Source organism: Pyrgilauda ruficollis, unplaced genomic scaffold (assembly GCF_017590135.1).
Source record: "Pyrgilauda ruficollis isolate IOZ18807 unplaced genomic scaffold, ASM1759013v1 scaffold24, whole genome shotgun sequence".
Taxonomy (NCBI): Eukaryota; Metazoa; Chordata; class Aves; order Passeriformes; family Passeridae; genus Pyrgilauda; species Pyrgilauda ruficollis.
This window is the reverse complement of record NW_024523648.1, coordinates 14018375-14155083: the sequence shown is the minus strand read 5'-3', so window position 1 is coordinate 14155083 and position 136709 is coordinate 14018375. Positions and strand designations below refer to the sequence as shown.

Here is a 136709-nt window from a genome sequence, read left to right as displayed (position 1 = left end):
GGGGGGGCGACAGGGGTCCCAGCCCGCGGGCCCCAGCCCCGCTCCGCGGCCCGGCCGTGCGGCGCAGCGCCCCCTGTGGGAGTGGCGGCGCGGGGCAGGCCCCCGGTGCGGGGGCGTGTCCCTCTCCGGCTCGGCCGGGACTGCCCTGGCCCCCCGGGAAGCTGCCCAGTAAATCTGGGGATGCTCAGCTGCTCGGCCGTCCCGGCTTACTGAGTCGTGTGAGAGGCTGAGGCAGTTCCGAGCGGCTTCCCGAGCCTGCCTTCACAGAATCACAGAAACAATTAGCTTGGAAAAAAAGACTCGAAATCATCGAGTGCAACCTATGACTGAACACCACCCTGTCAACTAGACCATGGCACTCAGTGTCACGTCCAGGCTTTCCTTACATACCTCCATGTCCTTTCCTTACATACCACCACCTCCACAAGCAGCCCATTCCAATGTCTTGTTACCCCTTCTGTAAAGAAATTCCTCCACCTGTCGCTGGTACAGCTTGAAACAATGTCCTCTTGTCCTATCGCTGGTTGCCTGGGAGAAGAGACGACCCACAGCTGCCTACACCTTTCTTTCAGGGAGTTGAAGAGAGTGATAAGGTCTCCCCTGAGCCTTCTCCAGGCTAAATACCCCCAGCTCCCTCAGCTGTTCCTCGTGCCCATCTGTGGACTTGCTCCAGCGCCTCAATGTCTGTCCTGAATTGAAGGAGCCAGAACTTGGACACAGGACTCGAAGTATAGCATCACCAGTGCTGAGTACAGGAGAATAATCACTTCTGTGGGGCCTGGGGCACTGGCATCATCCCCAGTGCCGGTTCTGCTGCTAACTGGTGAAGGGCAGCCTATTATGCCATATAGGCCCAGTTATAAGTGCTTGCCCTCCTCTGTATGCTTCCTCTTTCCACCATCACTACATTATTCCTCAACTCCACATAGCACACAATAAGTGGCCTGGATAATAGCTCCATACATCAGCCTTGCAAGGAAGAATAAGCAAGAGCTCACCTATCTCCGCATCAAGAGATAGGTGTGCTCCGTGTGTCTCTCTTGGATGTGTTTTCCAAGCTTCTGTGTATTTCCTTGGGTAGAATTGATTTGGGTTGGAAGGAACATAAAAGATCACGTAGTTCTACCCTTCCTGCTATGAACAGAGACATTTTCCACTAAACCAGGTTGCTCAAAGCCCCATCCAACCTGGCCGTGACCATTTCCATGGATGGGACATCTGCAGCGTTTCTGGGCGATTTTTTCCAGTGCCTCACCACCCCTGCAGTAAAGAATTTCTTCCTTACATCTTGTCTAAACCTACTCTCTGTCAGCTTGAAGCCATTCCCCCTGTTCCTGTCACTGTATGCCCTTGTAAATAGTCACTCTCCATCTTTCTCATAGGCTCCCGTCAGATACTGGAAGGATGAAATTAGGTCCTCCTGGTAGATCTATGCTTTTTCTGCAGTGCACTCACAAAATTGCCTCCAAGCTACTTCAGCTTCTGGAGGGCATGTAACAAATGCCGTGGTCTCCTGCCTGACCTTTTGACTACCTGGTCTGATTTAAATCCTGCTGAGTTGGCAATTCACTACTTCATATATTTCTGTCATTCTTAATTAATGTTTCTTTTCTTTTTCCACTTCACCTTCCTTCACAACTCTTCCCATATTTCTCTTTCTAGATGGCTGTTGCTGACTGCTCTATTTTTCTTAAGCACCTCATCCTTTCTGCCTCTTAAGATAGTTACATTTTGAACTTAAAGTAGACATTCATTTTTCTTGCTATTTGAAATACACAGATAACTAAAGTTTTCTGCTAACTAAAGTTCCTGTAAATCACGGATATGTTAGCTTATAGTTACAAAAGGTTCTCCCCAGAAATGTACCATTATCAAACTTTTGGATTTTGTCAACTCCAATGACATTAATGATGAAACCAAACAGATCGATCATGGTCTCAGTTAAAATTCCTCAAAATAGCCTATATTAAAGAAACATTTTTTTTAAAATATCATATCTAATTATTATCATTTTATAGACTTAAGGCAAATTTAGCATGATTGGTCACTTACTTGGAGCTATTGTTCCATCAGTATCTCTGCAAGTAAAATGATTGTGACCACCTTCCACAGTTAAATTGCATATTGTGATTCTATTAGCTACACAGAGGCATGTGTAGAAGAGGTTTTTAAATCACTTATCAGTAAGTGGGTTCCAAGTGCCTTTGCTTCTTACAGTGATTGTGTGCTAGTTCAGGCATTGGAGTTTGAAACACTAATACATGCATATATCTTTACCTAAAGTTAGTGTAAGGACCCCAAAATACTTTTATTGTCAAAATAACTTTGAGGTTTATTTGTAACAGTAATCTGGACATCTTATTATTTTGAGTGAGTAATCTGGACATTTTATTGTTTTAATTGAGTTGCTATTTTATTATTTGCATCTTCGCAGCAAGAACTCTCTTTATACATTAATGGGGATCACTTGGCTGCAGCAGTTTGTACAAGACACAAAGACTAATACAAGGAGGAAGTTCCCCAGCATGGACTAATCCCACATATCCAAGTGTCAAACAGTTCTGAAGTGTGTTCAATAACTGTACATTTCACTAAATGCATTACATGTCATGTGAAAATGTCATGTCATTGCTTACTGGAGAGATTAATGCTTTTCCCTGTGGTACAGCATCTCTCTGAAGGTAGTTTGGGAATCAGGTTGTTGGGTCTCATTTCCAACTCCTGTACCATAAACCTACCTACTTGCTTTGTTTCAATTCAAAGACTGAGCAGAAATAATAAAAATTACATGATGTGTAGCAAATTAATTTCTACTTCCAAAGATCTACATGTGGACAAAGTATTTTTGCCTCAGAGAGTCCCACTACAAGTTTTCTGTGTTTGACTGTGGGATCATCCTTCCCTCTCCTGATCAGCCCCTGAAAATCTCCAGCCCAAGGAGGGATTTTCTGTTCAGAAAATTTACTGATGCCCTTCGTGCCAGACTTAGCATCTATTGAGATAAATAAGTAAATCTTTTCAGTGCCTTCTCAATGGCAATTCATTTTGTTTGTCTGGAGAATATGCTGTTTGCTACAGGATGGACTGAGGAAAATAGTATTCATGCATATTAGTAAGAAGTGAGTAACTTCTCTGTACTGCCACTTGCCAGTGCAACTGACCCAAACAATTTAGACTTTTAGGTCTTTTGGTTTGGAAAGTTTTGTATCACAGCATTCCCCAGAGCTCGTATTAGATACACAAAGGTTTATGGTGAAGTACCCACCAAAATGTATCATTAGTGATACACTTTTGATACAGTAGATTCAGCCTTCAGTACATGAAACACTTGATTCAAGTATCTTGACTTATGTTTTAAACAGAACAAGAAAAGGACTTTTTTTTTGTCCTGGATTTTTAGGTATTGTACCTATTCTTCTCTTTCTAATGTATCTTCTTAGAATTCAGAGTTCTGACTAGCAAAGAGTTAAACTATTCTCCCTATGGTGCCTAATTTTACTGTATTTTATTGTCTGTGAAGAAACTGTTAGATTACATATATTGATATCAAAGGATTCATCCTTTAAGAGATCAGAATTAGAGAAAATCATCATTGTCACAGGAAGGCCAAGTCCAGTGACCCAAAGGGATTGAAGTGCAAGGTTGTTTTGCTGCCCATAACTCTTAGAATCAGACCTAAATTATACATCAATAATACATTATTCTTAGAAAAGACATACTTTTAAAATTTGGTAGGTGACCAGAAGTATGTATGTTCATTAGTACTAAAAACTAAAAGGAAATTTATTTGTTTAAGGGCAGTACCACTTAAAACTGGTTTCAGTGTCTTTTATCAGCTGTGAACTTACTATTGGTTTCTGAAAACTAGCTGTTATACATGTTGAGACTAATTTCTAAAAATAAATGCAACTCATAAACAGATGCAGGGCCTGGCACTCATCAGGTGATAGGGGTGTGCCATGTCTACAGTCTGCCTGCTTTTGATGTTCTTATTACAGTTAGTGGGTCTCACGTAACACCAGATTTGCACTGAAGTAAGATACATGCTCCGATTATTTTTTTTATTAAAATGCCTTCAAATAACTTTCAGCCTTATAAAGTATGTATTCAGGTCCAGTTTCCATTTTGTATCTGGTTCTCCAAGTTTAGAAAAATTGCCCTGAGGTTATTTGTCATTGCCTTTCTAAATTCTTCCGCATACATAATGCTGTGGAGCAGGTTTTACAATCTCTGTCAATATAGTCCCTTTACTTGCAGCTCATCAGGAGTTCTGGGAACTTGTTCTATCCTGATTCTTTAGTGTAAAGACAAGTAGATTAGGTCTAGAAATGAATGGGAGATGTTTCAAAATATTTGCTGTTTCAGACTTTAGAACTGGTTTGTTGTTACTGCCTGACTTTTTTCAAGGAAAGAAGATACCTTTGGACATAAGGTACTTTATTCCAGACAGAAGAAGACTTTGAGAACAGTGTTAACAATTACAAATGAAAGAAGTTCCTTTTCTGCTTTTCTAAAACCATATGTATTTCCTTTTTATAGAAGCAACATTTTAGTAGGAATATAGCCATTTTACAGACATTGTACCCATACTTTAGTAAATTTCTGCACGTATGTTGTGTTACACTTTCCAACTGTACATTTTTGCAATTTTGAAAAATATCCGTTTTGTCGTGTGCTGTTTTTACCTTCTATGAAATGGCATCCATATTTGAAATAACCTACCAGTTCTAGCAGTCCTGTTGGGATTGTTTCTCCATCAAAAGGGCAACCTATATTTAAGGCTATGAGAATTTCCACAGTGAATGTAAAAATCCTTTCCACACAGAGCCAGGTAGCGGACAGTAACAACAATGGGGGTTTTGTTCTTTTCCTTCTATACAAGGAGAGCACCTTTGCAAGGAGCATTCATCATGTGAACACTGGATCTAAAGCAATGTGGTTACTCACCAAAGTGAGTGTGCAGGCACATCCTAGAAGGGAAAATAACTTCTTTCTCAGCAGCCTCCCTAGAGTGTTGTGTCAGCACTGAAATATGCATGGGATCCTGGCTGAAGACATCTACTGTCTCTAAACCTCCTCAGTGCAGAATGAATAGTGTCCTTTCCATATCATTCACTATTGCACCAGTTTTCCCCAGTCTCTCCCTTAGACATTTAATTTGTATGTGTCTATCAGGGTCCTTGTAAAAGTTGCCTATGTTTACAAAATGGAATTCTTTTCTCTTTCACCCAAATACTTCATGTGATTGAAAAGAGAAAACAGTCAAAAGAAAGCCTTTAAAGGAAAGCGTTGCAGTTACAGCAGTCAAATGAAAGATACTGGAAAAGAGCAACTTTTACTCCTTACGATTTTGGCAGATTTCTTCATGAGATTTCCCCTCTACATGTCAAAAGGTGGTGAGCCCCCTACCCTTACCCTGCCAGACCTACATGTGTTTGGTAGTTTTCAGAGAGGCATTCCTTTACAGAATATACTGAAAGCAGTGATTTTTTTTTTTAATATATTTACCTGCCTGAGCAGCTGATTGAATACCACCTCTCTTTAGATTTTAAAAGTATTGTTTCTTCCAAAAGAAAAGAATGTCTCTTGCTTGCATGATACAATGAAATAAGTCTCTTACTGAAATTAAAACTCCTTGTAGATTCTTACAGTGTTTAACTGTAAATTCATCTGGTCTTGCTGCCATATTTATTTACAGTTTATTAATAAAAATGTCTACATCCTTTTTTATAAATATATTCTCTATAGTTTTCTGGAGTCAAGAGGGATGAGATTAAATTTTCTTTGGACTTTTTGACACATACATATTTATTAATAGAATTATTTATAAACTGATAGCTAGCAACTGCCTTGAGATATTATAAGGCTATATTCAAATTACTCTTTAATATTATAAATAAAATAAATTATAAATATTATTTGGAATGCCTTTGTAATCCCTCAATTTCTTTTTTTCTTTTGAAGCTCTAGAATTTTCATTACTGAAGTCCCAGCTAGTCTGAAAACAGTCTTAACCTCCATTACCTTTATTTACTCAGCTTCCATCACCCTGGATTCTTGAGCCATTCTCATTGTTCTCCTACCTTTCACTCTTTCCTCTTGCTCCCTCAATGTGGAAGTGCAGTGTAACTTGATGATGAAACAGGATGTTATCCCTTCCTGATGGGATTATTCCTTGTTATTCCTTCCTGATTATTCCTCATTATTCCACTGAATAATGATCTCCATCTGGGAGGGTTGTTAACAGCTACTTCAGGAAACTTCTGGCACATTACTGAATTTGTCAGAAATTGGTTACAAGGTGGGAAGAAGTGCTGAAAGCAAAATTTCACATCTCTCCCATATTGTACACATGCTCAACCCTCCCTTCTTTTTATATTCCCTGCTTTTAGCTGTATATATAAATGCATCTATGCTTTCCTTACATCACTTGCATTTTCATTTCCATCTTACTATTTTTTACCTAAAGAATTTTCAGTTATAATCAATTATGCAAGACTTTTAATTTCCCCCTTTAACCTTTCTTTCTGCATACTTTTTTCCTCGCAGACAGCAATAGAATCCTGCACAATATTGATAGTAATGGGGTTTGTATTCCATCTTGCCTGTTCCTTGTGCTCCCTGCACCTTCTCTATTCTGGATTCATGGGTTTGCTATTTCACAGAGTGATTCTCCCTCAGAATTTGACACAGACTGTTCTTTTAGCTATATTCCATTAATATCAGTTTCACAAGGATTTTAATTAATTCCTTTTTTTCGTCCACAGTGATGTTCTTTGTATGTTAAGATAAATAAAATATATAACCCCCTCTGTGTCTTTTTTTAAAGATAGCTATAATCTAGTTTATTTCTTAAATTCCTCTAGAGCAAAAATACCCCCATGTGCTTTCAAATATGCGTCATTTGTTAAAAAAAACACTGTTGTGACATTTCTCTGACGTTTCAGTCAGGTATAGGAGGGATATTAAGATGCTGTGTGCTCCATCTGTGGTGGCTCTAGGAAGGAGTCTGATAATTAAAGGTCTTCCTCTCTATATATAGCTTTGCTTTAATATGCTTTACAGACTCTCATATCTTCACACTTTCTAGTTTTTATGCTATTTTTTTCTGTCCCCTGTCTTATGTTTTTCTCTTTTTTCCCTTCTCAACATCTTGACTTATTTAGAAGATCTATTTCCAACTGCATCTCTTTATCCACATTTATTGTGAGGGATTAGCAAGGGAAGCTGGGATCCGTGCATGATCACAAGACAGGCAGTGGCCACCTTGGCTGGCAAAAGCCCCACACTGCCGCTCCGGCCTGGGCAGTGGGCAGGACTGTGCGGTCTGCAGCCCACAGGCAGGGACACGCAGGGCAGCAATGCAGAGGGACTGCAGCTCTGGCCAGGCCCTGCAGCAGAGCCTGGGATGAAGGCAGCTCCCTTGGGACAAGGCTGGCCCTGCCTGTGGCTGCCTTCCAGCAGCTGACCCAGACCCCCACAGCCAAATCCCCACCCCTTTGATCATTGACCTCACCTACACATCCCGAGCTCATGTGTGTTCTTGTAAAATCGAGGATAATTCCATCACAATGAGGAGCATAACTTTGCACTTACCTCGCTATACTTGACAGCAGAACTTGATTTCAAAATACACTAGCATTTTCATTGTACTACCATTATAATTTACAGAAACCATTCACAGACCCCATTTTTTGAATTTGACAGTAAGATACATAAAATATACAAAGAACTGAAACAACTTCTGTTTGCATTGAGACTCTCAAGATGTCAGAGAAGGATGTAGTTTTCCTGTCAGTGTATAAATAATTCCTGAAGAAAAGCTATTACCATCGAAACTTGACTCAGTTAGCAAATGCTAATGACAGTCCTGTAATGTAAAATCAATGAAAGTTATTTGAACTAAACCCATGATTTGAGCAGAGTGGAAATACACTTAATTAACACGCATTCCAGCGTTCTAAATAAATGCAATCTCTTTATTTTTGAAACATCATGTTCTGTTCCAGTCATTTTAGCAGGGCTATATTTGGTACAATTTGGCCTAAGCCTACATAGTGCTACAACTTTCTAAGCAGAACCATTGCCAAGCACTTTATTTCTCCCTGTTCCTTTAGGAAAAAAAAAAAAAAAAGTTCAGACCTTACAGTTCTTTAAATTAATCATAAAATGAGTGTGTTATAGACTAGCAGGATGGAATGGATATATGTGCATAAATTCAGAGAGATTATTGCATCTTTTGCTATCCACGCATTTTTTCATTGAACTGTCAACTTGTGTGTGCTTTCCAGCAAAGTAATTTTCCAGAATTTGTGTCTTTGACAGAGGAGAGATAATACTCTTGAGTGCATGAAGCACATATCTCTCTTATACTGGAATATGAAATAAAAGGTGAAGAAAATCAGCACTTTGCATCATTACTCTTCCCATGTGCCTTTTCTTTTAAGCTAAGAGCAGTTTTGACTCTCTTATAGAAAATTATTTAATAAGGAAGCTATTAGAATGTACAGTCACCTCTCTGACTGAAGGGCTGTGTCCTGAATTCTTATCTCTTCTGTACTCCCCAGCAGATCAAAAACCAGTTGTGATAAAAGGCGATGCTGATTCTTTGGAAGAACATAAGCACTGTTGCTACCTGGCTAAGGTAGCAGTCTAGATCTCTTGGCCTGAACAGGAACCAAAAGGTTGCAGACTATCTCAGCCTCCTTGTCCTCTCCTGATCCATGGACTGAGGTACTAGGAGGTTTCTTCATGGGAAATGTCTGTGTAGTGCTTCTTTTTATAGGTGTCTTCCAAATGGCTGAGAGACAGTGAGGGCAAGCCTCAGGCACGATCCCTGCAATTCATTTGTAGAGGATGTCATAGAGATAAGAGGAATAACACTGGAGAGCAAAGCAGGGCTTGCCAGGGGCACACAGTGGGCTCATCCTTGCTTCCCCACATCTCCATCTACAACTCATCTACAGAGTGAGAACAGAAACTTCTTGTTCCACTCCCCAGTCCATTTCAATAAGAGTTGTTGCAGCCCTGGTAAAAAGCCTGGGACCAGGGTGGCCAAGAGTGCACCAAATGTGTTTTGTAATAATGGAGTTGATGAACTTAGAGGTCTTTTCCAACCTAAATGCTTCTATGATTCTATATTCTATATTCAAATGCTTCTATATTCAAAACCTTTCTCTAGTTTAAATTTGATCATAATACTCTTGCCCCTCAATTGACTGAAGACTTAGGAAAAACAGCTGAGAAAAGGAAACCCAAAAATAGTTTACTGAGATTTTTGGTCACATTATTTATTTGTGTAGTTTGGTCTTATTAACTTGAAAGAAAGAGAACACTTTTAATGCGGAGCTACAATACTTTACATGGAACCACCTCCCACAAACTCAGAAGCCACCTTTCACATACAACCTTTTTATCAATAAAGGCTTTTCTCATATTGTCAATGTACTGGAAAAGCCATATATATATATATATATATATATATATAAAATTAGATATCCAAATACACTAAATCGAGATGATGCACTTAAAGTGGCAAACCATTGCTTTTTTTGAATGAGGCATAGTGGAAAAGGATGCAGGAAACTGTAAGAACAATAGGTCTGGTCCCCTTTTCCTCTTCTCTTTATATAGAGATTATGAAGGAAGTGAAATAGTTCTGTTTCCTCACATCTGACCTGTGAGAAAAATAGCCTGTGCAGTCAGTTTTAACTTGGGAACACATACAAGCTCTACTTCCCAGTAATGAAATAAAGGATATATATTCCTCAGAAAGGGAGTAAACAAAACAACGCCTTCATTTCTCCTGGTGTGAGATAATAGTCTCAAGCCTTCTGCTTGCGTCTGTGATGGAAACAGTTTGATCTGTAGTAACCAGTTCACCAACATAACAAGTTTTTATTGATGACTATTTGCTAAATGCGAAGCGGTTAATACTGAGCCTTTTTATTTGTTAACACTGCTAACTAATTATTAGTTAACACTGACTTACTTTGCTTGCTCTGTGATATAACTGATTGTTTGAAGGGAAAAAAAAAAACCTACCCCTCCAATTTCTGTTTCCTGTTAGCACTGTAATTACAGTTATTTCTGGATTTTAGAGCAGCAATAGATACACAAATTCTGGAATCATCAGCCCCCTCCTCACCCTCATCATTTCTGCCAAATTTGCAGATCAACAGAAGCCTACCTCCATGTCATCTAATATTGTTTTAGAAGATTCCATTAAAATTGAAATGGAGATTAACTGTTTACAATGCAGTAATATGCTGGTTCCCAATACACTACACAGCGATGATGCACTCAAAGTGGCAAACCCTTGCTTTTTTGAATAACGCATGGTGAAAAACTGAGGCAGGAAACCATAAGAACAAGTTGGTGTAAACCTACTTAAGGAAGGCTTGGACTCAGAGGAAGTGCATTGAGAAGTTTCTGTAGCTGTTCACAGAGAAACATTTGCCTGTGTGCAAGACAGTTTTTGTGCTTCCTTCAGTAAACATAAAGGAAGTGGAATCCATCTGTGTTATTTGTGTGACAGAGAACAAATAATATTAGCTTCAAAATATGACATCACAATACATTCAGAGGCAAATATTATTCATGTATGTGTAACACAATCACATAGGATAACTATATACCAAACAAAAGAATAGTCATACACTTTCCTTAACTGTATTTTTAAATCTAAGCTTCTGCTATGTGTCAGAGATCCTTGGACATAATTTCCTCAAGGAAAATAAGAAAGGGTAAGACTTATCCCAGAATCTTGGGATATACAATTGCAATTCACTTTGCAGATGAAAAATTCATAAAATTAGGTGTTAGATGCAGGAGAAAATCCTCCCATTTGTAATCAAACCATGTGGCATAGATAAAAGCACAAATTAATTTGATATTCTCATAGTACTTCCCTGGTAGATATTTATCTCCTCTCTGAGATCAACACACAGTTTAACCTTCTTCACCATCAAAGAAATCCTCCTAGGATATTAGGTCAATATGCAAGACCACTGCCAGTGCTCCATGGGAAGCTCTGCTGGGAGTCTGATTGTTGTTCCCTCTCACAGTTTCACACAGCAGGAAATCAAATCATTTAAGATCAAATGACTTGTGGCTGCAGTGCCAGTGAAATTAATAATATTTGATGACACTTGAATTTGAACCTCATTTGGATTTCAGTGCTGGCATTGTATCTTGAAGCCAGAAAAGAATTCCTAAAAGTCAGTTTGTATACAGATCTTATCCAAAAAAATACACTTCCCCATATGCAGGAAACAATAAAGTGTTTCTGTATGTGACTTAAAAATAGAATATAAATTCAGTGCAATTCCAAACATTATCAGATTCAAATGGTGTGATTTGCATCAAAAGCACTATTCTTCAGCTAAGAACCTGGAATGCAGATAAGCAAAATTACAGACAAAATTGATCCTTAAAAATGCTTATGAACAGGAATCTTGAATTAAGTGATCATTACCTGTAATGAATCCAGCGATGAAAGTTTTCTTCCCTGTTTTTAGCCAACTGTAAACTTCTGTGAACCATGACTGCATGGTCAGCAGGTCTTGACATTTCACCAATTAAAAAAACCTACTGTGATGACTTTTGCCATGACACAATTTCACATGCTAAGTAAATGCATTCTGACAAATGCAAATCCACACTTCCATTTCAATAAGATTTCCTTCAGGAAAAGATTTTATATACTTCTGTCATGACTCATGGTAAATGCCTGAGCTTTAGGAAGGAAATTTATATGAAACCAATAAATAAAGATATTACATCTACAACTGTATTTGATATGAGTATGAATAGTAATTCCATATTAATGTAACTGTCATCTCTGCTGCCATTATGTGACATACTTTACGGAAAGCCTGTATTTTTGGTTTTCTGAAAAACTCCCCAAAATATCAGTATGCACATGTATATATGTAGAGGGAAAGGAGAAAGGGAGGTGATTTTTTTTCATGATGCACACCAAACAAGAGGACAGAGGGCCTGAATGATTCAGCTGTTCCCATGCTGTCTGGAGATCAGGAGATGTGCTGCTGTTTCCTTGCCACACAAGGTTTTTTGACACCAGGAATATGAGAAAATATTTAGTCATCATGTGGCTCTCTCTCAAATATTCAGCTCTTATAACAAAGAACAATCTAAAACACATCATATAAAATCAGCTATTTATAAAATTTTTCTCTTTGTAAATTTTGACTTTGTGCCTGTTGGGAAAGGCTTTGGGTTCAACCTCACAGTTTTCAAATAACTGGTCTCAGACACGTGGTTTGTTGTATAACTAATGTTATGGGCCCTGTCTTTTAGCTTATATTGATACAGCATCGTTCTGTCATTTCATGCAGAGGTTTACTCTTGGCTTAGGGATGGAGCAAGTAATTTCAGTGATTTACTTCAAGATTTTAAATACTCCTCTTTTCTATTCCACTGTAGTAAAGGCTTACATGCTAAATTTAGGAAGCAGAAGCATTATATTGTTCGAAGCACCTAGTGAATAATAAGAAGGCTGTGATGCACTGAGGCCATTCCTGAAATAACTCCTCTCTCCTGGACAGACTTCAGTGACCTTAAGTGAATCATTCCATCTGCCTCAACTGAAGTGCTCATTCAAGAACCAACACTGTCAGCAGCCACTGTGTTTGTATTTGTAGTCTCTCTTGTTCTGAGGCTGGTCTGGCTTATTTGCTTTTACACTAAAAGAAGTATTTATGTTTTTGCTAAGTTACTTTTTTAACTCACAGAGAGTAAAAAAGAGAAAGTGTTGGGTTTTTCTCTATTGTTCTCTTTTGGTTTGGTCTTTTTCGGTCATTATAGGAAAAGTAAAGCTAAGAGCCTGTACAATTAAAAATTTTAAATACGGCTCTACATGCAAATTCATGGAAAGTTTTCCAGAATATCCCTATGCTTTTCATTTTGGTTAAATTATTTTCTCCCTTGAAACAACTGCTGACTTAAGACAGAGAGAGTGGTCAAGGAAGACAATGATTGGATCAAAAACTATGGAGATGCTTTGGATATGGAGTGCTGTTTTCCTCATTGATTGGCTTGTCTCAAAAAATACAGCCATTCTTCTGACTGCCCCTAATATCCATATTACTTATTTCCCTCAGTTTTCTATAACAGCATTGACTTGAATTTTAATTTCTCATTGTACCAAAAGACCCTGTTATGTTCTAGAAACAGATATCTTACATTTTCTGTGGAGTTACAAAGTCCACAGGAAGAAGGAACGTAGTAGATCCTCAACCACTTGAAATCTTTAAATCATATGAAGACTTTTAAGACCTGTTTTAGCCTGGGCTGATGTGGCTTTTGAGTCAAAACCTTACAGCACACCCGTGCAATGGGTGCAATACACCATGGTGAGAAGAGACTCAGGGCAGGTTGATGGCACAGATACCTGATGGAGCTGGGCTAAGACAAGACACATCCACACACTCCCGTTTGAATCACAGCACCACAGTTCCATCCACCTTTGGAGACAGTAAGGAGAATCTGGCACTTTGAACAGCTACAAGTTACTGGTGTTAAAGCAAGGGGATGGGACACAGGCACTTGCAGCAGGAATTGATGTTTCTACTAAATCAACATGTCAAACAAAAATGTGTTGTAAGACGACAGTAAGACCTGGATTATGTAAGAAGGCTGTTAAGATGATCTCATCTAACAGTGAAATCTGCAATCATGGTGTCAGTTCTAATGGTTTTTAGCTGGGGAGAATCTCAACAGAAAATACCATGTGTGCACATGTGATGGATATGCCTGCCTACGCATAAGCACATATAGTGCAACAAAAATTAAAAAGAACATTATTATACAAAACCAGAAAAGCATGGGTTATGAACATATACTAGTAAAGTGAGACTGTCTAGTTAATATATGCTGGAAAACAATATAAATGGCCATTACCTAGCAAATGCCATTGTAACTTCCCCCTAAATTTTTCAGGCTTGGCCCCAGTGGTGTTACACACCTGTCTCTGGAGAAACCTGTAACAACAAATACGTTTACCACATGTTTACTGTAGACATTAAGTACTTTCATAAAGCTAATTTCTCATGGGGTGAGAAGCTATTCAGATTCCATTCAGAATCAATGAACAGCTGAAAGGTAGGAGACAAAGAGGTAAAGCTGGTAGTCAACCAATAGTCGTGACTGAGAGAGGTTACTAATTATTAGTGTGCTCTTAGTACCATTTATGTTTGGACCTTCTGTGCTGTTCAAAGCTGTCATTGAAGACACAGGGAAAGAGGTGATGAAGTTTGTGTGATCCTATTTTAAATAACATAGTAAAATACCTGATGGTACTGAAAAATGCAAAGTAGTGTACTGGGGGGAGAGTAATCCTAATTATCTGTAACAGAACAATTAATTACTACCACTTTGGAAATAGCTTTTGAAACCATTGTGCATAGTGCTTAGGACTTTTCAATAAGTCAAGAAAAATGTTGGGAATTTTTATTGTTGGGAGTGAGAACAAACAGAAAACATCCTTATGTCTTTTGTATATACTATACCCACAAGCTGAGTAACACTGACAATTCTGCTTCTTCAGTCCCAGAAACTAACACAGAATTATTTGAAAAATTATAAAGGGAAACAAGAAGGATCAGCAACATGGAGACACATTCATCTTATATGAGATTAAATTAGGGAGTGTGATGGAGAAAGGAGAAGATAGAATAATTACTTGCTCCAGTAACTGCCAGGAGCCAGGAGAAAAACCGATAGTTTTCATTGATTGCACTGTTTTCCAAATGCCTTCTCTTGGTCCCTGCTGGAGGCAAATGTCCAGTTAAATTGACGGGTTGATCATATGCAGTATGTCTACTGTGTTGTTCTCAAGCGGTGTTTTTTACATCATGCATAATTCCTCCGTTTGTCTGCCTTCATGGGCATCTGGGGGGACAGCAACAACAAAGTGAGATGCCCAGGAAGGTCAAATCAGAATAGTCTGTTTTAAGGCAGAACCTCTTGAGTTTTAGGGAGCAGTCTTACACAGCTAAAATGCATAATGAATTATGAGTCTGATGATGACCTTCACCAGTTATATGAAATATGTATGAGCAATATTTCCATGTCCGTCCTGTGAGCTTGTAAAGGACGATTTTGTACTTCTTTCATTTTTAAAACAGCATCAATTTGTGGAAACGGAATGATGGGAAATCACCATCTCCATAATTATCACGTTTCCTGCTCACTGCTGCTGCCCCTATAATGACATAATCAGTCATTCATTTCTGATGCTGCCCAGCTAATTTTTGTACTTTGGCAGTATCTGTTACCTTAATTGTCATGGTAACAGACGGTTTTGATTTCTTATTAACCTATTTTAATATTACATGACTAGGAAGGGTCATGAAAGAAATAGTAACAAAAGTGTTTCAATAATCTCCTGATGCCTGGAGACAAATACTTGGGTATAACACTTCCTTTTCAAAAGGCAGAATAAAAAAAAAAAATTTGAGTAAGCCTAAACATGTGTCAAAAGAAAATAAGATGAGGAATTACAGTTTTGTTCATCTTTCTCAGATATACAGTTGATGCTTCTTATAAATTAGGGTCTATGAATCAAAACTGAAAAGGATTTTTAATGTAGATTTCATCATCAGTATAATAATATTACCTTTAGCCTGAAAAGTCACAAACTATTACTTGATCAAACAAATTATCCATAATAACAATCACATTATGCAAAGGCCTACATTATTTGTGCAAAAGTAATGAGGTTTTTAGATGATTAAGAAATCTAGATTATGTGCAACTGAAAGCATGTTGTTAACAATAAAACCAGAAGATAAGCACTTTTATTCTATACTGCTAAATAACTGGAATCTTCAATGTATTTGGTAACATACTAATCAGATTCACTTTTAAAAGCTTAATCTCAGATCTACCTTAAAAGACTACCTTTTTTTACTGTAGCATTTAGCATTTTGTCAGCCAATATAACAAAGACCTTACAAAAGCAGTATGCACATATGGCATCATATGCACAGAGCATCAGTGGTCTTCAGATACTACATTCTCCTGGGAATTTTCAATGTCTTTTGATCCAATTCAGATAGATTTAAATTTCATTTATTTCCTTAGCAACTTAGGAATGTATTCCTTTTAATGTTGTTTTCCTAACCATCAAGGTTTGTTTTTCGCAAAGAGCACCCCTTACTGATGTAAAATTATCATAATATCTAATCTGTTCCAGAAAATATTTTGGTAGCATATCAAAACCAGAAAGCAGTATGGTTTTGGGTTTGTTTTTTTTTTTTTTTAACTACCAAAGATTCTGTAACTGATCAATAGTGATTATTCAATGGAAAAGTTAATCTTTTCATGAAAATACCATCCAAAAAATCCCTTGGAAAAGCAATGGGCTTGGACTACAATCCCAGGAGTGATAAAAATGTGATCTTCTTGGCATCATTTCCACTGTGCAAATCAATTTATCTAGCTGCAGGTTTGAGCCCTAGCAGAGCTTGCTGCAGTGGTTTGAGGTGCCATCAATAATAATAAATATTCCTCCTCACACCTGGGATGGGAGAATGTAATAAGGGACCAACCCCACATGGCACAGCTCACAGTCTGAGAAGGAATCTGAGCCTCACCTTCAAAAACTAGCGTGTGAAAACTGTGAATTGCAAGGGCTGGAAATAGTTTCTTTTATCGAGTCTGCTTTAGGGCAGTCATGAGGAGGTGGGAGAGACAGCCAGCAATGGCAATGCCTTCAGCTGTGGCAGTGAGAATTTTTGGGAGAGCCTTGGTACGAGCCTTGGCGGCAGCTTCATTGCTTTGTAGGAGTTGATGCAGCTCTCAGCTTAATGCCTGAATCCTTGAGAGAGGACGTAAACGCTGTGAGGTGAAGAGGAAGAAAGACAAGAGTAGTAGTGAACGCCATGGTACAAGACAGAAAAAATTAAGTTGCATTCTTTCTGCGGCGTAGGGTGCGAGGATATGGGTGCTGAAGGGAAACACAGATACGCTGCAACACAACTTTATCGACGGTAAATGGTGTTAACTTAGCCCGTTCACTTTCTTGGAAGGAGAACTGGTTTTCTAGGAGAAAATAAATGTGGGGGGCCTAAGGAATGTGGCATGATGTCAACCCGGGGAAGCCAGCGGAGATGGGGCATAGAGCGCATGGGACGGTGACGGAGAGTGACTGAAGCAACACGGTAAGTTACAGAAAGCTGACCCACAGGAAGAGGGGGACCTGCTGAAGGGCTGGCCTTGGAAGGCGTTTTACCTAGCAAACTCACCAACGCCCGTGCCGCGGGAAGAACTTAACCCCGGCACGGGGAGACGGGTCCCGGCAGGGCAGGGCAGCAGCACACCGCTCCCACAGCACCCGGCCCGGGCAGAGCCAAGATGGCCGGGAGCGCCGCCCCGGGGCGGCGAGAGCGCAGCGCGGGAGGCGGCGCGGCCCTGGCGGGGGCAGAGCCACCTCCGCCCGCCCCTCGCCGGCCCCGGCCCCGCCCGGCGCTGCCCCGCGGCTCCGCCGGCTCCGAGCGGCCCCAGCAGCGGCAGCGGGTGAGTGCCTGCGGGCGGCAGCGGGTCGGGGACAGATAGCCAGCCGTCCGTCCCTCCGTCCGTCCGTCCGTCCGTCCGTCCGTCCCTCCCTCCAAACGCTGTGAGGTGAAGAGGAAGAAAGACAAGAGTAGTAGTGAACGCCATGGTACAAGACAGAAAAAATTAAGTTGCATTCTTTCTGCGGCGTAGGGTGCGAGGATATGGGTGCTGAAGGGAAACACAGATACACTGCAACACAACTTTATCGACGGTAAATGGTGTTAACTTAGCCCGTTCACTTTCTTGGAAGGAGAACTGGTTTTCTAGGAGAAAATAAATGTGGGGGGCCTAAGGAATGCGGCATGATGTCAACCCGGGGAAGCCAGCGGAGATGGGGCATAGAGCGCATGGGACGGTGACGGAGAGTGACTGAAGCAACACGGTAAGTTACAGAAAGCTGACCCACAGGAAGAGGGGGACCTGCTGAAGGGCTGGCCTTGGAAGGCGTTTTACCTAGCAAACTCACCAACGCCCGTGCCGCGGGAAGAACTTAACCCCGGCACGGGGAGACGGGTCCCGGCAGGGCAGGGCAGCAGCACACCGCTCCCACAGCACCCGGCCCGGGCAGAGCCAAGATGGCCGGGAGCGCCGCCCCGGGGCGGCGAGAGCGCAGCGCGGGAGGCGGCGCGGCCCTGGCGGGGGCAGAGCCACCTCCGCCCGCCCCTCGCCGGCCCCGGCCCCGCCCGGCGCTGCCCCGCGGCTCCGCCGGCTCCGAGCGGCCCCAGCAGCGGCAGCGGGTGAGTGCCTGCGGGCGGCAGCGGGTCGGGGACAGATAGCCAGCCGTCCGTCCCTCCGTCCGTCCGTCCGTCCGTCCGTCCGTCCCTCCCTCCCTCCCTCCCTCCCTCCGACCAGGGAGCCGCCTTCCCTCCCTCCGCGCCGGGGGCAGAGGCGCTGCCCGGGCAGCGGGTGCGGCTGCCGCTCGCCCGGGCGGGGCCCGCTTCCCGGTGCTCCCTGCGCCGGCGGCGGCGGGAGCCGGATCCCGGCGGGCTGTGGCAAGCGAGCCGCGCTCTGCTTCCCAGCGCGGGCCGGCCCAGAGGCCATCGGTGCCTGCCAGGGGACGGGCGGCGCGGGGGGTGACAGATGCTCGTGTGTCTGTGTCTGTGGGTGGGTGTCCGTGTCCTCGCAGCGGTTCGGCGCGCTTCTGCCAAATAAGGAGAAGTGTTTAATTTCCACACCAGCAATATACTGCCTTGCAGCAGCGTATTGGCGTCAGGAGTATGAGAGTCTAATAGCTGGCGTGCACTTTTGATAGTTGCTGTGTTGAGCATCTGCAGTATAAAGTGTTTTAAGTTTTGAAATACCGAGCATCCCCACTCCTTGCTCAGCCACGCTTCTCTGATCTCAAAAGTCTTGCCTAATAACGTAGAATTTAACTTTTAAAATTCTAAATAATGCTGTTTATCTTGATGATGTACATGTGTGAAAATAATTAGAAATCAACGTGAATTTAAAGAGCTGAAAGTAAAAAAGAGCCTTTAAAGTGAGAAGAACATCTTTAAAGAGAAGATAATTATGCCATTGTGGTGACCAATATCACAACTGGCAGTCTAACAAATAATGGGAATGTAAGCTCCCTAAGAGATGGGTCATATTTTCCTTGCTGACTTCATCTGTTTAGTGCGGAGTCCAACAGCATCCGGAAGTTTTGGGAGTTCCCCTTAGGCATTTGCAGCTGTGCAGCCTTGCTGCCCTGCCCTTTGCAGCGGTGGTCCCACGGCGGCACGTCCAGTTTCAATGTCACCTGTCGGTCGGCTGATACCTGCTGCAGTGCTGCTGGTGCCGTGCACTAAGGATGAACCTGTGGTTCGCTTGGGGCTTTGCCCGAAACCCATGCTAATAATTAATCTTGCTCAGTTTTGCATGTTAAAAAGAAGCATTTTTTGGCATGTGAATTTTGGATGTAAAAATCAGACTCTGCTGCAAACGTTTTTTTGCCTCTTGGGTAAATCGTAAGGGATCAGGAAGTGGAACGATGTCACTCTTGCCTATTTTAACTCAATAAAAAAAGTAAGGAGGGGAAGCTTTTCTCTTAGGAAGAGTTTGTGATGCATTCAGATGTCTATTTTTAAACTCCACTTTCATACCAGCGCAGAAATCCTGGTTTCTTGAACAACAGAGTGGGTCTCTGTGCTCACTGAGCCCTTTTTAGCTAGTGCTCAGCTCCAGAAGCTCTCAGCGGCTTTTGTTCCAGCTGCATTGTTGGCACCCGTGGAAGCTGCATTTGATGCTTTGCTTTGTCTGTGATGCCCAGTTTCTCATGCTTACCTCAATGCCAGTTTTTGCTTAAGGAGTTCAACATCTAAAGCTTTCATTGTGTTGGTGCTGCTTTGCGCAGGATAGGCCATAAAACACCATTCAGGCGTCTGCAGTTGTTAACCTCGGGCGCTTTGCAGCGGTGGTGTTGTGTGTGGCTGTAGTGCTGCCATATGCTGTGCCACGTATGGCTGAACTGTTGCAAGGCTCTGGTACACATTGGTGCAGATTGCTGCGTTTCACGGCAGTGAGGTGCCCCGGATAGGTTCGGCAGCTTAGTAGATTCTCAGGATAATTTTGAATGGCAAAAATGTTGACTGCCTTAGGTCGCTTGCATAGTTTGGATCAGTTCTGCTTTCATAGCAGGTATGCAGGAGCTGCTGTCCTTTCAGGCACCATGTGTGTCTGTAACCAGCAATACGTGTCTGCAGTATCTTCCCAGCATATGTAGAAAGCTGTGGTGTGGTTTAAGAAACCAAATCTACCACATATCCCAGAGAGAAATTTAAAGGCAGATGTTCCATTTTGATTGAAGCCATTGATGGAAAGTTGCAAAGCCCCTGAAGATGTGATGTTAGTGAGTTGCTCTGATTCTGTGGCAGCTTAAGCTCATTCCTTAAAACAAATGACCCTCCTCTTCTCTGACCTTTCCACATCTGTCATTTTTTGAGATTGGCTCCTTATATTTGTGTATAGAATGTAACAAGATTGTAACTTCTTTTCTCTTCCCTTCAAATGCAGAGGTGCAGAGGCTCTTTATCTGTTCAAGACTAAAATCCTAGATTATCCTGTAGTCATGCATCTCCAGGCTACTGGGATTTATGAGGTGTTCTGACATGCCTAAAAAACTGAGAACATGCCAGAAAGGTGCAAAGGATTTACAAGATTCCTAATAACTTTGTAAAATTTTTTTTTCCTTTTAGACCACAATGAATGTGGAACATGAAATTAGCCTCTTAGTTGAGGAGATTCGACGGCTGGGAACCAAAAGTAAGTACTGTAGTATCTCTGTATGGATGTGATCACATTACAGATGTGTGTGTGTACATACATGTCACCATGCATGCATGTCATACACTTGTAGTCATGTTACATCAAACTAAGAACTTGGCAAATTCAAATAAGCAAGTAACCTGAAAACCTGCATATGCACTTCATGTTGGACTGTATGGTACTGCCTGTGTTCCGTCCTTTAAAATAGTTCTGTTATCAAGTTAAACATTTAAACCTCTGCAGCAGAAAGGATGTAGGCCTGAAATCCTGCTCCCTGAATCCTCAATCAGCTGCAGGATTCGCCTTTTCTTTAGGCTTTCAATACTTGCTACAGTCACCACAGAAGAAAGTTGCACCTTCTCCTTCCAACTCCTTTCTTGGTAACTTCTTCAGAATTCATGCATTTCCATTCTGTTCATGATCTTATTATTTGGAAGAGATTGGTCTGTATGCCTAAAACTAATCCAGGAGTTTTATGTGTAGTTCCAAACTTCCTTAAATTTGCTTAGAAGGTACCATTTTCTCTTAAGATTGTTTTTCATTGCTGAAACTCCTATTTCTTTACAAATATTTATGCAGTTCGTGGATATGCTACCTGTTCCTATATGTCAGTTCTGGTGCCATTTGTTCAGTTCCACTTGTTTTTCAAAGCCTAAATGCTTATGTACATCTTGCATTTTGTATGCCTGCATTTGCTTTTTAGGGATAACATTAACAAATATTTTTTAATTTTTGCTTTGTGTGAAAATTCACATTGCAGCCTTTTCAATGTGACCCTCAAAGATTAATGAATGAAAAAAATGTGAAAAAAATATTTTAATGTATGATTTTGATTTAGGTTGGAGGAGCAGGGTGTTGGACTTGATCCTTATGGGTCTCCCTCAATTTGAGATATTCTAGGATTTTAGTTATTTAAAACTAATTTCCTCCAAACACTGTGAAGAGGTTCAATAGCCTGTGCTTGTCATAGGTTTCAGAAAGTCATCAATAAAAGTAAACAGAGCAGATATATGGTCCTTGATACAAGTCTCTGAAAGGAAAGGCAAAGTTAGATTAGGCAGGAGTTCTGCCTAGTGTTTATCATCAGCATTCAGAATATGATCCCAAATAAACTGGGAAACACAGTGGGGTTTGCTCTCAATGTTCTCTGTGTCACCTTATCTTCCCAGTAATCTCCTAACTTGAAGGAAATCTATATTATGTCTTTTATTTAGATGCTGACGGACAAGTGAGCGTGAAATTTGGCGTGCTGTTTGCTGATGAGAAGTGTGCCAACCTCTTTGAAGCCCTGGTGGGAACGCTTAAGGCGGCAAAGCGGCGCAAGATCGTCACTTACCAAGGAGAGCTGCTTTTACAAGGTGTTCATGACAACGTGGATATCATGCTGCTGCAGGACTGATGCAGTGCTTCAGCTATGTGTTAATGGAATTGCTTGAAACAGGTTGATCAATCAAACAATTGTTTGATTTGCCACATGCTCTTAATAAGGCTGATCATTCCAAGGCATTTTGATGTATTTTCTATATCTTTATAGTCAAAAGAAAACTGTCCTATTTTGGAAAACTTTCCCTTTTGTAAGTCTTCCTAAAATGGTACTGTATGTGAGTAATGTTAAAGATGCCAAACCTTTTTCTCTCTTCTCTCTCTTTTTTTTTTTTTTTTTTTTTTAATCTCAGGTAATTCTCTCAAATGTCTGGTGGTTATTTTCAACATATGAAGAAGAGGACTGGTAATTCAATGTTTACAAATGAAAATGTGCCATGAAAGTATAAAATAAAAGCACATACTTAAATTTATGTTATTCTTACTGCTTTAGTTTCTCTTTTTATTTGCAATCTGAAATGAAAGCAAACTGAATTCCTGCAAGGGGCATATTTAGGTAACTGTTCAGAAAGCACGACAATGAGATAGAAATAATTTTGCAGTGTGATTCAGTAGAAGAATGACTGCCCTTAGGATTGGCCAGATTGTGCACAAAAAGCCGTGAATGTTAAATGTACCTCATTCATCTGTGGCAGGGTCATATGCTTTTGTTTTCTTGTCCTCTAGACTTGTGAAGGAAGTGGGTGAGGAGCTCCCTGAATGCTTTCATGCGGTGTTAACCGGAAGTTAGTACAGCAGCTTCAGGCTGTGATTCTTTTCCTCATAGCAGTCCTACTTTCTCTAAATCTCTCCAGGCAAAAGATGGCAGGGGAGGGGAAGAAAAAAGCCCTTTTGATTGTTTTCTAGCTTACTGCCAATTTTTTTTATCAGGTAGAAGTGTACCCTCCAGTAGGGAGAAAGAGTTGATGCATGAAGAAAGCAGCTGTGGGTAAGCAAACTGCTTACTGCTCTGTGATTACCCTCCACAGCTGCAGCTCTTAAAGTTGCAGGATAGGTGAATTTCCCTTAGCAGCCTTTTACAAGTGCAAAAAGTTTGAAAAGTGTCTCCTCATTTACAGATCCAGCAAATGCTTGCATTGTTATGGAATCTCTACAAAGCTGTGTAGTTCCAGCTGCTACCCCTTTTGTCTTGTTTTGCTCTGCTTTTTGCAACAGGAAAACAACTTGGATCCTGTGTGCAAACAGATCTGGGCTGCCTCTGCTTGTGCTGGCCCCAGAATCTGGAGAGCAGGGAAGTGATACACAAAGAAACTTGAGCTGTCTGGGTCCAAGCCAGCTGGAGTGGAGGAGCAGAGCAGGAGCTCAGCACAGCTTACTGGCTCCAGGGCTCTGCCGCTCTGGTGCTGCTCTTCTGCTTCCAGGCCTGAGCTGGCAAGTGCCTGCACCCCTGTGCTCTGCAGGTAGAAAGAAGGGGGACAGAGACCCATACCTTCTGCCAGAGGGGTGAGACTAGACAGCTGTGAGTTGCCAGATAACTACAGCAGTTTTTTCTTCTGCTTCTATTTTGCTGCAAGAGTCTGGATTGTCCGGATTCACAGAATAGCCTGAGTATGCTGGCAGATACCAAGTGCTTTGTGATTATCTGAGATGCCAGTTTTGGTACAGGGAGTACCAACCTATCCCAGCCAGGAAGTAGCTCTCTGTGCAAGCTCATGACAGCTCTTTAAGCACTGTAGGGCTCAGCCTTGAAAATCTAGTAAAAACCAAACCAGCGAACGTAAGGCTCAGTGCTGAGTTGGAGCCTAGACAGGGCTATGAAGAGACCTTCATGTCTCTCTTACTTTAGGTTTATCGTAGCAATACTAATAAAAATGCTCAGGGCTTCTGGGAACACCATGTAGAAAGAGACAGAGAAACTTGGAATTAAAATAAATCTGTAACAATCAGAGGAGAATGTGGCTTGTGTACTGCCTGGGGCAATTGAGTTTCATTTTCTCTCTGATTCTGAGAGCAGGAGAGGAACAACAGGAACAAGGATGTATGTCTAAGAATTTGCCTCCAGTGCAAAGTTTAATCCAGTATTTACTGGCCTCAAAATTGTGTAGGGTTTTCACTTCAGGTTATATACAAGCACTGTTGACTTTCTAATTTATTTTTTTCCCCAGAGAAAATCAAATACTAACATTTCTTCCCATGCATGGGACAACACATCTATTAAGGAAATAATTTCCACAGCAAATGGCCTGGACATGAGACGTAGTTCCTGGAGCATTTGATGCAATAATAGAAAGCTGGGGGGAGGAATTACCTATTTCTATAAGCAGTAGTACAATCAGCACTCCTCTGTGATGGGTTTGTGATCGTGCCAGCTATGGCTGTGAAGGAAGTTTGCAGGGCAGCCACGAGCACCAGTCATTCCAAAACAGAAAGTACTTCTGATGGTGGGGAAGTAGAAAGAATCAGAGATTTCTGACAGCAGCATAGGAGCTAATATATATCAGTAGCTGTCACCTGCCTGCGATGATGCTGGGAAATCAGTGGAAGCGTAGCTTGGCTAATTCAGTCTCCATAAGATCTCAGAGCATGGTGGAAACTTGAAGAGAGGTTGGATGAGCTCCAGGCAAAGCTGATACAATTTAAGATGTCACTTGTGCATGTCTTCAGCTGGGATTGTTAGAGTAGATGATGGAGTGGAGTGTGTGCACTCACACTCACTCATCTCAGCTGTTTCTGTACAAAATCCAGTGACTGGAGATAAATGTGCTTTTCCAAAGGAGTTTTAACTAAGCTGTGAAGGTGCTGAGGTGCAGGTCTGCATAACCTCTTGTGGGAGGTGGTGACATCTTAAACTTTGCAGCTATTTCTCTTGTGAGCTTTTTTTTTTTTTTTTTTTTTTTTGCTAGGAGCATGAGCAAAGCAAGAATTGAAATATATGCAACGCTACATTTTACGTGCCTCTCTTGTTGGAATGAATTTTGAAAATGCATGTTGTTTTTTGCTTGTTTCTCATGTTCCTTCCAAAGCTCTGCTGGAGGTATTCTTTCTGCTCCAAGGGATTTCACTTGATGAGAGCAATGTCACTTTCACCATTCATTCCTGTGTAAAGCTTTGCCACAAAAAAACACTTGAAGGAAAGAACAAGAGGAAGAGAAGCAGGAAGATCTTACATACTGAAAACTTATTATATTGCCACTGATACTTAGTGTTTTTATTTTAAATTAGTTTTATAAATAGGCTGAGATCCTCCTCTAGTCTGGCAGCACAAAATATTAAGCATTTTAAACAGTTGCAGAGCCTTTGCTAAGATAACACCACATAATTGTCACAGGACTGACCTTATGGCTCCATACCAAAACACTAACCCTTAATGATATCTTTGTATCATCTCCATCTAGTATGTAAAAGAGTCCTAAATGTTTGTTCCATGGTCTCCAGCAGAAGTTATGTTCCACATTACATGAAAATCCTTTGTCTGATAACATGATAGGAATCATGCTTTCAAGGACTTATAAAAAGCACAACGTGTACCTTTTGGAAACTGGAAAAGTCAGTAATTTTGCAAAATTCATGTGATCTGCCTTTTCTCTCAGCAGCAAAACCCGTACCGGTTTAGAGCTCCTAATGATTTGATTTTCAGTGCAAGATATCTTCAGCATTTTGATCTGAAATGGCATTCTCAAAGAAAGTCAAGAGCAAGCTGAAGAGTTGCTCCAGTGCAATGATTTCCAGGATTCTGTATGGTCACTATTTCCAGGTACCTCTGGTTTAAAAATAAGTTGAATGGGTTATTTGAGGATAAGAGTTTGACAGTGTTTCTGGAAAGCAGTGTTTTTAACATCTAGTTACATAAACTGCCTAATGTGAAATTATTCTAATAAAGTTTTCCTGAGGGTGGCAGTTCAGTTTCGTTCTGCCACTCTGAGTACAGCTTTAGCCACAAATGCACTGCAGTGTGTATTTAACCAGCCAAAGCCAGTCTGATGGCACACATTTTGAATAATACACCAGAAGCAGCATTATCTTCTGGTGTAGCCTAGATGTCATTGCAGATTATGCTTATCTCTGCCAGAGCACCTGAGTGACTCAAATATCAGCCTGATAACCTAGAGAGGGAGTCGTTCGACCTACAAATGCTCTCTTGAATCTTGTCAGATCAGATCCAGATCAAAACTCCTTTCAGAGAAATGCTTAGAGTCAGACCTGAGCATTTTCTAGTACAGCATTTTCACAAATATAGCAGCATTGTATCCATGACCTTGTTCCTTTTTGGAGCCTCTTCTTGCACAACCACTGAAAGCTGTGACGCTAAGGGTTTTTGCTGCCACCTTGCCATGCTTAAAGCTCTTCTCCAGAGAGGATAATGGTATGCACCATGCAATTGTATATGCATACTATGCATACTTATTGGTACAGTATGTACTCAAAACCTGACTATTTTTTCCCAGTGGGGAAACAAACAGTAAAATGGCAATTATGTTTGAATAGGAATATAGTGATCTGCATTTCCTGGTCTTTTCTAAGTCTGCTAAATGACACAGAAGATCATGTTAGTAAAATTGATAGTCTGTATCTTCCAGAATTAGGTATTTTGCAAAGTTTTGGTAATAAAAGACATATTACTGCCAGGTCTTTACTAGTCAGGAGTCCTTGGTCCCTCTGCAGCTGATGTTCTAAAAAGCTTCCTTTATAAAATCCTATTTTGGAGCACATGTGATTTTCTTGGAAATCTGCTTTCAGTTTTCTTAGGGGAAAAAAAGAAAGTTAAGTTGTTCAAGACACCACTATTCATCAGGACTTCAGCACCATGAAGCAGTTCACACAGACGTCAAGATACACACATGGAAATAACTGTGTTGCAGGTAACTTCAGTGGCATAGGAATATTTAAATCCAAGTATGTGACATCTGTAAGGTACTCTGGTAGCTCCAAGTCCACAGGCACCAAAGGTTTCACTGGAAAACTTTGCTGGGAACCTAAAATCATGCAAACCTTCCCATACCCAGAGGCATTGCCACCTTGTCTCCACTGAACACCAATGTGCCTGTGTCAGACATGTGACCACAGGGAATCAAGACACACACATGCCTAAAGTCAATCAAGGATGTGTGTTGGGAAGCAGGGACACTGAATAGTCCTTAGCTTTATACAAAAATGTCTGTAATTTTCTCCTTAAGCACCCACTCAGACATCTTTCATTACCCTGACGTATTGGTTCTGACCTGAAGGGGGTGGAGGCATCAGCAGCAGGTGGGTGCAGGTTGCTGCCAGCCCCCTGCATGGCACATGGTGTGCCAAAAAACGCCAGCAGGCAGAGAGAAATTGCTGTGTGAAAAGCTGTGCCTCAGGCTCCTTGGGAAGCTGGTCTGCTTCTGTGTCAAGCAACACTGAGGTGGAACGGTTTGCTCAGTGCCAAGAGTGGGATTCCCTAACCTGTGTCTTTGTGTCTGGAAAACAAGGCCTCTCTGTGTGCTTACATTTGCATTGAGTTCCACTCGAGCACATCCAGCCAGCTGGCCCCATAGCAGGGAGCTGCTGTAGTGGGACTTGTCAGAGTTGTTTTCTTCTCTATGAACACTTTTGACAGTTTGTAAAGTCACAGAATGTTTCAAGTTGGAAAGCACCCATACGCTTGTAGCACACATTGCTTGGTTCTCTCTCAGACACCTTGCGTAGTGAGAAAAAGAGCTCCCAATCATGCTTGGGACCCCATTCGTAGATGTATGTTGGAATGCTGGGGGACACAAGACAGATGATGGACTTTGGACCTGGTTAACATAAGAGATTTGATAATAGGATGCCTTGGCAAAAGCAAATGGAACTTTGAAAATTAGACCTAGATTGCAAGAAGATTAAATCAAATGGGTTTACCAAAAAAAGAAAATCCCATTAAACTCTGCAAGCAAGAGATGTTGTTATATGCATAACTTTGTGCATGTGATTTCAACCTAATCATTGTAGTACACGTTACTAGTCTCCCTAAAATAGTATATGAGCATTTGTATCCCACAATAATAAATAAATAAAATAATAATAAATAAAATAATAAATAAAATCGGGTTCTGATCACTGAGTCAGTCTCCCCGTCTCTCTCCATCATCAACAGATGTGCACCCTAGCATGGATCTTGAAAGCTTTTTTGAGATTACTGAACAATCTTGTCTTAAAAGTATAACAGTATGTGGCCCAGAGAATGAAGGGTTAAAACATGGCAATACCACAGTCCCACTGCCTTTTCTAAGTTTGGGCCTGTACACAACGTGCTTCCCCTACATTTTGAAAGCAGCCAAAGACAGCAGGGTTTGCATTTGGATGTTGAAGTCAAACCTTCCTCTCTGCGGTCTGCAGCCCGAGTGCCAGCAGGATGTTGTGGTGGGTGACAGCCAGGGGTGAAACCCTTCTGCAGAAAAGAAAACAAAACCAGTTTGTGTCAGCAGAAGCAAGAGGGAGTAAACGGGATAAACACAGCAAACTAAATGATACTGCAAATTTTTGCTTTATGGCAATCCAGACTACTCGTGATCATGCAAGCACATATTTTAAATTGCTATGTTTTGAACAAAAAAAGAAACATCACTAAAACTGTCTAGAAAACTCCTGACTTGAGCTGTTCCTTGCAAGTTGAATGTGTAGCTGTCAAGTCTCATGACAGTCTCCTTTAAATTTAAGAAACCAAACTAATCATCTTTGCATTGTTAGTTACAGACAATGGCAATAATCTTGGCCAGTTAATGATGTCTTTAGGGTAAAATTCAGACAGTTGGCATTTTATCAATTTATAATTATTTTTAAATGGCAGCGCCATCCCTTCTCTCCCCCTCTGCCTCTCCCACACACACTCAGCATTTTATGAGTCAGGCTGCAATAATATCAAGAGGCTGATGCAAAAATTAGATTTTGGAAAGTTCTGTTTTAAAGAATGCATGAGGTGCTTTTTCTTTGCCTTCCTTACTTTTCTGGTCATATTTCCAAGCTGCTGTCTGCAGTACAAGAGTAATGTTTTCATTAAATCTGAAATCTTGAGGGTATTGTATGGCTAAGGTGAGGCCACAAAAGAAATACATTTTCTTTGCATCAAATTTCTAAGAATGCTTCTGTATCTTATAGAATATTTTTGCAGACATCTAGAAGTCAGTGGGGCAGTTCACATGAGATCAAACCATGTATTAGGCTGTGGCTATAGAAGAAAAGAAGTAATCAGTGTGAAAATCACGAGTTTTATTACTGCACTCCTATCTAAGCACATTCCCTTCCCCAGCACAGGTAGTGTGTGATCACATCATGATCCTGTGGCTTCACAACCACAGTGGTTGGGGCTACCATACCACTAAACCAGATGGTACCAAGGTCACAGCTTGGACATAAAATCACACTCTAGACACATCTGTCTCGTGAGAATGGTTTATATTATCAGCTTAACCCATTACCATTAGCATTTAAAAATTCTACCTGGCATGAGCTGTGTTTCAGGTTCAAAGGTTCACTGGGGAGGCTCAGCTGTGAAGGCTGCTGGGTGATCTGGTCACCTGGCTGCTGGAAGGCAGCAAGCCTCGGGGAGAAGCCCGGGCGAAACTTCTGAGAAAGTCTGAGGTTCTAGTGGGTGCTCTGCCCAGTCTTGCCCATGGTTATGAGAACAGGCTCTCTCCAGGGACACTGTTGTCTCTACCATGGATACAGCCATGTAGCTCCTCCTCACCTGGAGGTCCAAAGCCTAAGGGGTGAGCATGGTACTTCCACCTCCCAACCCTGAGGTGTGCTCAGGGTGACAGGTTTTGGGGTGACTATCCAATAGAGTGACTATCTCTGCCCTTGTTGGGGAGGGTAAAGTGTGAGTTTGTGCCTCTATAACACCATCAGTCCATTTTACAGGTACCTATTCTCTTCTGTTTTAGTTTGTATCTCTAGGGTATGCCCAAGCAACATAACTGTACCTGTTATACTGCAAAATATCTCCAGCTTTGCATAATGGGTAGACAAAGCAACCTTTTGAATTCTTAGGCCATAAATCCCAGAAGATGTTCTCATTAAGGCATCTGATCACAGGTCCTATCCCTATGGCTTTTCTGGTGGCACCAGGGCATTTTGGTGGAAAATCTCCAGAGTAAGTATTGTTCCTTTGAATTTGTCCAATTACACACCACAAAACCTCTCCTGACTGGAGACATCTGTTTTACAGATGTAATGGTGCAAATGACAGTATCATCTAGACTTTCATTTAGTTGCTTTCCAAATATTTTCCTTGTCAGACTTTTTTCCACTATTAGAGAAAAAAGAATTTTAAGGTAAGACACTGTTTTGCACTGGGTTGGTGGTAAGGTGTGAGAGAGAGATGGAGAGAAATACAGCGCAGGGCTCTTTCTGGATTTCAGAAAGAATGGCTGACAACAAGTAGATTCATAAAATAGCCATTTGAATAAGAGAATAAAGAGAGAAACATAGTAAGTAATTCTTAAGTCCCCATAGCATTAGACAGGCCCCATATATATTTTCTCAGAGCAGAACCTTCTAAGGAAAGGTTCTTCCTTTATGGTCCTTTGAGCTAGTAAATAATTTCCGTATAAAAAACGCAACTCTTTTCCTGAAGGATGATTTCATGAGAGCTTCTCACAGCACTTTCAGATGAGGCCAAGGCCAAATGGGACGGTGTAATTGCTGGTACCTGGTACCAAGGGCAAGCTGCCCACAGGTTCCTCTCTAAATAATGGGGTGGCCAAGTTTGTCCCATGGTTGAGGGGTCAATCTGTGCAGCACAGCTGAGGCTGAAGGCCATGCTGGATGTGCAACATGGCACAGCACAGGCCTGGGACTGCTCAGGTTTGCTGTGGAGGGTGATTGATTCCTTGATGTACAGTGTCCTCCTGGTCAGGATCACTGCATAGATGAATTTTTGTTGATTCCTTCTAACACTCCTCCTTGTCTCACTTCTGAAATGGAGTCATTTAATGTACCAGTGAAAATGGGAAGAAAAATTGGGGGAGTATATTCTGATGCTGTTTTCAAGTAGAGTAACTGGTCTTCATGAGAGCTTGAGTGTTTCATGTGTTGGAGTGGACACTAAAATTTGTCCCAATGGGAATTTGCCAAATAAACATTTTCTACAATGTAAGAACTGCATTGTATCACATAGAGTTAGGATATTAAAACGTACCTAATGCTGCTTGTTGTCATGTGCTGTTTCTGGGCCTTCCTCTTGAAAAATTTTGGTCTTTTCTGATTTCCAGAGCTGCTAGGTACTCTAATGTTGGCCTATTTTATACAGACCCAGACACTTCTTCTCCACCCTGTCATATCTAAGCGATCAATTCACCACCCATGGACCAGACTGAGGGAGCTGTGGTTACTGTCAGGGAGGAAGTATGCAGCAGTGGCAGGGTTTCATTTTGTAATATTCACTTGCTTTATTCTAAAAGACATGCTCTCTCCTTTAGTCTCCTGCCTTTATTTTTCACAGAAATTTCATTTCCTACACGGTGGAACAAGTGAAGCAAGGAGCCTCATTAATTCCCAAATGGGTTATCTTCCATTGTACATACACTAGGATTCAAATTAAGGCTCTATGGGAGATGTCTTTTATAATTCGAGAGTGTTTAACATCATTCTAAAGCATATAATGTAAGTGCTGTATGATGAATCTTTATACTCATTGATAAGCATTATCTCCACGTTGATAAGCATTTCTACATACAAATCCTTCACGAGGAAGTTGGAAAGCAGGGTCTCACTCTGGATCTGTGTATGAGCTGTTGGTAGCACACTCTCTTCCACCCCTTCACAAAGGCTTGTGCTCCAGTATTTTGGCAGGATACTGATGGGGCAAATACAGATGGCCAAAGGACTGCAGCAACCTGAAAAATGCTTGTCATCCAAGCTGGAATGGAGCTCCATGGGAAGCAAGGCAGCGCCCACGTCACCACTCCTCGCTCCAGACTTGCAAAGGCCTGCCACGAGGCAGAGGTGGCAACTGAGCTCCTCCAGAAAAGGTCAGATATCTTTTGCAATAGCAAAAACTAATCAAGCTAAAAATGTAATTCACAACCTGCATGTACAAGTTCAGTTTGCTCTCTCATGTCACTCTTATTGCTAAACTAAGTCATGGCAAAAGGTAGGGAAACTTCTCCCAAATAATGATTTTGGTGTGCTTATAATTTGGTAAACTTATAAATGTGTTTTATTCCTTCTTTTCTGTGGATACACAATGGCTTTTAGAAGCAAGTGTAATCTTCAAACACACCCTGTCTGACCCCATGTTACTAATGACATCTTACTGAGCATCACCAATCAACTGTTTGTTCTAAATCATTTTTTAGAGATTTCCTTTCTTAGCATTTCATATTAGCACAGTACAAGATCTCAGAGAGTGCAAGACTTTTATAAATAACGCGTAAACTGGATGTAAGATGTGCTTTCCCTCTAGTCCTCAAGACTGCCTATGAGCAAGGTCAGAGGATGAGATGGTAAAAATTAGTTTTCCTACACTCTGGGTGATGTTGCATATAGGAATGTGCTCCCACTTTTTTCCACTTCCATTTTATGTAACTTACACAACTTTGTAAGTGTCCTTCTTATTTTCCATTTTTTTTCTGCTTATTACAGCAGGGCAGTTTTGTGGAAGCAAGAATATTGTCTCTGCAGCTTCTTTCCCCTTGCAGAACAAAGCACTCCTCCACTGTGGCTTTGCATTTCCCACAGATGGCAAAATTATGTACAATATTACTAGATCAGAAAAGGTGTTTGAGCTCAGTTTGCACAACAGCAGGTGATTACATCAAGTGCAAACTGCTGTATGATCAAACCCAGTATTTCTAAACATATGCTGAGCTAGAAAGGGTAAGTTTTATTGGAAGTTTTCCAGTAGGAAATATTTGATTTTGCAGCTTGTATTTTGATGTTTATTGAAAATGTCTCAATCAGAGTTGTAAGATTGGACTCAATTATTCAAAGTGGTTTGAATCTTTCAAGACCACGTCTTTTTTCCATTTCCAAGCCCAATGTCTTCAAATCATCACATTCCACCACAGCTGAAGTGATTTATATGACTTAGCAGTGCTGCAAACTGCAGTCTTCTATCCTGGAACTCTCTCCACAAAGTATTAATGTTCCCCAAAGATTTCAAATCACTTCACACATCATAAAAAGGGCTAGGTGATTAACACTCTTAAAAACTCCTTATGCTTGGCAGAGATTTACATTTATATCCTAGGCATGTAGAAACCAGGTTGATACTAACCAAAAGATGCATTATTTCGTACCTTTGAATATAAAAGGTATTTCCTAAGCTTTTTTGCTCTGCTAGTCAGCTAAATGTGTCAGAGTCTGTAAAATTACACTCTGCCTCTCAACTTCAGCAAGTTCTCATAAAAAAAGTCGAGAAAACTGGTGGGTTTTTTTGGCATAAAATGCAAACTCTGCCACTATTAAATTATATTTCCCTAAGCAAAATACCGTTTATCACTACACTTTCTTCTCTCCTTTTTCTTCTCCAAGAGCTGTAGAGAACCTCCTCTTCACCATGGGATATTGTTTATATAGACAAGGGGGTGGCTCTGGGACCATACAAAGCAGATCCAAAGCTGCATTCAAGGATTAGAGCAAATCCACTGGATTTCTCCCTCCTCCTCCCTTTCTATGACCTGGTAAAATGAGGGGACACAGAGTAAGTGCATGTGAAGTGGGATCAGTGGGTGTTGATGTGTTGGCTAGAAGCAGATGGACCTTCCAGATTTGTTGCCAATGGATACAAAAGTATTTGCACAGGTGGAGTAAGAACAGACCACTGTGGCAATTCCCTTCTCCTCTTTTTGTTGGGGTTTTTTCCTTTCCTTTTTTCTTTCTTTTTTTTTTTTTTTTTTTTTTTTTTTTTTTTTTTTTTTTTTTTTTTTTTTTTTTTTTTTTTATTAAAAAAAAAAAATTTTTTTTTTTTTTTTTTTTTTTTTTTTTTTGGTTTTTTTTGTTTTGTTTTGTTTTGTTTTTGTTTTTAAATGCAGAACAAGTTATCCTTTCACTTTCTGGAAGGAAAGGGCAGAGCTTATTGCCTTCCCTAACCAGCTTTGAGCACAAACAAAATCTGTCCCCTCTATCCTTGTGCACATAATTTCAACCCTCATTTGCCCTGGTTCTGTCTTGGAGATGAACTCCTCCAGTTGGTTCAAATTATTTTCTCTTCCTTATATTCCTTTTGCTCTACCACATTTTTGGTGTTAGCTCTTGTTATCAGCCCTCCTGAATGGAAGTGCCAAAATCTGTGAGTTTGCCTTATCTCATCAGACTGGAGCTAAATTCAGTTGCCAGCACATTGCTGCCTCTATGGTCAGTCCCATCCAAGGCTATAATGAAGGGCAGTATCAGGCACCTACAATACTCATGGTGCAAAGTGCAAAGCCTCTTGATGAAAGGATTCCTTCCTGAGTATGTGGCATGGGGATTTCAGGCTACCAACAACCCCGAGAGCAAAGAAGCTGAGCCACATAGTTCTTTTGTAGCACAGAGAATCACTGATGTGTTAGTAGGGAAAATCAAATGTCAGCTCCTCCAGAGCACTAGGTTTGTCCAAGCATCTTATTTTCTTTGCTAAGTTTGAAGGTTTATTTATTTATTTATTATATTGCCTTTCTTTGTCCTGTAGGGAGATGAAAAGTCTGCAAACTGAACCATATCTGCATGTGTATATCAAGACAGGTAATCTCATGGTCCTACAAACAGAGAGTCTGTAGGATGAACTGAGCTATAAAAACAGGAGCAAGAAGTCTGTGTTGGCCTGCCTTTGAAAAAAATAGTCAGCTATGGGATCTGTGAAAATCTCACCGAGATGCCTCTGAGATTAAGCAAAGTCCAGGCGGTTGGTTTTATTTTTTAATGCGAAGCTTTTAATCTTCAACTGTGTTTTGGATGCACACACAGGAAATTTGGAAAATTAGATGGAAATGAAAGATTAGCTGGTCTTCAAAGCCTGTCACTGTTACTTTTTGTGCCTGCTATTTTGCCACTGTAGAAGCAATCAGCACCCCCTAGAAGTACTGCATGGGGCTCCTCATTTCCTCTCAGCAAAGAGCAGGTTACAAGTATCCAAAAGTTAGGAAGTGTAATCTGTTCCTCCCAGAGAGGGTCTAGGGGATACCATAACAGGTGGGCTGCCACTTTCCCCTGTTCCAGGGGAGCTAGCTTGAGTTTAACTCTGATGGAGATCAGTTGTTTTGCCTGAGGGAAGCAGGATGAGAGCTAGTGCACTGGAGAGCTTGGATAGCTATTTCCTGGTCCTGGCACCAGCCCCAGCTCTTTCTGTGACAGCTTGATGACTCGTTTTTCCTGCATGCAAGATGAATGTTTCAGTATTTACTTATTTGGCAAAGAGAAATGATGATTAATTTGTCTTGGTTTTTGCAGTCTGATGTACAGAGTGTGGTTAGCTGCAATGTGGGCACACATCACCCCCAGCAGCATGAGCATGAACCTCAGCAGGAGCAGCTGCTTTCAACTCCTCCTCAGCCATGGAGGGAGGTGCCTGGACTTTCCCTTCCTTGGTTCCACACAAAGGTGGTTGTTTGTCTTTTATCTGAAGGTTTAGTGGAGGTATGGTTGTTTTGAAATCCCGTGGTTAGCCATTCCCCAACTTCTAGGCTGGCCCTATGCATGGTGATGAAGATCCAGCGAATGTCATCTGGCAGTCTTAAGGGGCCAATTGTATTACAGATCATCCTCATCCTTCTGTCAGGGCAATACTTCCCATGAAGACAAATTTCAATCTAATTGTAACAATATTCTTCGAGTACAATGAGAAATGATACGAGAAGTTTTTGATGACAACAATATAAATCAGCACAGCAGTCAGTGGGAACGCCCCACCGGCCATTCATCCGTACACTTCCATGAACTGGGGTTCATCCTGTCAATTCATTATTTTTCCCTGCTTTACTGCAAAGGATTTATAGGTCTGGACATTAAATCTATCTGACTTCTGCAACAGAGTAGTAAACAACACTGCCATCTAAATTTAAACTCAATACCTGAGAGACCTACTCTTTCAGATTGGAGATAAGGGAATTTAGGAAAAAAAAGAAAAAAAAAAAAAAAGAAAAAAAATTTGGAAAAAGGGAAATTAAAAAAAAAAAAAAAAAAAAAAAAAAAAAAAAAAAAAAAAAAAAAAAAAGCAGCTCAGCTCTTTCAAGACACTTAATCTCTTTTCAGTGTTTCCAAAGACTAAATATCACCTTCACATTTTCCGCCCTTTTCTTCATGTGCCTGGAGCTATACTCCATAAATTTCATATGGATCCACTAGAATTGCTTGAGCTTGTGGTTCCAATACCAGCTTTTCCCTTCTGTAATGCAGAGGCCTATATTACAGAAAAGAAAGAAGGAGCCCAAATGATCTGCTCCAGAGCCCTCAGTCTTACTCAGAGATATCAAGGGATGATGGCAAATTAGAGAATAAAAAAAGACATCTCCATTTTTTTTCTAAGGTCTACTTTCTGGTTGCTAGCAGATTTTTTTTCTGCTGGAAATTACATATATACTACAATTTCATTATTATTATTTACAGTGATTTCATGCATGTTCCCTGGTGTGAAACTCTGTGATATCCAACACACTTTTCTTTTGGAAGTTGAAAAAGACTTCTTACAGAAAGAGAGACCTTTCAGCCTGTGACAGGAACAGCGATGGCTGCCAAGTGGAGATGCTGATGGCATTTGTGTACCACCTTTGTGTTATTTATGACTTTTACCCATCCTCATCCTGCCCAAGTCATCCCAAATACTTCTTGTGGCAGAAGGTACTGAATTGTTTCCTAATGGAGTCTGCTCCTGAAAAATCACAAACCTCAGATGTTCAAAGCAGCAGCCAGGCCCAGAGTAATGAATACCCTCATATTAAGGGTATGTTTCTGTGGCAAAGCAAGTACATTGGGCGTCCTCTCATCTTCTCCTTTTTGAGTTTTCAGGTTGTCATGCAAGCTTTTTTTCAACTTTTCACCAAAATTATCTGCAGTGGCCTCTTTCAGCTTAATGCTGTGCCCAGCAGCAGGGATTTTGAGAGAGGCCTCAGTTTGCAACACCCACTGCCTGGATTGCGTCTCCATGCAAACAGCCCAGGGGGAGCGGGACAAGCCAAACATAAGCTACAGTGTGAATAAGCACAGGGAAGATGGTGCTGGGAAAGTCTCCTGGGATCTTGCTGTTCCAAGTGGCCATGCCAGACCCCCTTCTGAGAAGCTGTCTCCAGCTTGCTGGTTTTGCCTTGTTCAAGGAAGTGAAGTTTTGTACGCTGTTTGTAAACAAGCGGAGCTGTGTCAAAACCGCCCCCTTCTCTTATCATAACTCTTCTTACCAGAAAATTACTACAGAACCTTGAATTTTGGCTAGGCATGGAGGTAAAAACACAAGAAGAAGATAAATACTAATTTAAATACACAAGGTTTGCTTGGTTCTCTTCAGGCGTCCTGCAAAACTAATTTTCTTCTCCTCCTTACCCCCTGCCTGAGGCACCCATTGTCTATAATTCAGGATTCACTTGGGAATGTAATTTCTCTTGGAAGCCATCCTTCCTTGTTATTTCTGATTATTTTTTTTCCCCTGGAACTTGCCATTTGCGGGAAATACTAATGATTTCTGAGTTTGATATAATTTGGGCCAAAGCTGAAAAAGAAAAAGAAAAAAAAAGTCCTTGAACTGACAATATGGCCTTTTCAGAGAGCTTCATTTTGCTAGAACACTCCTGAATTACTGTATACATTTTTGTGTAATTTCAGGATAGCATTCTGAGAAGTTCCTCTCTAAATGCATAATGCCATTGATTTTTCAGTGTAAGGCTTGATTTTAGCCATGGATTTCAAGGAATTTTACAAAGAACATCCATATAATGACCCTCATTCTAAGGAATGTGAGATTTTAAACTCATGAGAGAGGATGATTTGCTCCACATCACACCATACATGTGTGGAATTGTTGGGAAGAGAAGGCAGACTTCCTGTAAGGAAAGTCAATAATTCACAGAACATACGCAGCAGACCCCATCCCTGTATCTCAGCATGAGCTCATGGTTTAATTGGCTATGTACACGATTCTGAGTCACTAATACAGAGTCTATTGGAATGAAAGCTATTTTTGAATGACCTCTCTCAAAGCTTGCAGTTCCATTTATTCATTAATTTTAGTTCTGTTTAGATGTTTAGATGTTTACAGCATCCCATTTGTCTAGTTCTGTTGGTCTGTAAAAGAACAAAATGTACTATTTATCAGACCTGAGTCTATATAAAGAATGACGCCCTATTGGCATATAAAACTGGAAAAATATGAAATAGCTAAGCTGCCTTTGGCATCTACCGATTCAAGTTGGATTAGTAGAAAGAGAAAGGTCAAAGTACTGGCAAATTCCTTCTCTCATCTGGAGGGAAGTGAGCAGAAATCTCAAAGGCAGAAAGTACATTCTTCAATGTGGGATTTTGACTGATAATATAACAGACTGAGCAGAGAATGTGGGGGAGGAAAATCCAATTGATTTAAGTAAAATGTAACAGACACAGCTATGAGTAGGTTTTGTCTCTATTTAATAATAATGAAAAAAGGTTTTAAAGTAAAGCAATTAATTGGAAATTATTAATTTAAAGGTAATTAGTTGGAAGACATCTGTGAATGACATCATCAAGCTAATAAAATGTTTCTGAGTTTATTTTCTCTTTTTTTTTACATTGCTTTCATACAGCTGCAAATTATATCTCTTCCTTTGCTACAACACATCTTGTTCAAAGCCATTTTTAAAAACCTCACAGTTAATGGTTTGGTGAACAGTAGGACTTAAAACCAGAACCAGAATTTCCCTGAAAACCCAGATGGTCTTTTTCACTTTTTAAATGGGAAATGATGCATTTCATGCTTCTGAAACCAAATGACTAGGACCTGGATCCTCAGTCCAGGCTGCAGAGGCCTCACGACATTTAGTATGCAATTTTTCTCTTCTTTCCTATGCCATCAGTTCATTATGAACATCTCCTCTCCCTCTCCTCTCCTCTCCTCTCCTCTCCTCTCCTCTTTATCCATGTAGTACAAACCTAGAATCAGCATTGTCCTGAGCCCTCTAAGCTGCCTGGTGCAGACCAGTTCCTGTGGTCACAAGCAGACCCAATGGAATGGGCTCCCTGCTGGCTCCAGGATCTTTGTAGGGCTGAAGTATATACTGTGGGCTCCTTTTTGGCATCCATACATTTTTTATCAGGCACTGGCTGTTGCTGGTGCAGTCAGTCACAATTTGACCTATATGCTGGAACAGATTTGGTGGATGCTGATGGCAGGGGAGTGATTCACTACCTGGCATTATCTGATTGCACCAGTCAGCAACTCCCACGAGTCTGGGGGAAAAAACCCTAAAAGCTCTCACTGAGCTATTTTGTGACGGATTTAAAGCCTGGAACGTGTCTTTCCACAAAATACACTTACCCCTCACTATACTTAGGCATGTTCTCAGAACAATCACTCGGGATTAGCTCTCAAAATAAAATTGAAGTTGCAGCAGCAGGCATAGCAGGGCTGTTACCAGCAGGACCCAGACTGGGTGCGTGCTGAGGGTAACAGCTGGTGCACAGAAATGAACAGCCAGCCATTGTCCCTGCACCTGGCCGGTACCGCTCCCACAGCCGGAGACGATAAACAGGGCAGCCACGGAGAAGATTGGTGTATTTTTATGGAGAGATATGAATTAAATGGTAATTGTGGCAGAAGTGTATGATGTGTAGGAATTATGTATAAATGAGATGTGATGAACAAGATCTTCCACTTTCCCCCATCAAAGAAAGCTTTTTAGCTCTCTTGTCTTAGGAACAGAACAGAAAGACCTTGGGGAGAGGGTCCTTTCACAAAATGGAAAAGAGGGGAATTGCCAGACCAGGAATGCAAATGAGCTTTCCAGCACTCTGGATAAGACTGTAATCCTCATTATTCCTTGTGGGTGCAGTGGAGATTTGGATTGTTGCTTTTGTTAGCTAAATGCAACCGAGCCATGACTTGTACAGGAGGCCCATCTGTTTATAAGGATGAGGATGGTGGGAGAACGGCAAGTGCTGAGCTCAGCCTGCCCTGCTGCTCGCAGAGGCGGGCATACACAACTGCTACAAACCTTGGTGATGTTTTCAGACATGGAATGTGGAATAGCTGACTGGTATCATCACAAAGGCCTTTGCCTGGTGACTGGGAAGGGACAGGTAAGCCTGCTGCACTGGCTGTGTTTAGGAGGCTGGAGGAAGAAACCTTGTCCCTGTGCTGCAGCTGCTGTGGTCCCATCACCAGGAAATAAGGTCTGGGTCAGTGGGACTGAGTTTCAGCACAAGGAGAACATCATGCTCATGCTTTGCTTTGGAGTTAAGACCTTCTTCACCTTTGATCACAAGTGCTCAAATTCCCTTGAGTTCAAGGGACTACATGCAGCACCACTTTCCTGAATTTCACATACAGCTCTGCAGCTTTACAGCATCCCTACCACAGATATCTAAACCAATCTTCCCATTCAATTGAGTAGTAGCAATTAGTAATAGCAGAACCCATCTCCTGAGATCTCATTATAAATCCCCAAACCCGTGCGTTTACACAAAATTAGTGATAGCACGAGAGACTAATCCCCTGCCTGTTGCTCATCCCAGGGATGGCAAATGTTTCCCTACTGGATTTTTGGAAACTCAATTGAGTTTTTCAAAAGTAAACACCACAAAAGTGAAATAAAGACTTTCCCATCCCTTCTCCTTCAACAACTGTTGCTATATCACCTTCCTACAGTTGCAGAGAAAACTTGCCCATGTGTGTCTTGGAGCCTTTGCACAAAATAGCATCCATTATTCAAAGAATGAGTAACAGCTGACACATTATATGCTGTGTTTCCTTTTCCTTTTCTTAAGAAATGGAAGGAAGAAATGCTAACTAGCAACTTCTTTGTAGTAAACACTCATGGAGAACTGGGAAAATTTCCAGGTTATGAATAATTTTGTGTTTTGCAGCTTCCCAAAAATTGGGTGTTTTTCACAGACACATGATATTCCCATGGAAAATCTGTGCCCTTCCTGTAATCTCAGCAATAACTACATGAAATTGATATATTTTTCTTCAGCTTCATCACCTACCAACTTCTGAACAGCAGCAGTGAAGGTGAGAAATGCCACCAATTTTCCCTCAGTAGTTGCAAAAGCTATGAATGTGATTGGGAAGCAAAGCTCCCAAGACTTGAAAAATACTTGGGGCTTCACAAGAGTCTGCATTCAGTTGTCACAAATTATTTCTGAGCTGAGAAGCTCACATTTTCCCTGACAACCTTCACTGGCCAACTGCAACGAGCCTGTCTGCCACTATTGCACACTAGGGACAGAGAAAGATGCTTCAGGAAACCCAGCTTTTATTGTCTTTAAAGTTGGAAGGCTTCACATAACACTACTTAGGAAAAATGGTAAGTGACTTCTAGGACCAAAACTACTTACTGAGACTGGGTTGAAGAACCAAAGTCACTTCATCTCTTGATTTTGGAGTTTGGGTCAAAGCCATTGAGGAGAGGAGAGCTGCAGCACAGATATGTCCAGGCACTGAGTGAGTGGCTTCACTAACAGGGGATGGGAAGAAATCACCAATAGAGGTGACAGAGTGAGAGGTTGAGGGACTCATTTCTCCTCAGAACAGCTATTTGTGAATGGCAACTAACTGGAGCCCAGATGTGAGTTTTTAGTCATCTCAAGCAGCTGGGTGAGCAGTAATCTTTTATCTGTAAAGGTGACAGTAATAGCTAGCAATAAATCAACCAAAGTACTCCATTTTATCTCCCACAAAGAATGTTTTACTTTTATTTCTTTGTTATGGGTAGTTGTATTTGATCAGCTTGAGCCTGGACGTAAATGAACATTTGTTGTTCGATTCATTGTTTGGAGAACTGCAGAGGTCTGAGTTTGAGTCTTCACTATTTTAATCTTATTATTTCTTTTTAAACTTATCCTTATATAAAAGCACCTACATAGAAAGTTTAGAATACAGATTTTTGCACTGAATATTTCTGAGAGGAAGATTCCAAAATGATTCACAACCTCTTCCCATTAGCTCTCTCTCACACTTTTTGACAGCCATGGAGTGGAATATGTCTCTCTGTCAGCAATTTAAGTAGAATGGCACTATTTTATCTTCTCCCATTTCTTGTCGACTGACCCTGATTTCAAGTGTCTAGTCTGTATCTATTGAGAAAGTCTTGTTTGTTCCTATACCATCATACTGATTAGGTGCAATAATTTATTTCTGTTATTGATGTTTTCAAGCTCATTTTTTAACCTCAAAGGAGATTACACCAAGAATGAAATACCAGCCGATACCTGTAAACCTAAAATATATTGCTTTGGGGAATTTTTCTTCTCGGTAGAAAGCAGACTTTGTACATTTTCTCTGCCTCTTGATTCTTTCTATGTGCAGCTCTTTTGAAGTATACAAATGTGATGCTGTTTACACTGCTGCAGCAGTGTCTTAAGGTGTCTTCTATGTTCTAAATCAAAATTCAGTGAGATTTAACAATTTGTGAACGGCTGCAAATTAGGTATGCTAAGGTCAGCTTTCTGGGAGTGTTGCTAGGTCTTTGTATAGAGAAAGAAATAAAATATTAAAAATTACAAACAAGAATAAAATGCAGTGAAAGGTGGGATGTTTTGCTAACATCTTACTTGTTTACTTACTAAAGAGATCATATCTATTCTGATAAAACAGGCAGCATACATGGTAGCACCAGTACTTCCCAGCTGGTGGAAGAATTTCTTCAGCCTCAGAACATTACAGCAGGTCTCTGCTGAAACTGCCAGGAATGACTCAATCTCTGCACTTGATGTCTGTGATCTCACTCTGAGAAGGTCTTCCCTATACATGGCATAACCCTTGCAAGGGCAGAAAGGCTGACTGAACAGCACCAAGATTTGACCTTTCGAACAAGGAAGCTTAAATTATGCAAAAGTGATGCTTCAGATATTACACTCCTGTACCCAGCCATAGAAGTTACTCCTCCAGCTCTTCTGATTCACAGTAAGGAGCTGCTGTCTTGGCTCAAGTGGAACCATTTAGTCTGGCATTCCACAGCTACTCTGGACATGTGAATCAGGTCCCTATTTCACATCCATGGAGTTTTCACCGTTTTATAGGAACTTGAAGGCTTGAAAAGTTTTTCTTGGAGGTCTGACCCCCTGTTACAGCAGTCAAGCATCTTTATGTGCCTGTGAAATAATGGAAAGGTTCTGTTTCTTTTATTATTTTTATTTATTTTTTTTTTTCTTTTCCCATTGTAAACCTACAGAACTAGGGGTAAAATTTGCTCTAGCCAAAACTGATTGATGTCCTGCAACTCAGGTGGCTGGAATCAGGATTTGCCCAGACTTGTGGCTTCAGAAACTGGCCACAATTTCTCCATTTCTCTGGTTTCTAGATAGAAATACAATTTAGAAACGTCAAAACTGTGAACTCAGGTAGGCAGGACATTTAACTACAGGAATGCAAGACACTGGAAAGCACATAATTTCAGAACATTTCCACCAACACAAAGAACTTTTAAAAAATATCTCTGAAATGCTGACATCTGCAGGCAAAAAAAACCAGGCTATTTGACTCGAAATTTCTTGTGATAGTTGCTTCAAGAGTATTTTAAAATACAGCTGCTAATTTTCTTGGGAAACTAAGGCCTTGGCTACAGGTACAAGTTGATACAGAATGTATGCCATTTTAAAAGGAAAATATTTGGGAACTGCTCCATCCTAGTTACTTCAGATAAAATTGTGACTTACAAAACGTGGCACATTCCCATCAGAAAGATCTCACTTATTTTTACCCATCCACTTTGATTTGATCTCTTAGAGCCGAAACAGCTCAGGCATGGTTTTGTCCTCCCAGCCACAGACCAGTAACAAAGCTGCTCAATTTCTTGCATGCCTGCCTACTTCTTCCATAAGGAAGTCATGGATGCTTTCCAGGATCTGGATGAGAAGGAAGAAAATTTATGTGCAAGGAAAAGCTTGCCAAGCTCAGAATAAAGGCTCATCCTGGGAGCTGGTATAATGTTCTTATGATAGGCTGCAGTTTTTTATTCCCAAATTGGATAAGCTGGTAGGTGAGCATAAGGGCAGGTGATACCTAAGAGCAGTGAGCTGCTGCTCGTCAGCCAGGAAAAAGCATGTCACGAGTGCTGCTGTTTTGCAGCTGACGGGCAGCATCTCGTGTCCCTGGGTGCAGGGATCCCGCGATTATCAGTTACCCATTTTCCGCAGTGCCTCCCACCGAGCCCGGACTCCTGGAATGAGGCTGCTGCCCCTCCACAACGCCGCTGTCGAGGCACGGTGCCTGCAGCTCTGCTCCAGAGGAGCGCAGCACTTTGAATCTTCCTGTAACTCACATCCTAAAGGTTCGCCCCCGCTGTCGGTCACCCACGGAGCTACCCCCATCAGGAACCACAGGAGCTGAGAAATCCAAAGTCAGGGCTGTGCTGCTCTAAGGCTTTCTGCTCCCTAACCCGCCCCCCGAGACCGCATTGTTTTGGTTTCCTTCCATCTCCTTTTTATTCCTGCACGTTCAGGTGATATTTTCCAAGTGTTCCCCGCTGTTTGGACATTCACAGCGCCCGGGACTCCGCGGCGGGAGCGCGGCCCTAGGCGCACGGCCGAGCCCGGGACTGCGGCGAGGGGCGCGCACGGCGACCGCGGGGGAGACCGGCGCCGGCTCCGGCTCCCGGCGTCAGCGCGCGACCTCCCCTTCCCGGGAGGCGCGACTGCCCCCACCCGCGCCGGCAGGAGCGGGGCTTTCCTTCTCCCGATAAGCCCCTCCCGCTGCCCGCGCCTGGCTCGGCCCCTCCTCGCAGCGCACGCCGCTTCCCGCTGCCGCCCGCGCCTGCTCCGGGAGGCAGAGGGGCGGCGGTAGCGGGCCGCCGAGAGGGACACGCCTTTCACCCTCCCCGGCCCGGCCCCCCGGGCCCCGCCGCCCATAGGCGGCGGGGGGGTATCGGCTGGGCCCTGCGCGGCTGCTGCCGGCGGGATCTCCCCGAAACACACGGCGGGGCGGGGGCTGCGCGCCGGGGTGTCCCCGCCCGGTGACCCGCCGGAGGGCGGCGGCGATGCTGAGAGCGGCGGGAGCCCGCGGCTCCCGGGTGCCGTGGCGGCGGGCGGCCCCGGAGCGCGGTCCGGGGGCAGAGCGCATCCCCGGCGGGCGGGAAGCGCAGCGCTCGCCGGCAGCGGCCGCGCCGCGGCTGGTCCGGAGCTCCGTTGAAAAATCCCCGCTTTATTCCGTCACGATTGAAAATGGAGTCCTGCTTTTCGGTCAGTTTTGTTTGCCGTCGTACAGCAGTTGGGTTTGTCAGGGCAACGTGCTCACTTCGCATCAACCATTTTATGCTGTCTTTGGTCGGTGGGTTGGATTTTGGTTCGCAGCGATTTTGGTAAGGTGGTGTCTTGCAGAAACTTGAATTGCTATTCATGTTTGTTTCGCTGCAAAAGGATGTGTCAGGCTAAAACTAAAGGCAGGCAAAGATTTTATTACAGTTTTGCTAAGCCAGAAAACCCCACCTCTTAGTTCTTCTGCTAGGTTTGCGAACTGCAGTGCAGAGTCCCTACTCCTCACTTTTTTCCTCTCCCAAGTTCAAATTTCAGTTTTTTATTCTCCATGCTTTTCAAAAAGTGGGAGGGTGGCTTTGTGACAGTAGTTTTGCCTATGGCTGTTAGAAATGCACTTCCAAGTGTCTTAGTTTGGTTTTCAAGATGTCTGATTCCCATGTATTATTTAATGGAAACTTTTCCTTGGAAATATTATCAATTAATTACGAATCACTTTAGCAAATGAGGTCTTCGCCAGACTGCTTTTGTGAGACTATTACTCCAGAGAATCATGGAGAATGAATGATTAGAATTTCCTTTTTGGGTTTGTTTCAGGTTTTTTCTTTACTATTTGCTTTAAGTGCATGAATAAGGAAAAAAAAAAAAAGAGAAGTTAATAGGAGTTAGAATATTACTAGAGTATTTTTATCATGACTTCAGTATGGTAATGTAATATGTCCAGCATCCACATTGCAGGTGGTGTCTTACATGTTGGCTTTTCTTTGAATAGGGAGAAGCAATATTTTGAGTTTTTGTTTTGCTCAAGCACAAGTGGCAGCAGCGGTGTGTTTCTGGTGTGGCTGTATTGCCTTGTGGGTGACGAGGTGGTGTTCCATCTTCAGGTGCCACAGGAGGTGATGCCAGTGAGCGCTGGTAGTGGTACAGCTCACTAACTGGACTGGTTATTGGTCTTCTTCAGCTGTAAGGCTGTGTGTCCCACATGCTTGGATAGCCTTCCCCTGTGCTGGCCAGCTTCCCCAGAAGCTGAGGCTGCCTTGCTGACATCTAACCTGAGGTGCTCCTTTATTCTCTCTCCCTCCTTCCATGTTACTTCAGTGGTCAGAAGCATCCCTTGACTCTTTCACCAAATCCCTCACTTCCCTTTTTTTTACCCTCTCACCACAGAGGGGCCACCTTGGCTTCAACATTTGCTGTACGCTGTCTGATTAGTGCACCTGATCTTTGCCTTGACAGGATCATTGCATCTCGTCATCCCCTTCTTTTCAGATAATCATAAAGGGTGGAGGGGTAGATGTGGTTGCTAGCTTTATTTTACTCTTGCTACTGCCCATCAGATAATCCTGAGCTGTAAGTTTCGCAAATTGTATTCTCTCTGGTAAGTGCAAAGCTCTTGACAGTCTTGGTTCAGGTTGTGCTGCAGAATTGGGAATCTGGCTCATGTGCAGGGAAAAGATTAGACAATGATAACGGGTTCCCTCAAGTCTTCAAACCCAATGAGTCTGAAATGAATCTCTGTACTGTAGCCACAGCCCTGGAGGCAGCTAGCCCATTACTACACTCCAGACATTTGTAAGAGGCTGTGCACTCGAGGTTTGCGTGATCACTAAGCAGTTTATGGAGGATGTGGCCTGCTGCAGTGAGTGGTGGGGTTAATAGAGTTCTGCTGTGCACAGTCAAGTCCTGGCTGTTTGAAGGAGACTATCTGGGTTGTGGATTAAGTCTGCTGGGTTGCAGGGAAGCTCGTAGCTGTGCAGCTGCGTGCTGTGACTCGTGCTGCCCAGGCTCACTGATCCTGTGAGACCCCGGGCTTGCTCTTCTCTTCTGCATTGTCACCATGTGCTGCTCTAGGGTAATTTGTGTGTGTCTGGTGTGTCACTGCTCTCCTGCTCCACCTGTACCCTGGGAATGCAGTGCATGATCATAATGACATAACCTGCTTTCTGTCATTAATGTGGCAAGACAGAAGTATGCAAAGATGAAAGCAGCAGATTTAGCAGTTGAAAATGTCTTTGCAGACCTTGGCTTTGCATTGTGATGTCAGTATGATGGTCTAATTACACAGTCACATCAGGACCCTGCTTTGCTCATGAAGAGACAGTAATTCAAATATGGGGTTTTTGTAACTCTTCACAGTTTGTTGTGTGGTCCATGTATTGTTTCTGCCTCTCATCCATGTGGCACAATGAAATAGAACTTTAATTTCCTCCGGGCTTCTCTGTGCAGCCCTGACTAGCTGTGCCATGTGATTAGGACCTGCCAGTACAGCATCCCTGTATTGTGGAAAGTTCTTGTTCGCTTTTACATTTTGATAAATTTTGCCTCAATCCCTGTACAATTTTTTCCTTTAAACTGTCAGCCAGTTTTCAGCATGATGACTGAGAAATGTCAGCAGACTTTTCTCCTGCCCCAACAGGACATTTGTTTATGTTTTTTTTGGTGGTGTTTCAGTTTTTGCATGTTCAGAGCTCGAACTGCGCTTGAAGGGTTCTAGACTCCCACGGGGGAATTGGGAAGGCAGAGAGCATAACCACTGACCAGATGTGATGGCTTTTCTTACTTTGCACTCTCAGTTTCTCAGCAGGTGTTGGGATGATGCCTACAAGAATCACATTCTCTAGCTATGTCCTCTGTTCCTCTCTCTTCCATCAGACCATGTGATACATTAATCTTTCTTGACCAAAGTGCATCCATTTTCTGCACTAAGTGTTGCACAGGACATGGAGAGGGGGTTATAGGGTTTGGGTGGACGGGTTTAACAGTATCACAGTGCACAGGGAAAGTGAGATGTGATGTCACAGGAAGTCTCATTTCTTAGGTTACCTGTCTTCAGAGTGATTGGACTATGTTTCTAAGAAAGATTTTAATTTTCTGATTTTGTGGCTTGTTTTCTGGGTTACGTTGCATAAAATCTGAGCTGTCATCGTGTAAAATGATACCAGTAACTGCATGGGATTTTGCACTTACCCCATTGATAGCAGTGTTCCTGATGGCAGTAGTCGGTTACCTTCATCTGCAGACATAAATGAGTGTAACGTTTTGTGGATACTTTGCTCCATCATCAGAAGAGGAAAATCCACAGGGTTTACTTTTAGATCTGAGGCTCTGAGGAACAAATTCCTATTCTGTCTCTGCCTTGCTGAGGCTGGACACTTTCAGATTCTGTGCTCCGGCTGTTTTATCCCTTTATCCTCTAAACATCTTGCTCTAGTCTTGACATAGAGTTGTTTCTAACCCTAATATCCCTTATTCTGTCCATTTTCTTTGCCTTGTTTACGTTCTTCATCTCATTGTCCAGTAGAGCCAAGTCCTCTTCTTTGGCTTGGTGATCCATCTTAACATCTTGCTGCTTCATCCCTTTGTCATTGTCACTCTGTTCTCTCCAGCACTGTTGCTGTGGGAAGACTAGAGAAAAGAAAAAGCTATGTCTGCTTAGCTGTGCTTTTCCCCTTTAGCATGTAATTCAGTAAAGCCAGCCAAATTAAACTAAAAATACCCCCAGAGCATCACTGTCTCTATATCACTGTCCTACAGTGTACTGGCCACTTGTTTTAAGATAATTGTTTTTCTCCCCCTGCCATAGGTGATACCTTAAGGTGCACAAGTGGTAGAGCTGGTGTGTTGGTTGGTTGGCAGGTGGAGCTGGTGGCAGTCAGATTTGTGTGCTTTTGAACACTTCCCCTGGTTTTCATGAATTTATAGGACTGATTTACTTTCAAATAAAAATGCTAATGTAGGAGAAGTGTATGGAGAGGGAAATCAGTGAGCACAACAGTGACTAATGTGTTGAACACTGAGACTGGCCAACAATTATGATTTATTAAAAAAAGAAATATCCTGGATGTGGGATAGTTAAAGATGGACATAAAATTCATCAATGCAATGTTTAATTTAAAAACAGAGTTTTCAGAGAATGAATTGTTGAAGTATTTAAGCCTGGATTAATATTTGCTGTCAAATGTTCCCTGCTGCATATAACATCCAGTTCCAGTTTGACACTCTAGTGATGTTCAGTATTGGCACCTTCTGATTATTTAGCCTGAGGGAGTCCCATTGGTATCAGTGAGACCACCTGGAAAATTAAATTTCTATTCTGTTGTAGTGACTACAAAACTTAATACCTATTAATTTACTAAGGGGAAATAATTTTGCCTTATAATACTGTTGTGTTCTTCTAACTGCAGAAATCAATTGAATGCAAATTTCACTGTCTCTATCAATGCAAATCAGGTTCAAAAGGACTTTCATGTTAGTTTTAGGATTTGAAAAGTATGCAATTACATGCTTTGGTAGCAAATGCAGTTCATGTTTTGCAAATCTTTGCAAATGGAATCATGTTCATGGTGTTACTGAGTAAAATAAATATTATCCTTTCATGCAAGCAAGTACACACCCATTTAAGTTTAGGTTTTTTAAGTTATTTGCTATCAAAATGGTTATCAGGGCCCTGACAGCATTCTGTGTTCATGTGATTAGTTATTGCTCAAGTGTAGTACTTTCATGAGTAAGGTTTAGGTTTGATGTTTGCTCTGTTTCATACAAGGAAATACAGTTTTTGAACTTACTGCTTTGCTTTGTCTGTACTCATCCCATATCTTACTCATAGTGATCTAACAGGTAGTGACAAAATGATTTCTAGCTCTTGGAGACATTTGTAAGTTTTCTTCAGCCTTGCATATTGAGACATCCTTTGATATTAAAGTACTGTCATGGCTGGCAGGAGTCCACCCTTCTCTGCTTTTCTTCCTGCAGCATGTGTAAGGGGAAAAAAACAGAGGAAAACCTTGCATTCAGCTCAGAGTAAAATACTACAGCTAATCTTCAAGGTGTCTAGATTATAACAGGATTAGTAGAGCATGGGCTTTCTTTAAACTCTTTTGATAGAAATTCAAATAATTTCAAAGAGGCCTCTTGAAGCAGTAATCTAGTCACTGGAGTAGGTAATTCCATTTTGAAAGCTTGTGGGATTTCGAGTGGAGCACTGGAATTTCCTGGTAGACTTTAGTGACATTTATCTTGAGAGCATTCACTTCAACCTTTATGTCTTTCTGTCTGTCTCTTGGAGTTTATCAGTCCTCCTTCCTGGGCTTGAGAGGGATGTTGCTGTTGTTCCTGTCTCCCAGGATGCCTGCTGGGAGAGGAGGTAGCTTCTGTTGGAGCCTGGCTTTTGAGTGTGCCTGGCACTCCCCATGTCCCCTTGTGTGCTGCTGATACCCATTATGGGAGCAGTGTCCAGCTGAGGTCTCTGTGTGCCACGCAGGTGCCAGGGGTGGTAATGACAGGGCTGGGAGCCTGCCTGGCATCGTGAGGGAGATGTCTGTGGGAACCAGGAACTTCACATCAGGAGCTGCTGTCTTGAAGAGATGCTGGGTACTGCATCTCCTGTTTCCCACTGAGTTTCTACCAGATTCTTTAGCCTTTAGCCTGGAAAATAAAATACAGTCTGTCGCAGTGAAACTTGGGAAGGATGGACCAATGACACAAATATCCCTAGATTTGAAAGTATAAGAGGTGTTGGTACCCCTTGATTCATCCTGCTTTCCTTTCTTGTGCTTTTGCACTGGGTGTGGTGGCTAGCTGGCTCTCAGTCTGAGCGAGTCCAGCCTGCAGTGTTTACATCTGTGCTTGGCATGAGGGCATCTACTGCATGCCACAGTTATCTCTATTTCCAGCATGAGTTGGGGTTTGCCACTGAAAACTTGCTAACACAGGTACAGTAGAATCTGCTTTAGTTTTTATTAGAATGACTGTTTCTTGAAGCACCAAGGTTAGTTCTCTGTAGCAGTTCAAGCTATTAAAAGCTCTTGGAGGGCTAAAGTGAGAGGATTTAATGGTTACAGTGCTTTTCTGTGGAGACAATTCATGTGCAGACTGAGCAACAGCCAGTGTTCAAAACACATTAAGGCCCACCAGTCTTCAGATAATCATTAATCTCTGCATTCACCGTCAGAAGTCATCAGAAAAACCCACATGGTGCTGAGGAGTCTTCCTGGCTGGGGCATGATTGCTTATGGCACAGAGAGCCAATTGTCTTCTGACCTGGGTAAACCAAATCAGAGTTCACATAGGAGCATTGGGGGTGCATAGTTGTCCTGGTACTGATGCAGGTAGAGGCTTAGGTCTGTTCTCTGGGGATATTTCCAGTTGGATCCAGGTGTTACAGCACAAGCTAGGGCAAGATTTCTCCTATACAGAGAGGGTCTGTACATCCCAAGCAAAAGCCAAAGCTTTTGTTTGTGATTGTTTTCTGTATTTGAACAACACATATTAAATGGAAAGAAACTGGCTAAGTTGGCTAGATGATTATTGTACAGATGATGATGATTTCTACAAGACCATACGAATTCTCATGTTGGGTTTCAGCAGCGTAGGCAGTAGGTTCAGCTTGGAGCACAGATGGCTGTGTAAACAGGCTACAGAATTATTGTGCACATGTAAGTGCCTATCTTCCTTAGTTTGTACAGTTTCAGTCTTGATTTTCTGCTTTACTTTGGTGAGGTTATGGTTGAACTGGGAGTGGGTGGTTGAATGAGAGCTGCAGATAACTGTATCACATGCTGGTAGCTGATTTCATAAACAGGCATTAGCTCAGACTGTGCTGTTAGTTAGAAGGTGTTAATGTGTCAGGTATGAGTTAAGCCTTTATGATTTCCATAGTATCTTCCTGCTGCTGTGAAGTTGCTAGGTGTGTTTTTTTTAATTTTTTTTTTTTTATTGTGAAGAGATTGCCTTGGAGGTCAGGTCTGAAGTTAGCATAAGTGGAGTGCATGGAGATGCTTCTAGTAGCTAGTGAGCCCTCTGGGAGTCTCATCACCTAAATTCTCAGCTGAACCAGGGTTTAACAGCTCCAAGTTACTGGAAATCTTTTCTAGGGGAAGGTGATCACTTCATGTTACTACTCACTTAATAGAATTAGTGACATCTTGCACATGGGTAAAGCGTGAGGGAACTGGGCTGCTTATGGCTTTGTTCTCCTTAAATCCCTTCTGAGTAGGTGTTGCCTGTGGCTGTGTGGTCCTTGGGGACAGGATTGAGCTCTGGATTGGCACCTGTTGACAATGTCAATATGTAGGTGCATAACAGATGTAAAGCTATCAGCCAGACTGACTCCACACAGCTCCTCATTGCAGTGGCACTGCCTCTGTCTGTTGCTTACTGCAAATGGACTGCTGGCCTTGGCTTCTCTTTCCAAGAGCGTGAGGGAGTCTTATGGCACAGAAAAAACCTGTGATAAGAGCGGCTTACCAGGTACTTCTGTCCAGTTTTTTTCCCTTCCCTCCTGGAAGCTTTCGTCTTGATCATTCGGCAAAGATTGCTTAAGAAGTTTTGAAGAGATATCAGTCATCATCAGTGAGTGTTACCAGTATAAGCCCTGAGCTGAGCTGTTTTCAAAGACTTCTCTTACTGTTTGTCAGCTGTTAGTTGTTGTTGCTGCACTGAAGATCCAAGCCTGCCTTTTGGATCAACTTGTGAAACGTTTTTTCTGATTGCATTCTTCTGCTGCTCTTAGGCTTTTGGGAAAGTAGCCACTCATTTCTGTATTGCCATATTATTTGTACTATTTAACCGGTTATGAGTATGACAATACCATTTTGTCACATCTTGATAATCTTGGACTATTAGATTATATTACAAGGTTCTACAAAGCAAATACATCAGACACTTAATTCAAGTTTTCTCTTTCTCTCTTTTCTTGTTGTGGTGGTGGTGGTTTATTTTCTACAGCTGCATTACAGTATTACTGCAGTAATATTGTATGACATCAATTAAAATAAAGCTATGCTGATGGCAGAGGAAATTCAGAAGATTCGTGCAGATGGTTGGTGGGGAGTGGCCTTCGCCAGGAATGACTCAGCTCTGGTTCAGGCTGGCAGAGTGAACAATTCCTGGCTCTGTAAGGTTGTGAAGAGAGCAGTGTTCATGGGAAAGCAGGGTAGAGGTTAAAGTGCTTGGTTTGGAAGGTATGTGTCCCACAGGAGCCCTTCTGGCCTAGGTGATGTGCTGGCAGCCAGCGTGTCCTTGGCACAGATGGAGAGATGCTAGAGTAACAGCAGACCAAGAGCAAGCCACAGTAAGTGTCTTGCAACCAATCCGGTGCCAAGACCTTTCCCTTTTGTTGGGGATAATTTCTTTTTCCAGATCCCTCACAGCCTCCTGTTGCCTGACAGTTGTTTTAAGATGACAGCAGGGCCGTCTCGTCCAGCCGCCACCGCGCTTCCCTCTCCCTCTGCCCCCGGCCTCACATGTTTAACACCTCCCCTGAGTTTTACCAGAGATGGCAAATCTGTGCAGTGAGCTGAAACCTATGCCGACGAGTAGGGGAAATAATTATCTGTTTCTGTCCACTGACTGAAAAGCTCTGGTGCTTAACACAATGGATAATGTGGGAGCGTAGCAGGGGAAGAGCGAATTTTGCTTTAGGCACCTGCATTGAGGGCTTGGAACAAATGAGAGCAGTCACGAAACTGAAGCCATGGAATCATTGCATTTGGCTTGCTGGGTGCATCTTTGGTTTTATGATGGGTGTGTAAACAGAAGTAAACAACATTCTCCTTAATATACTTCACCAGAGGGGTGTTCCTCAGGCAGCTGTTGTTCTGCTGCTTTCATTTGGGTCACAAAATGGGAAGGATGGTCTTCATATACTGCCTTTCTTTTTTGTGAAAAGGTAGAACCAGTTCATGTGGGAGGATTGTTTTTGTTGTTGTTGAAAGAGGTGTTTTTCAGATGTTTTGTTTCTATTTCTATTCCTGGCTTTTATGGATGTTTATAAACCTGAACAGAAAAAATGAGAAAAAGCCAAAAAAACCAATCCAGGTTCCTTGCAGTCTTCTGTCATATTCTCATTTTCAAAAGAAAAATTAATTTTATGGTGACTCTGTCAAACATAAAACACAACCTTGTTTAAACAGTGAGCTATCTTTGCACCAATGTACGTGTGTTTGGAATGTCGTATGTTATTTCTGTTTTAGAAGACATTTATGTACTGCTCCTTCCAACTATTTTCAAAATCACTGTTCCAAATCACTGCAGAGGGATATGAGAAAACATTTATTTTTTTATGTGGAAACATAATGTATTGAAAGAAGCAGCACGCGCTTGTAGTTGCAACTTGACAGCCTACGTTGAAGCTGTTCTGCTCCACAAAACTGCACACTGTCTTGTTTTGTTCTCTTTGGCTGTGAAACCCATCTTGAAACTGAGTTAAATAGAAATTCTTTTATTGTTATTTTGGCATTCGTTTGAAAGGAGCTGCTGGGAGATTAGATGTTGCTCTGATACCGTGTAATCTTTCATTTTCCCTGAAGTTCAGTTTCATAGCTTTGGAAACCAGAAACTTGTTGAGTTGCTAGCTACTTGGAAGCAAATTATATTTAGGTGACAAACCAACTTGGGGCTGTAGGTGTGGATGGGCAGTTTGGCTGTGTAATTTCTATTTACTTCCCATCATAATCTCTCTTGACAGTAATCATTAATACCGTCATCATAAAACCTTAGGACAATGATTCTAGCTCTGACCTTTTGAAGAATATCTTAAAATTTATTTCTAATTATGGGAAGTACAAGGCCTTGATAACAAGAATTTTTAAAGTCTTATAATACTGAAAAAAGTGCTCTGTCTCATTTATAAAATGGTGATTAAATAACCCAGACCACTTTGAAGGGTGTGAATTGATGGGAAGAGCTCTTCACATTACCTAAAAGGAGGCTCCCATACTAATCTGAATGCTGTCTCTTTTGCTTCTAAGGCATATGTGTTGCCATGAACTGGGAAAATTGCACAAAAATTGCTGTTTTCTGTTTCTCATTTATTCTTTATGCAGGAACACGTGGCATGGTTATGTTTGGCAGGACACATGGGTACAGACAAGTCTGCAAGGGATGTTCGGTCCTGCACAGTCTGTTTTGTACAGATAATTTGAAATGTGTGGCAAAACCAAATGTTGGCTTGAGGTTTTTTTATGCTTTTCAGGTAGTGGAATTTTCTGCTTTCTTATATACAGGAAAACTACAGAAGACAACAGAATTTTTTACTGAGACAACTTAAATTAGCCATGCTGGGCTTCTCAGTTTCTGTTGTGGAAATACTGCAGCAGCTTAATAAAGGCCTTCTCCAAACCAGCAGAACTGATAAAAGCAAATCTGCATCAGTGAAAGCAGGTGCTTTGACTAGCATGGCATAACCTGTGCAGTGGAGCGTGGCAACATGGCAGAGAGACCTCTTAGCTTTCTGGAGTATTTCCCATGCAGCTACAGCGACAGTAGTGAAGTGTCAGATGAGTCCCCAGAAGAGGTGAATAGACACCAGCTTCTCCTCTTAGCAATGATGTTTTCCAAAGCAATCTCAGTGCACCATTTAACAGTTTATTGCGGTCTTTTGCATGGTGGAAGGCTGTTGTTAATTCTGTTGCTGTCTTCCAGCTGCTCTAGACCTGCTTTAGCTGTGGTGATTATGTGACCAGCCAATTCACACTGTGTGGATAGCAGATCAGATGAGGGAAAGTGTGAAAACTTTGCAATCATCTAGTTAACTTAAATGTTGAATAAGACATCGCTGTCCAGAACTTGCAGCTTTGCCTTTTCTTGCCCATAGTTCCGCTGTGTGGGAAGTTCCTCAGGTAATCTGGTGTCTGTAAATTCTTAAGGAGAAACTGGAGAAGATCTTATTCCACAGTATTTCCATTGACTGACTAGGAAAAGGGGAAAAAAGTCTGTTGAAAGTTGCCTTTATTTTAGCGTCTAAACCCAGTACATGATCATAATTAAGTAATTGCAGACATAGTCTGTGGTGATGGTTTTTGTATTTCAGTCACTTATTTTATTAATTTCATTTTTTGTCCACATAGTGAAGAAGAGTCTGTCAACTTCTCAGGGAACTAGAGTGCATATGTTTTTGCGTACGAACTCAAAAGTGTTCAAAGGGTGATCAAGGAAACACTTTCCTTTTTTAGTCGTCTAAACCCAGTACATGATCATAATTAAGTAATTGCAGACATAGTCTGTGGTGATGGTTTTTGTATTTCAGTCACTTATTTTATTAATTTCATTTTTTGTCCACATAGTGAAGAAGAGTCTGTAAACTTCTCAGGGAACTAGAGAGCATATGTTTTTGCATACAAACTCAAAAATGTGTTCAAAGGGTGATCAAGGAAACACTTTCCTTTTTTAGTCAGGTAACTGTGCTGGTATGGATGAACAAGTATAGTGTCTGTATTCAATTCTAGACTTGTCTGTGTAGTACTTTCTCAGCTGTCAGCTATAATTATACCTGCAGTGCTTAGAACATTTACTCTCTGAAACACAGTGAGACCATAAGTGGATTTTTGGCATGTTCTTTTTTTTGCTACCTTCTTGTTATGGTGGAAAGGAATATCTACCAAAGTAGATGAATAAAGGAAATACATAGCTGAGAATTGTTCATATTCTCATAGCTGAGAATTGGTGCCTCTGGTACCTGGCCTCATAAATGACTTGTGACGATTTGCCTTTCATGAGTTCAGTTTTACTGGCCTCTATACATAGCTGAGAATTGTTCATATTGGTGCCTCTGGTACCTTGCCTCATAAATGACTTGTGACGATTTGCCTTTCATGAGTTCAGTTTTACTGGCCTCTCTGAGGTCAGTTGCATAAGGATGCTGTAATTGTGAGCTATTGTTTCAGACCTTAAATATGATGAAGGAAAGACTGACAACAAAGAAAAGCTTTTCATGCTTGCTGTGGTAGTGTGACTTGAATCGAAGTCTGGGAGAATGGGTGGGAAAACTCTGAACTGGTAAACTGACAGATTTTGTTTCAGAGCAGATAAGTTATTGCTCACTTCTTCTCTTGGCCAACAACATTATAGTAAATAATAGCAACATTATACTTAATAATACTTAGTAAAAGAGTGGAGAAATGTTAGTCACTGGTAGCCAATACAATTGTTGCTTCTCAAAGACCTCTCCAAACTTGCATGTTTTTAGCAGGCTTTTCAGAGATGTGAGACAGCCAATAACAAAATATTTGTCACATTATAGAAGGAACTTCCAAAGAGTCTCCAGGGAAAGCCTCTCTTGTCTCTCTTCTTTACAATTTGGTAATTTGTTTTTAATGACTGAAAAGTCCATATTTTGAAATGAAATAAGCTTTTTCTTCTTCAAAGGAAAGCTTTTGGGAATGTGTTTTGCTTGCAATTTATAGGCCACTCCCTGAAGGAAAGGTATTGCAGAAGAATTCCTCTTGCAAGTGTGCCACTTTTGGCATTAGAAACAGAGACAGAGAAATTAATGAAGGATGTGGCATCTTCCAGGAAATGGCTCAGAAAAGTTTTTCTGTGTAATTTGTGCCTCTTTCTTTGGTATAAGTAAGTTTTAAGAACTTCAATAATCTTGAATTTACTGAGGGTAGCTTTGAACATTTTGTTTGTTTATAGCCTTTTCCAAAAACTTGCTGGGAAAGGGACCAGTAGCACAGCAAAGATCTGTTGTTGCAGAGCATCTGATTTGTGTATTACTGCTGTAGGACAGGTGATGATGGATAGTGTGTCTCATACTGAGAGTCAGAGTCAAAGTACATCTAGGAGCATGAAACGTCTCCTTCTACTGCAAATTATGTAGTGTTATTTGTGCAAGCAGTGATAAAAATGGGATTAAAAACAATGCAACAGAGTGGTGATTTTTTTACCTGCTCATCAGGTAGAAGTTTGAAGTCCTAAGGGTAAAAAATTTCAGTCATGGCAGTCTGTGTCCTCAAGGCTCAGTGCACCTCTGCCATAAATCCTTGGGCTCTGGTTGAGACTTCAGGGGAACTTCAGGAAGCTGATTGCTGTGTTTTAGATAGGGTGAGGCAGCACTTGACCACGGAAGACCTGGAAGAAGCCTGCTAATATTTGAAAGCAGCCATACAGAGGTTAAAAGGCAGCCTGACTGCCCTACTGGAGCAGTACTTCCTGATGAAGTCGAAGAATAGGAAGACAGAAATACAGAGAAGTATTTGTAATGCTTGAGTAAGCATCTGTGGTAGGGGTCAACCTGCTACAGCATATAAAAATTCTTACTAAAACTCCAGTAGAAATCTCTTTTGAGCCTCCCAGCTGCAACAGAGCAGCCAGCAATGGGAATCATATGTAGTCTGTGGTACTTTGGTGAGGAACTGGAAAACGTCATTGGTTCATAAATGCAGAAAATTCTTTTGCAGAACATTTTTTTGTGTAGAAGCTGATATTGTTGCTGTGAGATAATTGAAGTAAACTGTTCTTTGCTCAGGGATATAGCAAAGCTGCTACTTTGCTGATAAAATATCATGTTGCATTTGGATTTTTTTCACCTGTCTGTGTTGCAGACAGGCTTGTTTGGTTTGTGAAATTTAGCTATCCAGAAGGTCAGCGGTGGTGATATAGTCTGTATTTGCCTAAGCAATGTAATGAAGGCCCTGCTTTCTCTACTAGGAACGTAAGCTCTTGTCATGCTTTTCAAAGTTCTTGGCTCCCTCTTTCTCTCCCTAGCTGTTGTCTCTTGCTCAGTCCCCAAAAAAGAAATTTATTTTCCCTCAGGAAAGATCAATTCCTGCCTCTCCCCGTGATTGCAAAGCTGGGCTTCCTTGCTTACTTACTTGTATTGCTTACTTGCTTTTCAAACAGGCATCTGTGTGTGTTCTCCCCATGTTGCCTCTCAGGCTTCAAAGCAGCTCTCCAGAAACATTCTCAATGCTTTCTCCTTGCTTCTTAATGCCTTGCAACGGTATCCACAAATACTGGAGGAGGGCTAATGCTTCTGAGGTGCTTTGGTTTTGAGTATTACACAGACTGTGGTGTCATCTTGTTTCATTATTTGTGCATTTCCTTATCTCCTTTCACATGCTTATTTCTTTTTGGCAAATACTGCTTTTTTGCACTGACCCAGAGCTGGGGCTTGTGGCCCTTTAGTATTACAGTTTGTTAGTAAGAACTTGGGTGTGTATGTCACAGTGTTTAAAGAAAGTACTGCAGTAAATGGGCCATGAAGTTATTAATATATCTGTTTTACCTTCCGCAGAAGCCCCTTGTGCTACTCCACTGATCTGTAGCTTTGGGAGGCCGGTGGACCTGGAGAAGGATGACTACCAGAAGGTTATATGCAACAACGAGCACTGTCCCTACAGCACTTGGATGCACCTTCAGTGCTTCTACGAGTGGGAAAGCAGCATCCTCGTCCAGTTCAATTGCATTGGCAGAGCCAGGAGTTGGAACGAAAAGCAGTGTCGCCAAAACATGTGGACCAAGAAGGGATACGACCTGGCTTTTCGGTTCTGCTCCTGTCGGTGCGGGCAGGGTCATTTAAAGAAGGACACGGACTGGTACCAGGTGAAGCGAATGCAGGATGACAAGAAGAAGAAATCAGTGTTGGAGAAGAGTACGGGAAGGTCCATGGCAGAGTCAGCAGAGGAGGCCAAGAAAGGCAGGCCGGCCAACAAGCCGCAGAAAGGCTTGAGTAATGACCTGCAGCGAAGGCACTCTATGGACAGGCAGAACTCCCAGGAGAAGGGCGTCATGGGAGGCAGCTACGCCGTTCGCTCTCCTTGTGTCTCTCCTGGCCAGTCCCCTCCCACTGGCTACTCCATCCTCGCCCCCACACATTTCAGCGGCCCTCGTTCCTCGCGATACCTGGGGGAGTTTTTGAAGAATGCCATTCACCTGGAGCCCCATAAGAAGAACATGGCTGGTGGGAGCATGTTCAGGAATGCGCATTTTGATTACGGGGCGGCTGGCTTGCAAGCACATAGATCAGGACACTTCGATACCCCAGTGCAGTTTCTGAGAAGGCTCGATCTATCTGAGCTGCTCACTCACATCCCCAGGCATAAATTGAATACTTTCCATGTGCGGATGGAAGACGATGCCCAGGTGGGCCAAGGGGAGGACCTTCGGAAGTTCATCCTCGCTGCTCTCAGTGCCAGCCACAGGAACGTTGTAAACTGTGCTCTGTGCCACAGGGCGCTGCCAGTGTTTGAACAGTTTCCGCTGGTGGACGGGACCCTGTTCCTTAGCCCATCAAGACATGATGAGATTGAATATGATGTTCCCTGTCACCTTCAAGGTACAGGTTGTCTGTCAGTCATGCTAGGTTTCATTAAATGATGGAGCTGCCTTCTGTGCCCTGTCCCTGCCATGACAGATTTTCATCTCGGTTCCGCATTTTTAAGCAGTTCTGTAAAGCTTGAAGTAATGTCCAAAATACTCACGTGGATCAGATCGAAACACTTAGAAGAAATTAAAAAAGATGCTGTATAGAAAGATCCATGCCTTGTATTTGGGCTTACAACTAAACAAGTTCTGATCCGATTTCTAGGTAGACCATGGGAAGGTTTTCCAGCCAGTCTGTTCTGGAGCTTATGCATGCTCATTTATCACTTGGGAACATTACTCCAAGATGCACGCCAACCTTTTAAAAACCACCTTTTCAATTTAAGCATGCTGTGCTGCAGCCTGGCTGAAAGTTGTATTTGTACCACTGATGAGGGTGAGGCACCTCTCATCTGCTTTCAGATTACAGAGTATCAGTTTTGTTTTATAGCAAAGTATTACTTCTTACATACGGAAAAGACTGTAGTCTGGCCTGTGATAACACAGGCCTGGAGAGGATGGATGTGGTGAAAGTAAGCTTTTAATATGGTGTGTTAAAGCAGCAGTGTAGCAGTGAAGGTTTTATACTTATTTCCAAACTTGCACGTGCTTGAGCTATGTCTTCATTATGTCCTAACTCTCAGATGAGTTGAGACCATAGCACGTGGGGTTTTTTTCCTCCTAGAGAAACAAATGAATGTGGGCCAGCATGAGCTTCAGCTCTTCCTGAAAGCTTTGGCCCAAACTTAAGTCATCAGGTGGGTGGTACATGGCTGGATGTGCCTGTCCTGCAGCCTGCTAGCAGGCAGCATGGCTAAAATAAGTCAGAGAGAGTATTCCTTGTCTGGTGGTCAAAAGCACAGAATTATGTGCTGAAAAATGTGTTGGTAGGGGATTAACCAGAGGTATTTTAACGTTAAAGTTTCTCACCTTTCAGTAAAATATATTGTATCCCATGCATGGTCATAATATGCGTTATGTAACATATCTTTGCTCAGTACATTTTGTATTTTATTTTTTTCTTTCCTTAAATCACTATGCACTAAGTCACTAAACTGTATTCATGCTAACATTATTTCTGTCTTGCCTAATGTACTTTAAGGAGAAAAAGCAATAGGCAAATATACAAGCCAGAAAAGTTCCAGGATAAACAGAATATACCTATGTGAGATAACTATGCTTATGTGCTTCGATGGGGAATCACACATTGTGCTTGTGTTTTTATCAGTACAAAAAGCCGGTTTAGTAATAATAGTGAAACTCACTGTTTGTTAACATTTGCCTCTAAGAATGAAACTGTGAAATGGTTTTTCTTTACCTTAATTATTTTTAACTGTTGGATGATATATCTAAAAACTTATTCAGACAAGTTGCTGTGTATAATTAATTGTTAAAATTTTGCTTTCTTGTCCTGAGTAAGGTGGATTCTTACCGGAAGTATTCTCTGAAAAGAAATTAAGCTGTAAGGTGCTATTCCAGGTTGTTATTTTCTTTTCAATACAGAAAATCATTTGTGTTACTTCAGGCATGTTTAAGATACCAGGTGCCTCATTTCCAGTACAAAAAGTATCCTGAAAATTAAATGGTGGGGGAATGTAGTATTTTCAAGTGCAGAAATGGTGCAGAACTTCAGATGGGGAAAGATATTTATCTTCCTGCTCAACACAACTGCTGTGCGTGGAGTTGTTTGAACATCACCAATCTTGAGTGTTCAGTTTAGGAACAGAGTTAATTATATATGTTATGTGTATATTATATACATTTCAGTTTCATCCCATCATGTTTTCTAGAGCTGAACATGCCAGTGTAGAATAAGTCAAATTTTACCAGCTCACACTAGTAAGTGTATTTTATATGTATATTTTAAGAAGAGTCTGGTTTTTCTTGTTTTTCTAAAATAGTTGGCTTAAAAACCAAAACAAGTAAAAACACAGACTATTAATTTTGTAAGTGTCTGGTATAGACTAATCATAAATTATTAATATTTTGGTACCATTTTTGTAGAAGAGTTGCAAGATGTGTATCTGTTGAATTACAGTTTATGATGTGTTCAGTGCTTTGATGCCAAAGAGCACAAATTGCAATCCAGGGTGAACAGATGTTGAACACAGTCCTGTTTTGTGGCTGATCTGTAACTTCAGTACTGCTGAGCTCTGTCTTACATAGCAGTGCAAAATCTGGTATGTTACAAGATCAGTACTTTGTATCAGGCCACTTCTCATAGCCAACTATTAAATTGCAAATCAATTTAGTCACTACAAATCAGGCATAATCTAGGTACCACATCTTTATAATTTATGTAGGGATTTTGGTTTTTTGTGAAAGTTGGTCTCAGATTTTGCATTGGTTAGTTCAGTCACGTGTATGTAGTGAAAATATTTGATTTCCTAGTCTGAGCCACTTGTTTTTTATGGACATAAATGTAACTCAGGTTTTGAAAGCCATTGTGCATACAGAGCCCAAGGTGATGATAGAGCTCATTATAGTCATAGTTCTGAACGGCATGTTAAAGTCTTTGTATGTGCAATATATAATGTAAATATACTTGTTGTTAATGAACAGTCAGAAGAAAGTACATTAAAAAATTTGCTCTTCTGACTGTTGCTTTTTTCCCATGGGGACTGTTAATTAGGTCATTGGTTCCCTCTTTGCTGGAAGATACCAGCAAGTTGTTAAACGAATCTGTACCAAGTTTGCTAATAAGCTTCAGCACTTTTCCACTTCTTATGTCATGTGGGGATGAAGCTAGGGCAATATTCTGGTTTTGGAAACACAGCAGCTGATCTTACAGCTTAACCTGGCATCTCTTCTGGGAGGTTTAGCAGCTCCTTTTATAAAATATTCTGCTAAGACCTACCAGCAAATGATGTAAGGGAGAGTGGGCAGGGTGATGACTAATTCCTGAGTTCTGCCTAGCTTCAGTCAGGCCCTGTGTATTTCCTATAGAGAAGTACTTTTATCTTTCACTCTTTATAAAGAAAAAAAAAGAAAAAAAGATGTGATTTGTATCCCTGAAGGTCAGATACCACATTGCAGAAAATGTCTGTTTTAATCTTCTCTTTTTGGCTCCTTAAGATGTGTCTTTTCTGTCCACAGGAAGGCTTATGCATCTCTATGCTGTTTGTGTAGACTGCTTAGAAGGGGTTCACAAAATTATCTGCATTAAGTGCAAGTCCCGATGGGATGGAAGCTGGCATCAGCTGGGAACCATGTATACCTACGATATTCTGGCAGCATCTCCCTGTTGTCAGGTTAGTACCATACATAAGTAAGTCTCATAAGGTGAAATTTCAACTGATTAGATAAAGTCAAGGTTGTGTATCTTTTCTTCCTTTCCTCCTTCCATCCTTGTTTTCCAGCCTGTACCTATGAGTGCAAGACAAGAGGGCTGACGGGTCTCTGTCCCTTTGTTTCCAGAGGTACAGTGGCCTTTAGCTAGGCTCAAGTCATTGCAAGGGTCAGTGGTTAATACACTTAGATTTTTAAATTAAATGCATTGTTAATTAAATCTGATGCTTCATCACTAGCATTCACTAGTCCTTAGATTTTTAAATAAAGCCCCCATTAAATGCATTGTTAATTAAATCTGATGCTTCATCACTAGCATTCACTAGTGCCAGGTATAGTTCCACATTTTGAGCAGATGTTTCGTGTTTCCAGGGCTTTTTAGTTCATAAATTGTGTTTTATCATAATTGTAGTAAAAAGGTGCCAAGGGAACAGAAAGGTCCAAAGTATCTCTGTGCTTGGAGATCACTCAGCTCTCCTTAGTCTTTGTTGTGGCTGACCCTGGTGATGGCACTCACCCATCACACCCTGAAGCAACTTTGTGTTCATTAAATGCTCACCTCATCTATGCCTTGAGAGAGGAAGATCCAAGGCCTGGGGCTACTCCAGAGTGTGTCTGAGACAGCAGGATTGTTTATGTTCCAGAGAATTAATTGTCCACATGATGGACAGAGCACTTCTGGTGTGCAGGTAGGAGTAGACAGCTGTGAAAAAAACATCTGTCTGGGAATGACTCTGCTCCGCTCCAGGTGCTCGCTGGGACGCACAGGTGGTGATAGTAGGTCAGGGCAGAAGCCTTGCAGAGATACACCCATTCAAACTGGGATCACTTCATGGTAACGTGCATACTTTAAAGCCATCTGAAATACCAGTTTCTCAATATGCAAAATGACAGTTTATTTTAAATTTAATGTATTTACCAAAATGTGTTGCTCAAAAGACAAGTGGTGTTGCTGCTGCTGGTAAAGGTGACATTGGTAGCAATTACAACTACAGACTGATACATTACCTCCAAATTTAGCGTCTCTTGAGGCTGTAACTTTTTTTTAAAAATAAGAACTTTTGAAAGTGAGGAAAGCACTGATACTAACTAGGTACCTTCGTAAAAGTCAGCAGCTTCAAATCTGAATTGTTTCTGTTGAATGTACAAGAAAATATTTAAGAGCTCATTATACAAGAGCCTTAATTACATGATCAATGGACAGTGTGACAGTACATGGTATAAAAACTGGCTATAAAAGCATTAGCTGCAGTGACTGTGATTGCCAGATAATAAGCATTATTGTTTCACCATGATTGTTACAGATGATTCTATGCATACAGAAGAGTGGCATTTAAATATGGTGTATAATAGAATTCCAAATTGCCTTTATGGATTTATTTTGAATAATTTCATGCCTTACTTCAAAATATTTAATTCTACATCACAAATATGCAGTAGAATAACAAACTGCAACCATTGTCAGATTACTAACTCTTAGCTGATGTGCTGGACAGTAGTAAAGGAGAAAACACTTTGGTTAAGAGTTCCTTAAAAATTCATAACCTAGTAGATTGTATTTCTTAAAATTTCTGCTTTTCAAGCAGAGCAGTGAAGCTGTTGATTTGTTTCCTTTTGAGTCTGGTCTCAAGGGGGAGAGGACTTTAATAATTTCCTCCTCTCCTCATCCAGGAAAATCCCTTAAATCAAGATGACCTACAATACTTCTTGTTCTTTTAAGTGGAGAGCTGAAGCTTTCATTAGTGTACTGGGCTGTGAGGTTAAACTATGGTGCAGCTCAGATCCTTGCTGCTCATTTGCCATTTTTACTCTTTAACTTCTTTACAGTCTCAAATTCTTTCTGCTTCTCTTGATTTTTCCAAAGGGCTTGCTGAGCTTTCATGCTGCCTGTTGCTTTCTTTGTATCAGATGGACTGTGTTTCTCAGCTGGATTGCTTCTGAAGTCTCACTTTTTTGCAACAGCTGAATATTAATAGCTCTGTCCGTCCTCACCTATGACCTTGAATTACTTCTCAGATCCACCCAGTTAATGTTGCTTCTTTGTCAGTTGGATTTTGTAGGATAGTTTGTGTGTTGAAGTGATGTTTAGTTTGTATAACCTGGTATGTACTATAAATGTTTAAATAGACACTTAAAGTGACACAATACCATGTTGTGCTGATAAAGTAGATCAAGTTATACATTTGTTAAGCCAAAAGATTAAAATGCTGATATATTTCATAGACAGATGATGTTCAAACCTCAGCATAATTGAATTACGTGGCACAAATATGAAATTTCTCTCTTCGCTTTGATGCTTCATTAATGATTTATTGAGACACCACTTCTTGTGCTGGGAAATGAGGAATTGATTCAAAGATTAAGCAGCACAAAATAAACCTTGGTATTCTCTACCCTCCATCAGTCAGAGTGGGAGGTGACCCACTCCCCAGAATTTGGTGGTGGTCTTTAGTTTCATGGTGTGTGCGTGTGAGTTTCAGTCCAGGTGAGGAATGTCCCTACTGGCACATCCCATTACTGCCAGTTTCCTGACTGACCCCTTCTCCTGCTGGGGAGGACAGGGGACTGCCTCTGGCACCTCCTTTTCCAGAGGTGAGAAGCTGAGGGGGAGTGTGGTTATTTCAAAAAGTTTTTTTGTTTGTTTCTTTGTTTTTTGCAGGCTCGACTGAACTGTAAGCACTGTGGGAAGCCAGTAATAGATGTGCGGATTGGCATGCAGTATTTCTCTGAATACAGCAACGTCCAGCAATGTCCTCACTGTGGAAATCTAGACTACCACTTTGTGAAGCCATTTTCTTCATTTAAAGTTTTGGAGGCTTATTGACGAAAGCTTTGCTTTAGTAATAGCTATTTTATGGGTATTTCAACTTTATTACATATCTTTTTATAGGATTCATTCTGTGATGAAATCTAATTTCTTTTCTAACTGAAAGAGCAGCTTCTTTGTCAGTGTACATATTAATATGTATATATACATGTTGTTAAAACCAGAATCCTCCTGACAAGATCTCTGTGAAGGTTGGAGGCAAGCCAATTTAATGGCCTTTCAATATATCCCATGTGTGGGGTAAAGTTCAGCTAAAAATGACTTGGGTTTATTTTTTGTATAGTTGTAATACAGTTTATAGGAACGGTGTGGGGAGACATAAAGGACAGAGAAATATGTCCAATTGGAAAATGGGTAATTGCATAGGGTTGTTCCTCCAGCTTGGTGGAAATGGGAAATCCTTGGAAAGAAACTGTTACTGGTGAATTCATTCAGCCTTTTGCTTTGGTTCCCAGGGGTGCAGGAGCTGGCCCTCTGTTGCCAGTCAGCTCAGCAGGCTTTTTTTCCGATTTCCCATGACCGGGGTAAACTGAGGTATCATGACAAGTGAATGTAAATGTGTGCCAGAAAATGCAATCTTGAATGAATTCTTTTGGCATTGTGTCTTCCTGCTATGTGTGTTTGATGTGCATTGCCCTCACTGAGTTACAGTGCAGGCAACAGTGCTGCTTCCAGCGGGGCTGTCATGGGTCGTCTGCTCATACCAAAACAAGCTGGAGATCTTAAAATGCTTTATTTAAAGGTGTTTCTTGACAGACATTTTAGGGAAGGAACTGGCTGAGCTGAACGGGGGTGTGGTTGTATGTGCCTGCTGGGACTGAGGCTTTGCTGTCTGCTGCAGGCTTGTGTGGCTGGTGTGGAAGGAGAACCATGAAGTGGGGTCTGGGCCCTCAGACCTGTATGAGCTGAGAGGTACTGAGTGCAAACAGGTCATCGCTTTTTAAAACAATTAATTGCTGCACCTTTGTCTTTCAAAATTGTGTCCAGTCTAGGATCTAAAAACAAGGAGATGTTTTAAAAAGCAAACTTAGCATATTTACTTTCTACATGCCTCTGTGCTGTACATAATAGACTGCATTAAGCAGTGAATTTGTATCAGAGAGCTTGGCCCTGTAGACTCTGCAGTTGTTGTTTCTTGACTACCATTTCTCCTTTCCTTAAATAAATTTTTCAAAATAGGTCATTCATCTTTTGCTTGGTTTCTCAAATCAGTTGAGATTTAAGGGACGTTTGGTTTTTTTGCTTTTCTCGATAGTGTATTTACGAAGTGTTTGTCCACTGGAGAAGTGTGGGGTTTGTTTCTGTTTACATGGTGGGATTATTTTTTGCTCCTTCTGAAACCTTTTGTTTTCCAAATTAGAATTTTTTAGAGTGTATCTGTTGAAATCATGTCTTGAAAATGGCCCTGATAGTCTGCCACCCTGGAAAAGAAAACAAAAAAGTCAGAAGCCAAAATAGTGTTTTTTCCTATGTTGGACTGAGAATTACACTTTCTGCTGAATTAAGAAATTGTCATGCACATAAACCTCAAGCTGAAAATCCATGTTTCTTTGTGTGTAAAAATGCCAAGTTCAGAGTTTTATTTCCTGGCTATCTCCACTGCAGAATTAGCTCCTTTTAGCATTAGCTACCCTTCAAGTTATACCCAAGCTGCACAGAGTGTTGGCACAGTTCGAGTGGCAGTGTCCTTGGGTGCCACCCAGCTCATGTGGTCCAGTGCTGGTCTGTACAGCCGTGTTAGCAGGCTGTGGTAGCCTTCACCACTGGTGCTCCTCTCCTTCTGTGCAAGGTCCTGGGCTTGGTTTGGGTCTGGGGCACATTCTTGGGGTTTTGTGCAGTTGTCCTGTTTGCACCAGTTTTGGGATAACCTGTTTCTTCTTCTGGCAGAATGATGGGAAAGACTTTGGAGACTTCTAACACTGTCCTTTCATGGCGAGCACAAAGTTACACCAAGCCCAGCTGCAGTGGGACCAGCAGTGCACCCATTGTCCACAGGAGCAGGAGCTGGCCTTGGGCATACCTGGGCAGGAAGAAGGTTTCTAGCAGATAAAACCTAATTAGCTGTGCAGTGTAGACTTGCCTTGTGAATTCTAATTTGGATTAATTCCTCTGGAAGGATGAGCCCTTCATCTTTGATGATGTGTTGAGCAATCTGCTGGAGTTAGGGTGGCTGACAAGGTTGGAATTGTGTTGCCTGGCAGGACCATGAGAACCAGACTAGACAGAAAGCAGCAGCTGTCACAGTGGCCTCAAATCACGCAGCAAAGACAAAGCTCCTGTAATTAAGGAATTAAAGAGAGCAATTAAAGCATACATCTCATACTCTAGGTTCTGTCTTGAGTGCCAGTCACACGTAATGAGTCTGGGGTGTCAGTTCCCACATGGGATACATGGCATTGTGTGCTGTTTTTCATGCAGTGTTGGGACGAGGTGTCACTGTACAATGCACATGGTAGGGGAGAAGTGGCATCTGGAGTTGTCCTAGATACTTGTTTGCTTGCTTCCCTTAGAGTAGCTAATTTATAATTCTGCTCTTTAAGTTCTTGGATGCCTCTCTAGACCTGTGTGTGTGACAATCAGAAATGAGTAGACATGGAATAAAGGAACTATGGTCAGCTTTAAAAATAAGTATTTGAGAGATTGTGTAATACATCCAAGTCAAAACCAGGAATGGAGCAGACTGAGAAAATGGGAAGAGAAAAGCACATTTAAAGTCTTAACACTGACAAGGAATTACATACAAATCTATCTAAGAAAGCAGTTTAGTTCTTTGCCAGCTTTTCCTTTTAATTCTGCTGTTGAGTCTTACCTACTGCTTGAGGAATACCTATTTTCTTGTGAAACACATCTCTCAACTGGAGTCTAGGAGCATACATAGCACTGTAAAAATTATCCTCAGTGGAAACCAGCTGAGCTACAGAAAGGTTCTTCCAAACTTTCACTCCAAAGTAAATTATCCCTAATTTGTAAAGACTTTCCCTGCTTCTTGTTGGTACTGAAAGCTGCTCTTGGGTCACTGGAATAACATGCAGATTCCAGTCAAGCGGCCAGCCCTCACCTTTGTCCAGGAGAGTTTCCTGGGCTTTGCCAAAGCAGGACTGCAACTGCCAAAGCAGTTGCAAATGCAACTTCTTTAGGACCTGATGGCTGCTTTGGAGGTTAAACTAGACCACAGTTGCTCTGCTTCCTATCTTGACAAGCACTGGAAGTAGTCATGAGCTTACAAATGCATCATAAGGGAAATTTCCTCCCAAGCTAGGGAGCTGCTTGCTTTGCTTTTTTGGCTAGTTTATTCTTCATTGCCTTTCCTTTCTCTGATGCTGTGTGTTCTTTTTAAGCTGGCCCATGGTCAGATTAAATTTGCCTGCAATATGTTTTGTAAATGAGAATGCAGTCCTCTGGATTTGGAGGTTCATTCTGCTCTTCTTAAGTGCACGATACTCCTTGTGATAGTAACAGGAGTTGCATGTGCAAATGCTTTTCTTTCCAGTAATTAACTCTCCTTTCCTTAGGAGAGGCTTGCATTTAGGTAGGCTTCATATTTTGGGTGTGTAAAACTGAATTCATCCATCAGTAAGATGTCTACAAATAAATCTTGATAACCATAACTAACAAAATTGACATCTTTTACACGCTGATGTCTAATTTGACATCTACCAACATGAACAGCCTGAAATTGTTGTTCTGTCTTTTGCTGCAGAGTCATTAAAACTACAGTGTTTTATAGCCAGACCATAGACTATCCTATAGTCTATTTACATTAACATCTCCAGTAATGAGCAGTGTATTCATAATGAGTTTAGTTGGAAAAATAAGGAATATTCCTGCAAGGGAGGCATCTAGCCCAATATTTTTCTTTTTTCCTTTATTTTCCCCCTCCCATGTATTCCTCATTTTGCTGTACCAAGTAACCAAGGACAAACATGTTGTAAGGCCACTGGTGAGAAAACCCCTCAAAAATATACTTGTCCATAAAGGTTTCTTGTTGAGACATTCTTGGATTGCACTTTTGCAGATGGAAGAATATGTACATAGCAAATGAATGTTGATGAAATTAAAATAATTGGTTATGATATCATTTATGTGTGTTGTTAGAGAATATTTTGTTGTGAGTTCTCTGTATTAAAAAATAATAAATACCAGACAGTTAATGGTGTGGGTTCTTCTTTCCCTGTTCTCTGGAGTAGTTTCTTACACTTGCTCTTCATAGAGTTACTCCAGTTGTCTTAATTTTAAAAGGCACAGTAAAACCAGGTTTTTGTGTCAGTTACAATGGAGCTTCGTTGTTATTTTAAAGATTGTTGTACTACAGAGGTCACGGTGGGGTGTGTGTGATGTGTCACCTTGCCAAACTGAAGTCCTGTTCACTTTGTTGATGTCAGAAATGCTCCTTCTGTAGCGCAGTCAGTCCTGCAGGAGCAGTTTCAGGAATGCCGGTCTGCCGAGCCAGCTGCTGCCTGCGGGGCTGAATGGAGGACAGAGTGCTGAATCCTTCACTTCTGGTGGAGTCTGTTAATGGAAAAGTACCCTGTGATGCCTGTGAAATATCAGAAGAGCTTCTGGAGGGAAGAACACAACAGGGTAGCACCTAGGGCAAAAGGGCTTCCCACGTTATGACAGAACACTTCATCTCTGAAACCCGGCTGCAAATCTTTGCTCCTGCCTAAGGTTTCTCAGCAGTCTAACTAATCACGAAATTACTCATTTTAGCAAACCTTGCTCCATGTGCTTATAGCGTGATTTTTCAGCCTTTATATATCACCACAGAGAAGTTCAGGAAGGATGCAAGTGATCAAGGCTATCTGAACATACAAAAGGTAAAGCAAATATTTCTGGGGGGAAGGAGTTCCACAGTTCAGGAGGCATGAGGTGGGATTTGGAGATTTGGAAACACTCTCTGAAGAGCCCACTGTAGCTGTGCAGGTTTAATTTTGGAAGCAGATACTGCGGCTGGTTTGAATAACCTTGAAACTGACAGCCTGTATGTTAATTGTGAAAAGCCTTCTGGAGAACTGCTGCTTAAAATACGAGTATCTGCTCATGGAATGGGAATGTACATAAGCTGCCATCAGCTAATTACAAGTGACTGCAGTGATTCCGTATTGATATTTTGCTGAAGGGTCTTAGGTCATGGTTTAAGCATTAAGCCAATGTGGGAAAACTAAATGAGAACTAGTGTTTTGTAGAGACTGTTCCACTAGCATAATTACTGCAGTCTTTGGTACTGAGCACTAAACTGCAGAATTTCAGGTTTGATCTGCTGTGTTACTGTGTTGCTAAAAGAAACTGAGTAGCACTGTGAGAATGTAGAGGAAGGAAAAAGTCACGGAAATAAAAAGATTTTCAAGCCAGTACATGATACAGTATGTAGTTAAAAGGGGGGTGGCACAGGCAGATTGGGTTAGGAGCATGCCTGGGCTCATTTTCCTCTTGAAGGCATTCCTGATTGTGTCAGAGGAGGGGAATGAACTAGTCAGGCTGCATATGTGTGTGGGTGTGTGCACCTAAAAATACATGCCTAGGTTTCACACAAATAGATTTGTATTTGATTTCTGTTCTGACAGTATTCTGTGAAGTGATTTCTGCTTGTTCTGAACCTGACCATATGAAACAAAGCAGCTGCTGCTGCAGTCTTCTAGGTACATGAATATTTTTTGGCCTTAAATACATCTGTTAGCCACTGAGCTTCCTGCACGTTTGCTTTTCATTCAGTAGTGACCAACCAACATCAGTGTGATGTGGAGAGAAGCTAAAGCAGCTGGTATAGCTCCTTAATGCACAGGCCACCTGATCTGAAACACATGGGCTAGTTTGCAGAGCCAAACCAGCTGTGGTGGCATCCAGGAGGGACTCTCAAGTCATGTTTCAAGAAGATATTTTCTCCTTCCTCACATGAAGAAAATACTTTCCTTCTTGTACTCTTTCCTAATGTACCTCCCTGAGGTGCTGTATATTCAAGAGTTTGCATTCAGCTCCATTATAGAATGTAACCCTGGAGCTACTCCCTTTTGTTAAACATGCACTGTACTTGTTTTCTTGTGAGAAAAACATGTGTGCAGATCACATCCATCTTACTGTTTCTGTGTCCCATTTTCCTGGCCACATACTCATTTAATGGGCAGCTGAAAAAAGTAAAAGGCTATGGCTGAATCTTTTCAAAACAAATTCTCCCTGGTTATCCAGATAGAGTTACAGAATAACAAATCAATGCTGCCTTTGTGTGATGACTGCATGACTTATTAATACAAGAGTCATAACTGTGGAATGGAGTTTGTGGAGATAGAAGATAATCCAGCCATAATATCAAGGGACCTTAATGTATATTGCCAATTGCCAAATACTTCAGCCTTTTCCCCCTATTTTTTTTTTTTTTCATTACCTGAGCTTTTAAATGAGTCTGGCTCCAACTGAAGTAATATTTTCTGTTTGCAATGTGATTGATGTAGGTTCAGTTTAATTGCTTGAGACTTGTTCTGAGAAACATCCCTGCTAGCTGATTACTTTTATAATGTTTGCAAACCTCCCAATCCCCACATGACAACCTGATCCTTTTGTATTTTTATATTTAGGAAGCATCATTCTGTTGGCACAAGACACAAGTACTAGCTGAGGATACTTGGTGTCTCTGAGCCGAGCTCTTCCATGTATTTTATAAGACCTGGAGACAGACAGCACCTCTTGAGGTCAGAAATGAGGAAGATTGAGAAACTGAATCAGAATATAAAATCAATATTTTAATAACGAGGGAATATTTTCTTTAAAGCTTTGTATAAGTGATTGCTATGGTTACAAGCCCTGTAACAAGGATATTCCAGTTATACAAATAATTGAATTTAGCCTGCTTTTAAATCTGTTTTCTGCCAAAGAATATATTGAACTGTGTGGAAGTCTTTCCTTGCTGTAGGTCAGCCTCTCCATTTGGTGCAGTCATGGCTGGTTTGTCTGCCAGGTTGATGGCAAAAGGGGATCAGGCTGCAGACCTCAGCATGCCACCAGGTGGAACAGGGAAACTGAATGGTTGGGAGCACAATAACAGACAAAGTGTAATCAACTGCTGGAGGCAGTGCAGCAGCCAGGTTGGTTGGAGTAAAAAGTGCAGAGTAAGGGCCATTTCCAGACATAAGTTTTACAGCAGTTCTTCCTGTTGATTTTGTATTCGGTTCCTCACTTAAAAATTGGCAATGCTTGTGCCTTGTTGAATTTAACTTCCTCTGCCTCTGGCTGGAAGAGCCCCTGTTCCTTACCTCTGCTGTCCCACCCATGCTGGAGTTGAAGGGGTGCTCACAGCTGGGGGAATGATGGACCTGGCTCCTTGCAGACCCACTGACCTGGCTCTGTGCACCTTAGTGCTTGCAGGTCCAAGATGCAGTGTGGGGAGTTGGAAGTCTTGGAGAGGGCCAGCATGGACATGGCTGAGCTGAATTGTTTTGCTTCTGCATTCTGCCTCATCATCTCTGATATGCTTGTGACCTTCTTCTGAGAACTATTTATCTAAAAGGCTGTCATGGAAAAGCAAGGCAAAAATCAGCAGCACTTAACCACCCCTGTTGCTATGTGTCAGTGATGTGAGACCTGTTACACAGGGAACCTAGAGCATCATGAGCCTGCTCAAGTTCCCAGCACCACACAGGTGGAGAGGGTCTGGAGAGGGTCCTTGCTTCGTTAGTCATGCACTGGAAGATTGGTGGGAGCACACTGTCACTACCATGGTGTGTGTGAGTGCTTAGTGCTCATGGAGAGGGGGCAGCCCAGCTCTGCAGCAGGTGGAGCAGGATTGCCCACCCACCTCTCTGCTCTGTGGGAAGATCCTAATAGAAGTAGGTTTCAGCAGCTGCCTCTTTGTGGCTGGAAAAAGTGAGAAATTAGTAGCTTGTAGCAGATCTAGGAAGCCAAGACAGGATTTTGGCATGCAGCTGTCCTCTGTCTCCTGAAGTCTGTGAAAATGGAGTTGTGCCTGTTTATGCCAGATTTGTGCTAGTGCTTTGAATAATTGATGGACACCAGAATTTCAGAGTACAGGTATTGCTGAGAACAAGCACTGTACAAATTAGCCTAGTCATGTGTTTGGCAGATCTCTCATTAGCTAGGAATTCTTAAACTCTCATTAATACTATAATTCTTATTATCTGCTAAATCCCTTTCACAGGAAGAAAAGAATCAGAAATCTGACTCAAACGGTAAGGTGAGGACATTTGGCTGAAGGCATGGAAAAGGTGATGGGAGAATTAACATCGCAATTCCTCTCTGTGTGCAGCAGAGCAGAGCTGGAGGGAGAGACATTCTGACTCAACAAACTGGGGGAGAGGTGGAATTAGCACTTTGGTGAAGACTAAGAGAGCTTCACTCAAGCTGTTTGATGACTCATTTAGTTTATTTGCAATATAAAGTTTAGCTGGTGAGAAACCTCGTTCAAATACAAAGAACTTCCTCTGGTCTCTGTCTTGTCATTAAGGTCACCAGAGCTGGTGGGAGTCACCACCACAGCAGTGGTCACAGCCTAATGCAAGGACACCATGGGAGGAGAGTTTGTGGGTTGTAGTCAGCTTTTGCTGAGGATGGTGTCTGCATGCTAGCACTCTCCTCTGCAGTGTTTGCCTTACTGGAGTTCTGTTATTTGTCTAGATTTTGATGTGCTTCATGTCTGGCCTCTGATGAAAATGTGCTGGCAGGAGAGGCGTGCTGGAGGGCCCAGCCCTGCTCTGCTCCTGGGTTGAGAGCAAGGCTGCCCTGTTGTCCCGTGACCACTGAGCTGCCACCTCGGCACAAACACACACCTACACATAAAGCAGCTGGACTTTCTAGTTCAGATTACTGCTGAATCCTCTCTTCCCTCTGTGCTCAGCTGCTGAGTAGTGGAAATGTAGTTTTGTGAGGCAAGCCAGAGAGATTAAGCCAAGTTTTAAACTACGTGTGTATAATCTTCAGAAAAAATACTGAGTAACTGTGAACTTTCATTTTCTTCTGATTATTTTGATGGCTGCCAAGGCACGATAAATACGTATGTGGGAACTTACACTGGCTTGACCGTGTCAATTTGAAAATGCACAGGATCCAGAAATGTAAGTATCACACCTTTGGAAACCTGTAGTGTGGCAGTGAGGACCCCAAAATAAGTCTGACTTTCCTCTGCGGTACTGTTGCTCCCTCTGACTGCTGCAGGTGCACACTGCAGCAGCACAGGGGAAGATATTTCAGACAGGCTTTTTTGAGTCCTGGAGTCAGTAGTGCTAGGGCACAGACCATGTGAGAGCTTCATCATATTGACTTAACCTTGTCCCTGTCTTTTGGGACCTCACAAGCTGATGCCTCACAAGTCCTTGCAGTTACGTAGTTCATCAGCCATGACTGTTAGCTAAGTTCTTTCAGCAGTTTTCAAAATACAAGTACACATCCAACAGATTTCTAAAGGGTTATCACACATATATCATTCAGACTTTGGTGGTTGGAGAACCTCTGGGAGATGCCCTGTAGGATATGTTCATGTTTAATATATATAAAATGATCTGGATGCAGCAGTTGATTGTCCTGTTGGCAGGTTTGCTGATAATACTCAACTGGGAGGTGCTGATGACTCTGGAGGGAGGAGAGGCCTTGCAGAGGGATCTAGATGGATTGGAGTATTGGGAATGATTAATGGGATGAAATTAAAGAAATCCAAATGCTGGATTCTGCACCTGGGACACAGTAACATCAGGTACAAGTATAAATTGGGAGAGGAGAGTCTGGAGAACAGCTGTGCCAAGAGGGATCTGGGCGTGTTGGTGGGCAGCAGCTCAGTGTGGATCAGCAGTGTGTGCCCAGATAGCCAGGCGGGCAAACTGTATCCTGGGGTGCATCAGACACGGCACCACCAGCCTCATCTTGGGCACTGTGAGCAGTTCTGGGGCCCACAATTTAAGGAGGATATGAAGGTCCTTGAGTGCATCCAGAAGAGGGCAACAAAGCTGGTGGAAGGGCTGGAAGGCATGTCCTCTGAGGAGTGGAGAAGAACTTCGGGCTTGTCTGGTTTGGAGAAAAAGAGGCTGAATTTTGACCTTGTTGCTCTCTGTAGCTGCCTGAGGAGGGGACATGGAGAGGGAGGTGCTGATTTCTTTTCACTGAAATCCAGTGATAGGACACACGGGAATGGTTAAAAAATGCAACAGAGACTGGGTATTAGAAAGCTTTTTTTTTTTTTTTAGCAAGAAGGTGGTCAAACACTGGAACAAGTTTCCTAGAGGAGTGCTTGATAGCACAAGACTGTCCGTATCTAAGAGGCATTTGGACAGTGCCATCAACAAAGTTCTTGAGTTTTTGGGCATCCCTGAAGTGGCCAGGCAGTTAGGCTAGAGGACCATTGTAGGTCCCTTCCAACTGAACTGTTCTATTCTATGCTATTCTGCTGTAGTCTAGAGTGGCTTCTAGGCTGGTGCAACAAGACAAAATGTCTTCACAAAACTGACTTAAGCTTCTTCACCTTTAAGGATTAGAAAAGATTTTGGCTTGTTTTTCTCTGTCTGTTTGAACGTAGCACGTGTGGGTGTGCTTTAACTAAGTTCTTGCACTGCTGCATTTTTCCTCTTCTTGATCCTTTGTAACATTTTGCTTGGCAAGCAGGAACAGTATGTGTGGAAAGTTCATACACCTGTGTAAATGTTGTTGTTAACAATTACTGCTCTGCTGAGGACTCAGAAAGTTTTGACAAAACCTCAGGAGAAAAGCTCTATCAAGCACAGGAGCCTGAGCCTGTGGGAATTAGTGCTCAAGTAGCTGTTGCTGTGCCTCTCATCTGGTGGGAGCTGCAGTCACAGAGGGATGAAGATTTTGCATTCCCAATGGAGCTGGATGAACCCACCTGTTGGCCAACAGTTTTTTCTCTGCTCATCTGGCACAGCTGCCTACAAAGTCATTCCCTGAGCAAAGCCAATTCAAAATTATTTGGTTTGCTCAAGCATTTTCATAACAATCTAAAGCTGACTGAGAAATTTTCACCAGATTGGGTTAGAAAATGATCACGTGAGCTGCCATGCTGGAAAAATAGGTGAGGGTTTCCACTGTGATGGAGTTCATGGTGAGGTACTGGGAAGACTGGTGGATGAATGGGAAGTGGTGGCTGCTTTACTTGGATAGCAGCAGTGTGAACAGACAGGGAATGCACTGCTGCAGTTAAACATGTACATGGGTTCTCTTGCTATGAAATGAGAACGTCCTGTGTCATCTCAAGGGCTGGTTTTGTCCATCCTGGACAAGGCTCAGAGGGAATCTTAAACTAATGATGGGAGGCTATAGAGAAGACAGTGATGCATAATGGCAAAGAGAGAGGCAAAGGACATGGGCTGCACCAAGGAAGATTAGACAGAAGGAAAAAAAAATCACTGTGAAGAAAAATCAAATACAGGAAAAAGTGTCTGGAGACATGCAGTCTCTATCCTTGGAAATGCTCAGAACTGACAGGACCTGAGCAACCTAATGTAGTTTCAAAATTGATCCTGCTTCCCTTAGGAAGGGGAGGTGATCTCTAAAGTTCCCTATCAATATAAGATATTACATGATTATAATTTTTAATGGCACCTTAAATTAGATGAAAGCAATCAGTCTTACTGAAGAGCAAATGTTACTTGCACTCAAAATAATTCACAACCACATTTACTACCCACATTTTACAAGCAGCAATACGAGGCAGAAAGGTCATTAATTTGTGTGAGACACAAGGTCTCAAAAGCAGAGATCATAGTGCAAAATTTTCAGGAGTTCCAGGTGTACCACCACCTGATGTTTGCATTCTATGTCTCCCCCTGCTATTCACTGGTACTTGTGGGATCCTCCAGGGTGCTGCATGAAACCCAGAGCCTTTCTGGAGTAGAAGGAGACCAAGCAGAGCAACAAGTGTCCCTGCAGCTGTGATGTTGCAAGGCTTACACCACTAAAATGTCTTACTACAGCTCTGCAAGTCTGTAACAAAACACCTGCATCATTCGATATGTTACATTAATACATAATTAGGATGTCAGTGTGGTATCTGTCAATTCACCAGTAACTGTGGCTTAAGCTGTGCTTCATTAAGAATCTTTATTGTTATGTGTGTAACGGAGACATAGATAAAAGCAAACATAATAAACTAAAGATGTGGTGGGTGGGTTGTCAGCTGCTGTTCTGCAGGCACAAGGTCACTGTGATCTTTTACAGAAAGACAAGTTCAATCTTCTTTTGTCCTAGCTTTGTCTGCAATAGCGTTAATTTTCTTCCTAGTAGCTGGTACAGTCCTGTGTTTTGAATTCAGTATGAAAATAATGTTGATAATACAATGATGCTTTAGTTTTTGCTCTCTAGTTCTTATTTTAAGTCAAGGAATTCTCAGTTTTCTGTGCTCTGTCAGCAAGCAGGTGCACAAGAAGCCAGCAGGGAACATGGCCAGGACAGCTGACACGAACTGTCCAAAGGGTTATTTCACACCACAGAGTGAAATGTGCCGTATATGAGCTGTGAGGAGCTGGCCAGGAACTGCTGATCACTGCTCAGGGACAGGCTGGGCATCAGTCAGTGGATGGTGACCAACTGAATTGTGCATCACTCATCTTCGGTTTTATTCCTCTCTCACTCTTTGCTATTTCCTGTTTCATCACTATAATAATAATAATAATAGTTGTTGTTGTTATAATAATAGTTGTTGTTGTTGTTGTATTTTAATACATCTCAGTTGTTAAACTGTTCTTATCTCAGTCCACGAGTCCATGGGTTTTACCTTCTCTGATTTTCTTCTCCATCCCACTGTGGGGATGAAGGTAGTGAAGGGGTGGCTACATGGTATTTAATTGCCAGCTGGGGCTAAACCATGACACCTTTCTGAAGAGACAGCTGAACATACCATGCTGTTGTGAACCATGCTTGTAAACTGCAGTTATTTTCATCTAAAGTGTTATGGGTGTATTTAATGATGCAGAAAATGCCAGGTGAGATAAATGGGTTGACCAAGGCAGGTGCAGAGATCTGCTGCTAAGACATCTTTCATGATGTCAGGTCCATCTCTTTCCGATTGTGTCAAGCCGCTATTTCTGTCATCAAGACTTTTCTGAACAGACTCTCTAGCTGTGCAGAATAGAACCAGTTAAAGGTGTGGGTTTGTGCAGTGGTCTGGCAGTCTAGCAATGGTCTAGAAGCACAAACTTAAAACTGTCTTCAGTTTATGTAATTCAAATGTGACCTTGAATTTCAGGAGGTAACACTGCATTACCAGCCCACAAATAGAGGCTGCTAGTAAAAATGACACGGACTTCACTGTTTCTCTTCTTTCTGTGAAAAAAATGCCTCATTTTTTTTTGACATTACATTCAGCCTCCAGTGTAACAGAAGCAGAGTTTTGTGTTCTGGGATGCTGTGGTCTATAAACTTTGATTTAATAACATTTTGTAAGAGAAGAGAAAAGAGAAGAGAAGAGAAGAAAATTCAGTATATGCATATTGCTGAGTCATTTTGCCAATTAGCCTCTACCACAGCGAATGGGACCAGAGACGTGATCCTTGAAGTTTGAGTGATCACCCTGCTGCTGGCACTTGACCTGTTCTCCTGTATGAGATCCCAGGGTGTCTGTATGGAAGTGTGAGAGCTTTCTTTGTGTGCAGAATGTAACAGACAGTTCTAAAACCTGCAGCTGGTCATTACCATTGTGCATTGGATATTGTGTCTTCCCTGTCTTTTGTGTGGGGTCAGACTGAGATTTAAAACACAACTTTCCAAATTCTGTATTCGGTCCAAGAGATGTCTGTTAAAATAGTCAATGGAAAGGCTGCCATTAACTCTGAGAACAGCATTATACTGCAGAATTAACATCCAAATGTGTGGATTCCTTTATGAGCAAAGGATGTGTGGAGTTCAATTAGCAGCTACGGTGACCAGAATTGAGGTCATGTTTCCCTAGATACCACCAGAACAAAAACCCAACGGGATCACTGCAATGATCTGAGTTAAAATTAGCTCTTCTTGGTGATTGTGGTGGTGTATTTTTAACCTGAATTGTTTGAGTGACCCAATTCAAATGCAGCCATGCAGTGGCACACTGGTGAGGGCAGTGGGTGCAGCGTCTGAGTGGGAGTGATGCCTTGAATGGGGGCACGGGGGACAAGATGTAACTCACACTTCTGCCAGAGATGGCATTTTGTTTTTATTTCTCTGGAAACTGGTGTGAAACACATGGGAAGAGATAGCATGATGACTAGCAGCACTCAACTCTTGGGACTTAAGGTTCTTTTCTGTGTAGGATTGACTGTGACACTTGGAGGTGTGTTCAGCTTGCAGCTTTGTTTTTCAGAACCTGAACTAGCTGGCAGTGTGCAGGCTGAAGCTTTCCCATGTCAGCCATAGTGCACCTGGACCACCTAACCTGAGAAAACAGAAATTCCAGAAACCAAATGAATGTCAGCAGATGCTGATTTTAAAAAAGCTATTAGTGGTAGCTAGATGGTAGCTAGATGGTAGAGGTATCCATTTAGGAAGAAATAGCTACAATCACCACCTCTCCTCACCCCCAAATCTGTGCCTGAAGGTAAGGGAATAACTGTGTGAAATAAAAGCAAGACTAAAGGAGGCAACCACAGAACACACCAGGACTGATGAGAGTGTCAGATTAGAATAATGATGATCAAAATGAACACTGGGGAGGCAGATCTCACTGCCACTTACTGCCTCCAAATGAGTGTTGAAACCTACAGAAGTGTGGGTTTATGTGCCTTGAGTGCAGAGGCACCTGGGGAAGGACAGCAGAGCTGTTGTGCAGACTGCCATCCCAAAGGCTTTTCACAAGGATACTGTGCATAGTCAGTTTTATATTGGTTACCAGTGGAAGAAAAGAGCAAGGGAGGCCAGGAAAAAATGTTGAAGAAGAATGAGACAATCTAGGTTAGCACACAGAAATCTGTGATGGTGATTTAATCTTCCAGTCTGGTGCAGTGGATGATAAAGAGGTGCTTGGTTATATTTTACAGATTCTACTCCTGCTGAGGTACTCCAGCTTTCCACAGCTCTACAGGCCATGAGATTATGCATAAACCATCTCCATAGTTTGACTCTAAATACTCTATGCAGCCTGGGATCAGCCAGAATTTTCCCTACAATTCTCATCTCTTGTAAACACATGAAGCCAAATCCTGAAAGTAAAAGCTATGGAGGTCACTCTTCTGTGCTTTCAGTATTGTATGTGTGCATAATGAAACACATTCAGTATACATACTGAAAGTGAGGAGGAAACTGCTGGGATAAAATTCACTTGGTACTTGAGAGAAGAAGAGGAGCAACAGGTATGTGAGAGAAACTCATAGTAATAGGAGCTGCTGGTATGTGAGTGTTAGAATTTTGCAGTGTTAGAATTTCAAGGGTAAAAATGAGGAAGGTGGAATAGAGTGGGAGTAATTTTCCCAGAAGGCTGTGTATTTATTCATGAGGAATGATGCTGTAAGAATAAATCATAACTGTGTAGGAAGTTTTTATCTGCAGGATCCTTGTCTCCCTGCTTGCTGAAGTTGGGAGGTATGAGACATGAATTGCATAATTAAAGATGTGACCATAATGATTATGTAAAATGGAACCAGCCTAAAGTTGCAAGTTCATTATTATTGCATTAAATATTTGAATGTATAAGAAAACATCAACAACTGAAGGCTATTTGAAGAAAAAGAAGGGCGTATTTAAAGACAAAGAAGTTGGTTTCATGCAGGTGGTTACTAAAATGGCAACAGAATCAAACAAGATCAAGGATTAAAACCCCCAAAATATTAACAAGTATATAAATTGCATTAATTTTAAAAGTCACCCTGATAACAAACAAAACTTGTAACAGAAACTATATTTCTACCAACTTAAGTCAATGGAAACTAAAAGAAGTGTATCAGGTGAGTATAACTTTTTATCTTAGGATACAGATTTGTTATAGATTAATGTTTTCACAGGCACATAACTTGGTTATAAGCTTGGTTTTCAGAGATGGCCATTCACTTAGGGCTTTGAATCTGAATATTTGATGGAATTCACGTTGCCTAATTTAGATACCGCACAACAGACAAATTAAATTTAAATTAGTTGTCTTAGGCTGGCTCTAGCATCTGAAGGGAAAGTTCATCTCCAGAGAGAAAGTAATTCCTTCTGGCTTGGATGCCAGCCTTATAATGGGATAACTTGTCCTCAAAAGATGCTTTTCCTTCTCCACTGTTTATAAAAGGAGCTTAAGATAACTAAGACTCAAATTATCTACTTTCACATGATTAAAGACATGAGATAAATCCTGTAGGTCTTGTTATCTAACATGAGGCATTCACAATTGAAAACTGTAGTCATGATAGCTACAAGCCATATCCAAACACATTTGCAGTTTATGCTCTGTATACCCCAAGGATCAGCTCTGTAACCAAGCAGTTCACGGACATATTTAATCAGGATATGGACCATGTTGGCAGTAAGCAAAGATTCAAACCCTATTTTTGGAGGATGATATGCTGGAAGGACTGTGTGGCCACTGTTTCCCACAGTGTGTCAAAGATGACATCTTTCCTCTTGGCTCACCTGTATTTCAACTTTGGCTTGAACAAGTCGCTTTGTCTTCAGGGTCTTCTTGGGATTTGTCTATAAACATGGGTTTCTTTGATTGTAAGATTTCCCTTTCCAACCTCTAAACATCTTGTTTAATTGCCCTTTTCAAATTCTTAAGCTGTCCAGCTAAGACTCTGAAAGGCCTCGGTGGAATTCAGAGGAAGGAGATGAGAAACAAGGAATGTCCCCCAGGATTATTTTAACCTTCTTTCAAAAAGCTTGCTTACTCTCCTTGCTTGAGACTGCAAAGCTGTCTGGGTAGGTATCCTCCCTTGCCTCCTTCCTTCTTCATTTCTGTTCTTGGCACCAGCATAAACCAGTTTCTGACAAGGTGGCTACATTATTAAGCAATAGTTGTTGGCAGGCAGATGGGAAGAGCCAGTTAGACAAGAAAGGGGATGGGAATGTAGCCAGCCCCTGGAGGTGTTTGTGAGAGGCATTCCTGCTTTCCTGGTTCCTCTTTGCTTCTGGCTTATTGACTTGTGCTGTGCTTCCAGAATGGGGTGACAGGTGAGTCCTCATCCTTCTCCTGGGAGCATTAGCACATGCAGCAGTGCCAGGAGGAAGCTGTGGTTCATGTGGCTGTAACTGGGATGGACAGCACCATCCAGAACCATGATCCCAGGACTATTCTTCTGTATTCTTCTGGAATACATCCTGGTACCTTTCACTCTTCTTTTTGCTCCTTGCCTAGGAACTGGGATCTGCAACCAGCTTCTGAACTTCTAACCTCATTTGTGAGCTGGAAACAGGCATGATCCCCACTGTCAGCCTTGTGATTCCATATAGTAAGAAAATGTAGCAGTTTTCTGTTGGATGTAGAAAGAGAGTTGTGACCTCTACCTTGGGAGTTGCCATCAATTTGAAAATTGCTGTTGTTTTCAGTTATTTTATGTAAATCTAGAAAAGCTCTTTTCCCTTTTCCTGTAGTTCTGTTGAAAACAAAACCTATTCTAGAACACTGAGCAGAAAAGACCAATGAAAGGTAAGGCTGAAAGCTTGTGGGTGTTTAGGTTACAGTGCTGAGTGGTCATTTCCTTGCCCAAAAATTCACCTCTGGTTGTTGCACTGTCCCTTGGATATGGCTGACCACATTTACGGTTTCACTATTTTACTTTGTAATTACAGATTCCTTTCACCTCATTTATTAAAATCACTGTGTGTCCAAGTAGGCCATCTTTTATGTAATGTCAAAATAAATAGAATTAATTATGAGTCTTTAAATATATGCATGAGAATTGCAATGGTTTTTGAAACATGGAAGTACAACACTAAAATTATTTTCCTAAATGAGATGAATCATCATGCCTGGCAAAAAAGATTCTGTGATTTCATTGTATTTCCATGTCATTAAGAAAATATTATACTTCAAGCAGATGAAGGACTGCAAAATTAGGAGACCCATTTTTACTGGATAGTGGTAGCAAAGAGAAGTGCATTGCATTTGCATACAAATACATGAGTGTTTTAGTAATCAACTTTTGTCTCTTAAAAAAAAAAAAAGGTATCCATTTAGAGGACAAAGCAGAGCTCTGGTTTGCAGAAGACAAGCCTGGAGACATGGTGTCTTCAATCCACTGCTTCCATGTCTGTGTACCCTGTTTGCTCCACAGACTGACCCTGGACAGATCTATCTGCTGGGTCATCCACACATTCTGCAGCTTTTGGTGGACCCTGAATGGGTACTGGCATATTCCCAAGGGAGATGGGTGTGTTTTTTGTGGGGGTTGGCACGTTTTCAGGGGTTGCTGGCATGCTTTCAGTGGGTATTGACATATTCCCAGTGGGTACAAGCACACTCTGAGGAGGCATTGGCACACTTTCTGTGGGTGTTGGCACCCTGTCTGGAAGTGAGGGTGTGCTTTTGGTGAGCTTTGCCACATTATCAGTGGGCACTGTCAGACTTTCAGCGGGTGCTGGTGTGCTCGTGCTGGGCTGCTCAAAGTTTTTCCCAGCCTCTGAATGTGGAGTGAGAGGAGCAGGAGGTTCTGGCACCAGGATGGCGTTACATGTTTGAGTGTCACAGGTCTCTGAATTGCTGCTGTTGCTTGGGAGGGAGTCCTCTGCCTTGTGGGACACCCTGAAAGCTTCAGCCAGCTGCTTCAGCATCCTCTTGTCACTCTCATGCAGCTCAATGCTCGCCTGCTCAGAGGGGGAAGGGGTTGTTTTAGTATCATCTTCTCCATCGTCTTCTTCTTCTAAGATGCCATTTCCATTCACCTCTTCTGAGAACTGTGCTTGCTTTATTTTTTTGTACAATTCATTTCTCTCTTCCTGCAGAGCACGGCAGAGGTTCTCTAGTCTCTGGATTTTCAGCATGAAGCACTCATATTCCTTGGACCTCATGGCTTTCTGTAGTCAAAGACATCAGGCAAAGGTACAGGCTCAGTTTGGGTGCATGCAATTCATTAGTGGAACTGGCAATTAGGAAATTATTTGAGCAGCCTTTAGAGGATGCTGCCAGGTGGCTGGCCAACTGCTCTTCAATAACTATGGTGTTTGGGACCAAAGCTTCAAGAGGACCTTCATCCCTGTAACTACATTCTGGATACATATTCAGATAAATTTCATTCAAATATATTTGCAGGAATACCTGCTGATGAACTGGAGAGATGGAAAAGCATAGTGGATGTCCATACAGATAAGCAACCAAAAGCCTGCTTAGACATTTGGTTGATATGGATGTGAATTTGGAGGCAAACAAGCTGCTTTATTTTTTTTTGTTTATCTTGCTTCTGGGCTCTGTAAGAGCATCCTGAATTGGAACATTTTCTACACCCAGTGAGAAACAAGAGATACAGAAATCCATAAAAATAGAAATAGCAATAGCACAAAGCTACAAAGCTAACCAGAAAGATCTGGTCCAAGTTCAGCTTATGTTTGGAGTGAAACTTCAGGCAGCCTCTTATCTTCTTTGAATGAGTTCCAATGTGCTTATGAACTTCCTTTGCAATGCCCCTGGGACAGCACATTTAAAAGTATGGTGAGACACAGTACTTGCTTTTGACTCTTAGAGTCTGACTACACAGGAAGTTAATGAAAGGCATGATTTTAAAGTTCATTAGCTAGAACACATTAATTCCCTGTGTGGATGCTCTTATGCAGAGAGTAGCATGAAGTGAACTAATGCCAATTTGCTTGTATGGGAGAGCATTGAGAATCACCCATTTTTAGAGCACTTAAAATTCAGAGTTACATAATTCAGTTTCTCATGGATGTAGTGAATGTCTGCACAATATAAAAGCACTATCACTTGGGATTTTCTTTTTCTCTAAAGACATCAAATTATCAAGGTAGCTTGAAAGAAAGACCCTTAGATTCAATAAAAAATTTTTCACTGACTTTTGGGATTATCTCATCTCCTAGTTAAAGCTTTATGTGAGGAAAAGGATGCATCTTGAGATGGGAAAGACTGCTCACCTCTTCAATCATGTCCAGTAATGCTCTGTTACAGTTCTCAAACCTGGATTTCCATGTAGCAGTATCCTTTTCTAACTTCTTCATTTTCTTTGTCATCTATAGAATCAGGAAGAAAAGCTGAATCACAACAGAAATTCCATACTAAAGATGAAATTAGGGCAGCCCCTTTATTCAAGTCTTTGGCCCTACTCAGAGCTCTACTACAGGCTGTAGTGTCTGTGCTAAGTAATAATTAATGTTAAGGGATGGATTTCATTTGAAGTAGCTGCTATATAACTTTCAGCCTCTAGTCTGTAGTCCCAACAGTAGAACCAGTTGATTTTAGCCAACTTCCAGCATACAAACTACCACAAAAACAAAAGACAAAGAATTTGGTGGAATCTGATTGTCTCTTTACCAGACTACAGTGTTAGACTGCTAGGAAGTTAAAGACGGGCTCTTCTGAGCCCTCAAGGCCAGGGAAATTCTCCCTGGACTAGTCACCCCTCTATACTACCTCCAGAGCACATCACTAGCTAAATAGCACCATTTTCCGTGTTGATTTTCTGCAGGCAGAACTCTCTGTGAAGAATTATTAGGTGCTGTCTGGCTCAGGGCATGAGGATTTTGAGCCTTGGTGGCAGAGCAGAGCATTGTTTATTACAAAAGCAGGTACTATATGTTGATGTGTTTGGTTTTTAACTCCCATTCATTACAGGAAATAAGAACCCCAGCTGCAAGGAAACAGTATCTTGGACTGTTTCCACATGGTGTGAAGGGGTTGGTGGGCTTCAGCTGTGCCTGCACACTCTAGTGGAAAGATGTGTAGCCTATGTCAAAGTCTCTGTAACAGTGTCAGTCACCCAGAAGGTTCTGGGCACTCCTGGGAACATGGTCTGATAAATGTGGCTCCAGACTCCCTCTCTGGTATGTCTTAGGGATCTGTACCCAATCAGCACATGATACATTAGGTAAAATACTTATTCTTCCAGGCATTTTCAGTTTTAGCTGAAATGGAGAGCTTTCTACTCTCCTTTCTGCTGTTCAGCTTGCAAAGCTGAAATCTAACCTGCTGTCAGTCGTGGCTGAGTGTGTCCTAAATCTTATTTGAATGTTGATGAAATGATTCTTCGACATGTGCAGAGATGGTCCCATCTCAGGTAGAATTATTAGAGTGAGAAATATCAAAATCTAAAAGAAAAGTATCAATTACAGACTTCAGGCATGAGCTCCTACTCACTTTTTCCATCTCCTGTTTGAATGTGGCAAACACTTCATTGCTTTTGGCCAATGTTTTCTGAAATTCTTCAAATCTTTCAGAGTAGAGAGTGATCTGTATTAAGAGAGAGAGAAAAAAAAAAAACAAAACAAAACCTTCACTAATTTCTGAACATCCAGGATGGTGAACTTCTACTTTGGTAGAAGATAATAAAATAAGTATTGTGTTTGGACATGGAAATTAGTTTCTATGTGGAGACCATGGAAGCACAAACATCAGGGAACAGAAACTCTTTGCAACTGTTTATGGTTGGAAACTATTATGATTCCTCCATTGCAGAAAGATAAATTGAGTAAGAATAGAAAGAGCCAGGCAAGTGATTTTAAAAAGACCTGGGAGTTACGGATGCCCTACTCTCCTGAATGTTGCAGCTGCGGTATCTCCATACAGGTGTCCAGAAGAAAAGTAATTCTGTAGATATCAAGACTTCTGAAAACATTTCCCTAGCCCATCTCCATGGGCAAGGACTAACCTGAACTGGTCCAACCACTGATGCTGTGCAGGACCATTCTTTTGATTAACTCAAGGTGAGAGCCAGCTTGAGCAGAGCTGTGCCTGAGCTCTTAAGCTGTGCTTCACCATGCAGATGTCACCAAACCCCAACTTTAACCTGGGGGTTTCAGCCCTGACAGAGGAGGCCAATACTGTGTGGCTGCCTGGCTGTTAACCTGCCTCATGGATTTCTCAGAGTGCTCTTCCAGCCAGGCTGGGACCTGGGTGCTGCACTGGCTAGGATGCTTCTGATGTCCAAGTGAGCTGGGGGAGAGGCATCCCCACACCATGCTGCAGTCATGGTTTCCCTTCTTCCATCTTTCCACCTGGTGGCTCAGGCTGTGGCCAGGAGCTGCACAGGCAGTGCTTGACGTGCTTCACTGTGCTCCCCTGTTGAAGAGGAGTGTCACTGCTCACTTTCTATGTTACCTGGCATGTAAACAAAGCCCACCCTTCACTTTCACATCTGGATTCTTTCAGGATGCGTCCCTGGACCACAGCTTGAGCAAGCTGAGAGGGCACCTTGTCAGCTCTGTTTTGGACTGCAGATGTAGGCAAGGCCAACAAAGACAGAGCAAGCCATTCCTAGCCAGCCTCTTCTTCCAGCTTCACTTCACTCTGTGAAGCAGAGCAGAAGAAAGTTCTGTTGCAATGTGCCAGATTTCAGACTACCAGGGCTCCATATTTTGCTATCAGTTTATACCTGGCAGTCATTACAATTTTTTTTGTATCTAAAATCATCAGATGGTTTTGGGGCAACAAATGTTCTAAAGATCTGAGGTTAGTTTTTCTGTAAGATTTTCTTGTTTTTGGCTTTTCCTGCATGGTTTGGTTTTTGTTGTTGTTGTTGTTTTGTTTGGTTGTTATTTTCTGTTTGTTTATTTGTTTGTTTGTTGGGTTTTTTTTTCTCTTTGGAAAAGAAGAACAGCTCCAGCTTGTTCCGTTCCTTCTGGTGCCAGAACATTCCCAGCAGTGTTTCAGTCATCAGACATTTCATCTGTCCAGCCTGGCAGCTGTTAGGAAAAGTGATGGTGTCACATGTGGTGGCTGAGGCAGGGTGGCTGCAGAGCACTGGGAGGGTCAAGAGCAGCCTGCAGTATTCCATGGGTGGAATACTGGGTGGAAGCTGGTTGCCCTCTCTTTCCACACCAGCAGGGAGCTGGATAAAGGATGACCTAGGAGCTTTTCTTCAGTGTAGTGCCAGCCAACTCACCCCCTCCCCTGATACTACTGTGAAGTTACTGAGGAAAAGAAGATTTAGAAAATGTTGCTAATAATGGGGTGGGTTTAATTCAGATTTTGAAATCAGGTACAGTTATATTATGTATCATGCTTGTTCAAGCTAGTTGTTATGGTGCCCCTTGCCACAGCCACAAATGCAGGGTTCCAGCCAGGCATACCCTGGGCTGTAAGGGCCTCGGAGGCTGAGAGGAGGGTACAGGCTGCAGCCCTTCCCCACGGAGCTGGGTGAAGACACAGGAGGTTAACGCATACAGAGCACTCCGTGGTGCCAGTATCAGAGCTAGCTGACACGAAGCTTGCATGTTTGTATTTGTACAAGGCTGTAGCCAGGGCTGCAACCTAGGCACAAGTAAAAACTCAGAGGGATTTGTTTTAGCAGCCCAAGTTCCACAGCCTAGGTGGGACACTGCTACCAGGTGTAGCAGTGGAATGTTGACATTTGGAAAGATGTCACAACACTAAGGAGAAATGCCTGAGCTTCCCAAAGCCAGGTGATGGAGCACAGGTGGGAGTCAGAGAACTGAGGCTCCTAGCCCAGATCTGTTTTAAAAAAGCTCACTTCAGTTGTGTCTCTTTCCCTTCCAATTTTTGCATATTGTTTAATTAGGTCAAAAACATTTCACATTTGAACAGGGCAAGCTCTGACCTCAGCTGAGTCCCTAAGGAGCACCACAGCACTAAGAATAGCTTCTGCAATTTAAACTGAACAATAAATGAATGTTTTCACAGTGGCTGGGAACAGGCTGTGAGAGATATCACTCACTGGGAGCATGCAGTTGTGCTCCAAGATCAGGGAGACAAGGACTGCCTTGCTGTATCCAGTAGGACTGTGTGAGAAAAGAGGGCAGAGACAGCACTGCTATGAGTGCAAGGCCTTGGGAAGTGGGGGCTCCTCAGCACTGCCATGCTGAGAGAGTGCTACAATGGGGACACTTCTTTGGCCTTGTTGTTTTTCTTGGTTGCCATGGTTTAGTGGTTGCCTTGTGCTGGCTACCAAACATTAAAGGTCTCATCTGGCATCTATCTTTTTATTTGGTTTCAATGTGTGAAGCTAAAATAATCTGCCTAAGCATCATGCCTGGGGAGAGCATGCAGCATCCTGGGAAGCACCACCACAGTTTGGGTGTGCCTCCTCAGCTGGCGCCAGATCCCTGTCACCATTTGGAGTGGCGGATTTGGCTGTCTCTGGCACATTGTGCCATCCACAGACCGGCTGGCATGAATATGATGTCCCCAATTCCTTCCAGCTCAAGGAAGAAGTGGGTGTTCATCACCTCCCCTGAAACAGAGTGATATCTCACTGTGAAGGTTATATTATGGCTTCTCCCTATTTCACTGACCCAACATCATCTTATAAATTTCCATTGCAGCTGTTCCTCTGTTAAGCATAGAATCATAGTGTGTTAGAAGGGACCCCAAAGACCGGTAGGGACACCTTCCACTAGACCAGGTTGCTCAAAGTCCCATCCAACCTGTCCTGGAACACTTCCAGGGATGGGGCATAATATCAATTTATTGCTTTGTGTTGTTTGTATTAAAGAGCTCTTTATGCTCTTTCTGTTCTGCACAACACCTTGCATTACAGCATCTGGTCCATGAGGAAGTCCTTTGGTGATACCATACTTGAAATAATATGATGATACCATAATTGAAAAAATTTTAAAAATAATATTAATAATGTTATTAATCCCAGTAATTCCAAATGAAGGCTGGTGTGTAAGTGACAGAGCTCTCACTTGAGCAACTTAACTGCATATTTCATTTCAGAAAGCAAATCACTAAATTTTTGTCTGCACAAGTCTGTGAGGAGCATATGTATTCTCAATGCTTTTACAGACTTGACTGGTGTTTTCTAAAAACACCTTTTCTTTTTCAAATATTCTAGTTTTTTATCAATAACTCCAGCTTCATTAAGCTGGCTATGGAGGTCTGCCTGCATAATTTTTTTCTTCTGGTTGAACATAAAAGTTTAATTAAAACCACTCTGAGAAAATTGGGAGCAGGTTTGCAGTCAGGACAGACTCAGAGGCCTTGGAGGTTTCATTACAGAACCTGTCAAACTATTGTCAGCAGCAGTTTATATGATGTTCTTAGGTGTGCTTCTGGCTTATCTCAGCCTCTGAAAAAACACACAAAACTAAACCCCTCTTAGCATGTGTCCAGGTTATTAGTTTAACACTGAAATTTCTTGATGGCTCAACAGTCATCAGTTAGACCATCTGCAAGGAAAAAGCTGGGACAACTGATACTCTCTCTTTTTGATGTCATCTAGTGTTCTCACTCATTGATTCAAGGTCTCACTCGACAACTCAAGGTGATTATTGTATTGCTCCCGAAGTATAGTATATTCTGCCTATGTCTTGGTTTTACTGCCTTTCACTCCAGTTTGACTCCTGGCGTAATTTTGGCAAGTAATTTATTTTATTGAAGATTTCAAATTACAGTTAAGCACTGAAATCCTAGAGACCCCTCTCTATAAGCCCTTAGTAGACAGAATTCCTGTTAATGAAAATGCTGCATAAGACACCTGCCTGAAGGGTAGTTATGGTGAATAATCAAGGCACACGCATTGTTCTGTGGTTGAGCACTGTAGATACTCATAAATCAGCACTTTAGAATTATTAGGGTCAGAAGGGACATTTAAAGATCAAGTGGTCCAATCCTTCTGCCTTAGGCAGGGGAACTTTTCACTGCAAGGTTGCTTCAAACCCCCTCCATCCAGTCTTGAACACTACTCGGTACAGGGCATCTACAACTTCTCTGAGCAACCTCTTCCAGTGTCTCACCGTCCTCACAGCAAAGCATTTCTTCCTTATACATAAAATAAGTCTCTCCTCTTTCACTTTAAAACTGTTACCCTTTGTCCTATCACATACCCTGGCAAAAAATCTCTCTCCATCTTTATAAACCTCTTTTAAATACCAAAAATTTGCAAAAAGGGCCTTTTCTCTTCTTTAAATTAAACAACCCACATGTCAGATTGTATGATTTGCAGTATGGGCATTACCTTACAGTTGGCTTGAAAATAACCTGCCTCCTTTGCAATAGTCTGTGGGATGTAGAATGAGGCTAGAAGGAATACACAGAAAGTAGTTTGGATACTTTACCTGGGATGTGCCTCATGGGTTAAAAACTGGCAAACAAAGGCACACCATGCAATCACCTCTGCTACGTCACCTGTGCCTGTAGGACAGTCTCTTGCTCCTTTAACATTTTGGCCTGGAGCTTCCATTCTGCAGCTTGGTTCAGGAGCTGTGTTTTGGGCAACAGAGAAAAAAATGTTAGGTGCTTAGATTATCAGTTGGAAATCCTCATCATCCAGCTACTCATGTTACTGTGATAAGGAGTGATCTAACTTTCAGGTGAATATAGTTAGAGCAGTTAGGTAAGGCAGACTATTTAGTTTTATCCGGAGACATGGGACAGGCTATTTGCATTCCATAGGCATATTTGAATAGGAGTTCAAAACCTACTTGGAATGAAGTATGCAGTACAATGGGCTATAAAAAGTGTGGTATTTAACCTCATCTTCACCAGACCTCTAGAGAATGGTTATGATACTTTCTGGCACATTCATTTCAGCACAGCTCCAGCCAAATTCCTGTTCTGCAGTGAATGGCAAGCTTCCTTTCGCATTAGCGACCATGAGTTAGCATGTGGGGATGGTCACAGTCAGACCTGCATCAAAAAATCTGGGAGTTTTCAGGAACCCAGTGCATAGCAAATGTCATACATTTACTTCTGTCTGTTATCTTTGGACTCTGTTTGCACTGGCAAGTGGAGAATTCCAGCTCAGGGGGAAAAATATCTCAGGTTAAGTAGGCAGTCCAGGAGGAGCTTGACTGCAATTTCTTTCCTGGCTTCTCCTGGGAAGGTGTGCTTCCCTACTCCAAGGTGTTTGGCAAAATCACATTCTGAAGTGCAGGCTGCAGATAAAACAGGTGGAAGATTGGTCAAGGCTGAGCAAACCATAGGAATGAGTTTCCTGGCTTCAGTAGCTTTCCTGGCTACAGTTCTGAGTCAGCACTTCCAAAGTACACAGTAATATTTTAGCAATTGGTTTAATCTAAGAGCAGGAAACATTTACCAGAGTGTTAAAGAAATGTCCCTGTTGTCTACCAAACATTTATAAAGTGTTTTATTAGTCAGGCCAAATATATTTTAGAAAAAGAATGCTAATGATAGCTTGAGAAATGAGACATAAAGAAGTTATTTTACCACAGGATTTTGCTCTGTTGAATTAAATTGAACTCTAATTGTACTGTAAATTGTATTTAAAATAGCACAGCTGGGCTCTGAAAATATATTGATAATTAAAAGGACTGTGTACGTCAGTGGATCTTATACTGGAAGTGAAAGGCAAGTAGAAGCACATGCAGAAAATATATTTGATCCCCAGTAAAAACTTTTATTCTAACCATTTTATTGGAAATAACACATGTAAACCATGCAAATACCACCTGGTAAAAGAGCTGAGGATGAACCTTAAAATGCTGACGGTCTCCAGCTGTTTGTGGCACAGAGACTGTGTGAATTAGACTTGTTGCATATATCAACATATGTATAATGGCTCTAGAAAAATATTTCTTCCATCAATTTGGCCCTTTGATTTGGACCCACTGAATTTTTACCATCTAAAGTTTCCTAGACAAGAATGTTTTACAGCTCAATTATGAAGAAATTATGTGTTGTACTTATTTTATACCTGCCTCTTAATATTTATTTTGAGAATTTAATTTGACATTTGATTCCATGGAGATAAATCAAGTTCTTTAATTCAGGTCTTGTTGATTAAAATTTCAAAGAGGATATGCCATGGCCAGTAAAAAGAATTAGCAAGGGTTAAATGAGCATCAGGTTTTGCATTTATTTTCTCAAAAGAGTGTGCGATTTACATGTACAAAAAAAACCCCAAAAACCAAAAAAAACCCAATTTAAAAAAAATATGAATGAAATCTGGATTTTTAAATTTCATGTTTCTTTTATATCTACTTTTTTAGACTCTCTTTTAGAATTTATAGGGTTTGAATGATTTAATGAAAATGCTTTGAAAGCCTCCAGAGCTACCCAGTCCCTAGGCCAGTCATTACTTCTAAGGACTGGACTTGTATCTGAATTGCTTTAATCTCAGCTAGGGTTACCTTCATACCCACTGTGTCTGGAATAATGAAAAGGTCCCACCTCCTCCACCATGTCTTTGGCCACAGCACAACAGATGGACAGAGAAGGCAAAGAAAAGTGCTTTTTTTTGCCTCTTAATGAAATCCCTCTCTCTTATTGACCCACATAACTTCTGCAGTCAGCAAAAATCCAAGCGTTAATAAACTCTTCTGTAATGGAAGCAAGCCACAGAGAGGCTTGCTCAAATTAGCACACGTTCTTATGCAGCCTGAGGTCATCTGCAAACACCAAGCTGGGAGAAAATGAATCAGAACTGATACATTTATTAATAGACTATGAAGTGGTAACAAGGAGGCTGAAGTATCAAGAAACGAATAAATATTGCATGTGGTGTTTACAGAGCAGCACTTTAGTGAGGGGTGGTGATGCTACACTCTATTATTAGAGCTATGATAGCTGCTGGAGGCCCAGACATTCACAGGGGCTAGCTTAGTGAAAATTAAGCTTCTCTTTTTGCCGTCAGACTCTGTAAATTCCAATTATGTAGTGCTGACCAGTTGTGGGATGGTGATAAAATTGCATCCTTAGGTCAAACTGTCCCTTTGTGGAAACCACACATTAGGAACCACTGCTGCTTCAATAGGGAAATGCATTCTTTGATGCATATGTAGAGTGAGATGACCTTCTTTTGAGGTGTACATGCTCTGCAAGAGGGATCGTCTCTCATTTTCTGAGGTAAAGAAGTTTTGCATAGGGGCAAGGATTCCCACATGGAAGAAGTGCATGGGAAGGCATCAAAGTGAACCTTCAAAGAGTAATCAAATAGATAAAAGCATACAATAATTTTCATTTAAGAACACTTGCAAAATTCTGCAGCAAAGGTCATGCACAGGGATGAGCAAATTCTATGGAAAGGTTGTGAAAGCTGTTCTAACTTTGCACATTACTGAGCTGGAGAGAGTTATAGCTAAGTGAGAGAACTCCATCAAAAGCACCTTGATTTCATACATCCATGTATATACATTACTCCCACAGACACTAGCACAATAGCTGGGTGGGTGGGACTAAGAGCACATCAATAGAATGGAGGTGGGAGCCAAGTGTAGGCCATCTCTCTGGGTGCTGGGCTACCTGTGGTGAATCGTGACATGCCTAATTATGCCTTGACTCATTGCATGGCTTTTGGCCTTAATTTCTGCACTTGCTTGGAGGTTATGTTAGCCATACATCACCAGCCTACCTCAAGGACAGGATTTTTAAGCAGTCATTTGGACAATGGGAAAAATATTCCTTGTACACTGTGCGTACCATTATACACCCACTGCGTAAAGGTTTTGTGGCTTGTTTTCAAACCGGTTATTTCTGACACACAGCAAAGCCCAAAAGAAAATCTTGGGCTCCCAGTTGTAGACAGTGATGACTTTCAGTGCTTTAAAAGAAATGAAAATACCAAATCTGTGCATACCAGTTCTGGATAATACATACAAAGAAGTTTTTGCTAAAACAGGGACAGTCAGAGATGACAAGCAGCCCCAAAATTCACGTTCTGAGAGATGCAGCACGAAAGGTCATTGACACAAGGCTGTATATGTCAGTTTTCCACAAAGACAATGCCTGGTCTTTTGTATCTTCTGTTCTGAGGTTTTTCTACCCCTCAGTATTTGAAATCTGGTACTCATTAGCAGAACTCCCAGTGACATTAGTAAAATAAGCTCATATTTGCTTTGCCATTGTAAGTGATTTCTTCAACATCTGGAGATTTCTGGAGTTTAAATCTGCCAAGAATCAATGCTCATGAATGACATTTTGAGGTTTGGCTTTATGTAGATTTCAGAGTGAAGGAGAATTAAGTCAGCTGGACTACAAATTGTCATGCAGTGATATGCAGATTTGCACGGAGAAGCCCCAGCTCGTTTTCACCCTCACTCTTTAGCAGGGAGTAAAACAGAGCAGGAGTGGGTGTTCTAGCTGCAAGATAAGTTTAGAGAAAGAGGATAAATGCTCTTATGGGCTGCTTTTGGTAAGAGGTGTATGCTGTGTTTCCACTGTGCTCCAACCACAAGACTTAGAGCCCCATATTTTCATCTATTTTGAGTATTTTAAGATACCTGTTAGAGCCATGCTTGTGCTAATATATCTGTTTCCAGATATGGGGAAGGGATAAATGTCCTCTCTTTATAGAAATCTCTCATGCTGCTCCTGAGTTAGCTGGAGGACTGGTGAAAACTAAAGCTTTCTTCCAGCTGATGAGAGCCTGTCACTCCCTCTGAGAGCTGCTGCCTCCACTGAGAAGAGGGACTACGTGCCTGCATTGAACTCTGATCCTTTGTAGCTGTGAAAATACCAGGCAGTCTGAGAAAATTAATTTTAGTCTGATTGAGTCACAAAATGTGTGAGACTACAGATGGAGGAGTGTCCTCCTTCCATCCCAGCTGTGCCTGCAGAGGACATCCTTCCTGCTTTTCCCTGTCCCTCTGCTAGAGATGTCTCCACTTCCAGAAAGGGAGGAAGAGCAGACAAAGCTGCTAAATGGATCTAGACCCTGCCTGCCTGAAAGAGGCACTGGCAAACCAGTACAGGGAGGGAAACAGTGAAGGGGAGGCTTTGTAAAAGCAAGTGCTCCTGTGGATTCCTCCATGGCAAAAGTGGATCCACGGCAGGATGCCTGGGGAGCCTGGAACCTGGGGGAATAGCAGCCTTCAGCCATTTCACTTCAATCCCACATTCTTGGTCTCCTCTCTGATGGCTCAGATGTGTGCATTCATTGTGTGGGGAGATAGAGTATCAAGTACCAGAGACAACTGAAAATCCATGGCATCACCCAACCCAATATCATGATGCACCAACTGCGCAGTAACAGTGAGTTAGCTGAAGCAGTCTGGGCTCTAACACACTGCTCTGCAGCATGCCTCTAAAATGGTAAATGCCAATGAAAGCAGCCTTTCAGAGGCTGTTCCTTTGCACTGAACACTGACAGTAGCCAAAAAAACTTCTCTGCTACTGTACACCAGATTGCACCTGCATATATTAGTGAAATAGCAGGCAGGGCTTGTTTTGGTCTAAAGCCAGATAAGAGACAGACAAATTAGAAGGATAGGTACATACATATTCCTTCTCTTTCTGGTGTCTCTCCTCAGCTTCCTTCATCATTTCCTGAGACTGTTCCAACTTGGCATCCACCAGTTTCTGTTGAAGTTCTCTGTGCTTAAATATTTTGTCAAGGTGCTGAAAAAAAAAATCTGCTGAATGTGCAGGTTTAATTATCTACATATACCTTCATGCTTGTACATGTACAGCTATTTACTGGAACAATTAAAAGACAAAATCATTGCAAAACAAGAAGACACTCCTATTGCAATTACTAAAAGTTACAGCTCTGATAACAATAAAATGTGCCAGAATTAGCATGGGAAGGGAAGCTGGTGTACATTATCAATTTTGATTTATTGGAAGAAAAAAAAAAAAGCCTTAGAATCTTTGCCAGTTCTAAGGTCTATGTGTGCGGTCATCAGTACAATCTAGTATGACTGAAGATCAAATAATTGCTCATCAATAATAAATATGCTAGGGATACACTCTTTTTTTAGCTGTTAAATGGCCAGTGGATCTAAGCCACAGTGTGGATGATGGTGTAGACACATTGCACCTACTTGGGACCATGTGCACAGCTCATGGCATCCTCTGTGTAAATACAAGCCCAGCACATCCCCTTTGGTCTGGACATATCTGCGTAATGGAGGGCCTGGGTGACAGGGCATGAGTGGGGATCTGGAGCTAAGACCAAACAAACCAGAGGCCTCCTCTAGCCTGTAAAATGTCTGCCTCCATGGTGACTTTCAGGAGATAAATGTTGCTGATAGCCTTCTTCACCCTTAATTCACTTAGATAAAATGCATAGGAGCAATTACTCTGTGTGTGTCCCTCTGGTTTACATTTTCTTCTCATAGACACCACAAGAGAGGAATGTACATTTCCTTCATTCAGTATAGGAATTCATACATGATTCAACAGATTTGGAAAAGCAGGTATTGTATCAGTCATTCCAGATTGTAAAGATAGATAACTTATGTTTTATTCAGCATGATAATATTGTCTGATTGCACTAAGGCTCACAGTAAATGTATTTAGAAACTATAAAAAGACCCATTGTGATATTTGTTGATGTTTGCCATAAAATAAAATGAAATAAAAAAAGGTAGTTTGGGATTTTACTGGAGGACATTTTCTGGTGTCAAAATTTAAAAAAAAAATCTATTTAAATTCAAAGGGTCTACTTTATCTGTCATCCTAATTTTCTGCTTTTGGGAAAGGGTCAAATAGTTTACATCAGAGCCCTTCTCAGCAACCTGCTTCTGGAGGGAACAAAATATATTTGTTGTCACTTGCAGATCAGGCTGCCTAAAGGAAAGGGAGCTGGGATGTACCCAGAGGGAGCTTAGTGGGAAGGAGGAAAGGGATGTTGGGGGAGGTCCGCAGGGATTCAGGGAAGCTGTGACGGGGCTGGGCCAGCTCAGCAGTCAGCTGGCACAGCTTGGGTGCCTCAGCCCCTCTCCCCACAGCGGCAAGGCTGCTGTGGCTGTCCCACTCGGTTCCATACCGCAGAGACCGGAGGGCTTGCTGCAGGCACGGTGCTGCTCAGGGAGCAAAGCATGGTGGGGGCTACCCTGTGAGACAGCCGAATGATGGCCAGGCTGCTGGCAGTGCCTCCTGCCTGCCCTGGGACTGCCGGGTGTGCTGCCCGTCCCAGCCAGCAGCCAGGGCGCTGCTCACCTCTTCCCGCAGCTCATACTGGTCAATGATGCTCTTCAGCTTCTCTGCCAGCTCCGTGTTCTCCTGGCAGAGCTTCATGTTCCTCTCACTCTGCTGCTCGATCTGAGCCTGGATTTCACTCAGTGTGCCCTGGAAGTGATTAGTTATTTCTTTCCTCTTCTCATCTTCCTCCCGTGCCCGCTGGATTGTCTCCTCCTGTTGTTAAATGGGAGAGAACACAGTAAGTGAGAGGCATAATAAGCAGTTCCAGAAAAATACTGTTTCAGAGTAGCATAAGGCTTCCCTTTGAAGGATTATACGTGTTTGCATTCCTCTTTGGAGATTTTCTTGCTTTCATCTGCTCCAGCATTAGGCAAGATTCTAAATTTACAGAGCCAATTACACAGTGGCCTTGAAAAAATTAGGGAACTAAGAATTTGCATTTATAAAGATGGATGTAGAGCAGAGCTTCAGGTCAAAGCAAGCCTGAAGGAGAGGACATACATGCATGTCTTGATTCATGACACTGCATCACACCTTTTTCTTTGGAAAAAGATATTTAGTGGAAACAGTCAAAAGCTCTTTTATCAAAATTCTCTTTGACAGAATTTAAAAATTACCTTTTACAATGCCTCGTTTTAACAAGGAATCTTAATATCAAATTCATGACCCTTAGGATTTAAATTTTTAAGAGAAATCCATCACTTGCTGAAGAATCCCTTCCAACTCCTCAATTTTCCTTCCCTAATTTTTTAACTGACATAAACATTTGCACTAATTTACTAGCTAGTGAATTCAAGGAAAGCTTTTAAGTTGTTTCCTACAGAATTAGAGCAGACATTCAGATTTAATTTTTTCCCTATTATTGAATTCCTGTTTTAGATTTGTTTAAATAAAAGACAATGCAGAAAAGATCTGGATTCATTGCTTTGGATCCAGTAATGCAGACTATTTTTATTCCTTCCTCATTTTCTTCCAGGGCAGTCTGCCCTTCTGGAGAAGGTAATCCTGATATAGAATTGCTAGACCATATCTGCTGTAGTTACAAATCAGGCCAGGACCATGTTAAAAACTCACTCCACAGCATGCAAATGGCATACTCTAATAAGGTTTCAACTATCATAGTAATTTGCATAAAAATCTGTGGTAACACTGCATATGGATATTTTCTATAAATATATTTGAATAAAGCCTTAGCTGACTCTAATAAGGTATAATTTGTATCATGAATGTGACATAGCAGGCGTTGATTTGGGCCCTGCTCATAAAGTAAGGTGAATACCAAATGACCCAATTTCTGCTTAGCATGCACAACACGAGCCTGATCTAGGACAGCTGCTGTTCAAGGTAGGGCATATTTGTCCTTTCGCTGTCCGGGGAGCGATAGGGATGCCAACACCTTGGATGACGGGAGGAAAGCAATGGAGCCATTAATAACACCCTGGTGCACAGAAATTAATAATACCCTGGTGCACAGAGCCCTGCTGTGCTCTGCAGTTCACACAAGAACCTGTGGGTGTATTCATAAAGAGTAATACAAAGTGTGAATCCAGACAGACTCTCTCTCCTAATAGGAAGGAAAAATTTCGTGTGGAACTGGGCAAATGACTTGGGGGTTTGGCCTGGTTCAGTATCTGGCTTGGAAATTGGACTTACAGAAAATTTGCATCAAGATGAAAGAGAAGCTCTACAATTTTTCTTTTCTTGGTTGGTGAGAATGATTTTGAAACATTTTGCTTAACCAGCAATAAAGCTGTTTGTAGGTATTTTTTGTTTAAATCCTTTTAGCAGAAGAATGACCTTCCAAAATAGAGTTAAAACTGCTGCTCAGAAGATGTTTTCGATCTATTACTTTAGCATTCCCAAAAGGAAACATTTAATTTTCTTTTGAAAGGGCATGTTTACAAACAATGTCATCCTTTTTATTTTTATTTGAAACTTTTTCTAAATTTGACTTGAATTCCTAGGTAGTTTAGGTTAAGTCAGAATTCTATTTTATCTCTGATACACTGTTTAAAAAAACTTCTCATGCCTCTTAGTTCTCCATTACATAGGTGCAGCCCTGAGCAGGCAGAAGAGTGCAGGTGCATCACTTCCAGAAGTCAGAGTGAGAAATTGAACTTGCATGTCTGAAGTTGTCTTTCTGTGGCTTCAAAACATCCTTCCTCAAAAACATTTTATTGTTATAATGCAGGTAGCCTTATAATGTGTCACTACTGTGATTAAAGCTCTCCAGAGTAATAAGTCCATATGAATATAAACCAAAAAAGGTGGATTGTGCATATGTCACACCAAACAGTTCTGCTACAAGGTGAAACGAGACATCCTGAGACTACCAATCATGCAAATGTAAAAAACCCAACCCTCTGCATACATCTTGCTCAGAAGATCTTATTTCCTGCTCTTCTGAGGTAGAAAAATGATACAATACAGAGCACAGAGCACGATATAAAGATTCATGGTTAAAGACACTGAGCCAGTAAGCATTTATTTGCAGGATGTAGGATTTCTCTGAATCTATTCTCTGTATCTATTGGAGAAAAATATACTTGAGAAGGATATTTGCTTGGGGATGGGGTCTGGTATGTGTCCTGGGGAGCTCCTCAGAGGCCCTCAATTGTTAAATCCTTTAGATCCCAGTCACAGGTTAAGGGAAACTGGCTGAGCAGAAGGACAACATTGTGGCTACAGCACTGAGCAGAGACCAGACATAAACTGTTGTTTCTTTTCTCTGCCCTTTCTGAACCTTTGCACTCCCTGTTTACTCTTTCAAACATATGTTCTTGTCCTAGTGCAATACTGCTTTTGCTCTCATGTTTTGCTGCCAAGAATGTAAGAATGCATTGAGTAAAACCTTGTTAAACTTAAGACAGGATATTTTGCAGTTTGGGATTTAGCACAGGAATGTGAGATCATTTGTGAACAGAAGAGTGTGATTGATACTGGAGTTGTTCTTGTGCCTCTCTGGGGCAGTTCCAGAAGACTATTGGTCTGCTGAAGCCATATCAGCCAAGATGATATGAGCGAGGAATCCTTTTTTCAATGAGCTGTGCTTTTCATTCCCAAGCACCACGGTCCCAGCCAGTTTGGAGCTGAGCCCATAACTAAAGCTGTTGACTTTTGTGGCATTTGTATGAAAGTCATTGCTTAATGCCTGGTGGCAGGGAGGATGAGGGACCTGAGATGTTCACGTCGCTACAAGATGCTAAGTAGCTACCAAACTGTCAGATAATTGGCAGAACATGAACTCCATGCAGAGAAATGAGTTGCTGTTGCTCTTAGCAGAGCTGCTCTTTATTGCTGTGGGAACACATTCCACTATTTCACAAACCTTTATTCTGCTTTTCTTGGAGGGAGAATTAAACATCTGTGTAACTGCAAGGAAATAATCAGAGTAGCTGGACTCTGTATGTAAGGAAGAATTTGAGGCTGGTATCCAATACTAACCAGAAATTTTTCTTCTCTGATCTGCCCTGTGGATTTTCAATGCAGCTTTGCATTGCATATTCATCACCACTTGGCTGCAATGATCTGCAGTTAATGGGAATTCCACACACCAGATGAGTGAAGATGACATTTACATGACATGATGTGCATATAATGTACCACATGGTAAGTCAGAGGGGGTTTCTGATCTGGGCAGGCCAGCTTCCTCCTTTGCTACTGAAATGACACGATCTCCTAGCTTCTATTTTCCACGTTTTGAAACATAGTCAAACTGCTAATCCCAAGCACTAAAAAATTATGAATCTCTGTTGTGCCAAAACCAAAATAAAAATATTTAAGCATAAGATTTTAAAAATACCATTTGATGGATTTTCTGGTTTTGGGCCCTCTCAGTACAGTTGTAAATGAAAGAAAATTGCACTCAAATAAATAGAACATGAGTTTCTGGACATTAGCAGATTTCCAGGAGCTAAGGCATAAAGGTATATATTCCAAGAACTATGCTAAAATTCTTAGACAGACAAAACTGGATAAAGATAATGAATGCCTTTGTTTCTTACTTTATTTCTCATGCATTCTGCAAGTGTATTTTGTCTTAGTGTCTTATTTAATTTTGGGGTTTTTTTTCTACACTGATAGCATGGGAACGAGAGGAAAGATAGTATTCTGGGCTTCTTAAAAGGTGTCCAAATTCTTAGAAAGAAGTGATGAAAGTTTGAACACTTCTTCCTAATACCAGATCACCTCAGGCATATTCCCTGGCTCAGCCAGCAAAGATACACAATAAAAATAAGAACTGAGCCTGAAATTTATAGGTTAGTTTAGAGAACCTAGTCACAAAGTAAAGCAGTTCAACAGGTAAAAAGATGTTGAAAAGAGACTTTCCTAATTGTAAAGATGAAATGTGTAAGGAAGTATTTATATACAAAGAGAATGGAAAAATCATGCTCTCTAGTAGGAAGATTAATAAACATAAAGTAGCTGGGAAACTGTATGAGGAATTCAACAAAATTTGTTCCAAATATGTTTTCCAAATAGGATTAGTTACCCCAGTCTTCACTGATTTGTTCCATTGATATGATTTGCTTAGGAATATCAGTTAAGGCTATGCAAAGCACTGTACACTGTATCCTTAATTCACTTTAAAACTGGCTTGTATTTCTTTTGAAAGATTATACCCATAGGTGGCCTGGTAAATCACTGTGGATCAATATTGAGGAATAGCTCAGGTCTAATACAAATGACAGGCACAAATTTAATTTTCACTACCAGTTCTGCATGACTATAACTGAGCACAGAGAGATTTGCTTCTAGCTTCCCTATGTGTTAAACTGCTTTTATCCTTCTACTAGGGCATACACTAGTTTGAGTGTATGTGTGACTATTCCCTCTCCCAGCTGTATTCTTACCAGCACACAATGAAAGTCAGAGCAAGACCCTGAAGGTCCACTCCTGAGCCGGTGGAAATGAATGAAAATGCATTACCAGTAATAGAGGTTATATCAGGTGGAATTCTTGCTGCTGACAATTCCTATGTGTAATTCTATACATAACTATATCCCCATAAAGAAAGGGCTTGAATAGATCAGAGCAGAGGCCTTTTGTATACTAATACCAACACCATCACTAATGTGCACTCAAAAAAAAAAGTTGATCACAACAGAAATATTCTTCTTGAACATACTTTTTTTCCAAGGAGCATAATAATATTATAAATTTCACATTTAAATGGCATGATGCACCAAGCAATTGGCAGACATGGTGTATGGATCCCAGCATTTTGAAACTCCCGAAAATTTTCTCTTTTAACTCATTCTCATAATCCAAACAACTTCCACAAATAATGTTGGCATTCTTCCCATCTTGACGTTTGGTGTCTTTAGACAAATGTCCTGATTGACTGATCACTTGAAAAAGTGCAAGTGCTCGAATTGCATGAAAACACCCACCAGCTTCTTGTGAGTCCACTCTGGAGCAAAGCTGGTGTTCCTGTGGTTCTGTCCATGCACGTGCACTTGCATCTGCACTCTGAGGGACGTGGTCTGTTTTAGCCCTGCTGCTCTCCTCTGCACTGAGCTCCCTAATAGTGCAAGGAGGGCTCAGAGCTTAGTGTGGGCAAACCCAGTGTCCAAAAGTACTGGCATATTTTCAAATGAGAAATAAAGGGGTCTTGGTGTAAACGGACCTCAAGATCAGAGTGTACATATAATTATTATATATTGCATGTGCAGATGCAAAAATCCCTTTGATTTGGTACTAAAGGGAGATGGCAAGGTGTCAATATCATCTTTCCCCTCACTGCTGGGTACTGTGATGAGGCTCCCACTCACCTTGAGGTTCTTGTTGTGCCTCTGGAGCTCCCGGCACAGGCTCTCGAGCTTGCTGCGGGCAAGGATGGCTCGGCTGTGCTCACTCTGCAGCTGGTCCTTCTCCTTGGTGATCTGGGCCTGTCTCTTCTGTAGATACTTCAGCTTTTTCTGTTCAGCACGATGTTCTTCAAGCTGGGCAAAACAGGGATTAAAACAGGGAAACACTGATTAAAATGAAACAAAGAGGGACAGAAAAGAAAATAAAATGAGCTCTTTTGGTCTGGGGAAAGTCTTCACACCTTCTTGACCTCCTAGGAAATCTTTTCTGCTTAGCATCTCTAATGTGATAGGAGAGAAGAACCTGGAGATCCCCAAGCCTGCTTGCTGCAACAGTCCCAATTGTGCTGTACTGTGGGTGAGTGAACATAGTTTTTAACATTCTTGTCACACCATTTTAGCTCTTCCTTCTTCGGTTTGAATTTCTTTGAAGGACATCTGTGAGGTTTTTATTTTTGTTTCTACATTTGGAACTAGAGGAGTCAGTAGGGCTTTATGTGCTGAGATTTCTCCAGATCATTAGGTAGTACAGTAGTTGCTAATTCTATTTTATTTTTCCTGAAAAAGAAGCAGTTTCCTAAATAGCAGGGAACCTGCTGGACAAACAACAGAAGAGGAGCTGGAGACCAGGAATGCTGTTCATGTGGGGGCTTTGCTGCTGATGGAGAATTCTCTTGAGAAGAGTTTCCCAAAATGACACGTGCCAGGCTCCTCTGGCTCACAGGACCATGTGAGAGCATCTGTCAGTTGTGTTTCTGAAGGTCCTGTCATCAGTGGGGGTGAGTCATGGTGCATCAAACCTCTTTTGGGCTCTTTGTCTTCATATAATTCCTGCAGGAAACAGACAGTCCCTGATGCTCCCTTGGGAGCCTGCTGTTCTGTGGGTGCATGACTCCTGCCTTCTCTAGAAGGCTGGTAGGGAGTGGGGTGTGTTTAGAGGGGGAAGATTATATTGAATTGATAACAGTAACCCCTGCACAGTCTGGTTATTTCTTTTGATGCGTGTCCGTCACTGGATGTTTGGAAAAAAATTCCTATACTGTAAATTAACACCCTAACAATAAGGTCAAAGAAGTCTTTCACCTCTGAAGCTTTCAATGATTCCACCTTCTGTTCCAGCACACAATAACCCTCCTCGCTGTATAACAGATGTGCATACATTGCAAGGTATTTCTGAAGTCCAGATGTTTTCTGGTCAAAAATTGGTAGCACATGAGCTTAAATATGTGAACCTTAATAATAACAGTTGCTGTTAGGACTACATTATCTAATAATATGTTACCACTTGTACTAATTAACCCCAGTATGACTGGGAAAGTCTGTGAGCATTGGGAAATGATGTGCAGCTCAAACAAGACAGTCAACAGCATCATATTTTACACTTTCATCTGTTTTCTGCAGATGTTCAGTAATTTATGCTTATGGTTGAGAGGTCTTTGCATTATTAATCAAATCACAGCTAAGTGTGCCACAAAACAATGCTCTCGTCAGTTTGGAGTATATTTACAGTTTATGTCCAACTTTTAACATGTGTATTGTCTACTTTTGCTCCTGTAGATCACAATATGGGCTTTTGCATCTAATCAAGCTGCACTAGCCGAAATAATTTTTCTAGTATTGTAGGAAAAGAAATTTCTTTTCTGCAATTAAGGCTGAGATCTTTTTTCTTCATAAGTTTGTTTTTGTCCCCTTCCCCTTTGTGCTGAAAAACATAAAAAGTGTTCTTTTTGCTCCGCATTTTTCATGCACAGCCTGTGCTCAGTGGATAATGATTTATCCAAATTTCATGATTCACTCAATCTGTGCTTGAGATAGAGTGCTCAGAATAAAGTTGGTCTTAATCGTGGTATGAAAAGTCTTCCATGCATTTTTTTGCCTTTTTTTCCCCTCATTAATATTACTTGCACTAGAAACTTATATCTCAAAGTTCTCAGGAATATCTAAGACACGGTGTTACATTTGCAATGAAAAAGGCAATTCACTGGTAAATAGGAATGCTGAAAGGGTCCCAAATCATAAATTTTTAAGAATAATCATTTAAATAGAAGCTAAAATTAACTGCAAATAGAAGCAATTTTGATTTTTGAAAGCTGTCCTAGAGAAATAAACAGTCAATTTAAGAAAAAAGTTTTATCTTGATCCCACTGCAGACAATGTCAGAGCTCATATTTATTTTTTAGCATATTGTTCTTGCACCCAGCACTTGTGAGACTCGCAGCACCTCTGAAAATAATCCAGTTATAAACAATTCTGCAACAACTGTTTGTAAGCAAAAACTGTTGTAAACTACAGTCTGCTTTGCTAACCCAACACACTGCATTATTCACCGGACAGTGAATGAAATGTTCTCTGTTGGCAAGTAGTGTGGCAGAGCTTGTGCCCAAATGGCTGTGCCATCCCACTTCCCCATCCCTGCTGGTATGGCTTCTACCTTCACCAGCCCATGCTCCAGCCTGCAGTGTACCCACAGTCATACAGGCTGTGCCAGAGCACGGGCTGGCAGGGACATAACATTGCTGGGTGGCCTCTTCAGCTATGGCCAGCCCCAACGCTACTTGAAGCAGGGGAAGCCACTGCCAAGCACCCAGCTCCATCACATGGCTACACCTTCCCCTGAGCTGTGCTGCAACAAGTGTTTGTGTCACTACACGGCTCACCAGACCAGGGAGCTGATCTAGCTGGAAAACAACTCAGCAAAAGCAAGATGTGATCTGAAGTGTGTGATGGGGATGGACAAGAGGGAGCAGGGAGAGTGGTCACAGCTACAGCCAACTGCTGACAAGCCATTAATCACCACATGCCCCTCAGCCGCTTCGAGTGAGCAGGGTAAGGCTGTCTCCAACAAGGTTTTTGTTGTATTTAAGGAATGATTTATTTCAGTGACATTGCACAGTATGTCAGAAACAAGTGTTCAGTACTTTTATTTTAGCACTTTCTCCTGCATGGGTTACTGGCAATACAGCCCCTCTTTTAAACAGTGCTGCAATGCCATTTGAATGCAGTGGAGAGTACTTTGCAGACAAAGAAGACCCATTTCAGTTAATCCGTGAGCATGAAGTCCCTTTAAGTATGAGATAAACTATGAACAGCCTGAACCCAATTTATGAAATCAGAGGATTTTACATGAAAAATGGAAAGCTAAATTTCACTTCACACTATGATGAGACATGGACACATCTGTGCATAAAACCAATTAAAAATCAATGTTCTGCTTTGCGTATTTTTCAGCACTCCACAAAGCGTAAAATGCTGTAGCCTTGTCAATGGAAGATTTCCACAGCTTATGGTCATACAGTCCTTTGACTACAAAGAAAAATATCCCTTCATCTGAAAATAACCTATCTTAAGTGTGGAAGGAACAGTCAGGTAGGTGGCATTGTTACAGGAGTGACATTATGGTGGTAGGGGCTTTGATTCTTCATTTCAGTGTGCTGTGGCTTCTCTTACAATTAGTCTCAGTTGTCTATTATCTGCTTCCTAATACAGAAAGCTTTATACTAAATCCTGTATTATTTTCATTTTGATGAAATCATCAATGCATAATTTAAAGCACTACATACAACAGAAACATGCAAAACTCCTGGCAGGAGGTGAAGGCAAGAGCCTAGACACCAGCCTCCAGTGTGGGTCAGTTTGGTAGATTTGCCTTTAGGTACAAATATTCTGCCTCATCAACTTTCTGGCCCAAATCTTCTTTTCCTCACTTTTTTTCTCTTTTTTACCCATAATTATCTGACCATGACAACTGTATTGGGATTCACTTATCAGGACAGATGCTACTGGTATGTGAGGTTTGACCATGCTGCATGTAATGTATTTTTTATACCTTCTTGTGTAGGCAGTTTGTACAGAAAAGAGCCAACATTGTACTCACGAGCTCAGCATACTTCTTAAACAACAGGTCCAGCTTCTCTTCTGGAGTATTCAGCTTATTCAAACTTTGCATCAGTAGAGTGGCTTCTTTTCCTTAGAAAAAGAGGAAGCAGGGATTTGATGCTAGAGATAGTTTGTAGTTGATGTACTGGTATAAAATTGATGGTTTGATGCATGGGTCTGTAAAAACACAGGGTGAAATGAGGCATTTTGGAAAGAAAGGAATAATTTTTACTATAAATTTCTGAGTTTTTCTTTGCCTTACAAGAACAAACATGCTAGGACTTTCCTCCATTTCAGACCTCAGTAATGGGCTTTTTTCTAACAAAGGCATTGTCTGTGAAATGCTTTTGTCCTGTGTAATTTGATTTTCATTCAATGTCTTTGCAACTTGATTAGGTCAGACACATGGCAATTTGACTGAAACAGGACTGAAAGGGCCTGGACCCCAAAGGTTCAGGAAAAGCTCTCTTTGCAAGTAGAAGTGGATCAAATCTGGGGTATTCAGCTCCTTTGCTGATAGACCCACACAAGACATCAAGAATATTAAGTCAGATATAGAGACTATGTTGTGGAAGTAAACAATCAGAGAGTGGTAGGTGCTGCCAGCCAGGTCTGGGCTATGTGATGCTCGTGTAAATCAGTTCCCTGACTTGGTGTAGAAAGCTTGTATTCCAGAGAGAGTCTAATAACTCCCTGGGCATGCAAAGCTAAATCACTGCACAGCCATTTAGTTATTGCTTCTCCTCTGATACCTCTTGGTTTTCATTTCAGCTCCAGGTATGAGCTGCAGCTTGAACACTGCTTGCTCACCAAATACAAGGTATCCCTGACATCCCTGGAGATAAGGTTGCCTGTGGTCCCAGGGGCTTGGACCTGCTTTTCCAAATACTCCTCCTTCCTGAGACTGTTAGACAAAATCTGCTTTCTGCTTTGGGCTGGACATTTTCTATGCTTTTAATTCTAGTGCAGTACAGGAGTACTGTCTCTGGAGAAAATCCTTTGTTTCACACTAAATTCTCTCTACAGCATCAGCATAAATAAGTGGAAGTGAGCTAAAATCAAATCCTGGTGTGAACTGTCACAAGGGCAGATGGAGAACTGTGTGTTGGTAGGGTTTTCACTGAGCTTGCTGAGGTACCAGTAACAGCATCAAAGCCAAGGCAGTAGAAACTGAGGAATTTTCTTCTGGACATTCAAAGAATTTTTGAGGAAGAAAATCCATGCCAGGTCCTATGCTTAGTCCCTTGTCTGTAAGAATGTGCTGTAGTGATTCCTCTACAGGCTTAGTCTGCATTTGGGTTTAGGTTCTCAAAGATTGGCTGGAGTTAAATGCAGGAAGGGAAATAATTTACATCTATATTAGATTAGAATGTAACTACATTGCTCTCTAGTGGCTGCCCAGCAGAAAGTACATGTATACGAAAACTTGCTAAGACTTCTTTCTAGCTCAGCTGACAGCCCTGCCAGGGCTGAGATGTTAGAGAACAAATGTATAGGCTTATTTCATGTATATTATATGATGAGTCCAGGGGTTTACTAAATGAAAAATAACCTGGGCATGACAGTAAATATATTCTACAAGTCCCCATGCCACATAGTACCACCATTATTACTGTTGTGACCAGTGAGTAGTCATATCGGAGCAGACAGGAGAAGAAAATATTCACTAAGGTACAGATGAAAGGCTAGGTTTTCCTTCTTCTAAGTGACTTTGTACAGTGTGTCATTGCACTGACAGCTTTGGCTGACCAGTGTGGGTGGTCCAGTAGTGTATCAGTGTTGTGTGATACAACTCTTTTTTTTTTAAGAACTAATATCTGATATAGGCTACATGTTGGGTAGTGCCAAAACAATTAGCAGTTATAGAAAAGTTGCAATGGTCACTGTCATTTTCAGTGGTAGCTGGAGGTCCCTATCATCCATACCAGAAACTTAACATGGTAAAGAGCAAGGACCAGGGAGTTCTCACCTGTGTTTGCAGAAGGGCTGTGTGAGTATGTGAATACTTACCTAGTCCCTTCAGGATTTTCTTCTCCAGCTTCTGTTCCTTGTTGCCACTGGGTTCCTTTGCTTTGGAAGCATCCCCAGGAGCCAGCTTCTCTTTCTCACTCTCTTCATTTCCATCTTCATACTCTGCATCCTCCAAGCTGCCTGGCTCTCCCTTCTCAGGCCTGTCTGTTCCTGTAGCAGTGCTTTCCTTCTCCATCAGGCTGGTGGCAGACCCGTAGGTTTTAATAATGTCCTCCAGCTGCCGGCTCAGCTCCTCTGAGATGTCACACACGGCTGCTTCAGGCCAGCTATGCGGCTGCTCCATGGGGACTGGAGCAGGGGATGGCAGGCCAGGGGCAGGTTTGTCCCCACCCTGCCCCTGGATGTCCTGCCCAGGTGAGGTGGAAGACTGGTCATTCTCCATGCTTAGCACCTGACAGAAAAACAATGTCATGCTTAGCACCTGACAGAAAAACAAATAGAGGGTTAATTTAAAGGCATAGAACTAGCCATATAAAGAATTAGCCATCAAGTTGTTCCCAAAGCTTGGCCAGCATGTGAGTGATTTTTTGTGAAATTTGGGATGGCAGCTTATCCATTGGTTCTGGCTTGACAAATATGCCACACTTAGATAAATCACCAAGGTGATTTGCCTGCAAGGAGAAAGGCAAATTATACACTTTCCAAGAGAAAAGCCTACCCAAATCTAACACTTAAAAATGAAAACCACTTATTCCCAGCAATGACACATGAAATGACACCCCAGTCACTTATACCATTTTCCTCCTTGAATAAAATATTTGCCACATGTTTACTTTTCTTGATCTGTTTACTGGCAACACTGGCTTCCAATATAAGCAGCTTCACTTCAGAGGCGCATTAGTTTCATTTCCTCTTTCTCTCCTGTTGACACATCTTAAGTCAATAATCACAAAAAATATTTTAAATGAAACTGGTGTACTGAAAATTGCACTGTGCCCTTGGAAAGCCCAGCATGGTTCTTGATCTACAAGAGACGTGCTTTGGTACCGTCACAATAACAGCAAAGAATAAGATTAACAGCTATAAACCACCCTTCTCTTGTACTTGCTGCATGCTGCTGACAGCTTCTTTGACAAAGTACAAACTACAGAATAAATCACAATGAAATAAACCCAACCACACATAACAGTTTGATAGCCCATGGTGTTTTGTGGGGTGAATTTCAGCTAATTTTTTCCCAGTTTGCAAAGGGAAGATTTTGTTTTCTCAGGTTTTTGAGCAGCTATGTTCAGCCAGGCAAATACAGAGCCCCCAACATATCTGTGTTCCTGCTCTGGCTTACCCAGGATCTGGTAATGAGGTTGTCAGCAAGAGCATCCTGGGCAACAGGAAAACTCAGAGTAGAGAAGGCCCCTTCCCTCTTAGAGGGAGAGGCTGCTGGCACCTCTGTGTTACCCTCATGAAGCAATGCAGAAGTGTGGGGTGCACAGCTGGACTTTGATCTGCAAATAACCCCCACTACTGCTTGACTGCAGATTCTGTACTCTTTCCAGCCATGAGTCCTTTCTCTCTCTTTTCCAGACTGATGTTTTGTTCCTCTCTTTAATAACATAATTTATAATGGTGCTAGTGGGGAAGAGGGGAAGAAGCTTACTTGATTGGTTCTTTCCAGCATCCGAAGTGGTTGCTTTCTTATTTTTTAAAAGATTTTGAAAACATGGAGCTAATTGGGAAGCATTTTGTTCCCTGTTCAGACAGACTGCAACATATGTTTTCGATAGTACAGTTTCCAAAAATGTAAATAAAATGACCAAGGGCACTATATGATAAAAGAGATGTCATTTACTGTAATAAATAAGTCAGTGTTCTTAAATTCTCCCCAGTCAAAGTGATGTTTGGAAGTGCAGTGATGGCTATCACTAAAGCAACATTTTTGAATATTTGATTTTCTAGCTATATGACGAGGCTTGCAGATAAGATAGTCAAATGGGTTATCATCTCTCAAGCAAATAATTGAAAGCTTTGAGTGGGCTCAGGAAGCGCTTAAAAACTGTTGGCTATAAATCCATGCCCCTGCAGCTCACCCATAGATACAACTTGCCAGCAGAAATGGCTCAGGAATTCATCTGGACCTGGTCTCACAGACCTGTCACACAATCGCGTCCCATTCTTTCCTCACTCCTTGTGGCATAGCCATCACATCACTGCAAAATGATTGTAAAATTATAGCCAGCTGATTTGATGTCATATCGAGTTTAATTGACATTGAAAAATTAGACCCTGTATGTGCAATTTAAGTAAATAATTCCAGATAGCACAAATGTTAGCCTCCTGTTTGTGATCTTTTTAAATTGGAGTTAATTGACTTCCAACTGATTCAAGGTCAGTAAGAGTATTGTAAAGGCTAAGCTAGACACTCCACAAAATATGTGTTTATCTCTTACATGTTCAGCCTAGTGTTTACTGTTGCAATCGTTAATCTGAGCTAATTGGCAGTTGGCAATCAATCAGCTAGAAAACCCAGGACTTCCAGCTCTTGTTTAGGCAGAATAAAACTCTCAGAAAGTATATCCCAATTCAAAATAGCTATTTTTGTAATATGTTTATCGCAGAGGGAGAGCAGGACTGCAAAATGCTCCATTTCCAAATAGTAATTTATTTTCTGACTATCTCCCCCTCTTTGTAAGAAGGCTCAAGCTGATGTTCTCTCTGTACCCCAACTCTCTCCCTTGGCTGCCTCCCAACTTCATCACTTGTGTGATAGCATTCTCTGGCTAAAGGCTTCCTCTTATGTGAATCACAAAGCATGTCTCCAAATACTGTAGGCTTTAAATCCACAGTGGCAATTGATCTGTGCATGATGTGCCTCAGTAACAAGAGAAAAACATGGGCAAATGAAAAAGAAACTGGATTATTAGAATCAAGGACACAAGATGTCTACAAGCTGGCCTTGCAAGAAATCTTTGCTAACATACATTCCTGGTTAGAAAGGGATTAGTTATAATCAGTTGGAAACCATGGCAATTCACAGCTGCTGAGTTTCCATCCACCAGCCCAGAATGGTGAGCAGGAACCCCAGAAATACACAGAAATTAACTTCTAACCCAAAGGTGCCCACCCACTGGGTCATACTAGCTGTTGTATTTACACACACAAATAAATATCCTAATGTTTTATTTTGTTCTTCCTCAGACTAAACCAGAGGTCTGATAACTGCTTCCCAGCACAAACACAATGCCTGTGAAGACTTCTGTACCTTGTTTTGCACAACAGCTTCCACAGCACAGCCGTTTATGTTGAGGGAGTCACAGCATCTGAGAGTTGCCTGTTTACAGCCTTTGATGCTGGGAGTTTTTAGTGCAGTTGGCCCCAATTCTCCCTTGTACTCCATCCTGCTTAACCTTGATGTACACAAGGAATTCTCCCTTATCAGGCCATAAAAGACTTTTGGTGCCAATTTCAGCAAGACCCAAAGTGTTTACATTATACTCTATCTTAAACACAGTGATGCCTAAAAATTAGGTGACAGAGTCCAGAAGAGGAATTCCTTGTTTTTTCAGACTTGTCCAATTTTAGACTGGCCACCTCTTCAGTTTTGCAACTCCTACTAGCATTACTGTTGCCTCCAGGCACCTGAATTTCCAACACAGCCTTATCCTGTTTGATGGCAAGGGAGAGAGAGGACTGCCCAATCTGAGTCTGAGCATTGCATCTTGTTTACTCTTTTTCTCCTGCAGTCCCAAATCCTGGACCTGTTCCACGGCTGTGAGATCAGCACCTTTCTTGGCCCTGGTGTTTTGGATGGAAACTTGACACTTGTGGTTGCTGCCTACAAATAGTCACTGTGGTCCTCCTCTCCTTCAGTGGGGAACACCCCCAAGAGCCAGAGGGTGTTGCTGCCTCCCCACTGTGAGAAAGACTCTTCTCTATTCTCCTTCCTCTGCCAAGAACTTGGGAAAACTCAGGACAGAAATGCAGCTTTCAGCATAGCTGAGCACACAGCACAGCACAGCCACAGCTGCAGCCAGAGGCAACAGCAAAAGGTGTGTGCCTCGGGTCAGTCTGGTTACATGCTGAGTTTGTTTGTCTGCAATTATATCCCTCAATATTTCACATTTGCAGCACAATTTGCCTTCACTGTGCTTTGAAAACAGCCAGTATTTCCAAAGTAAAAGGTCAGTATGCCAATGACTGATTTAGCAGAGCTGCAATAGCCATCCCACTGCTGCTGGGAAAACTGTTCCTGTGCTGGGGTGTGCCAGCCCACTTCTCACACTGCTGGGAGCTGGCATTGTTGCCCAGGCACCCTCCTGGCATGACCAAAACACAAATTAAATATCTTCTTCTTAGCTTGCAGGGTGCCTTGAAGAGGGTTACAGAATTTTGTTTATCTTTTATAAACAGTGTGCTTCCCCTTCCTTCTGATGGGATTTGCTTCCTGATTTCCTTCTTGCAGCTTGAACTTCTAGAGGGTTTACAGACTGGTCTATATTTAGCTTTTGCATCGCCATGTATTCAGCAGAAGGACACATGGCACCTGCTCTGCAGCCAGGAGCTATTTTAAGCCCTTCTAAAATGGGTGATGGTATTTAGCACTTTATGCTCAAAGTGCACATACACACACATTTCTCTAAAACAAAGCTTTACATATATTTGCACCAGCCAACACATGCTGATAAAATCTGATTTTTTATCTTTATATAAGACCAGATTGGTCTGCAGTGACACATCAAAGCAGCAAACATTAAACTCTGGAATTGCCCCTGCTACTGTAGCTCCAACCACCCTCCAGAAAAATACAAGTACCTTCTTACAGTCTAGATAGACAGTGTCCTATGTGTTACTTTAGAAAGCAGAGATAAAACCAGCTATATCAGCTACTCACAGCATTTGAATAGCTTTATGATTTATGTGAAATTTTCTAGTACAAAACTGAACAAAAGTTTGGAGGTTTCATGGCAGTTTTCCATACAGGCTCAGAACTAGACTTGGAGGCTTTCTGAAACGTCCTGCCTCACATCTCATACGGCACCTGAACCTTGACCATTGTTGTAGCAGACCACACATGGCCCCCAGCCTCAATTCAACACAAGCACTACCAAAGTAATCTTAAATTTTTCTGATTACTCTTGATAAAAGAATTTCTTACTTTCACTAACAACCTTGGATTTCCCTGTTTTCCTCAGATGGCACATGGTGCCCAGACTTTCCTAGGGCTGTTCCTAGAAAATTCAGGTTGACGCTCCCAAAAGGAAGTACTTACATTCAAGCTCTTGTGCCATGTCACCAAGCAGTGACAGCAAGGAAGCTGTTCATCAGACTTACCGGAGCAAAGAGAAGATCTGAGCAGAGCAAAAAAGCCAGGCAGAAAGCTCAGACAAGGGCACGCCAGCAACAGGTTCTGCAATCCTGCCACTGAGGAAAGAGAGACAGGAAGACCAAGTGAGGCGGGAAGGACAGAGTGACACAGGAGGAGCAAATAGTGCAGGGACTGAGTGCGCACTGTGCAGGGACCGTCTCTGATAGGCGCAGGGGAAGCTGCCTGCTGGCTGGCAGCATGAGCCAGCTATGTTGGCTATTCCCTGCTCTGACAGAGATAGCATGAGAGATTAGAGACTTGGGCCCTCAGAAAGAGAACAGAAAGGAAGGATACTTACACAGCTGCTACCTTTCAAATTTAAGTCTTAATCCCTCAATGACTTGAGGCGTTATGCTGTGTGAAATTTGTCTGTATTGACAATGGATTGGTCGAACTTGGTTGAATTTTTCTATGTCTACCACAAAGACTGGGATGGATTTCCATAATGTGAACTCCCAGCTGTGACTGCCCTTTGCAGCCTGGGATTTGGGAAGGATTTGTTAAAAACAGATGGATTCTTAATCATAGACTCACTGGCTGGAAGAGACCACAGGACGTCTTTAGTTTAAGCTCTTGCTTGAAGGAAGCTCAGCTGTGATCTCAGACTAGGTCTCTCAGGGCTTTAAATTGGTCTTTAAAACCTCCATGGATGGAGATTGCATGACCTCCCTGGCAAGCCTGTTATCTGGCCTGACTGTCATGGCACTGAAAAAGTTTCTCTTTCTACCTAGCCTTAACTTCCCTTGTTCCAGCTTGTGCCAATTACCTCTTGTCTTCCCGCTTTACACTCCTATAAAGACTGTCTCTATCTTCTTGATAATCTTCTCCAAAGCTGTCCCTTTTCCAGGCTGAACATCCAATCTCTCCTGACAGGACAAGTGCTCCAGTGCCAGCCACCATGGTGATCCTCTGTTGAATTGATCAACTTTTCCATTAAGGCAGTGATGCTAAAAGAGGTGACTGATGTAGCTGCCCCTGATCCCAGCAGCTCGCAAACAAATATTGTAGCCAAGATAACTTGCCTGACCTACTTTCTGCATGTGACCATGCTGGCTCACGTTGGCCCAAAATTGTTGGTACAAGCAAGCAGAGTACTTCCCAGGGAGCTCAGCTGCATGCTGCTTATGCAGCAACCAGCATTTCACATCTCTGTGACCCACAAGCCACTCAAGCACCATCTTGAGATGCCATATCACCTAAGCACCATCTGCTACCCACTAGGGAGTGCCTAGAAGGAGATGTAGATCAGTTTAATGCACAGATATGCAAACAATGGAGAAATGATAGGCTGGTACTGGAAGTGGTAGCCAGGGCTATGAGAAAAGAAATGGGACTTTCACTGGTCTCCAGTGGAAAACAAAGAGGGTCAGAACAAAGGGTGGCAAAAACAAATGTATACTATAATGATTTGGACCAATCAGACCAATCCATAGCCACAGAAGAACCAGAAATGCTTTGTGCCTGATTTACAAGGGATGCCAGAGAAAGGAGTGCTGGGCAGCTCAGTATCAAGAACTTGCAGCTCAAAAATAGTCTGTATGTTAGCAGCATCTCAGACTTTTACTGGAGAGGACTAAAGGTCTTGCTATATTTGTGGAAACAGTGGGGCAAAAAGTTCATGCTTGAGGTGTTCTATCATTAGTCTTATTTCTCTGCTTGGAAAAGGCAGCTCTTATAATCTGGGGATGCATGGACACTGTGGCTTCAGGGAAAATCAGTTCTTCCAATTTTCTTCAGACACTGGTGGTGGCTTGGTAGTGTTCCTAAGGAAGTCATTGATTTAGGGGTAACAAAAAGGAGTGATCTTGCAAGGTCAGGGCTTCTGTAGAAAATCTTTTGGAGAGGGTTGGAAACTGGCTGGATATGTTTTGAGAGAAGATAAAACTGGCGATATTTGTGACAGGGCAGTGTAAGAGATCAGAATACCAGTGAAGATAAGAGTGTTTGTATGGCCTCTTTGTGCTCCTCCTGATTTGACTAAGGAATTCTCCTGTTCCAGTCCCTATTAATTTTTCTTTTGAAATAAAATCAGCTCTGAGATCAAAATGCACAAGTGAGCTACCAAGGAGCTAAGTAACAGCTGAGCTGCAGTAACTTACTCTAGCATATTCTTACTTCTTGGCAAACACAAGGCAAGACAGGTTCAGCTTTGCTGTCTCTCACTGGGGTTAAAGCTATCACGTGTCAGCTCATTTTTGCAACAGCCTCACAGCATGTATGGGAACACTTATCACAGCTCAAATGAAATTATGGGATTCACTGGGCACTGGGAACTTGGTCATGTCCCTGAGACATCAGAGTGCACTGATAATGGGAAATGAGTTGGGGTCATCATTATAAAAATCAGCTACAAGTAATACAAAGCCATATATTCTGTGTTGTTCCTAAATATGCAATATTCCTAAATAAAACAGTCTGTGGCAGAGTCAGGAAATAGAAAGGCACAGATAAAATCAGTATTACTAAGTTTGTGGGGAGTATTTGGGTTTTGCTTCAGAAGATTAAAAGGGATCTGCTGGATTTTGGGCTGTGAATTGAAATAACTGTCTTAGAAATGGTAAGGGAAACTCAGAGAAATTTAGAGGAGTGTGTTGAAACTGCCATGCAGGCAATTTACATGCTGAGGACAACCAGCTTGGACTCTGCATGATGGGATGGTTACATCTGGCGAGCTCAGGAGAGAGTGGACTGAATGTGCTTTCTGTGGAGCCTGCACAGTGTCTGAGGTCTCAGCTTTTGCAAAGTTTCAGGCATTTCATGTCCCTGTTTTGGGGAAGAGAAAGAAATCATTCCCTAATACATGAAAAAGAGGAGAAATGTACCTTACTCACATTAAAGCTAGGTGACTCATTGAGAATTTGCAGGAAAAAATTTAGTTTCTTTTACAGATGTGTTCAGCTATGAGCTGGTTTGCATATTGATAACCCCAGGCCCTCTTTGTTGCACAGTGGCATTTCCATGGAGGTCATAGGGAATATCACAAACAAACTATCTATTTCTGGATCAAACGTAATCACCATCAGCATAAATCTATTTAAGGATAGACTTCCCAGGGGAAGAAAAATAATTCTTGCATTTGTTATTTGCTCTAGATAATAGTGAATGTGTTAAGCCTTACCAAATGGAAGGACAAGTTCATCATTAAGTCAATACTATTGAAGCTTTTGGGTTTCCTTCCTATCTTCCTCTGACATACCTTCTCCCTTCTTTGCTAGGCCATTTTCCATGGCTGCAACATTCAGCTCTCACCTGCTCCCTCCTCTCCTCACTCCCTCCAGTGCTAATGCTGCTTTTGGGAGTTTTGTGTGTTCTTTCTGTGTCCCATGGGATAGTTTAGGTGAAAGACTGATGGTCCATGTTTAGAGTCTCTCCCTCAAATGCTCAAGGGCTTTAAAAAATGATGACACTAAAGGCAATACTGTATTGGATAAAACACTTGGAAAAGTTTTGAGGGTTTCTTTTTTACCACAAGCAATGGCAAGCCTTAGTTGTTCTACCACCTAAACAAACACTTAGTTTCTGCAGAAGACCTAATATCCCCTGGAAGCTGTACTGACTGATTTGTCCTGCAGGCCAGTCTTTTGGCAGAAGGCAAAGAGGCTGCAGAGGTACTCGTGCATTCTGAACTGGCAAGGAAAGGGCTGTCTGCACCCCTCTACAACTTGTAGCTGCTCTCCTCCATGACCCTGCTAGCCAGAAGCAGAAGGAAATTTGGAGACTAGCATTCCCAGTCCTGTCACACACAGGGATGCAGACGTCAGTGGACTGCCATGGTCTACTATTTCAATGCCAGCTCTGTATTAGTGAAAGTATAATTTTTTTATTCTTGTGCAGGAACTTCTCTAAGAATCTGAATGAGTTTTTCATGGCTTTCCTCCTGAACAGTTTTTGGTTTCTCAAATTATAGTGTGCAGGGACAGAACCACTTGCTGTAACACCACTATTTCAGTCAATTATATTATGAACATCATTAGAAGACCAAACACATCCCAGACTGCATCAAAAGCAGCATGGCCAGCAGGTCAAGGAAGGTGATTCTCTTCTATTCTGCCCTTGTGAGACCCCACCTGCCCAGCACAGCACAAAAAAGGTGTGGACCTGTTGGAGCAAGTCCAGAGCAGGACCACAAAAAAGTGGGAGGTCCTCTCCTATGAAAAAATATTAAGAGAATTGGGATTGTTCAGTTTGGAGAAGGGAAGATCTGGGGAAACCTTATAGCAACCTTCCAGTACTTAAAGGGAACTTATAAATGAGAAAGAGTGACTTTTTACGTGGACAGATAGTAATAGGACAAGGGGCAATTACTTTGAACTGAGAGATGGTAGATTTAGATAAGATACAAGGAAGAAATTCTTTACTGTGAGGTTGGCAAGGCATTGGAACAAACTTCCCAGCGGAACAGCTGCATCTTCCACTGCATCATCAGAGGAAGACTACACCCTTTCTCCAGGATCCCTGCTCCAACAGAACCACACCTGGCACTCCAGGAGGACTGCAGCCACAATTCCAATTGGACTGCTACCAACACCCTGACCAACAGGGCATCAGGTTGTGTTCTGACTCTGTCAGTGTTGTTTTAGTTTACTGCATTGTTTATTTTATAATTTTATTTTCTTCCCTAATAAAGAACTGTTATTCTTGCTCCCATATTTTTGCCCGAGAGCCTCTTAATTTAAAATTTATAGCAATTTGGAAGGAGGGGGTTTACATATTCCATTTCAGGGGAGGCTCCTGCCTTCCTTAGCAGACACCTGTCTTTCAAAAACAAGACAGGCACCTACAACTAAATCAGTATAGGGAGAATCCTCTGATTTTTCAATGAAAAGTTTGTCAAGACCAATCTCCACTGGGTTTAATTTACTTGGATAGAAACATTGTAAACACCAGGACATTTACCATGGCGGTCTCTTGGGAATCATTTCTCCCCTGTTTAGGCCTGTGTTAATGTGTAAAAAAGGAGGGGAGGGGGAATAATATATTTGCATTCCACACTGTATCAATTTTCTACAGATTTCCTAGCTCCACATCAATCTCAAAAAGGTTGGAAGGTTGTGATTTGCCTTCTAATAAGATTTTATGGCCTGAAGAGTTTGTCCTATACCTAATGTTTGCCACGTTTTTTTTCTTCCAGAGCTCAAAGATCCTGGCTACCAATGGCACTTAATAACACAGCCAAATTAGCTGACACAGAAAACCCCAATAGGCAACTGACTTAACTATTTTAAGCAAATAATTTAATTCTTAATCTACATCACTAAGAATATAATTTCTGCAGTGTAGCAAGGAAACTACTCTAAGAATCTGGAGGGAATCCCCATGGTCTGCTACTGAACAGTTTTTGATTTATTCTTGGAAAGATTCAAGTCTTTTGAAACTTTAAGAGCTAGCAAAATCAATTATCAGGGTTTCAATTTTCTCCAGGCAATTTCCATCGCTTCAGCTTGCCCAAGAGACAGACTCTACATAAATACATTATGCTATGTGCTACTTGGAGAATTTGGCAGTGTCGAGAATAGCTCCACTTGAAAAATCACACAAAAGACAAAGAAAACCCTCAGGTGAGGCATGCAGTCACACCTGAATGCATATCAGCAGTTTGAAAATAACTCTTCTCCATATATAAAGGTAATTTATTGGGAAGGGAAAGAAGAGTATTAGCTGTTTCTAGTTATTCTGATACTGCAGTGAAGTTACTGCTGATTTACACCATTATAAGTGAGCACAAATCTAGCATGAAACTTCAAAAAGGTACTGAATCCTGAAACAATCTATTTTTGTCATGTAATTTTATTTTAAAATGATACTCCTCCAGCTTGAAATCATCTTCTATCAACACATGATGGGAACAGAGTTGGGCCAAGTCAACCATCAACCCCAGACATTTTCTAAGCCTGCCAGGGGAAATCTCTGGGCCAAATTCAGATGTGACTGTGCTGTAAATCACATTTCAGATGTAATTTGGAAGTCTTTTAAATGCCAGTGGTATATTGGTCAAGGGTGAGTTATAGAGAAGAAATTATTTATTCTGGCATGATAATGTAGACTGAATAATTTTGTAAAAGGTACTTGCTTTTGTCTTTTCCTCCCTTTTCTAAATCCTTCCATTTGCTAGTAATGTTCACTTGCATCAGTTTCATTGTCAATATGTATCATTTATTTTCGATTGCTGCTAGAACTGGCTTATAAAAATTAGGAATGGGGAAGACTCATTAAAGGCTCAGTCCTGCAGCTGCTTTGTGTGTGGAGCTGTTATTGATTTCCCAAACAGCACCTGCTTGTGAGCAGCAGAGAGAATAAAGCAAATTAGAAATTGAAGGCGTGAATGTCTCAGCTGTATGAGCTGTACATGGGCAGGAGAGCATCTCATAATTGGAGCCAAACATCTTTCTCTGGAAAGGTCCAAATTTTGCTGATAATCATAAGGAAACTGTGGGGGGCAGGGGGCTGAACAACACTGAGTTTATGACTAACCTGTCTAGGAATACTGGAGGAAAGATTAGGGCTTGACACAAGGAAAATTACACAGATTGAGATAAATGATGCTTGGAAATCAGGGGAACATTTGTGGTGAAAGATAAAGATCTGTAGAAAGAAGTGGGGAAAATAAGAGACAGTGATGGTAAAATAAGTCCTAATGAGGATCTTATTTTATAGGATAATGACAGGGTGGACAATGAACTGTTAGTTCAGAAGGAATGATCCTGTGATCAGCAGAACTGGCAGCACTAGCCTGTGATGTCTAAAACTGCTGCTGATGTAAACACCAATGACCTATTTTAAGGTGTGCATGGAAGGAGAATCACTACATGGAGAACTCAAAAGGATGAAAGATGTATATTGGCACTGGAAGATCAGAAGAGTGAAATGGTGTCAACTGGATTTTTTTATAAGAGTTTTCTAGCTATGCAGAAGCACCTTATTAAACATAACATTTGTGGGATCAAATTAATAAAGAAGAAAAAAGAACCCAAGACATGAAAGGATGAATAAAGAAAAGATCAGGTGAGAGTTAGCTTCATATTTTACTAAGCTGAAAGACAAATACAGGAGGTGGCACCTATGTCCCCAACTTGTTAGAATATAGTAAATCTTCATTCTGTGTACATAAAAAGCCTATGCAAGTTATATTTGTTGGGAAAGGCAATTTGGTCTCTAATTTAGATCCTGGACTTGAATAGGAATATACAGAGAGATACATACATAATATTTAGCCTTAGGTATCTTCAGATGTGTCTCCAAACTCTATTACTATGAATTTAAATAGTGTTTTCCTCTAACAGCATGCTAAAGGAGAGGATGGGTCAGATCTTAGTGCTTTTCAATAGCCTCAGAGCAGTTATGTAATTTGAGACTCTCAAACTATTTGGAGTATGGGGAATTGCTGACCTAAGGGAAGAAAATTAACTATTTAGCCCCCCATCCAGAATCAGAGAGAACAATTCCAGCTCACTTTGAAACTCATCATCAGGCAATCTGTAATATTGTCTGTGTTTCTATAGCATTGCAAGATATATCACTAATTACTGTTTGCTTCTGTGGCTTCCAGTGTTTTCCAGTTGCGTAGTAGCTTGCATGCAAGATTGTAATATGACCTATTAAGTAACTTCAACATCAAGCAGCAGTGAACTGCAAAAAGCACATTGCACTCATAATTTGAAAGGGTAAACTGAGACATAAAGCGTTACATGTTAATGCACAATAAATAAGGACTTACCCAAGGTCATGCAGATGGAAACAAGATGTGCTCAGATTCTTTTCTACTTTAATTGTGGCATGCTTGCTTAATAGAGGAGGACCAGAGTTGCATAGAGTGAAAGGGAAGTCCACCTCACAAAAATGTTCTGTGTCTTTGTGTGCTTTATGTGCCTTCACTTTTCTTCACTTTCTAAAAGGGTTTACATAGGTTGAAAAATTCATGTGACCTGTCCAGTCAGCTTGAGTAAAGATGGTCTAAAACCTATATTGCTTTTAACAAAGGAGGGCTCTTAGGTAAATATAGGGCTGCAGGTCCTAAATGTTAACCAATCAAATATATTCCTTTACAAAGGAACTGTAGTACACATGACCAGGGAAATGAATAGTTCTGATTTTCATTCAATTAAGAAAAAAAAAAATCTGTGAGATCTCAGAGAAATTTCAGAGGTTGTAACTATGACAACCCACACAGGAGAACGCAAATAAAATCACAGGACTGTAATATCATTATTCTAATGACTAATAAATATTACCTTTTCTCAGTTTGTTTTTCTTCCCCCCATCATTTGATCTTTCATCTGTCTTCCCTGTCTTGCAAGATAGACAGTGAGTAAGTCATCCAGAGCCACCATTCTGTTATATGATTGTGCTTTCCTGGTGCAGCAGTCTCCTACTCTCTGGTTGCACCTCCAGGCTTCTGAATGTTGGCTTCTGTGCCATAATCTTTTCTCTGTAGATCAGCTAGCAGAGCAGGCAAGAAGGATAGTTACAATTCATGTGGACTGTTTTACCAACCACAAAATAGAAAAAAAAAATAAAACTAGTCTTTAGTCCTATTCTTTCTCACTTATTTGCCAGTCAAAAAGAGGAAAAGCTTTTGGAGGGCACACCAGTCAGTAAGGCCCCCAGAAACCTCCTATGTGCCAGCCCAACAACCAAGCAAGGAGAAAATACGGTTCTTTTGAGTCTGGCTTTCTCTGTATTCTCTTTCCTCTTATGTCACCAACTAACATTTAACTAGCTGGGTCTTTGTGAGGCTGTATCAATTTCAAAGTCCTGTTCCATGACCCAGTTCTTCTGTAGACTCTTGTCAAGTGTCAAGGATACCCACAGGTCATCAATCTTCCACATAACCTTAATCAACAAAGAGGAAGAAGAAAGTCTTTCAGCATGATCACCCACCTCAGGCAACAAGCACTGAGGAGTCATGAATCTGGTAACTCTTGGCACAAGCAGGAGTAAGCTGGCAACTTGCCTTTCTAAAGGAAAGTACAAAATCTCCCTGATAACAATGAATGCTTCACTGGCAGTGTGAGTTGGTTTTGATGCTATATATGATATACACCTATGTCTTTACTTTTTTAGCAGAACAACCAGAAAACAGAAGTGCCTATAACCCGTAGATGTGCATACATGAAAGTGATTCATGAATGTACTTAAGCTTCCTTAAAAAGCACATGCAATTTCCTCGCAATGAAAGGGGCTGACCAAAGCCACAGACGAGCACTTTGTAGCTGCTCATTTTTGTGGGGGAGGAAAAAAAAAATTAGGAAAATGTTAGTCAATCACATTTCAATCTACTTTCCTTTCCTTCTCAGTAGTTAAAGACCACCTGCTACCAGGGTGATACAAAACCCTCAGAACTAAGAAAGAAGACATTTTCAAGTTATTTCACTTTAGGCTGAGGGTAAAAAGCTAATCAGAAGGTCACAGTAGTTATCAGAATGATTTCAACAGTAATAAACCCCAGTAAGTTAATGCCAGAGCAAAATATAGATCAGAATGTACTCTAATCCATTCTTGACCCAAACAACACTTTAAGATTATACTCAAATATGTGACACTATATTTGAATTATGTTAATGACAACAACAGATAGACTCTCAGTCATCACAGTGATTGTGAATTCTGACGTAATCCAATCTGAAATTTCCACTGTTACATGAGATGCTGGAGTTAGAGAGGATGGTTCATGTCTGCATCTGCAGTGCTGTACTCATGCAACATTTTAACTTGATCCAGCAGTGTCTCCAGCAACCACTCCAGACTCTCAAGAAGGAATGAAAAGACTCAAGACTAAATTACAACACTATGGTATAACCTGACCAAGCAACATATAATCCTCCTAAAATGAATAATGTGTTCTGAGCACTTTTAGGCCCACTGATTCTGGTGGGGTGACTTTGGGGGAGCTGAAGTAACTGCATTAGACTCAGAATATGCTATGCCATTTTGGCATAAAGTTCTACCTGTTTTCCAAAAAGGATCCCAAGACTATGGCTATACTGGATAAGCCATCAGTCAGGTCTTGATTTTTGACTTGGACAAGTGGAAGTCAAAGACTTCACTGAACAAGCAGTTACCTAGGTCAGAACTGGACCCAAAGATCACTGATCTAGATTTTGGTTATAAAGCATATCTGGAAAAAAAAATCACAGGTGAATAATGAAGTTAAATCCTGTTAATCTTTACAATTCAAGACCACTGTCTTCTGAAAGCTAGGCATAAAAACCTAAAAACCCAAAACCAAAATCAACTGCAAACAAAAAACCCCATTAAAAAAACCACAAAAAACCCAAAAACAAAAAAAAAAAAAAAAAAAAAAACCCCCCCCCCCCCCCAAAAAAAAAAAAACCCAAAAGAGGGAGAATAGAATGTAACTCCTGAACTTCGCCTTATCTACAATCACAATTTTGAGAATGCCATTTAGAGCAAAGCTGTTATGTACAGTAAGAGCTGGAGAGATCTGAAAGAGAGGCAAGGAAGAAAAGTAGTCTCCATTCCTTCCTCAGGCCAAAATACTGAGAGCTCAGCTTTGGAATTTAGAAGTGCTCTGCTTCACTGATTCCTGTGGAACCAATCTTGCCCTTTAAACACACACCTTGGTAACAGCTTGGGGGAAAACAATACAGTCCTCTAATAAAGGACTTCATTGCTTGCAATATTTACGTGTAAAACCATGTCAAAAAGACCCCTGGACTAAGAGGTTTGGGCTAAAGGAATCAGTCCAGTAGAGTCACTGTGTGCATTAATCTAATTTTTGTGAAGGCATTGTGAAATTGCCAAGAAGCAATTCTTGCACTAGGTAAAGGCTCTACTCCATAAGCATCCATCACTACTCATTCTGACTACATTCATTCAGTTAAAATATATATGATAAATCAAATTAAAAGACTGCTCTTTTAAATACTTTAATCAATAAGAAAGGCAGGGCTTCAGCTACACCTAGCTACAAGCTCCCAGTACTGCAGCCTCTTCGCAGCACTCTGACAGCGAGGCTTTATCTGTGGTAAATGACTACTGCTCTGCTTCAATACAGAAACTGTGAATTGAAACTAAGCACCTCCAAGTAACTATCAACAATTTAAACAGTTCCTTGTAAAAAAATCTGTCTGATCATCTGTGCATTGGCATCTTTCACGTAAAGTGCTTAATTAAAAATGTCAGGCAAGGTCTCAAAAGGCGACAGCTCACACGGAGACCAAGAAGCCATGCGATGGGATGGCGGGCTGCCCTGCAGCAGGTCCCTCTCTGCGGAGCCAGGGGAGGGCCAAGATGCCTGTCAGAGGTTGCTCTTTTCCTTATAGGGCAAAGCCACAAGGTGACTTGTGACAGACCAGTTGTCACCGCTCCACCATCCCAGGGCACTGCTGTAATAATGCACCGCACTGGCTGACCGTGCATCCCAAAGCAAACATGCCGCTGCCCCAAGTCATTTAAATGGTTACATTCTCCCTGATTAAACTGGAATGAGGACATGGGGAAGCACAGGGCCTGTGGTGCTTCCTGGCCACTGAAAGAGTCCCACCCTGCAAAGCTGACATAGTGTATTACATGGGATTTAAGAAGAGAGAAGGTAGTTTTCAGAAGCAGCATTAAGCACAGGCTTCAAGCCCATCCTTTGGCTACAATAGTTTCCAGGGTGACAACTGATGGGAATGGGACAACTGATAGGAATAGGACTGCTCCCTACACGCAGTCCAGGAGCAGGGACATGCATCCTGTGTCCACCGTCAAGAGCAGAGAAGCTTGTGCTCAAAACTGCAGGCTTCATTGGCTCCATCCAGCAGCAGCTTTGCTCACTTACATTCACCTAAGAAAATTCAGGTTTTTCTTGTAAATAATGGTCTGTGAAGAAGGTTAACATGTCAATACCTCATGTTTTCTCAAATTTTCCACTTTTCTGGCACACAGTGTTATGCCCTATCAGACATGATGAGCAAAACCAACCTGTCCTGACCACTCCACTAATAGGCACCAGTTCATAGCATGTGGTTAAGTCTTCACTGGTCTTCAGACCTTTTCCCTAAAACTTTCTGTGCGATGGTCACTAATTTTTTTTCTGCCTGCTACTTAGAAAGACTTTGTATTCATCCCCATACCTGTATTTGAACATTGCACTTCATCTCCTTGTTGGATCACACACTAGTCTTAGTGCAGCCTGCTGATAAGCAACCCAAAATATAACTATATAACCCTTATAATCCTATAAGGAACCTAAAATATAAGTATTTAGTTTCTGTACAAAGCAGATGTGTGCAGAAGCTTGGTGTCTTTCCCCATCATTGGGAAATCCTAGGAATTCATTTCTATCTTCAAATACATACTCTACTTCATATAAAGTTGACGGAGGGCATATAACTGTTCGAGGTTTGTGGCCAGAGATAATATCACTTATTAGACCAAATAATGTAACTTGAAGTAAATAGAAAAGATTTTGAGTATCAAGCCCTTAAATATGTATCCTGGCAGACAGAGAGAGAGTGAAATCTGAAATACTCTGTGTTACTTGTGTTTGAATAGCAGCAGATAAGACATTTTATATACTTTCAGAAATGTCCCCATCTTCTGCACAGTGCACAAGTGCTAGAAAAGCAGCCTGCAGCAGAAAACTCACAGGGCAATTCTTAGGAGGCTCTTGGTCAAAACTGCCCTCAGTATCTTATTGCAATAAGCATCTGCTGAATAATTAGTTGTTGAGCTTAAGAAATGCTGTGTACTGGCACTAACAACTTCAGCCACAGTTTTAGGAACTTGACAATTCTGAAAGTTTCTTTTATTTTACTTTACTGCTTATAAAATAGGCAATATGTTGCCAAATGAACACTCCAATAAGAGAGAGTTAACAAAATGGCCCAGTGAAAAAAAAAGGTGTGAAAAGTGGTTAGCATTTCATGAAGCCTGATAAGGTGGAAAATGTTTTGCTTGGTTTTAATATGGTAAGTAAGTCTTTCAAAATCTGTTTCAGGCCTGTGATCAAATTGGCCCTCTGTAATTTTTTAAGAGGGGGAAAGGCACGGCAGATGGAGAGGGACTGAACCAGCTCTATTAAAAACCTGGTGTTGCAATTTTTTTCTAAAATGAGGCAAAGAGAATAACAGAGAACCTACCATAACAGCAGCTCGTCTGTTCAGTCACTTGATGTATCTCTTTATTGTTGCAGTTACTGAGACTCAGCTTTATCTTGCGCGTGAGCACAATAGTGACACCATATTGAAATGTGTAAATATATTTTCATAAACTATGTAAAACACCTCCTCTTTACTGACAAAATGATGCACTTAGAATACATGAAATCCTGAGAAAATGCTGCTGCCTTGGGTTCCAAATTCCTCTGATTCCTCATCTGAGTTTTATTGCACATGCACGGTTATCTGACAAATATATCTGCCGGACTATTTAAAAAATACTTTGTCTTATCATTTAAACAGCTCCTGTCAATGTTACCTAGTCCTTGTTCACACTGCTATCCCTATGACTGATGATACAGGAATAGATCTGGCTAAGGTCGGTGTGTGTAGCCCAGATCCATAACATTGGCGTTTCTTATTCCTGTCTGCAGTAAATCCAAAGTATTTTTGAAGAAATGAAGGCTTCAAAAGGGACAGCTGTAGGGTCAGGGACAAGAACTGCTTTTTCTGACTTCATTTCCCTCTGCTCAGTGCTTGTGACCCAGGATTTTGCTGGGGCTTCTGATACAAGGGTGTATTGTCCCCTTGGGTACCAGCTCACACGTTAAGTGTGCCACGCAGTCAGGAGGAAACAGAGGCAGAGGGCAGGAGGAAGAGGGCAGGAACAAGGTTGGAATAGGATGACTACTATAGCCAGATGTTGATGCAGAAGTCACCTATGCCCTGATGAACTACTTCTGTGGGGCTCCACAGACACAACCCTTTGGCTGAACACCAGCGATCCACAGGGCTTTGTATCCAACTGAGTGCGGAAAACATCTCCCTGGGGAAAAAGAAAAAAAAAAAAAAAAAAAAAAAAAAAAAAAAGAAGAGTGACTAAAAAATGAAACAAATGAAAGGAACTCCACAAATCCAGATGTTGGAATTTTCCAATCCCCCTAGCAAGACAAGATAAGCAGGGGATAATCCTTGTTTATATAACTTTTCTTTTTTTAAAATTTAAAAAAAAAATGTATTATTTTTTTTTTAAATAAAACCTGAGACCAACAGGAATGTGTGCTGAGGGGCCGGGCCGGGCCGGGCCGGGGCTGCCGGCGCCCCCGCTCCCGGTGGGCAGCGCCTCAGCCCTTCGGTCAGCGGGCCCCTCCTGCGGCCTCCAGCCCAGCGCCCACCCGTGAATTGGTGACTCCCGGGGAACAAGGACGAGAACGGCGTCAATCTGTGCCTAATTTCCCACCGAGCGCGCGTTGCGTGGCGGTCCGGCTTAGGGCTGATCTCCCGTCCAAATAAAGCAGCGCGTCTATTTATGGCCGTGGCTTAAAGAGGAGCAGATCTCATGTACCATGTTGGAAGTTCTTGAAAAACAGCCAACGTACAGAGGTCAAGTTTCCTGTACTGACAGCAACTTAGCGGGATGCGAGACGGCAGTGTCCTTCGTGAGGAGCTGCAGAACTGGGTCACTGTGCATCCTTCACTAATCGCTGGGTTCCAATTATAAATTACTTTAGTCCGTTTGGCAGCAGTGTGGAGGACAGAGAGAATCTACTTGAAAGCCTGTTACTGCCTCAGCCATGGGAGCCAGTGGGAGCATTGCCAAGGGGTTCGTGTCGGCAAGATGAGGGTCAGGCCCCCAATATTGCTCAGTAGATGATATAATGAATAAAAAAAATACACACTTGTGGTGTCCACTGGGATCTGACTCTTCATTAAAAATTAAGGGACAAGGCAGACAATATGATTGTTTGGCAAATTTCCCCAGGGTCTACTTTTAAGAAATCATAAAACCCCTTAGCGATGCCTTGCCCAAAGCCGGTGCTTTCCATAGCTGCTGTTACTCAGAGGCAGCAGCTCTCAGTTTTACACGCAGTTGTGCACAAATAGACTCTACGAGTATGCCCATGGAACTGCACACTCTTGGAAAGTCTTGCATGGAAGGATTTAATGTTGACAGACTTAAGTAGTGATGCCTCAACTGTGAAGAATCTGTTGTTTAACCAACTTTATGAAGGAAAAGTGCCTATCATTAAAGTGAGAATATTCCCTTTGGTTTTAGAAGATCATCGAGGCTTTAAACATCTATGCAATTTGGTATGCACATAATTTGATAGTCTGTTTTACAAGAAGTTGATTAGAATCAGAAAAATTACCCTCCCTAACTCCTGCAGAAGAAGGCAATGAAATGTGCGCAGATCAAACAGCCTTAAAATGTAAAAAGGATTTATATAGTGGCAAATTGGGCAATGGCTCTTAAAACTACAGCTGTATTCTTCTAAACACTCTTTTACGTTATTGGTGAGTTGGTAAGTTATGATTTACTGTCATTTGATGGAAAATTTACTGTCACAAAACATTAGCAATCACTGGCTGAAACCAGAAGGCTGCTTATTTTAAATTCTTGGTATTGAGTTTTCTAGGAATGGACTGTCACTGCCTGCAGAGTGCGTTTTTGTCATCTCAGTTTTTCCCAGAATCATACACTTCCTTCTTTTTACCTTTGCTAATACTTTAATATTTACTTTTTTTTTCCCATCCATAAACGTGTTAGCTGCTTTGTGTCTGTAAGGCAAAGAAGGACAAGTATCACTTTTCTCACCAGCTGGGGCAATCTTAGAAATAGTAATCACTTTAATTTCCCAGCTTGATTCAAAACACTGCTATTTACACTCCCATTGTGTGGTGATATCCTCCTGTTTACGTGACCAGGTTTAAAATTTAACTACATCCACCATGCTGTTTTTCTTCCTAATTCAGAAGACAAGGATTAAAAAGTAAGCAAAAAGAAGGCTCAGTGGTATTGCTCCTCTGTCAAACTTGGGAAGCATGGCTAAACAGGATTATATGTATTATTAGGGTCCTGATCCCACAGCCCTCACCAAACTAATAACTTGTGCAGGAGCTTTGCCAAAGGCCGAGTGAGGGCAGAAGGCAGCAACAGTTGGCACTGAATGTCAGCTGCCTGAAAATAACGGGCATTTTTCTCCAAAATATTTTAAGTAGACCTGTATGGATTTGTGTCAGTGGCTTCAGTTGGCAGCAGTTTCTGGGGGAGGGGGGTCAGAGATGTCCCACTGTGGAATACTTCAATGATATATTCCCCTTCTCCTAAGTCACTGGAAATGAAATGAAACTGGTTCCAGTGTCACGCAGATCTGGATTGATGCAGCAATATCCTGTGTTACCCTGTGAGGTAAGAGAGAGGCTGAGGGTGACACCCACCACCCTCCCTTCCCACGTTACAGACACTTTTTACATAGCTCTTCCAGGTGAGATAATGAATATACAAAAGAACAAAGTCTACTATATAAATGAAAGCAGATTTATAAAATTACAAGTTTAATAGATAAATATAATAAATACTTTATGCATCATAACTCTGGACAACTACATTTAAAGCAAGTATGTTGGCAAGTCACAAAAAAAGTTGCGCCCCCGGCAACTTTATTTTTCAGAAAACCACACTGACAGGCATATTACAATGTAACGCATGAGCAATGTAATGCTGTAAGTATGTTCAAATCCCGCTCACCTACCGAGTTCACCATGACATATATATGGGTGTAGTGTACTTTCTATCTTGGAATGTCTTTTTGCACACCAACACGGTTGTACATATAGATGTTATGTTCTACTTACCAAGGACAGTGGGGAAGAGTTTTGAAGAAAAATACTGGTAAATGACTTCTAGAAAAACTAAAGCATTTCTTAACTTTTTATTGACATTGGCAAATTAAAATAGAATAAATTAACAATATTTTCTCAAAAAAATGTTTTGTACAAAAATACTGTCAAAATTTCCTGAAAAGCTTTCAACACAGTAGTATCTTTTCATGTACTGAATAAACTATATTAGCACAGTGTCAAAACGCTGAAGACAGAAAGAAAATTAAAAAAAAAAAAAAATCTGTGAAATGTTTGCCACTAGTCAACATTCCATCCACACCATATTATTGTCTGTACATATGGGGGAGGGGGAATGGGTAGCAGACTTTTTAAGTAACAGTATTACTTTTCCTGATCTGGAAAGGTTTGGCCCACATCTGTTAAGCTTCCAGTTTAGCGTATTCAGAAAAAAAAAAAAAAAAAATTAGTCTGCACTGCAATGCATAGTTAAAAATTAAGCAAGATGGCAGCTTTTGTGCAGTAGTATCTGCCCTTCAAAGTTCATGCAACCAACTAATGTAATTTTTTTCCCTGTTCACTCAGAATTTGAATGCAGTTCAAGTCACTGGAAATCATAGTTTACAAAATCCACAAGATTAAGCAATTTGCCAAGATTAATATCTAACAGTCCGGCACTGTGGGAATTCTGGGCATGTTACTGTGAGGAAATTAAGAGAGGGAGGTCGGGAGGGGGGCAACCAACATAAAAAGGCAGAGTTCACTAGATATTATTACTACAGGAGGGGAGGTGAGTGACAAAGCTACAAAAAAAGAAAAAAAAAAAAGTGGCAGCGATTAAAAAAAAAAAATTATACAAGCGCATAGTTGACTCTGCTTTCCAGATTCTCACCTTTTCAAGCCCTGAAAAGTGAGACACCGTGTCTAGGGGAATGTTTTCATTCGCACCGATAAAAGTCCTTTGTTTGTTTTAAATGAATCAGCAGCTCACCCTGCTGGGCTGCTGTTTGCAAACGAAGTCTGTCATGAAGTCAAACTCGTTCTGTCCCAACCACAGCTCGGGAAGCTCCTTGATGCGATCCAGCCCCATTTCGATGACTAAGGACATGAGGACCTCCTCGTCGATGAAGTCCGTGTCTATGACATTGGGCGGCAGCATTGCCGCGGGGACGTGGGGGACGGCGGGCGGCAAGCCGCTGCCGCCGCCGCCGCCGTGCTTGGGGTTGCAGTCCCTGAAATGCTGCTGGCTGCCGCCGTTCAGCTGGTGGCTACCGGGGTGCAAGTCCGGCATGTAGTGGCTGTGGGGGTAGGGGTGGTGGCTGAAGTACTGGTTGTTCAGCTTCTGGAGCTGCATGCTGGCGCTCAGCTGTCCTCCCGGGCTGGCGACGGGGGGGGCCATGAACTGGGAGCCGCTGAAGCGGGCGGGGGGCGGCATGCTGCCGGCCGGGTGCCCTCCGCTCACGCTGCCCGGCCCCATGGCGTGCCTCACCCCGCTGCTCGCGTTCATACTCCCAGCTCCGTAATGTATATGGTCGCCCATCAGGGCGCTGAAGGCGTGCTGCTGCGGCGGCTGCTGCTGCTGGTGGTGGTGATGGGGGGTGGGAAACTGCCCCATGCCCATCCGATGCGCAGGATGGTGGTGGAGCCCGCCGGATCCGTCGGGAAATCGCCCGTGGTTCATGGCCATCATGTGGTCTGCCATGGCTCACCTGGAAAGTTAGCGGGTGAATATATTAGGAAAATACACCCTCCTCGGACATCCAGCCGCCCTCTCCCGAACTAGCTGCATCTGCCTGGCCCCGGTAGAAATTACTTCGCTGCTCCTGCAGTCCTCTGTCCTTCCCGGTGGAGGGAATAATAAAAAAAAATCTCCCAAAAATCTACAGTGGCTCCACCATGGAGTACAAAAGGGGAAAAAAAAAAAAAAAGGACAGCCCGCGGAACGAAAATCCCGGTCCCCTCCGCTAATCCGGCGGGCAGCAGGCATTCCCACTCCAAGTCGCGCATACCTATCGGCGGGGAGCGTCGCATTCGGCCACCGCCGCCGCCTCCCCGCACTCTCTGGAGCCGCCCAAGCCCCCCGGCTTCGCCCTCGAAGGCAGCGGATTCCCACGGCACTCTCGCTAACTTGAGCGGAACAAGCAAAGAATTGGCAAGTCCCACCTAGCCGCTGTCAGCAACTTTTGGAATTAAGTCCCAATTATTTTGGTGAAAATACGGTAATGAACAGATAAGGACGTGAAGCCAAGCAGCTGAAAACACCTTTCCTCGCGTGTTTATACAGTCACGTTTTTCCTGTTGCACACAAAAGGGACACCCGGCACCAGCCACGAGAACCGCCGCACTCACCTCCCGGCTTCCTTCTTCTTCTCCTTCAAAGGTGGCGGTGGAATAAGTCAGCGAGAGTCACCCAGCATAGAGAGGGCTTCTCCGGCTCCCTCTCCCCGGCGCTGACGTGACCGGCGCCGCGATCGCTGCCGCAGCCCCGGAGCTGGTTCTCGCCCCTCCGCGAGGCGCATCGGCACTTGCCAACAATGAGCTGTGTTCCTTACACGGCTTTGGCCGCGGCTAATATAGGATTTCAGAAGGGAGGAGCAAAACCCTTACAGGCAACCAGAAGTAAAACCTGGAGCAAGCGGGGCGGGGGAAAAAAAAAAAAAACCCCGAGCACCCAACACCCAGCGCGCGCGCGCAGGCAGCGGGGCACACGCGTGTTCGGAGACACGCGGGAAGGGGCCAGGCGGGCCGGGAAGGCACCCGCGCCCCCCGCGCTCAGCGCCTCCCCCGCGAACAAAGCGGGGCTCCGCGGCGGGGCGGCAGGAGCGGCACCCCGCGCACCCCGCAGCCGCTCTCCCGCCGCCCACGGCCCCGTCCGGCCCCGCGCCCGGGCATCGCTGCTGCCCCTTGCGCCCCGTCCGGTCGTGTCGCTGCGGCGCGGCGGCCGCCGACACGCGTGGGACTGAGCGCTCCGGCAGCGCTGCCCGGGCTGGGCGAGGTCCGTCCTCCGGCGCCGCCGTGGTGCAGGTGCCCGGATCCGCCGGCGTGAGGCCCCAGAACCCGCGTGGGCGTCCATGGGGCCGGCCCCTCCCCCGGAGCCGAGATCCGAAATCCACCTTTTTCCACAAACACAGGAGCCGTATGCGGGAGGTGTATGTGGGGATACCGGCACGCTCCCCACTTCCCATGTCCCTCCATCTCCTGTTTTTTGCCCGCTGCCACCCGGGCTGTGCAGGGCGAGTTCCACCCACTCTTGCCCTTGGCCGGTGTTGTGGAGTTTATTATAGTTATTTGCGACTGTTTCCATTGGAATGGAAAAAAAAAAAAAAATCAGAACATGCGGGCTTCGGGTGGGCACACGCTTTGCACGGGCAATCGCCCTGGCTGGGCACGTCCCCTACCGCTCCCCCTGCCCGGCAGAGCCATGCCTCGCTGCACAGCCCCGACAAGGGCCACGCGTACCCAAGCTGCCCCCCGCTGCCCCCCCACCCCC

At 42.0% G+C, this 136709-nt stretch overlaps 4 protein-coding genes across 8 annotated transcripts; 2 read left to right on the top strand and 2 right to left on the bottom strand.

The window, feature by feature from the left end:
• The first annotated feature begins 17517 nt into the window (after positions 1 to 17517).
• Positions 17518 to 22624, top strand: ABRACL (ABRA C-terminal like). Of its 3 annotated transcripts, XM_041469916.1 has the most exons (4): positions 18260 to 18317; positions 20757 to 20823; positions 22041 to 22184; positions 22503 to 22624. In XM_041469916.1, the coding sequence occupies exons 2-4, from the start codon at positions 20763 to 20765 to the stop codon at positions 22541 to 22543; spliced, it is 246 nt and encodes an 81-aa protein (XP_041325850.1). In that variant the 5' UTR covers positions 18260 to 18317; positions 20757 to 20762; the 3' UTR covers positions 22544 to 22624. The 3 variants fall into 3 exon arrangements, with proteins under 3 accessions (XP_041325849.1, XP_041325850.1, XP_041325848.1); XM_041469915.1 differs by lacking the exons at positions 18260 to 18317; positions 22503 to 22624 and adding an exon at positions 17518 to 17541 and having other exon boundaries at positions 22041 to 22494; XM_041469914.1 differs by lacking the exon at positions 22503 to 22624 and having other exon boundaries at positions 22041 to 22494.
• Positions 22625 to 45230: 22606 nt separating this feature from the next.
• Positions 45231 to 70791, top strand: HECA (hdc homolog, cell cycle regulator). The gene is made up of 4 exons (XM_041470049.1): positions 45231 to 45432; positions 59459 to 60499; positions 63622 to 63776; positions 66473 to 70791. The coding sequence occupies exons 1-4, from the start codon at positions 45231 to 45233 to the stop codon at positions 66635 to 66637; spliced, it is 1563 nt and encodes a 520-aa protein (XP_041325983.1). The 3' UTR covers positions 66638 to 70791.
• An 11411-nt stretch (positions 70792 to 82202) lies between these two features.
• On the bottom strand, positions 82203 to 117378 carry TXLNB (taxilin beta). Of its 3 annotated transcripts, XM_041469967.1 has the most exons (11): positions 117262 to 117378; positions 116462 to 116551; positions 111176 to 111587; positions 109164 to 109255; positions 105254 to 105424; positions 99498 to 99692; positions 97833 to 97952; positions 92784 to 92858; positions 87834 to 87926; positions 86615 to 86710; positions 82203 to 85546 (listed from the first exon to the last, which is right to left on the bottom strand). In XM_041469967.1, the coding sequence occupies exons 3-11, from the start codon at positions 111576 to 111578 to the stop codon at positions 84764 to 84766; spliced, it is 2028 nt and encodes a 675-aa protein (XP_041325901.1). In that variant the 5' UTR covers positions 111579 to 111587; positions 116462 to 116551; positions 117262 to 117378; the 3' UTR covers positions 82203 to 84763. The 3 variants fall into 3 exon arrangements, with proteins under 3 accessions (XP_041325901.1, XP_041325900.1, XP_041325902.1); XM_041469966.1 differs by lacking the exon at positions 117262 to 117378 and having other exon boundaries at positions 116462 to 116623; XM_041469968.1 differs by lacking the exons at positions 116462 to 116551; positions 117262 to 117378 and having other exon boundaries at positions 109164 to 109342; positions 111176 to 111317.
• Positions 117379 to 132917: 15539 nt separating this feature from the next.
• On the bottom strand, positions 132918 to 135842 carry CITED2 (Cbp/p300 interacting transactivator with Glu/Asp rich carboxy-terminal domain 2). The gene is made up of 2 exons (XM_041470106.1): positions 135569 to 135842; positions 132918 to 134928 (listed from the first exon to the last, which is right to left on the bottom strand). Exon 2 carries the CDS (start codon positions 134919 to 134921, stop codon positions 134199 to 134201), a length of 723 nt encoding a protein of 240 aa, XP_041326040.1. The 5' UTR covers positions 134922 to 134928; positions 135569 to 135842; the 3' UTR covers positions 132918 to 134198.
• Between the last annotated feature and the right edge of the window lie 867 nt (positions 135843 to 136709).

Coding starts and splice junctions, on each gene's coding strand:
- TXLNB (XM_041469967.1), bottom strand. CDS start 111,578: ATGGAGAATGACCAGTCTTCCACCTCACCTGGGCAGGACATCCAGGGG. Junction 99,693..105,253: donor GGCACAACAAGAACCTCAAG/GTGAGTGGGAGC, acceptor ATTTAACAACAG/GAGGAGACAATCCAGCGGGC. Junction 92,859..97,832: donor ACCAGAAAGAGAAGGAATAT/GTATGTACCTAT, acceptor CCCAAAACACAG/CTCCTGAACCAAGCTGCAGA.
- ABRACL (XM_041469916.1), top strand. CDS start 20,763: ATGAATGTGGAACATGAAATTAGCCTCTTAGTTGAGGAGATTCGACGG. Junction 20,824..22,040: donor TCGACGGCTGGGAACCAAAA/GTAAGTACTGTA, acceptor TCTTTTATTTAG/ATGCTGACGGACAAGTGAGC. Junction 22,185..22,502: donor AGGAGAGCTGCTTTTACAAG/GTGTTCATGACA, acceptor TTTTAATCTCAG/GTAATTCTCTCAAATGTCTG.
- HECA (XM_041470049.1), top strand. CDS start 45,231: ATGCTGAGAGCGGCGGGAGCCCGCGGCTCCCGGGTGCCGTGGCGGCGG. Junction 45,433..59,458: donor AAATGGAGTCCTGCTTTTCG/GTCAGTTTTGTT, acceptor TACCTTCCGCAG/AAGCCCCTTGTGCTACTCCA. Junction 60,500..63,621: donor TGTTCCCTGTCACCTTCAAG/GTACAGGTTGTC, acceptor TTCTGTCCACAG/GAAGGCTTATGCATCTCTAT.
- CITED2 (XM_041470106.1), bottom strand. CDS start 134,921: ATGGCAGACCACATGATGGCCATGAACCACGGGCGATTTCCCGACGGA.